This window comes from Coturnix japonica, chromosome 9 (genome assembly GCF_054131305.1).
Source record: "Coturnix japonica strain WE chromosome 9, WE-NBRP24, whole genome shotgun sequence".
NCBI lineage: Eukaryota > Metazoa > Chordata > Aves > Galliformes > Phasianidae > Coturnix > Coturnix japonica.
The window spans coordinates 6,047,934-6,169,829 of record NC_140671.1 but is presented as its reverse complement, the minus strand read 5'-3'; the positions used below and the strand labels follow the sequence as shown (position 1 = coordinate 6,169,829).

The following is a 121,896-nucleotide window of genomic DNA, read 5'->3' as shown; positions in this document are numbered from 1 at the left end:
GGCTGGTGGAATCCCACCCTGACGTTTCCAAACTGCGCCTGCCTGGGGAGCATCTTCGTCAGCCTTTGAAGTTCTTTGCTGTGAGTTCTGCAATCAATTAAGCCTGCGCTGAAAACTGGTGCTGTGCCATTAGAGCAAACATGCCCCAAGAAGCAAACATATTAAGGATTAATTAAATACCAGGTTTTATTTAATTAAGCCTCTTCTCATAAGTATGTAAAAGCAGGAATCTGGAGCGAGCACCTGATCTTGGCCTTATTTCTCTATCCCACATTTAGAAGTGTGTTTAGGCTTGGTTGGCTCTGCTTGAGACGTTCAATTCAGGCTGATACAAACCCAGTTTGCCACTCTGTGTTCATGCACAATGCAATGGGGGTGCTGGGGGGCACTGAGCACCTGCACTACCCCCTTACCTGCAGCAGGAAGGCACCACGACTGCTGTGCTGCCCACCCAGCTACCCCCCCAACACACACACACCTTCAAATGGGGGTTGGGCTCACAAGCACAAAGTACAGCCTGGATTCAGCAATTGGAAAATACATCAACCATAGAGAATAGAGCTTTAATTTTTCCTTTCTGAACAACAATAAGGAACAGTTTACATTACCCAAAAGAAAAAAAAATAAAAGCATGAATAAAATAATATAAAACAGATATTCTACCACAGTGTGGAGTTTAAATCATCTAAGAACATTAGCAGCACTTCTACAAATATATTAAAAGCTATAGTTGCTTGTTAACCTCAGATAGAGCAACTCCCAGAGACCAAAATGGCATCCAAAGTGGAAAAGCAGCAATCAGTGCAGGGCAACACAAAGTCTGACACACAGCTTCCATTCAGACATTCACACCTCAGGGGTCCCAGCATGAGGGAGGGGACAACTGTGGACCTGAGGTGTCACCCAGGTGGGTTTTCTCCTTCATGGGAGCACTTTCCCATCCCTACACATTGTACCACCCCCATGCAGAGGCTCTGTGCCCCCTGCTCCTCTCAGCACAGCTCTGTCTGTCCCCCATGTGCAACATCAGTGTTTAAAAGGAAGTAATTAAAGGGCTGAACTGGACTTTAAGGTGAAATACACTTATCGTTCATCTCAGATTAGAGCACACCAAAAGAACGTGATGCCTATTCCAACAGTGTGCATTCTCCAGGAAGTTCAAGGTTCAGACACGGGTTAGAACAAACCCAAGAGCCCCAGGCTGTGGGAAGCTGCAGCTCCCAAACAATCTCAGCTTTGGCCCACGATGCCATAAACAAATGTGGTGAGTGAAATGGTGGACCATGGAGATGTCAGGAATCCCCATTGGCGGTGTGTGCAAACAGCAAGTGAACTTGAGCAAGGATACCTGAGTGCCCAAAGCAGCACGTGGAACTAAGTGGCATTTCATCAGCTGGAGGATATCTGAACATCTTTATAATAGGCTTCTGAAAATCAGGTTCTGGTAGGACTTACAGCATATACACCATCGCTCCATGTGCAGACTGTGCTCTTCCACCACCAATTGGAGCTCATGCAACACTAGAATGCCAATAAAGAACATGCCCAGAACTGCTTAGGATCAGATTCCCACATGAAAAGAAAGACATTGAACAAGTGTTGTGATGGAACCACCGTGGGCACATAGAGGAGTGGGGTCTGCAGCACTGAGCCTGGGACTGTCACCCCCACTGCAGAGAAATGGGGGAAAGAGAGGAAAACTGGCCAACCAGCTGTTTAACCAGGAGTAAAGAAGAGAGTCATCCTGAGACCTTCACCTGCATGGGATTTAGGGATGGAAAAAGCACTGCCGATCCTCACACTCTGGGTACAGTGAGGGCTGTGAGTGTTCAGGCACCAAGGATGCTCCCAGGCCAAAATCTCTCTCAGTCTTCATGAAAAAAATGTCAGAAGCAAAGCGATTCAGACACCCAACGCAGCAAAACTCCTCTAAAAATCACTCACTTAAGAACAAAAGACAACTCACGGAACATTCACATCAGCAACACTGAAAGAGATGGGTACTAAGAGTTATTTAGCAGCGGAAACACTCAGGTGCAGGAAAGCAGGCCAGGATCCAAACGCTGCACTTAAATGCACTGGGATCACCTGGGTGCTGAGCTCCAACAGCAGGTAATGCAACCTGCAGCATAAAGCCAGCCCTCAGCTTTGCAGCCATTGCATGGGGCGAATCGCAGCTCATGGTGCTGCTGGGATGGAGCATTCCTCTCCCAAGGAGCCAGACAGGATGACTGTATAAGGACAGGCATCCCTGCAGCAGGCTGCTCCCCACTCGACTGCAATGGAGAGGGACTTTAGTAGCAACTGACACAGAACCTGGCTGGTTGTATTCTTTGCACTATCCAGCTGCTCTGCAACTCACAGCAGAGCTCAGGTCTGCGTTGTACACTCACATTAACCCATGGCAGGCATGGCCCTGCACAGCTCTACCCACATGGGCTGAACCAGAGCTTCCCCCCCACACTCCCTTTTTCCTTCTTATCCACAGTTTGAAAATCAGAGCTAAACTCAAGCCAAGAGGACAGCAGTGCCTCTGCAAACAGCACAGGGATGGGGGTGCAGCATGGGACAGCTGCAAGGAGACCACGCAGCTCTTAGAATCAACACTTCTCCCTTCTCAAAAAATAACCCACTTAGTTCATATATTTTCTCTCTATACCATATATATATATATTATATTATATATAGACACTATTCTCTGGTAAACATTTACAAGATATGTTGGCAACATTGCAAAGATACATCTCCATTTGCATCACAACACACACACTCACGCACTTCAGTGCACACAGACACACGGGAATGTGCAATCAATAAATACTTTTCTTCCCCAAAAAAGTGACTTAAAAAAAAAAATCAAAACCAACCCCACACATTGCTATCAAAGACACCCCGTTCACACAGACAGCAAACATTGTGCGGAATTTCTTGGCTGTTTTCTGTTTGAAAACCAAGAATAGAGGAAAATCAGAAGCATGAAGGATAAAGTGTCAGCGATGCTGCTTGTCAGGACTGTGTTTAGTTACATACTGGCTCCCGTCCTTTGGAAGGGATGGGGTAGAGCAGCCCCCTTCCCCTTTGGAAGTGGCCATGCAGGTAGATGCTGATCTATCCCAAGACCCAGAGAGAAGTGGAACAATCTGGGAGGGGGTACAAGCATCTCGCTCTGCTCTATGCCAAAGTGAGAGATTGCCTGCCTGTCCTTCTGCAAGCAACATCTACCACATGCCATAAGTCATTACGGAGCACAGTCGGCACGGACAGGCATTCCAAAGAAGAAGGGAAGCAGCAGCAGAAGGGCCCCATTGCACAGAGGGGCGGAGGGCAGAACGCACACACATCACATGGAGGGGAACACATATTTCTGCAGCAAAACTCGAGAGAAACTCCCTTACAGAGAGCTCCAACCCAGCACCTCCCTGCATTCCTACAGCCCTCTGTGGCCATGGCAAAGCTCCCCCTGGCTGAGCCAGACCTACCTATCACCCACACCCCTCCTTTTCCTCTTTATTTTTTTTAAACCTGAGTTGAGAAATGAATCCAAACCCACACCACAACCACTGCACCGCACACTCAGCCCCACACTGGCAGTGCTGCAGAGGCACTTCACGCATGAGATGCTGGAGAGCCACTGCAATGCATCTGCTAAAAGCAAAGACCACTCGGAGATGCTGGGTGAAAAGCAGCCCACCACAACCTAACTGGAGACCTTCAATGGACTCAGGGGGCTTTCTGAGCAGCCCCATAAGCACACAGAAACCTGCAGGCACCAGAGGGATCGTTTGCACTGTTCAGCTGCAAGCAGCCACTCTTTCAGCTAATAGAGGAACAGACAGGCACCTTCAGAGGGGACCATCAGGACAGCCACTAGGTCAGGAGCTCCCACTTGCCTTCCAAGGAGCCCTCCCTTAAATTGGGTTGCAGAAGGACGAGCAGGAGAGCAGACCCCTAAACACAAGCAGCTAGAATAAGGCAGGTACGAAGAAAACCTGGTGTCTGGAGCTGCCAGACAAGGCCAGGAGCAGATCTTGGTGTTCAGAGGCATTTACAGAGGCTGAATTTTGAAAGAGAAACCCAATGCTGAATTTGGAGCTCTTCCAAAACTCCATCTGCAGACAAAACTCTTGTGTGCTCAGATACCGTAGTAACAAACAATGTAAAAATCCAAGGGAGAGAACGGAGCCCTAAAAATACTAAAGGGGATGCTATGCGTCAAGGGACGAGATCAAAAGAAGAGGGATCTCTGTGATCCAAGTCCCTCTCTGCTACTGGCAGAACCTCAGATGTCAGTAAGAAACTGAGGGCTGGCAGCATCCCTGGTTGGGTTTGGCAGCCCTGCTCTCCCAGACCCCCCCCAGCACTGACCTGGGATGCTGGCAACTGCTTCTGCAGTTGGGGTGGTAACCATGTGCTGCACCTTCATTGCAGCAGGGTTAGGAAGCGGCTGCCCTACCTCCAAAGCAAGTCTTTAGCAATGCAACACAATTGTACAGATCTTTGGTTAAGTCATTAGAGAATGCTGTGCAGATCTGAGCCGGAGCCCCCGGACCTAACACTGAGCACAGCACTTGCAGAGCTATGGGTAGTGCCAGTTCAGACTGCAGCGTGTGTCCAACTACCTCACTTCCACAGGTGTGGAATGGTGAGAAAAAGGGAGAGGAAGCATTGGAGGGGAGTCCCAGCTCTCTGTCCGGATGCCTCGTCTTCCCCAGGTCTTTCACTTGTTTTCGATCAGAGTCTGCACTTTGTACACAAGGTCTCGAGCCAGCTTCAAGATCTGCTTGGTGTTGTGCCGCTCAGCCATTTCTGGAACACAGACAAAAGGAACTCACATAGAGGCTACACCCGAGATGCCCAGAGATTTAAGGAGCTCCTCCAGGTCCTCTTCTGCCCCTCAGCCAAGCTCTGGGAGCAGCTGAAGCTGTGAATTCACAGCCAAGTCCCCAGGCACCACCCCTTGTGGACTCCTGACTCTGAAGGGCCATCACTAAGGAGCTCACCTTGAAGGAAGCACAACCTATTGCTCACAGCTGCCATCAAGCACAGACAAGGCAGGCTGTGGCCGAGGATGGCTCCCCAGGCATCTTCTGAACCCCTCAGAAGCAAGGGACCCCTTTACCATCACATTCCAAATGTCAGCATCACACAACATACCCTCTGCTCTTTTTCAGTATTTACCAGAGCAGTCAGGACACGACTGTCTACAGCCATCCAGAAGTGCTGCCTACCTCTGAGCAGCTGCCACAAATCGAGCCCAACAGAACCCAAACCGTACCATTGAAAAACTTGATGATGTCTGTAAAATCCATGTTGTTCTCCAAAATGATATCCCGGTACATTTCCACCAAAGCCAGGGCAATGAAGAGCACATAGTGTGCAGAGGAAACGCGTGCAGCTGCCCAGATGGTCTCCCAGACGGCGAACACATCGTCATACACCAGCTCTGTTAGGAGAAGGAAAGCCCAGCAGTCAGTCACACATCAGGCTTCCATCAGCCTGACTCACAGCAGCATTCACTGGGGCAGAATGTGGTTTCTTCCCCCAACAACCTGTTCCAAAGAACAAGTCAGTCATCTGCACAGACACACATTCTGGCCTGCAGCAGGTGGTACAGACTGCAGGACATAAACCTGCTGGAGGCTCGCCAGCAGCTCTGGAGCAACAGGTTCTGATCTAGACAGAAAAGTCAGCCATAATTCTTAGTAGGGAGAAGCCAAACAGTAACACATGGCAAACCCTGCTCTCAACCCCCCGTTCACTGGTCCCAGCTGTCCCTCTCCCTGCACAAACCTCTCTTGAAGTCCAGGAGAAACCATCGGTAGCAGAAGTAGAAATGGGTGTAATCGCCATTCTGGTGCATCAGCTCAAAGAGCTCAGAGTCCAGAATCTGTCAAGAAAAGCCAAAGAAAAGCCATCAGTACACACCGGAGACAACAGCGCTCCTCTCCCTGCTCCCATTGCTCTCCTCCCATATCTTTGTCTCACACCTTCCCCATCCTTTGCAGCCCTGGCACAGGTTATTCCCAGGCTCTTCTTACAGTCCCCTGCTCCTCTCCTGCTCCCCACAGCAGCCCCATCTCAAGAACAGCTCTCCCTCAGTGACTCAAGAGGCTGCCAAGCCCATGTTGGGACCACCCTACCTGGATCAGGGATCTCATGTTGGCAAAGTGAGTGTCCATGGCTCCGCCGTGGGGGAAATTCTGATTCATCCTTTTCATGAGCTCAGTGAAGCAGCTGAAAGCCAGGGCTTCTGCACAGGGAGGAGAGATGGCTGCTGTTCCACTGTATGGCACCACAGCTGCCCTGTGCAGGGAAAGGAGCATCGCTCCCACTCCATACACACAGAGCCAGGAAGGCACAGCAGGGATCCCCACATCAGGTGGGATAACCCAATAGATCCTCTATACACCCTCATCACAGAGCTGGGGAGGGGGCAGTGCCCTCCAACTCACCATCATCCAGGATGACCAGGAGAGGAGCCAGCAGGTCGCACATCCCCTGCACGTAGCCAATCTCAATGTGCTGCCAGATGTAGCTGGGAGAGAGAAGGAAAGGCAGCATCAGCACCTATGCCATGCATCAGTGCCATTGCCTGCTGGCATGTGCCCTGCCTTCGTTCTTCACATGCTGGCATGCTCTGCAAGCTGCTACCAGCCCATGGGCGAGGGCAGTTGGGGCATATCAGACATGTTTATCCCATTACACTCATGCTCTGCTCTCCTGCAGCTGGCCTGTAAATGATTAAGTTCCCGTGGTGACTTTCAGTCCCAGCCCTAGATTAACAGACTGCTGCATGGAGCTGGGAGCAGGGAAAAGTGAAAGCAGAAAGCACAGCAAGGCGCGGTGCCTGGGCAAAGGGCAGAGTTTGTGCACTTATCTCCTAATCTCACCCCTGCTCCTTGATTCATCCCCTTGGCTGGGGGAACGCCAAGGGGACACCGCCTGCTTGGCTTCCCTGGGCCCAGCATCCCAGGAAGCAATCAGCCCCGCAGAGATATCTTCCCATATTTGGTAGCAAGACAAAATGCGTTCAGAAAGGATTCCGATCCACTGCCGGCACAGAGAAATAAGCCTTTCCACCCTGCCCCCTTGTCTTCCAAATCCTGCTGCATCGCAGGTCTCATCTCAGCACCGATCTCCAGCTCTGCCTGCCAGATAAAGCGACACCTCCAGAGAAATAGCAGCTTCTCCTCATATTTGCAGTATGAGTAATGATGTTTTAGCCTCTGCTGCCCCTGCAGCAGCCACAGCAGCTGAGCTGGAGCTGCTCTGAGTCGGTGAATGTCACACAGCAACCTCTTAGTCACAGGGATAAGCAAAGAGAATCAGAAACACACCCATGTATACTCCTGTCTCCTCGTGTTGGCACTAATCACTGCGTTGTTTCAGGTACTCCTCATTAGCACCAGAGCTCCGTGGGCTGATCCTCACGCTTCACTTTCCAGGTTCACCCCCAAGAGCAGGCAGGGCTGTGCTGCATTCACACACATTGGCAGCCCCAAGGAGCCCTTAGTTTGGCCCAGGCTGTTCTCAAAGCCTGCCCAACATCCTACAAGGCCTGGCCCAGACCCCATAACCCAGCTCTCACCTGCACATGATGTTACGGAGCTTCTCCAGGTTGGTGGGGGTGAAATACCAGTAGTTGCGGTCGCACCGCTGCACGTCCTTCTCGATGCGGTGCAGGTTCACCGTGTACATATCCAGCAGCTCCGGCTGCCAAAACAGAGCCAAAATTGATTGGTTTTCAACAAAGAAACAACAGAAAGCATAAAGGCAAAGGAGCAACGTGGCAGGTAAACAGTGCAAGGCTCACAAGGAAACCCAGCAGCGACCAATACTTACAGAGTAGGTGACCCCTGTTGAGGAGACGGGAGATGCTTCATTGGTGGCCAGATCAGCCACAGCCAATGAGTCCAGCTGTGGGTACAAGCTCTCCATCTCTGGCTCTTCAGAGAGGTTATCCTCACTCTCCACCAAGCTTTGCTTTTCAGCTTCGCTTTCCGCCCAGCTCTCCACCACCGTCAGGGCCACAGCATCACAACCACGCAGGACTGCTGTCGAGCTCTCGGCCACAGCAATGAAGTCCATGCCTCCTCCAGTGGCAAATTCACCCTCCAGGCTGTCCTGGCCCTGCAGCTTTTCCTCCTGTAGGGCTCCATCCATGTCCTGCGGGGCTGGCTCTGAGCCTCCCACCCTCCCATGTGAGCTGGCTGAGGACTTGGTGGTTTCCAGGGCACTGTCCTCATTGCTGAAGCTGCGCTCTGAGAAGCCCGAAGTGATGGAGAAGTTCTGGGAAGAGGGATGGCCCGAATCAGGGGAACATGTGCCATTGGGGACGGTCCCATTGGGGATCTTGCTTTGTTTGCCATCTTCGAGCTGAGTGTCTGCTTCTGTCTGCTCCACCTCATCAACCGACTCAAACACCTGCATGGAGGAATTCATGGGCATAGGGATGGGACAACCCTGGGGTTCCCTGTTTGCCCTTGGCAGGTCAATGCTTGCCTTTGTACAACCCAGACCCCAGCTCCCCACTCCCAAGGATCCCACTTTACTCAGTGCAATCTATGAGGCAGAATGCCATTTAAACCAAGTGCTCAAACACATCAGTAACACATGGAGCAAAGGCTGCTCACCTGAGTGCTGGAGCTGGAGTCGCTCTGCAGCCGGACGTGATTCTGGCGGCCAGAGCTGCAGCTCTGCGAGGACTGAAAGAGGGAGAGGAAGCATTAAAATGGCAAAGGGCAGCAGGTCTGGGAGGAGGGACCATCTGCTCCGTGCTGCCAAAGGTGGGCACCTCTGCAGGTAAAGACGGAGGTAAAAGTGCATGCAATAAATTCCCCTATTTGAACTATGTCAGCTCTGCTGATCTGTCACACCTGGCTTCAGTCTTCCATTGGGATCACACAAACCAAAGTCCCGGGCCAATGCAGCGGTTCAAGTGCTGTGTGTTTGGGTCTGAACAGAACTGTTCTCTTTGGGCCTTCACAGAGGTCACACCGTCTCCTCAGAGCGCAAATTGCTACTAATCTCTGTCCTAATTTGGCAGCAAAGCGACTCGCCCCGTCTCAGTTTACATAAACGATGAAGTCACAGGCTATAAAACAAGCCCTTGAAGCACATTAATGTTTTTTTCTCCTTTAAAAAAAGACAAGTATTGATGCCTTAAGCCAGGCTCCATCAAAGGCAGCACCTCCAGAAGCCATCAGCACCGTTCTCTGGCTCCCAGCTGAAGCACAGAAGGACACACTGGGTTCTGCATTGAGCAGCTCAGGGCTTTGCCCCATAGGTTCCCCCCCCCCAGCCTCCGTTTGATGGCTGGAGCCCACAGCTGCTGCAGGCAGATCTGGGTGTATGGGAGCATGGCAATGACATCACACCAAAACAATGGGGTTGTAAGAAAACACACAGCTTTCGGAGCAGCAGCAGGAGCTGTTCCCACCCCAACATCGTGGGTGTTTGCTGGGCAGGGCTCCGGCAGAGAGAGGAAGGGCGACAGCTTTCCTCCATTACCATGGGAGCGTTTTATAACAGGAAATTTCAAGTTCAGATGGGAAAAAAGGGTGAAATTTGGCATGTATGAACAGCCAGCTCCCCTCCCAGCACACGATCCCCGTGCAGGCAGTGAGCACAAAGCCAGAACCACAGCAGAGATGCTACAGGGATGGGAATGATTGCAGCAGTGCTGACCCACAGCCCATTGCTGCTCTGCGTCACCCCTGGCACAGAGCCCTCCCTGAAGCACACAAACCCTAGAGACACCAAGGGATGCTCCACATGCTGCCCTCTGCTGGGACCCACTGCCTGTAGGCTCCCAATGCCCAGAGGTCCCAAACAGGGCCATAAGCTCCTGCATTCGGCGCTGCTGTGAGCACCAAAGCCAAGTCAGCTCCTCTAACAGACAAGCAAGGTTTATCTTGGTCCCTCCCTACTGCGTGCTGACAGCACACCTGAGCCTCTGCACTCTCACCTCATTGCTGATCGTCGAGTCCCTGTGCATCATCCTCTGGATGTGGGAATCCAGGCTGGCCCCAGAGGAGCACTTGGCCAGAGCTGCTGCGTGAGACTCCTTCTCCCTCTGCCGGACGATGGCTTCACAGCCCAACCACTCAGCCATGGTGTGCTCGTAGCAGGTGCGGATCTGGTCATCAGCCTGCAGCAGTGGGACACAGGATCTGTGAATGGTGTGGGCTCTGCAGGCATGTGTGTGTTTTGAGCTGGGTATCACCTCAGGCACACCAATGCAATGCACCAGGCTGCAGAGCTGGCAGCACGCTCATACCAACCTCTTTCCTTTCCGCTTCTGTCATCCCAAACTGATAATGGCCCAAAAGGAAGGGCCAGACAGCCTTCCTGATCTCGTGCTGGATCCCACCGTAGTAGATCAGCCGCAGCAGCTCCTGGTCCTCGTAACTCTGTATGAAGAGCTCCATGTCAGCACAGACAAAGGCAAGACTGGATGCAAGCACTGACCCCAACCCAGCCACCCCCAGCACTCGGAGCACTGCCAAGATGCTGACCACCACACACCCATCCTCTAAAAAAGTGCTCTCAAATCCCCACCTGGGCTTAAGCACAGCCAGAAGCCATTGCAGATGGGTATTTTGGGAACTACCAGCTCACCACAGCCACAAAATAGCCCAACAAAGCTACCCAAGGGCACCACCGTGCCCTAGGAGTGTGTCCTACCGTGCTGTCCTCCAGGTACTTCTGCCATATGTCCACAGTCAGTCCTGAGCTAGCACTGCAGGGCACGTCGGGAGACACGATGCTGTGGTTAACCAGTGCAGAGAGGTGAGTTCGCACCGTGGAGAGGTGTCTGCAGTAGGCCAGCCCTGCAACAGGCAGAAGGAAACACTCAGCCTGGGGAACTAAGGATGAAGGGCGAAGGGCTGGGGTCAGCTCTGATCAGTTCTTGGAGGAGATCCCTTCAAGCCTGCTGGGAGAAGCTGGCATCTCATTGTCCTGTCCCACCAGCCCTGATGCTTGCTGGGCTGCAGGCTGATCCTCAGACCAGAATTCAGCTGTCTTCTCCCAATCCTGAGCACGTCAGCATGGCTGATCCTGGTCCCCACCATCCCACAGCCCTGTGATTTATCCTTTGCCCAACATACATCTCAATGTACCACGGATGAAACAAGTACTCACATCCATAGAAAGCCCGGGAGAGGATCTGGTACTTCATATTGTCACACAGGAGCTTCAGAGGAGCTCTGCCAACACAAACACACTGGATGCGAGGGGAGGAAACGTTCCCATGCCCTCACCCTCCTGCTTGGATCTGATTGTTAAAGCTTTGCCTTCACTGATGCACCTCAGGAGCTCTGCTCAGTGTGGGAGCAGCATTCTTGCATCCAAGGCACAAACACAGAGCAGCTGGAATAGCCCTGCTGCTCTTGTTTTGACCATCCACTGAATCTCAGCTGTAAGCCCTGCTGTATCCAACCCTATTTCATAAGCATCACAGAATGGCCTGGGTTGAAAAGGACCACAATGATCATCTGGTCCCAACCCCCTGCTGTGTGCAGGGCCACCAACCAGAAGACCAGGCTGCCCAGAGCCACATCCAGCCTGGCCTTGAATGCCTGCAGGGATGAGGCATCCACAGCCTCATTGGGCAACCTGTGAACAGTGCGTCACCACCCACTATATGGAAAACCTGCCTCCTATATCCCAAAGCGAGCAGCACAGCCCTCCTACCTCTCATGGCTGCAGCCGTTGGCTGGTGCACCATCAGAGGAGCCGCTCTGTGAGCAGGAGGAGCAGGAGGACTTGCGGGTGCTGGGCTGCCACATGGGAGGAAGGCCAGGGCCCTGGGTATCCATCAGGTCCTGGGGCACTGCGAGGGCAGAAAGAGGAGTCAGACACAGGCACTGCCCCGAGGTCGGGCTGACAAGAGAATCAGCAGCTGCAGCACCTGATTTGCATCCCAAGGAGACTCCAGCAAACAGGCAGAGCCTGCAGCAGGTGATCACAGGAGAAAGGGAAGGAAACAAAGAGCACTGATGAGAGAGAGCAATAGAACCATCTGCTAATTAATGCAGTGCCTTCAGCAAGCTAATCTGAAACCACCCAGTGCTGACTGAGGGTGGAAGCGAACCTCATCATAGAGAGACCAGGGACAACAGGCTGTCAAAGGATGAGAATAAAACATGACTGAAAACTACCACTGCCCCAGGTAGGAGTGGATCACTGGAAGGGAAAAGCCTTCATCCCTACAACACCAGAACCCCATCCGAGCTCCAGGGAAAGACAAGAACATCCAAATCACAAGGCAGGAGATATACATCTTGATGAGAGGAAACAGCAGGAGCACTCAGCAGCTCTTGTTGTCATTTGCTCAATTCCTGCTTGAACTCAGAAGTGCTATTGCAATGGCCTCAATGCTGCAAAAGGAGAGCAGTTCTGGATCAACCCCCCCCAACCCTTTGGTCCCAGCTAAGAAAAACGCTGAAATATTCCTATTAAAGCTTTTTCCCTTTCCATCATACTGAGCAGGAGCTGATGGGTCAGTAACACAGGACCCCTCTGCAGGAATTGCCAAGTGACAACACAGCAAGCAGTTGCACCAGACACGAGGACAGCTGCATTACACTGATGCTGAGTGGCCCCCAGAGCTGCCAGGGGGGGTCGGGACACATTGGAGTGAACTGGAGACCATTTGTGGATCACCACCACCTTGCTTGCAGCTGGAATCCTCACCACCTTCCCTCTCCCAGCAGTGATGGAGATGACAGACGCAAGGAATGGATGGGAATGACCGTTAATGGTAACTAGGGACACAGAGACAGGACAGGGGCACAAATGAATGCAGGAAGGGATTGTAGAGGAGAAAGAACTGATGCAGTTCCAGTTCCCTCTGGGACACACTGTAGGAAGCACAGACTGATGACGCCAGCTGAGGTGATGGCAACAACTCATTTAACAGAGAATTTGGCCCCCAGCACAGAATTTTATAGGGGTAGATCAAAAGGAAGCTGCAGAAAGGAGCGTCTCCTATCAGCTATTTTAACCTCAATCTGATTTTTATCTGACTCACTGGGTTGTGTTAGTCAGCTCAAGGCGGAGGAAACTCATCATCTGCAGGGATGCTATAGGAGATGTGATTGCCCCCTCCTAGCCTCTAAAGTATAGCAAATGTGCAGCACTTCAACCAAGCACACTGTTCTGATCCTTCACAGCTGGACATCAAGAGATGTTTCTGGTCTGGTGACTCCAGCAGCATCCCCTCCCTGCTGGGGGTGCTTGGGGGGTGAAGGCACGTGGGCCTAAGCCTGGCAGCACACAGAGATCTGCTGCCTCTGCCCTGTGTGCTGCAGCAGCATGGAAGGAATACAGCTGGATGTAACACAGCACTTGCTGAGCTGGACTGGTGGGAACAAGAGGAGAATCAGCCCCATGGTTGTGTCATGGTGAAAAATAACCCCATTCAGACACCTATTTCCTGGAAGGAGGAAGAAAACGTGACCAAAGGGAAACCTGCTGCTGAAATAACACGTAGGACTGCACAAACTAAGCTTTCCATGGCAAGTGGAAGGTATAAAAACACATGACATGTAATTTATATGCTACAAGCAAAGCCTGTTCCTCTGGTACTGCTCCCTGGTACAATGTGCACTGTGTGCCCACCAGCACCGTGTCCCTGCTCACTCATACAGCAGGTAATAACCCACCCAAATGTTCCCTTCCAATGTACTCACCGAACTCAGACTGTGTCCCCGGGTAGATTATCCTGAAAACATAATCTGTGGCTTCGTCATCTTCCTTGTCAGACGCAGACTCGGAGGAGCCCTGGGGACTTCGCTTCCTCAGCCTGGGAAACACCTTCCCCTGCAGAACAAAACCTGCTCTGCACAAAGCCCCACCGTGCAAGGGCTGAGTGCTGCTGCCTCACTGCTGGAGCAGTCTTTGGGTCAAGCTTTGGATGATGCAGAGAATACATAACCCCATCTATGCTCACAGTTTATGTACTGCATGGCAAGGTCCATAAGAACCAGACCATCACATCCCACTTTTCCTGGTTTGATCGAGGCGGGTGCATGGGGTGCTGTTTAAAATGCAGCCTGCAGTCACGCTGGGTAGCAGAGCTGCTCTGAGACATCCCAAAGCACATCAACAAGAAACCCCCATGCATGGGCTCAAGAAGAACCCCAGCTCTGTGTGCCTACCTTTCCCCGCTGGGACCAGAGGGGTGGGTCCAGCTGCCCATGGGGCAGGAGCCCATTCTCCAAGCAGGACAGGAACTGCAGCAAGTGCCCTCCTCTGGGGAACCGCAGTGGAGGCCTCTGGATCCCATCCTGGCTCACCAAGACAACCGTCCCACCGCTGTCTACTATTAGCAACAGTGAGAGCAGAGAGAAGACCACACTTGAATGAGGGAAATGCGACCAGCCTAAAATGCAGAAGGTAGGCAGGAAAGCTCAGGAAACTGGCTTTCTGGCATGCAAAGCAAAGATTCTTCATCCTCATTTGGATTCTTTCTTAAGTCCATTGCAAGCCTGGGGCCCTGGAGAAAGGCTGCCTGGGAGATCAAACCCCCAAAACTACAGAGCACTGCTCTATAGTGAAGACCTTCCCAGCCAAGCACCACAGCCAGGAGCTGATTTAAAGGATTTCCTAGAAGCAATTACAGAGCAGTGACCACCCAGAGCTCCTGGCACCTGCCCTGGAGCTGAAGCAAAACATCTCATCCCCATAGAGGCACACCCCAATGAGGCCAGAACAATAACAACCCCCAGCAGCCCCTGCTCTGGCCTTACCTTGCTGGTGGCAGTGCAAATAGACTATCTCCTCCAGGCGAATAGTCATGGCATAGTCCCAGTACACACTGGAATAGAGAAAGAGAGCAAGCTTTAGCTCATGCATGCATCAGGTTCTACTGCTCTCCACTGCAGCTCCAAATCCTGCCTCCAGCTATCCTGACATGGGGGGAAGCTATAGAAAGGATGAGTCCCAGCAGCACTGAGTGCTACCATAGAGTAAGGGGCAGCTTCCAGAACCAGTTACTGTTCCTCCAACTCAGTGAGGGCAAGTCCAGCTCAGAACAGTGCAGCTCAAGCCTGGGCCACAGCTCTGCCCAGCTCCTGTACCCAAGGGAGTGGAAATAAACCCCAGCAACCTGTGCTGCTTCAAAGCTGAAAATGGATTTGGCTCCTCTGTCACTATACCAGAATCAGTGCCTCAAGTGAAGGTGTTATAATGCAGCTCATAAAACACGTGGAAGGTGTGTAAGAGTCACTGCTTGTAGGTCCATACTTACTTTGCCATCCGACTCCTCTCCTCCTTGGTCACGTCTGGACACTGGGAAGTTTTAGAGCTTGGGCTGATGCCCAAGTCGAGAACTCAGAAAAGTAGCATTGAGATGAAAATAGCATTTTAGGGGGAGGGTGCCAGGTATAAAGGAATAGCCCAGGTGCCAAGAAGAAAGAGGAGATGAAAAGAACACAGGTAAACAAAACCCAGAATGCTGGAATTGAGAATAAACAAAGCTATCAGCTGAAGATCTTTACCCCAGGCCAAAGGAAGGATGTTCTACATGCTGCAGCTTTCCTGAAGGATTTGCTATGCCTCTTTTTTCCCCTACAGGCAAACAGGGACCTGACGTGACTCAGCAGTTAAGTTAAAAGACGGCAGCTATCAGGAGAAATGCCAGCAGCCCATAATGTAACCTCAGACAAAGGGCACGGCAATACACTGCTCAGCAAATGTCTCCTGAGCAGACCTCAGCTGGAGGAATGAACCCCAAGGGCTCTGTTAAATCAGGGGGATTTGCAACACCTGCACAAAGGATCAGCTGAGACACCACTACAAAATGGAACCCACTCTGTTACGGAGGTGTTATTATCCAGGAATTGATCGTGTCTGCAGATACCCTTCCTCATTTAAGGAGCTTCTCACTTTCCCAGTTTAACCAGCAACAGAGGAGAGCAATAAATCACACTGCTGGGCACCTTTTAGAACCCCCTCCAGTTACCTTGCTGAACACTTCCAGCACAGATGGGCTACACCCACAGCACCTCCCACCATCACCACCACCCCCTAGGGAACCTTTGGCCCTTCTATCCCATGTGAGCACAACGAAAAGTCAAGTCACCTCTTCTCATAGTCCAGATCCCCCACAGAGCCATTCATCAGCTGGTTGGGAGTCCACTTCAGTGCCATGATGTCTGCAGTCTGGTGAAGGGACAGATAGCCTGGGATGGCCTCCATGTCATCTCGCTTGAGAAGGCAAATACAGAGAGAAAGAGTGAGTTGAGAGCAACCTGGATGGTACCAGAAGCAAACAGAACCACATCATGCCTCCCAGGGCTGACCCACACCTGGAGCACAGTCTGCCCACCAACATCAAGGAGCCCACAGTGGGCCTACAAAACCAACCAGCAGACAGAAGGACACCTCAGGCTTGGAAAAGGGCTGAGAACCCAGCTGGGGCAAACCTGACAGCCTTGCCTAAGAAGTTTTAACTTCATTTCTTGGAATACAGTAAGCAAAAAGGAACAGGAAGAGGGTTTTTTTGTAGCCTCTCATCAATAGGGGGCATGAAAAGAAGCCTGCTTCTACCCAGAACTGTCGAAAGGATTCGTTATCACCAGGACCTCAAGTAATACAGTTCAATCACAGTCTTCCCAGATGAGAAATGGGTCTGTCCCCTTCCCCATCATGGAGCAGCTTGGGGCAGAGCCACGTGGTGTGGAAGAAGAGCAATGTTTGCCCCACTCCGTACTCACTGGCTGCACCAGGACGTTGTTTTTGCCATAGAGGAGCGTGGCTCGGGAGTTCTGGTGCAGTGACTCCACGTAGTCCCTGGCAGACAGCGATGGCCGGTCGTCCATGCTGCCACTCGAATGCCTCTTCTGAATCTGGAAGAAATCCATCAACCAACGTGAGGTGAGTGTAGAACCCTCCTTCTTCTAAACCAAGCAGACTTCAGCTGCCTTCTCTTATAGCTCATCCATGCTGCCCCCAAAGAGACCCAACGATGCAAAGCCACATTGGTCCAGCACGCCTGCAGTCTCCACAGCCCACATTCCAAGAACTCCTGGCTTAATGATATGAATTATCTCCACGTTTTCACCCTGTGTGATCAGAGAGGGAGCTGTGGGGCTGCCCCACGTCCACTCACACAGAGCGCCGGGCGCTTGGTGGGTGAGTCCTGGCGGCAGTGTGAGCTGTGGATACGGTGCCGCTGCACCAACTCATCAGCAGAAGGGTCTGTCCAGAAGTGGTCGGCTGTCTTCATCTTGGTGTACTCCAGCGCGCAGGGCCCCACTGTACAAAGGAAAACACAGACACAGAGAAGGCAGCACTGTTATTCCACTGCTTCAGGTCACCAGAGCCCAGCATCACAGAGCAGTGTAAGCACGGGGCTCAGCACACATTGCTGCACCATGTAAACGTAGCAAAGAACTCAGAAGTGGTTCTGCCTATCCAAAGCTAATGAGTTTTTTGAAGTTCTTGGCAAAAATAATCCAATGAATTGGGATCACAGATCCGACAGTTCAGGTTTGGGGAGGAAGCTACTGAATAGGGGTAAGAGGGAAGAGTGTTACCCAACAAAGATGCAAGAATTGGTCCATCCACAGGATCCATCAGGAGAGCTTCTTTCTCATAGTATTTACTAGAAGAAATGAAAAACAGCAGCATGCTGTAGCATTCCAGCCCCCTGGAAGAGCTGAACGACAGAGATTGAGGTTTGAAAGCACTGCAGCGCCCTCCTCTGTCTGTCCCCCCCCCCCTACGGTGAGACAATGTGGTCTACAACAATTAACAGAGCAAGCATGGCCTGTCCCTTTTAGGGAGCACACAGGGCTGGCCAGCAGCAGCTTATCAGCTGGAGTCCCTGTGCTGGGAATAGAGTGACACAACTGGCACAGAGTGATTTCTCCAGCCCATGAGGACACATCTCAGCACCTCCAGCATCAATGGAACAAGCTGGAAGGGTAAAACATCGGCTGGTGCCAGCACTCACCTGCTGTTCTCCACTAAGTAATGCACGATTTTATCCAAGACCTTGTCAAAGAGAGCTGTGCGGATCCAGAGGTGCTTGATGGCCTGAGGAGACAGGTTGGGCAGCTTTGGCATCTTACGCACGTTCTCTGGGATGCTCTGGACTTGAGTTCGTCTGTGGAAGCAGAAGGTAGAAGAAAACAGTATCAGACACTGCTCACCTCACCTGGCCCACCCCCTACCTCAGAAGGCCCAGGGCTGTATCTGAAAACTGCCTTCCCTATATCTGTTTCCAGCTCTGAAGGTGCCCTAGAACAAGCCTCTGCCCCAGCAGAGTCCCACTGCTTCCCACTGGTGCCTGAGGACAGCGGTTCATAAGCAAAGCAGCTTATCTCAGGACAGATGAAAGATCCCTGCCCCCAGGTGGCTGCTCCATCCATCTCCCTGGGTCCTGTCCAAGGATGAGTAAGCCACACTTAAACAGAGGTTGAATTACAGCAGGTTGCAGCCCTGTACAGTGAAGCAAACCAGATTTGGTTCCACTTGGCTTAATGCACTGGTCCATAAACCCTGACAGTTCAGGAGCAGATGTGTGTAGAAGGGCAGTGGAAGGAAGAACCGCAACTCACCATCACCCAAAGAACCAACTGGTCCATGCAAGATATTAAAAGCCCAGGGAAGGGCTCTGCTCCACTGCAAGAGCAAGTTCTGCTATGGACACTCAAGGTGGACACTGCAACCCACAGCTATGCTCAAACTAAGCACCCCATGCCAACATGCAGGTAGCGTGTGGCATAGAAGCCATGCTGGCATCTTACGCATTCTCGATGAGCTGCTCCATGTCTTGCACCTTCTTGCAAAGCTCCTCTGCCAGAGGAAAGCTCTTGCCCACCTTCATGAACAGAGCTGCTATCTTGTTGCTGCGCAGGAATCCTGCTGCCCTGCGCTTCAGCCCATACAGGACACACGCTTCCACAGCAGCTGCAACAGAGCAAACTCATTAGTGAAGCAGCAGAGCTCATAGCTGTGCTGCTTCCATATCACCGCTCCTTGTCCCCTGCTGCATCCATGACCTCAATGCACAGCAGAAACGTTTCCCAAGAGGAAAGCAATGTCACATTCTGGTCCTGTCACAGCAGATGGAAGGTTAAGGTACCCAGATGTTATTTACCCAAAGCAGCACGCGGTTCATGTGATCCATCTTTCCTGCCTATCAGTTCTGCTGACTCTACAGAGAGATTATTTTAGTTTCGGGGGTTGGTGCAGCTAATTTGGGCATAAGGAGCAGATTGACACAAGTGAATATGAACTGCAGGTACGCCAAGATGCTCTCATCGTCATCTCTGCCCTGTTTGGTACCATGCCCAAGGTCATTGCAGAGCATTGGGTCTCCAAGGTGCAGTGAGACAGCAGGAAAGCAACAGGTTTGGCCAGCCTTATCCAAAGCATCCTCTGGGAGCAGCTGTATGGGTGCCCTGTGTTTAAATAAAACCCTGTACAGGCCTTCCTGAAGCCTAGACATGCTGCAAACAACATGGATATGTCTTCCTACCTGTCCCAGAGCACTGTTTGAAGAGCCAATTGCCAATGGCAAGATGACTCCTCCTTCCTGACAAGCACCCAAATCGTTCCATCCCACATCCATCATTGATGCTGCACTACGTGGCTGAAACACAAGTGGCAGACACCAACAGCCCTCCCTGCCTGAGCCCACACCCAGGCACTGTGCGGTGCCCGGGGGGCATCTCCATGAAGTTCAGGCAGGTCCCAGCCTTGTGCAGGGTGGTGCAGTGGGCACCCAGCTCTGCCAAGCGAGTTGGGAGCCAGCTGGAAGCAGAAGCACAAGCTGAAAAGCCCTGTGAGCATTAAGCCTAACCTCTGGGCTGCCCCTGCTTGGCACAGTCGGTTCTGCTCTGAGTTTCCAGCAAGCAAGTTAGAGTGATTGTGATTGCACAGGAAAGCCAGCAGATTGCTTTGCTCGCATCACAACCAGTGCAGCACACTCTGCTGTCAGCTAGAGAGCAGCACACAGAGCACCTGGAGCATTACAGCAGCACAGAAGCAGTCAGCATCCATCCTCAGTGCCATACCCAGAACCTCTGCAAACACTACTGCTGAGAGAGGGCAGACTACATAGGAGAGACTCTCCCTGTGCTCTCCCCAGGGATCAGAAGCTTGAGTGCACAAACTAAGTGCAACTTGCCCACGTTAAACCCAAGAGCAACGGCGTTTTCTTTTCTAACCTTCTGATTTTTGGAGCCCAGTTCATTATTTCCTTTTGCAAACATTGGCTCTGCCCACCCCTAAGGGCATAACCTTACAGCAGAGAACACACAGCAAGGATGCTCAGTCCAGCTGTGCCCAAAGGCTGCAGAGCTCTCACAGCTCCTGAGCACACTTCCAACCCACTCGGTGGCTGAGCACAGAGGTGAGCTCAGCACTGACGTACATAACATGCCCCATGGCACAGGCAGCCCCCAGCCCTGCCGCCGGCCCCCCATCAGCTCCCAGGGCAGCGTGAACATGACAGGTGCCAGCTCGTGTTTGTCTGCTTCCAACGAGGGCAGCTGCCCTTTGCTGCCAGCCCACTGCTCCCATCACAAGGGCTTCATGGTACATTGGCTGTGCAGAGGGCTGGGAGGATGAGGAGGGCCCTGCGAGGAAGGCAGCTCTCCCCAGAGCAAAGGGCAGCTCTGCTCAGCCAGGAGCACGCTCTGCTTGTCAGCAAAGGCAATTATTTATAAGCAGCAAAGCATCCAATTTAGTGAGCAGCACGGTCTGGCTCCTGGTCCTTCCACCACCCAGTGGCAGCACGGAGGCATCAATAAGAACCAATAAGTCCTGGTGCTTGCATGCCTCAGCTCCGTGCTGCAGGCGGCTATAAATAATTGCAGGCTGCAGAGCCTCGTGCTGCACAGAACACAGGGAATGAGTCACACCTTGAAGCCTGTTCTGCTCTTTCGATGCCGTTCAGTCCACAGAGCACAAAGGCACACAGACCTCCCGCCTGTCACCTGCCGTATTCCATCCAAGGGCCTGGGACAAAAGGAAGAAGGCAGCCTCTGCTTTCCAAAACAGAAAGGAGACCTGCCAGCCCCGTTCTATTTCTGCTCTATGTGTGTGCCCACAGATGCTCTGGTCTCACTCAGTGGCAATGGTGCTATATGAGTTACTGGAGCAACTCCTTCCAAGGCACTGCACAGGGTGCACAGAGAGGTGGAGGTGCTCCATCCCTGCAGACACCCACGGTCAGGGGACGGGGCTGTGAGCACTGATGGAGCTGTGGGTGTCCCTGAGCACTGCAGGCAGTGGGAACAGATGGCCTCTAAAGGTCCCTTCCAAGCTCAAGCAGTTCTGATTCTATAAAAGCAGCATCATTCGAGCCAACTGCCAGGTGGGAAGGCAGCAGGGGTCTTGCTCTTCTTCCATAGAGGTCACTGCTTTTTCCCTATAGCAGCAGCTGCTGGATGGAGCTGGAGGCAGGTGGAGGCAGCAGGCACCTTGCCAAAGCACACTCAAGCTCTGGGTGAGTGGGTAAACACTTGACACAGACAGGGCTGGGCGTACAACAGCACAGCCCATGTCTGACGAATGCTGACTGTGCCCACAGCCCCTCACCTGGCTCCATCCCACCCGCACCGTGAAGCTGAGCAATGTCCTCATCCAGGCAGCACCCAGGAGCTGGAGCTGCACAGAAGGCTGAGAACAGCAGGAACAACCTCATTTTGATTGCAATGACCCCCCCTGTCCCCCCGAGGCACTCACCGCAGAAGGAGATGATGTGGCTGCTGTCCTCGTGCACAAACTTCCTCGTCACCGCCTCCTCCATGATCTGCTTCACCTGTCGAGCAAACAGTTAGAGGGGTTATGGAGTTTCACCCCCAGATCAGAGCAGAACCTGGGGTGGAGTGGACACAAAATGGCCCATGTGGGACATGAGGACCCCAGCAGTGCCAGGGCTGGTTACCAGCCAGCATCAGTTATGACCAGGAACCCCTCTGCATGGCAATGCAATCATGCTGCCCACCAGGCGTTGCTCACAGACACATCCCATGCATTCATTTCAGCTGACTTAATCAAAGGGAAGATCTCACATAGGTTGTGCATCAGGAGCACAGTATCGGGAAGACACTAAATGGTAACCCATGTGGCTGCCCCATCCCTAGAGGTGCACAAATGGAGCCCTGGGCAGCCTGGTCTGGTGGGGGGCACCCAGCCCATGGTAGGGGGTTGTAAGTGGGCAATCTTTAATGTCTGCTCCCAAGCACTCTGCTTTGCACTCAGAATATGTGGGGTAAAGGGATCACAGGGCAGAGGTGTGGGTGTATGAGCAGTTTGAAGTACTGAGATGTCCTTTCTGAAGGCAAAGGAAAGAGGAAAAAGGGCAGGTCAAGAGCTGGCCAAGCAAACCTTGCATCTGCAAAGCCTCTAATGGCCTCGTTGGGGGAATTAAAGCTCCTTAGGAGGATAAAATCAAGGCCAGTTGCACACAGCTGGCAGGCCAATAAAGGAAGCCCTTTTATGAAAATGGGTTAAGAAAAGAGTCTCACTGTGACCAAAAGCTGCAATCAAAAGCTGCCATCCCACTGCTGGGCTGCACTGCTCACCCCATTGCAGCTCACACAGGGCAGGGACTATCAGCTCAGCACTGCTGTGTGGCACAGCGGGTCCTCAACCCAAATGGGCACCCAGCTCAGTGCAGCAACACACAAACAAACCCTGCCAGGAGATGAAGCACAGTGGAAAATTACCCACTGCAGGGGAGAAAGAAAAAGGATGAAGGACCCACAAGGCTGTATTGACTGAGGTTATTGCACCGAGCCACATAAATCAGAGGTATTTAAAGGAAGAGAAGTGGGAAGGGCATTGCAACAAGGACACTTGGTCAATGCAAAGGGCTACGTGTGAGTGTCTGTATGAGGAACAAACCCTGGGAGCGAGGGCTGCAGAGCACAGCACATCCAACCGAAACAATCCCCTCTGCCCACATAGGGATGGATGGGGCAGCTGTGGGTAAAGCCCAGAGGAATGCTGTGGGTGCTCCATGGGAGCAGAATGCTGCTCCCAGCTGTGAGCACAGAGCAGGCGGTGCTCCACCTCCAATCTAAACTCTGTTTGCTTTCTGCATGTTTGCTTTGCCAATTTCTCACGAGCTGCCACCTTTCTCATTCCCATTGCTGCTCTGATTACGTGCTTGGAAGTTAATTCGAGCACTGAAAAAACCCATCTCCCCATCAGCTTCCACAACGCATCCATATGGGGACCCCTCAGTGTAACCTCACCATTCCTTTAACTGCTCCACTGAATCAAGGTCTTGTTCCTGGAACAACCTCTGGTTAAGCTCTGCAGCAGCTCCCCATACCTCAAGCACAGTCTGTCCCTACAGCAAGGCCACTTCCCAGGTATTACTCAGTGCTAAGGGATCACTCGCTGAAACAGACACAACATTAAAGCACGGCAGCGTTCCCAGCAGTTCGTATTTGCAGACAGCGTTTTGCAGCAGGCTTTCTCTGGAGGCATCAAGTTGAAGTCACAAACCCATACAACGCCAGGCTAATTTAAGATCTCAGAAGCTCACGCTATCGCTGGTGCTATTCCTGTGGTGTTTATCAAACTCAAACCTCTATGCCATCTGTTGGCGCTGCTGGTGCCGCCATCACGCGCTCAGCCAACACTGCAACGCTTCAGGAGGAACTTCAGTTCTCAGTGCCTGATCCTGAAGGTTTGCCATGGTGCTCTGCACAAAGCTTTGAGCTGCTATGGGGCACTGCCAGGTGCTCAAGGTGGATGGAGGTATGAGAATGGAGCTCTGGCAGCTGGAAGGGGAAGGAACACCGACCTCATCTCCCTGAGCACTGGGGAAGGCAAGGAATCGAGGAGCAGAGCTGCCTTGTGCCAAGCCTGAGGATGAGACATCAGTGCCTTTATCTTCAAAAGGAGAGAAAATGGCCCCCAGCGGTCAGTAACACTCTGTTCAGAAGGAGATCAATGCAGGCAATTGAGAAACACAGCATTAAAGCCTCCTGTTTACTTCTGATGCAGGGATGTTTCAAACAGGCTGGTTGTGCTGCTGGAGAGCCCCTCTGTTATTACAGCCCCGCAGCTTATCATCTGCATCTTCCCTCTGCCTGAGCCACACAAAGCCTCACTTCTTCAGCTTGGCCTTGAGGACACTGACGGCGACTGCCATCCATTCTTCAGATCCTAATAACCTGGAATTAATTCACAACTGTCTGCTGCACTCGAATGAAGGGAACGGGCACGGACCCTGCAGCTGTTTGGGAGCACAACTTGCTGTCAGAACAAAGTTTTTGCAGAGGACTAAGCAAGGCAATTGTCTGGTTGCTAATTTCATCCAGCTCAGCACAAGGTAGCACAGCCTGTGTTCCACGGGTAGCATCTGTTGCCCCACCTATTCTTGTGTACGAGGCCATTAGCTCTGATAAAGGCTCCAAGAGAAAAACCAGAGAAGATTTATGCTACTTTTCATGCATAACAGGAAACAGATTCCCTCTGAAAAGCAGCCTGCTGACAGACAGTCAGTTTTGCAGCTTTCAAGATCAGTTTTGATGTATTATAACCATATGGGCACACACACACACACACAGAAGATTGACAGTGACAGCCCAACTCATTCCAATCCACAAACCTACTGCAGAGCAGGACTTCTTCAATATAAAAATGCATTAACCATGGCAACAACTGAATGCCGGAGTCCATTTGCTCACTGTAGTGCTATGGCCAGTTTTATCTATTGTTTACCTATCTCCCTTCATCAGTCATTGCCTGTAGCAGTGCTGTTATTCCTTCGGCTACTGCCCCAGGGCTACAGATGTGGGGTGGCTTCCCCAGTGTGCTCTGTGGCTGCAAATGGGTTTAATGAGCAGAGGATGGGCAATAGAACGCCCCACCGTGGCTAACTAATTACATACGTAACCTACAGGATCATAGCTCCTGTTTGCCTTGTTTTCTTTAAATCCTAACAGAGCAAAGAATGCAGAGCATAGGGTCTGACCTGGAAGCCCTGCAGCTGTGTGTCTGCATGCAAACAGCCCTGCCTGCGGGGCCAAGGGCAGCAGCACAGTGCTGGGAGAAACCCGAGGGCAAACACAGCTGCCCACTGCCTGCGTGGCAAAGCAGCAACTGAGCCCAGAGCAGTGAGATTCCCATCCCTGGAGTATTAAGGGCCGGGTTGGATGGTCCCTGGGCAGCCTGAGTTGGTGAGGAGCACCCAGCCCATGGCAATGGGGTTGGAACTGCATGACCTGAAAGGTCCCCCCTCCAACTTAAGCCATTCTGTGATTTCATGAAAGCCTCTGCTCTGCATCAGCACTGCCCTCCCCATAGGGCTGCTGCCAGACACCTGCTGATGGCACAACACAGAGACACGTGGGCTGGCAGCATTTCACCAGGGCAGAAAAGCTCTTCCCATCCCCTGCATCACTCCTTCACCTCCACCTGCCTTCACCAACCCCCCCATGCAGCACAGCTGGTCCATTAAGAGCCAGCAGACAGCTCTCCTGCACTATCAGGAGGGCACATCACAGCTCTCAGCTCTCTTCCTTTAGGCACTTTCCTCAAACACGAGGACCCTGGAGAGAGAGCATAGAGAGAAGCCCAGCCCTGGTTATCAGCATGGAAGATGCTCCTGGAGAGCAGCATTGCCCGCTGAGGCCCAGCAGGCTGCAGAAAGAAGCTCTGTCCTCCTCCAGCCTTGCACCCTTCATCCCCATCCCCACCTGCAGCCTCGGGAGGCAACATAACGAGATGTCGGCTTCATCCACGATGCTAAAGAAATGTCACAGCCTTTCGCTGCTTTAATAACTGTCGTCAAGGCAACGAGTAGTGTTCCTCGCCACCACGCCCGGTGAGGGATTAAAGGTGGGGAAGGGGGTCTGGATGAACAAACGCAGCGCTGTCAGCGGCCCCAGGAGGGGCATCGCTCCCCCGAGCCCACCGGGGATACACGGAAAGATGCTCACGGGGCCCCGAACTGAACAGCACACGCTCCCAACGCCCAGCACGGCCGGCCTGCGGGGATGCTCTCGGGGCTCCGTGACACTCCGGGTCTCCGCAACGAGTCCCACTCAGGGAACGGCCGCCCCCCAACCCCACCGCCCGACACGGCGAAACACACGGACCCGAGAGTTACCGCTGCCCGAGGGCGGCACCGCCCGGCGCTGTGCCCGCACCTACGGACACACCGTGAGCGGAACAGCCGGGGCACGGCAGCGGGACGGCTTCCCAAACCCACCTCCTTCTTGACGGTGCGCAGCAGCCGCTGCCGGGTCTCCGCTTCTGCGGGGAGAAGGGAAGAGCCCCGTTAGCACGGCCCGGCCCGCAGCCCCCTCCCCGACCCTCCATCCCCCATCCCTGCCTTTACCCGCCGGGGCCGCCGCCATCGCCGCGCTCCGCTCCGCCCGCAGCGCCCGCAGAACGGCGGAGGGCCGGGCCGGGCCGAACGGGTCCGTACCGCCCACCGCACCCGCCGGGGTGGAGCCGAGGCCGGGAGAGCCGCCAATCCGAGCTCAGAGCCCGGGGACGGCCGTCGGTGGGGCGGCTGTGGGCGACGGGGTGCGAGCCTCGAGGTGCGGGGTGTCAGCCGGCAGTGCCGTGCCCTCCGCAGGGCTCACATCCCCTTCCGTGCTGCTTGTCCCCTTTAGCAGTGTGGCCCTTTATCCTGAGCCCCCCATCACCATCCCCCTCATCTCTATCCCCCTCATCTCCCGCACTTGGGGACTCCCCCCCACCAGGCAGCCCCAAGCCTGTATGTATGTAAGTATGGGCCAGTGCAGCGACCCACGGGGCTGGGTGACATGGAGACGGGGCTGTGCCTCGTTCCGGGACACGCAAAGCCTTCTCCCCGCACAGCCCCGCTGAGCCGTGCCAGCCCACCGCGCTCCCTTTAGAGTACTGCACCAAGAAGGAGATAATGAGCTTCAAAGCTTTATTCGCGGGAGACCCGGAGCCGCCTGGTAATCAAGATCGCCCACAGTTGAGCGCAAGCCCTGGCTGGCAGCTCTTATTAACATATCTTCTGTTTTTCTGTTCCCTCATTTGATGTTCCAGGACATTTCCATAGAAACAGCATCCAGGCTCCTTTAGCGGTCCGGTTTCCGCTAACCACAAACCACATGAGCGAGGGGCAGGAGGAGGGAGCTGCAGGCTGAGGGTGATGCAGAACTCAGCCCTGCACTTTGCGGGTCGGAGAGGAGCGTTATTTCCTCCTGCAGCGTTTGCTTTTTGCCATTAATTCCAGTGCTAAATGCCCTAACACAGGCAGATGGCACCAGAGGGGCTGTGGGTGCCAGGGACCCCAGCCTTACCCATGCACAGACCCTGCCCGTCTTTTATTTACGTCTTACGGTGCTGAACACGCAATTAAGGCAATTAAGCAGTCGCAATGAAGGCATCGCAGCCTCGTAAAGGATGGATGGGGTGGGATCGGCCCCCAATTTCTGGAGTCTGAAGAGCCTGAGCAGGAGCACGTCGAGCTGCACTTAATGTGATTAAGTTCCATCTCTGCGTCTCACGCTCATTAAATTAAACTTCCCACTGCTGCCTCTGTGGCTTAAACAGGACGGTGGTTTTAAGACCACAATTCACCTCTCTGTGTTTCATGGCACAGAGGAGCAGGTTGGATAAAGGCACCGTGCTGATCAGTTCCATGTGCTGGTCAGAAACCCATTTAGCTCGGTGGGCATTCAGGTTTAAATCTGGTTACGACCACATTTCAAACAGTGGTGAGTTCTGAATCGAGAGTCATTTGGCTGCAGCTGCTGTGGAATCATAGAATGGTTTGGGCTGGAGGGGACCTTGTATTATAGGAGGTGCTGCTGGAGTTCACAGCTTTGAATGACATTGATCCCCTATAAAATATGGGGTGATGAACTGGCTCTCACCTGCATGCTGAGACCCAGCTGGGGAGCCTTGCAGGGAGCACTCAGTCCTGTGCAGCAACAACAAATGTGCTACTTTAATGGGGCATCTCCAACAGGTTCCCATGCACGTGCTGCAGCACCATCCGAATCCAGAGGTCTCCAACTGGCGTCACGTCGTCACAGCAACCCACTGTCTGTGTCCCATTTTGATCTCGTTTGGAGTTTCTTTTAATTACAGGGGGGGGATGTGCCTGGAGCACAGCGCCCGCGGCCTCCTGCAGGGGTTTGCTGTGCATGGCAGGGAGCTGCCTGTTTTGTTTGCAATGAAGGTTGATGTTAAGCTGTCAAACAGATGAGAGTGATGGCTCTCCATACTGCACCATTCCCCCCTGACAGCATGTGGGCTGCAGAAGTTACTGCACTTTCCAGTGGTACAAACACTTGCACCTCCCAGATGCTCGAAGCATCACTGGCTGTGACAGCAGGTAGAGGTGCCTCCGGCCTGCAAATTGCACCAAGAACAGGGAAATAATGCTGCATTGAAAGGGTGCACAACCAAACCACCACCTCTGCCTTAACCCCACATCTGTGTGCAAACAAAACCCACCCCGACAGCAAAACACTCCCCTGGATGCGGGGAGCAGGGGATGGAGCTGTGAGCCTCCCCGCTCCTCCTGCACTGATCAAAGCACGGCTCTCCCCATTGGAGCCATGGGTTCCCAGCTGGAGGTGGGGACACACATGCAGCCGGACCCTCCCCTCCTCAGATCTGTCATCAGACGGAGGAAAATCCATCCTTCCCTCCCCAAGTTGCTCACCCAACCCTGCAGAACTCACAGGGGCACAGAATGGGGGAGCGCTGCCTGGTGCCTGCTGGCTCCCTTCAATCTGATGGGGGTCCTGAAGCCATCTCTGTGCCCCCAGCCCATCCCCGGGACAAGTGGAGCAAGAAAATGGATTTCCTCCTCTCGGTCGTTGGGTTTGCCGTCGATCTGGGCAATGTGTGGCGCTTCCCTTACATCTGCTACCAGAACGGAGGGGGTAAGGACGGTGCTGGGGCTGCTGCAGTCTGCTCAGGGGGAGCAGAAAGCTGTCTGTGGGCTTTGGGGTGATGAGAACTCGCTATTGCTTTGCTCTGTTTGTCTCTAGCTGCTCCTCTTTGGTGAGGGCAGCTTCATGTCTCCCCATTTTCCCTCACCTCTCTCCTCTCTGTACCCTTTATCCCTTCCCAGCCATCTCTCACCCACCCCATCCCTGGCACCATCCATTCCTTCCCCATTGGGCACAGCAAACTGCGCTGGTCCAGAGTGATGGAGCTGCACATTCGCGGTGGGAGGCTGTTGTTGATCACTGGTACAAGCAAACTTCTGGCAGGCCGTGCTTTGAATAGCCCTGCAGACACCTTTGGACTCAGTGCTGGATGCAATGTGAGCCCTGGGCTGTGAGCAAAGCATGGGGTGCTCCCTCCCATAGAGCCAGCAGAAGGTAGAAAAGCTCCACGAAGGAAACAACTTGAAACGACTAAATGAATTGCTTTAAATAGATCCAAATAATAATAGTAATAATAATAAACAAAACTCCTGCGTGGAAATTATAAATGAGGGATGAGAATTCAGTGCCGTTTGCAACGGCGCAGTGGATTTAATTGCCAAAGTTGGCATGCGGGTAACATCTTGTCATGCTTGGGGAAATGAGGAGATAATTAGTACCATACTCAAGGCTACAGCGTGGATCCCAGGTGCCCCCCATGGAAGCAGTTATTTGTGCCTTATTCCTATGGGACAGGCAGTGACCTTCAGCTGCTCTCCATCAGTACAGAGGGAGCTGTGAGCCCTGGGTGGGGAGCTGGGCTTGGGCTGCACCTCCAGGGAGGGATGGATGGACTCACAACCAGGATGAGCCTGCAGGGCCGGCAGCACCGTGCCATGATGGGGACAGGGCAGCAGGGATGTGATGCCCCCACTGTGTGGAGGCTTTTATAGAGAGAAGCCGTGGGGGTTCAATTAACTACCCCCAGCTGAGCTACCCCGACAGCACAGAGAGCAGCTCCACTTCTACAGAGTCCACTGGGTGCAACACAGCTCTGCTGAAAGCACCGTGGGCATGAATAATGCAGATGACAGCGTTAATTACTTGTATCTCGGGGTGACAATAGTGAGATTTTCCCCTAACATTTGCCACCTAAGAGGTGCACGGTGCCTCATCCCCCGTGTCTGCCTTGCTCTGCTCATTGCATCAGCCTGGCTGAGTGTTCCCAGCAACTCACCCACCTGTGAGCTGCTTGCTGCAGGGCATCCCAAAGCCTGCATGCATCCAAATGCTCATCCACGCTTCATGGCACAGCCCTGTGCACGCTCACCTGCTGGTACAGGATTACAGCAGTCACCCCACTCTGCTCCTCACCCCACAGGAGCCTTTCTCATCCCATACACGCTGATGGCTGTTTTTGGAGGGGTGCCCCTATTCTACATGGAGCTGGCCCTGGGGCAGTTCCACAGGACGGGAGCCATTCCCATCTGGAAACGCATCTGCCCCATCTTCAAAGGTGAGCGATTCCCAAACCCTCTCCATGCGGAACCACCATCCCTTTGAAATACCACCAGCCCCATGAAGGGCACAGGGAGAGGCTCAGCTTTCCCACGATACAGGAATCCATCCCTATTCTCTCCTCAGGCATCGGTTTTGCCATCTGTATCATTGGCCTCTACGTCTCCTTCTACTACAACACCATCATTGCTTGGGCGCTCTATTACTTCTATTCATCCTTCTCGAGCACTCTGCCCTGGGCGAGCTGTGACAACCCCTGGAATACACTCAACTGCACCAACTACTTTGGGAGGAACAACGTGACCTGGACCAACTTCTCCAGGTCCCCTGCTGAGGAGTTTTATACGTAAGTATCCACATGTGAGCGATGAGCTGGAGATGGGGTATGTCTCTGTGGCAGCACTTGGCTCTCAGTACAGGGAGAAGGACGGGGGCATCATGGAGAGGTGAGACCCTGAGACCCTGTCTGGTTGTAGGAGGAAGGTCCTGGAGCTTCAGAAGTCCAGTGGTCTGTACAACGTGGGGGGGATCCGCTGGCAGCTGCTCCTCTGCCTCTTCCTCATCTTCACCATCGTTTACTTCAGCCTGTGGAAAGGGGTGAAAACATCTGGGAAGGTGAGAGGACCCCGTGCCAATGATGCTGCAACCCTGAGCTCCTGCATGGCTAAACTCAGGGCATCACCTCCACCCCAACCCTGCAGCCAGGTGGTCAGGTGCCCGGTGCCATGGCTGATGGCTGCCCCTGCTGTAGGTGGTGTGGGTGACAGCCACGCTGCCCTACCTCGTCCTGCTCATCCTGCTGGTCCGTGGGGCCACCCTGCCTGGTGCCTGGAGGGGGGTCCTCTTCTATTTGCGCCCAGACTGGGGCAAACTGCTGAGCACAGCGGTGAGTTGCGGGTGCCCCATCTCTGCCTCCCCTGCCCCCCTCCCACAATGCGCAGCCACCCCTTCCCCACTGCTCCTGCAGAGATGAGATGCCCTGGATGGGCTCTTGGAAATGTAAATCTATAATTGAATCACCCATCTCATTGCTGTCACGGTTTATTCCAGCCGTGTTCTCGCCCTGGCTTGACAATAGGCTTCCTGTGGGTAATTACCAAGCAACACTTGAAAATTCTCATTAAAGATAACCAGGGCCACGCTGCTGCCTGGATCAGGCACAGAGGCTTAATGCTCCCTTTGGCTTCTTCTCCCTGTGAGCACAGCATTAGGGTTAGCGCATCCCTGTGCCAAGGGGGGGCTGCTGTTGATTGGGCAAACCACAGAGCTCCCCCTCAGCCTCCAGCTGCCCGTTGCTTCTGCCAGGTCTGGGTTGATGCTGCTGCACAGATTTTCTTCTCCTTGGGTCCTGGATTTGGAGTTCTTCTCGCTCTGGCCAGTTACAACCACTTCCACAACAACTGCTACCGGTGAGCACCCAATGCGAGATGCAATGCAGGCATGGGGCTGTGCCACAGCAGCTGCAGCAGAGCCCCACGGCCATGGGGCTGAGCATGGTGTGGGCATGCAGGGAGGGCTCAGCCACTTGCCATGTCTCCCTGCTTTCTGTCTTCCAGGGACGCACTCATCACCAGCGCAGTGAACTGCCTCACCAGCTTCCTCTCGGGCTTTGTCATCTTCACCGTGCTGGGCTACATGGCGGAGATGCGGGATGTGGAGGTGGAGGATGTAGCCAGAGATAAAGGTTTGCCCCCCACTGCTCCATCTTGTCTGGCCTCATGATGCCCCTGCTGGAGCTGCGGGTCCCTGTGCACCCAGTGGATGGCAGCGAGGCCAGCACTGCTCCCCTCTATGCAATCCCACCTAGAAGAAAGGCAAACCCAACCTGCACGCCCTCCTAGGTCCCAGCCTGCTTTTTATCACCTACCCCGAAGCCATCGCCAACATGGTGGGATCCACCTTCTTCGCCATCATTTTCTTCCTGATGATGATAACGCTGGGGCTGGACAGCACGGTAGGAACCTCTGCAGCAGCACTGGCACAACAGCAGGGGGGGGATTCAGTCTCATCCCTGTGCTCCGTTGGCAGTTTGGGGGCCTGGAGGCTGTGATCACCGCTGTGATGGATGAATACCCCCAGGTTCTGGCACAGCGCAGGGAGCTCTTTGTCCTTGGCCTCATCACAGTCTGCTTCCTGGGCTCGCTGAGCACCCTCACCTATGTGAGTACAGCCTGGGGAGCTGTGTCCCATCATTGAGCACATTGCCATCCCACCAACCCATCTCATTCCAGGGTGGTGCCTACGTGGTGAAGCTGCTGGAGGAGTTCGGTGCCGGCTGCTCCATCCTGGCCGTGGTGCTGTTGGAAACCATAGCTGTGTCCTGGTTCTATGGTAAGAGGGGGCACCAAGGTGGGGCTTAACACTGAGATGGGACCTAGCAATAGGATGGGATGAAGCGACAGGATGGGGCCTGAGCCCACTGGCTGTTCCATGACTGCTCTGTGCTCTGCAGGGATCCAGAGGTTCTCCCATGATGTGAAAGCCATGCTGGGCTTCACCCCAGGGCTGTTCTGGAAGGTGTGCTGGGTGGCCATCAGCCCGACCCTGCTGGCAGTGAGTAGTGCATTGCACAGCCCATCCTGCTGCTGTGCTTGGAGCTGGCAACCAGGGTATCAGAGTGCAGCCCTGAGCCTTGCACTGCAACCAACCCACAGCTGCAGGGAGCCAACAGGGCTGCTCAGTGCTATGAGCTGCTCCCTGACTTTCCTGTCTGGGTTCTGCAGTTTATTGTGGCCAGTTCACTTTTGGAGCAGCCACCCCTGGCACTTTTTGGCTACCGGTACCCAGCATGGAGCACCTCACTGGGACACCTCATAGGAGCATCTTCCTTCATCTGCATCCCTGTCTACATGGTGTACAAGCTGGTCTGGACACCAGGGTCCCTCAAGCAGGTCAGAGCTACATCAGCACAGTTCTGTCCCCTCCTTTGTGCCAGTTTTTGGGACCTCTCTGAGCTCGGGGCTATTGCAGCCCAATGGAAGAGCAGCAGCTCCCACTAACAGAGCTGGAGGGTCCCATTGCAGGAAGGGAACCCATTGCTTTTCTCTTCCTGCTTCAGCGCCTCGCTGTCTGCATTCGGCCTGAGAAAACAGTGCGAGAACCCCAAGAGGAGGCAGTGGGCATGGAACCAGTCCTGTAGTGGGCATGGAACCGGTCCTGTAGCACGGGGAGGGGGATGCAGAGGCTGCTCTCTGCTCCCTGTTCCCATGCAACACCCATCATGCAGGCACAAGGCTCTCACTTCCACCATCCTCTCTGCTGACTGGCATTGCAAGCATGCAGTGAGCACGGAGCATCCTGCAGTGCAGTGTGCGGGTGCTGTATCACTGCTCCGTGTGTTGGTCCCCTTTCAAAGAGAAAACAAAGCCTCAGCTGTGAGCACAATGTGTGTTTTTTGGGGTGCAGCCATGGATGGGACCTGGGCAGACTGAGCTGGGGGCAGCCAGCACATGGCAGGGGTGCTGGGGGGGCTTTGGGGTCGCTTATAACATAAACCGTTCTATGTCTATGAGACACGTGGAAGCGGGGAGAAGAAGGGGATGAGGGGAGGAATGGAAGGAACATGGGGCTGTGGGAGACGGGCAGAACATTGGGGAGGGGGCGGGGGCACAGCGCTGACGTTACCGGGGCGGAGCGGGCGGCAGGAAGAGGAAGCGGCGCTTATCGCCGTGTAGAAGCGTAGAACCGAACCGAGCGGAACCGGGATGTCGCTGCGGGGCTGGGCGCTGGCCGTGCTGGCCGCTCTGACCCCGGCGGAGCGCAGCCGGCCCTACGCTGTGCTGCAGAAACAGAACCTGGGTAAGGAAATAGAATTGAATTGGGGGAGGGCAGAGGGGAAGGGAGGGGGCTTCTCTTTGTGCTGTACGGTTTAACCTACCGGCCTCCTCCCTCGCAGTGCTGCTGGGCAGCATCCTCAGCGCCCTGCTGCTCACCATCGTCCTCATGGCTGTGTGCGTCTACAAACCCGTCCGCCGGCGGTAGCATCCCACGGCTCCAGGACATCCCCATCACCCGCACGGAGCGACACCCGGTTCCGCTTCTGCTTTGCGGTGATGGCGATCCCAGCGCTCAGCATCGGAGCATCGGGGAGCAGCCATGGACAAGGAGCCCGGCCCAGCCCCTACACATGGGGCAGCGGGGGGCTCAGCTGTGCAGCTACAGCCGGATCCACCCCCTGCAGCTTTGGGTAACAAAGTCAGGGTTTACACTGAAGTCACACCACGTGCATCTGGATGCTGCTATTTTTGTGTTCTGTTTTGCACTGGCCGGGAGTAGTAACTGGATTTTGCTTCTTATTACGTTGGTATTTAACATAACGGGGGCAGGGGTAGTAATTTATTTTAGGCTTTTAAAACCATGCTTCTAATGTTGGTCAGCTCTGCAAGCCCTCACTCCTGCTTTGTTAAGGGCAGGGAGCTGGGGATTCCCTTTGCTGCTGCTCTATGTGTCAGTAAATGAGTCTGGCCTGGAACAGACCTCGTTTCTAACCTTAGTGAAGCACAAATGAGGGAGCAAACAACTGCAGGATGTTTCTTTCTGATCCTCTCCTTAGCTGCAGAGCTCTGGCTTCGTTGGTTTCTACATCCTTTGTTCCACATAACACTGTGCCCATAGCTGTGTGCTTGTTGGTGGGTGTAGCTCTGAGCTCCCTGCGGCAGCGTTGTTTGCATTCATTCTTCACCCCCTGCTCTGTCTCTCTCTGTACAAATAAAAAGAGAAGCAAACACTGCAGGGCTCCTTTATTTATTCATGGACGTTCAGCTGTAGCTGTGTGAAAGGCCAAGCAGTCCCACGTCCCAGCTGTGAGCTTTACAGCTTGCAGGACAAGGGAAGAGAATGAGCAAAAGGATTCCAAAATGAAGCGAGTCCTGAGTTACCATGGAACAGAACCCAGCTCCAAAACAGCAGCACAAGAAGCCCCTGCTTTGTCTCACTTCCAAACAGCTCCAAAATAGGGCCACGACCTTCATAGGGCTCAGAACATAGATGCAGCTCATTGTAACTGAGGTTCTGCTTTGCCTCTTACCTGTTACTCACAAGAAGGTGCATAGAGCTGAAAGGGAGCACTCAAGTCCCACCAAGCAGCCTGTGTTTCATCTGCTGAAGGCAGCGATGCCCACCATTGCATTCCTTCCTCCTCACTAGCTAAAAAGCAAAGCCAGGCAGCACTCTTACAAAGGTATCAGCACTCTTTATTTCCGCTGGAGGAACAAACAAACCCAACACAATCTCATCTTTTATCACATAATGTTAAGAGCACAATGCAAGGCTTCTTCCCTTTCCTGCAACCCAGAAAGTCACAGTGATCCTCTTTACAAAGGTGCAGTTCCAACACAACCCTCCGCCCCCCATGCAAAGAGTTGCATCCTGCAGCCACCAGGGAGCCAAGGAGGGTTGCAAGCTGCAATGTTAAGCATGATACACATAGGACTTTGAATTTCAATTGCCTGCTACAGAAAGGAATATGGATTATTGGTTTAAAATGGAATTCTAAGCTACCAACCATCTCTCTGGTTGTGTCATAATGATTTTAAAGGGGTTAACAGTTGCACGCAGCTGCCCTGCTTTGCTCAAGGAGAAGGGCAGGGTTAGGCAGCAAGACGACAGCATACGTACCATAGGTTCTCACAGCACCGTGAGCAGGGACTGAGCAATATTGCTGATGTTTGGCTGCTGTAAGGCCTTCCTGTGGGCGTACATCGCTGTGTACATGGAGTGCACTTGAGAGTTGTGCGCACTGTAAACACTGACAGAAGTGCAAGTAGAACAGCCACAACTCTATCATAGGAGGAAAGACCTGAGGAGAGCAGTTAAAACCCTATTTCTGAACTGTTACGACATCGTTTTGAGGAGGGCAGTCATCTTGGTTTGGTTTAAAAGTCAATAAAAAGAGATAAAAAAATAGATGTATTCACGTGAAGGATAAGCATCTGAGCTTTAAAAAGCAACACACCTTTTCCCTTGCGGATGACAGAATTAAAACTGACCTTCCAATATAAGTATACATTAAAATCTCACCTGGCTTTTCTCCTGTTTGAATTCAGCAGCACCCACACATGCACACACAGTGATCTCAAGAAGCACCTCTACCCACCGCTTATCTCCTTGCTGCCTTCCGGCCATGGGAATGAGCTGGTGTTGAATCACTGCAGAAAGTGCTACTTGAGGAGGATGGTCCCCACTTGAGGAGCTAAAAATCATACTGGCTGTTTGGTTTGTCTGATTTCAGGAAGCGCTACTTTAACCTCATGCTTGGATTAGCTGTTCAAGTATAAAATGATCCCTTGTAAGCAAAAGAAAAGTCTCAGTGACTGGAGAAGAAAGAATCACGTCTAAACAAAACTAACAGAGAGCATCTGTCAGCATGACAACTATTGTATGTATGTAAATGCATATAGATGCCTTCCACGTAAGAACTGGAAGGAACAGAGACATTGGCTTTGAATTATTCCCAAGTGACTACGGTGATGAGTATTTCTTTGGTAAGTAATGAAGAGGTTTCCCTTCTGAAATCCTCACAAATCAGGTTTTTAAGCTTCAGCACAACCCTAAACCCTGGTGCTAAGCAAGCCTTCCACCTGCTCTTCAATAAACACAGTCAGGTAAAAGAATACATCATGGCTAAGGCTGCACAGCTGGGCAGCCAAACACAGAATGCCCAGTGACTGAATCTCCCTTAAAAAGAAAAAGATAAACCAAGTTAAAACCATCAGCTGCTGTAGCTGATATTACAGTGACCATGAAGAAGGCAGGTGAAATGCTTACTTAAGCAATCCAGGAGTGGTCTTCAGCCTGAGAGCTCGGAAAGCCTTCAGCTTTGCACAGATTTGGTCATCCTTCTTTCAAGGAGTTATTTTTCCACAAGAGAAAGCCGTAGAACTTGCTGCAGCTCTGCATCTTCCTCCTCACGGCGCTGCCTCTCTCGCTCCTCCTGCTCTCGGACAGAGAGCTCCATGGCAAGCTGTAAGTCTTTCTCAAAACTAGAAGGCTCGCTAGGGCTGCTGCGTTCTGAATGACCTGTGCTCGACAGGAAGCTCTCCTGCAGTGCCCTGTAGAAAGCAGAAAGACAGAACTTTGAGAAGGAAAAGAGATGGAGCTTCTTTCATGTTTCCTACAGTGATCCTCCCCCTAGCAACTTGTGTTCAGTCCGCAAGCCTGAATCATGATCTTACAGGGCAGAAAGCAGCTCTCAGTGTAAGACAGCAATTCTGACAGCCACATGTAAAACCTGTTCTTCTAGGGTTCCTCAGGAATGCACCAACCTAAAGGGACCAACCCCACAGCTTTAATAGCAGAACAGAAAGGCTGTGTATATAATAGGAGAAAAATACATGTGCAGGTCACTTGTGGCACTGAGCTACAGGGACATAACATACAGACTAGTGAGGCCCAGCCTGGAGCTCTGGCTTGTTGACAAAAGCAAAGTTAGAAGCAGCACAGCAAGACAGACCTTGAATTCTGTGTATGTGCCACCTGTGTTCAGAAAAATAGCTTCATGCTACTGTTGCACATTCTTTGGTCTATTACGCATGGCTTGACACACAAATAATTAATTACCTCTGATACAGGATATTGAAGTCCTGTGAATACGTAACTGCTCCATTGGAATGTGCCCCCACTTCCTAGAAATTGAAGAAAGAAGTTCATAGATTGGCGGTGCAACTCACTCTTATTTCTTCTTCCAAATAAATTGCTCTATTTTTCTCCCCTGAGGTTCTCAGAAAATCCATCCTACGTGGCACTTTGTACATAATGGCTTAATTTAGAGATCAAGCTATTGCTGCACATTTCCTGTCAGAGCTGACAGATCAGCACTGAGCAGATTACAGCACACTTACTTTATTTCCACTGGATTCCAACAGACTCTGTTGAATAGCAAACTGCATAATCTCATTATCTTCATCATGCACGTGTATGTTCCTACCATCATCTTGGACATGGTATGATTTGGGGATCTCAAACACCGACTGGTCAACCTCAAAATTAGCACCTAGAGAAGCAAAATATAGTTTAAAATATGACAAGTTATTAATAGAAAAACAACCCAATGGATGATGTTCATACATGATTAACTCCAAAAGTGCAGATAAGCCACTAGGCTACATGTAGCCAGAGGCTCTGGCAAACAAGCGTGGCAGTAAGATGCAGTACAGCCTTTCTTAGGTAAGGTGGCTGAACACTGACAAAACCACAGTGGAAGAAAAAGGATGGAAGAGAGAAAGACTCCAGTAGCTCTGACTTCTCTGAGGTTATTTGCAATGGATGTAGAAGCTCTTCTACTCGCTCCACAAAGATAAACACACAGAGATGCCATCTCTGCATTCTTCCACTCCTCACCTGTATCCCCCTGTGCACTTCCAACTGTTCTCTCAGCTGTCCTGCAGCTGTTGATGTTTTCAAATGTAATTCGAGCATTCAGCACGTGAAATAAGGGAATTTCTATTAAAAAACAACAACATCTGCATCAAAAAGATAAGTCTGTCATTCACTTTTACACCTGCAGCCACATATAATCTCATAATCCATAAGCAACATATCACAACAAAGCGAATCACAACTCATATCACCAAGAACTCACCCTCAGTCTTTGTCACTCTGACTCCACATTCCATAAGGGTACTTAAAAGTAAGATTTGCCAAATCAAAGGTATTGAAACCGCAAGGAAAGGGCTAGAAACACCTCACTGTTACTAAGATATACTTTAAAATCATGTTTCTATACCAGTCATTGGGAATTTGAACCCTACATTTCCAGACATAAAGAGCATACATGTTGGTTCTCAGTTCCAGCTGTGGCAAGATGACTGGCAGAACTAACATGGCTTTTATAAACGTATGTTGCAAAAACAATACAAAGAATGGAAACAAAGACACTAGAATAGAGACTGTTAACCATTACCAATTTTGATAGGGAATCCTGGTGGAAATTCCAGAGTGATGAAATCCCTTAGTCTGGCAAAATGAGCACTAGTTCTGGCCACCAGATCAATGATTGGGGTGACTTGCTCCATAAGGGACAAGGGAAACTCTTCACTCATCCACAAGGTCGCTTTAAATCTAAAAGGGTAAGTTGTATAAAAGCATCTTAAATAGACAGTTCTGGAAACTGAAAAAGCAAAACACAACACTTCCACCTGCTTCATACAAAGAGCAATAGTTACTGCCTTAAGAAACCAAACTACACTCTTGGTCGGGCTAGAAACAAACCATAGGAGCTGGCTGATATGTTCCAACAGGGAAGGGTCAGTGTTTGAAAAGTTACAGCCCTTGAACTAAGAATTAGTCCACAGCTGATTACTTTAGGATGTCTTGATTAACATTGCAAGGAGAGTGAAACTGTACTGAATGTTGGTAAAATACAGCTTCCAGTGGTCAGAGGATTGGCAAGAGGCAAACTGGGAATAGTTAAAGTCTTATTTCTCACTTCTGTGTTCGAACTGTGATTTCTTTGGGTCTTCCTATATCTCTGCCTTTCAAATCAAACTCTGGATCGAAGTACTCCTCTGGAGTAATAGCAGTGGGATTGTAACATGTGGAATACTCTGTTGTCTTCACTACACTCTACAAAGCAAGAGAGAAAAAAGACCAAAGTAAAAAACAAGCAGTACATACCCTTTACGAAGGAGCTCATTCTTTCTTTTAGCAGATACAGATTTGATACAGACCTCTGTGCCACAGGGTTCTATTATGAGGTCAGACACTCACCTGAGCATTGTACTCATGCTCCACTCTTCCCAGAAATGTTTCCAAGGGGCTCCTGTCAGCTTCAGACAACAGGAAGAACAACTTAGCAAAACTACACAGCAAGCTAACAAGCAAGGCTTCTAACCCAGAGTACAGTAAGCCTGTCACAGTTAAGATGAAGCCCATATTCCCTGTAAGCTTGAACAGGCAAGCCCAGGACCTAAAGGTGACAGAGTAAGATGGATACAAGATCCAGAATAGAAACATCTGGAAAGCCTTGCCTCTATCATCAGATCACTGTCATCCAGTGTCTCCCCTGGTGACCCCCAGAACAGGCCAATGTTTCTGTATGAGGTCACGAGCTACTCATCTTTTACTCCAGTTTAAACATTATAAAGGCTCATGGGACCAGAAATTAACAGAAAGCCAAAGAAAACAAAGCCCAGACAAACATTTAAACCTGGCCAAAAAAAAAAAAAAAATAAAGGCACAAATGCATTAAAGAGCCAAAAGGTTGTACTTAATTTTGGTATTCCTATAGGAAAACTACCTTTGTATCTTTTCTTTTCCTCTTCTGTTAAGTGCTCCGTTCTGATTTTTGTGACTATATTTAGATTGTTTGCCGTGTACACCTTTAGAAGAAGAGCAGAAGGACAAGAAACACCACAGGTTACAAAACCAACATCGCCTCTAAAAGAGCCATAAATATGAGCCTAAAAAGACAGAACAAAGCAAAATGGATCTGCTTTTTATTGACAAAGATCTTAACCCTTAACATACCAGCGATCAACTGGAAATGCTGCACTTGGATTTTCTATTCCCTTTGGTGTAGTGAAAATCCCATATATCATTCTCTTGACAGCTCCCTGCTTAAGGCTGGAGCTGTACAGCCACCTGCTGGGCAAGAGGATAAAACAGAAACACTGCAAGTCACCCACGGTGGTACTTGAATTCACCCTACCCATTTCCTGCTGCTATCAGCTGTATCTCCTTTCAATACTGTTATTAGAGTGCCCATGGCTCCTCCTCGCTTAACAGTGAGGGAATGACAACACAAGAATGAATTCAATTCTGGCTTTTGGAAGGCAGTTCCAACAGTTACACTGAATCTTTTTCCCTTCTTCTGTTGAAATGCTTTGACCCTCCTTCCCTCCCAGAGCTCCTGAGGATGTGCCACAGGCACCACCTGCCCCTCACACAAGTTTGGCACCCTTAAAGATCCTCACTCCTACCCTGCTCTATAACACAATAAGCTCTCGATAGGAAACTTAGAACCAAAAATATTTGAGTAATAAAGGCAAAACACAACATTTCAGTTCTCTGTGAGACCCCTTGGCTTTACCTTTGCTTCATAACCATTTACAACTTCTGCTTTTTCAGTCCTCCAAACCCAGAATCCAGATGTGCTTCTGCCAAAAAAGTGAACACAAGTGTTTATACTGTTACACTTCTACACAACACATTCCTTCCACCAAAAAAGCTTTGAACAAATGATATTTGGTAAGTTATTTGATTATTAACCCCAGACAAAAGCATGGGTCAACCTGTCCTCATGCACACACTTCATGTCAGCACTAAGAAAGTCATGCTGCTCCTGTTCTTCAGACTATGGAACAAATGCAGAGGCTAAGCCACAGGTTTTAGATTCAGATTTGGACACTTGAGCTGCAGAGGAGGAAGGCAATCTACACTAAACCATTTAGCCTAGCATCCAGCTTTCAGCACCGAGTTTGACTTCAAAAGTAACCTGACATTGCAGTTTGGGAACTTCTGTCTAGGAAGTCTGTCTATGAGTGTGCATAGAGAGATGCCTTAAATACAGCTCACTGAACACCACATGGGCTAGTTCTGGGAAGCTCTGAGGAAGTGCTAGGTATACAAGATAAAGAAACTGCAAATATACATCTCTCTTAGAAGGTATGGCCGTCAATAAGCTTGCAGTGTTCATTTACTAAGAGAAACTTCGTACCTTACCTTTCAAAAGCAATATGTCTTGTATCAAGGCACGTGTTGATTATTGGAGTTGTAAGGCGTCTTTCCACTTCTCCTCTTTGTGGTGTCATAGATCCCAGCGTCAAATGTTTCATGTGTTGGGAAATCTCAAAACGTTCCGTGGAAACAAACTTATCATCATGGTTAATCTCAATTAGCTCTGCCCAACCTTCACCATCTGTTGGAACAGCACGTCATTTTAAAGGCGTTTAAGACAAACATGACCAAAACTTGCTTAAAATTCAGTACTCAGCCTCAACGGATCTTCTGAGCAAAACCAGGGTTTCTCATTGTGGTTTATCCAGCATTTGGCAATCAACATCGCTGACACAGTAAGCAAAAACATACCTTGTCCTTTGAAGATCAGGCTGCGTCTTCCCCTCTCCCAGCTCATGTTTTCAAACCCCAGCAAGGTGATATCAACTCTCAGTTTGGCACCACTTTTCCAGATGCGACAGACATCACTTGGACAAACTCTAGAAAGCAGTGGAACTAGAAAAGCAAGCAACACATAAATAGAGCAGATACTTCCAAGCAGTCTGTGCTTCTATATGCCAGTCATATCACTGTCTTAATCATCAACAACCGAAGATATGCAAGCAAGACTCAGAGAAAGTCTCTGATAGAAACAAAACCAAACAACCCCACAATCAGAACAGAAACAAAGAACAATTGTGATATAGAAATACAAAGGGCTATTCTGAGAGGTGACGGTAAGTATTCTGGGGAGCAGTGAACAATGATGTCTGTAAGTCTCTCCCTCTACATAGCTTTTGTGATATTAGTAGCAGTGAGTCCTTCTGTCTGCTGCTTAGAAGAGGTACCAACAATCAGGATTCTTACCCCAGCTAGTGAACTCCCATTTCATTTCCACATAAAAGTCAGGAGTCTGGGAAAGGAAAAGACTCTATGAATACTTCACAAAACTGATTTAACGTTCAGCACAGCATTTCCCATCAATGTTTTAGATAAAGGAAAACTCAAAAACGAACAGAGCCTCAGACTAACAAGAATATAATGCTTCAGTCTGCTGTTGCTTTATTACAGGCTATTCTTCCTCATGTTATTAAAGAAGCAGCAACACCTTAACAGCCACCCTTGAACACTGACGTTCAATATTACAGGTTGCAAAATAAGGTCAGGGAAACAGACTCCATCTCCCACAGGCCTATGCAATATGTGAACTGAAAGGAAAGGATGAAGTTGTCCAAATTCAAATTAACTGAACTCTGATCTGTTTGTCTTATTTCAGTTTACAGTGTGGAGTCAACTAAATAAGCACCTCATTAATCTTCTGGAGTAATTCAGGGACTCCTCCAAGCGTCCTGGAGGCCTGCTGATAGTCCCGGTGCTGCATAATCATATGGACCATCTCTGGATCTCCTGTGCTGATAGCCTCATGTAAAACTGAAAGAAATCCAAGCACAAGATGGTTTCAGTTTGCTTTCCGAGCAACATGCACAACACAGAATCAAAGCACAGCACCTGCAACTGAGGAATACTAACACATGTTTTCTGGTTTTAAAATGATCTTTACCTGTCCATCCCTGTGCATTCTCTTTAGTAACATCTGCCTTGTGCTGAAGAAGGACTTTGGCAGATTCTACGTAACCCAAGGAAACAGCAAGATGCAGCAAGGTCCGGCCCCGGGGATCACGTTGTTCAACATCCTGTTGAGCATCCAAGAGATAAGTAATGCTGACGTTGCTCTAGCAAACGCAATTAACCACAATGCACTGACAGGAGTTCGCATAAAGCTTGTTGGAAATAACCTAGGAGCCAACGTTCCCTACGTATGCCCACACATCTCATGCTACGTACTCACTCTGGTTGCAAACACTGCTGTGCTGCCCTTCTGCCCTCAGTACACTGAGATCTCACTTCCCCACCGAAATAAAAAGAGAAGCAGGACAGTATCTACAAACTGGCATCACTGTAAAACACAACTGAGCTCTCAGTGATGCTTCTCATTTCTCTTCCTGTAATTATTTCCCCCTTTTGAAGCAGTCCCTCTTAGGAAAAGACAGTTCTGTGTGCACTGAAACACGCACAGTTAACAGCTTGAGAGAGATCACCAGGAGGATTTAACGTACACCATAACAGGAAGGGGAAAAAGAGGGGAAAAGAAACAAAACGACCCAACAGGTGATACAACACCGATCTTGTGTAGCACTTTTTGAGAGCATAGAAGCAAATGGTAAGTGACAAGGCATTCATTTTTACTGACACACAGCACAATGAAGAGCGAATGCATTTTGTACGAGTCACTAAAAATAAGAAACCACACAAGCATAAAGATCCAAAACATGCAAGCACAACATACTCATACCTTACATATCTTTCACTATTAGCTTAGAGATTTGAAACAGAAGAGCATCTATAACTAAAGGAAAAGGGGAAAGTCAATAGCAGAACAGGTAAGTTATTATGCAAGTTAACGCAGTTATCTGACAGCATCAAGTTTGAAAGATCACACACAATGGGGGAAGCTTCATTTTAAAGCATTCTTTTCACACTTCTGTTCTGGAATACCAATGCATTTGCTTCCCCACTTCCTAAAACTCCAATGCTAATTGCACTAATGTGGGAAGGACCTCTGCTAACCAGTAAACCCCTATTCCACTCCTACTTGCCATACCCAGTGCAGCTGGCATTGATTCCTTCACGTGCCCCTCTGCCAGCAAGAAGCTTATCCTGAGGAAGCAGAGGAAACAGATCTTTGGAATACTTTAAAGGGGAAAAATAATATTGAAAGGCAGAGAAATATGAGATGGAAGTGTCCCATCTCAACACGCTGCTCATTGCCTCACATTGAGGAGTACTTGAGTCTGGGAGGAGCACTCACAGGTGTGGATGCTCACTTAGCCCCAGTCTCACAAGGACAAGCAGCACAAGGATCCTGATTTGATCACAGATGTTCACACATCAAAACGTTACTGCAATAGAAATAAACTGAAACAACGTGACAGCAACGTTAAGGATTAAGCGAATCAGATGAAAACTAACTGCATTCCAAAGATTCTCCTTCAAAAACCAGGGGAGGTGCATGCTCTCAGCAAGCATTAGTAAGTCGTGGAGCACTGTTAGAACTGCAGATGGCAATCACCAGTCAGGGGGTGACACAGCCCAACTTGGGATAGTGTCCTTGTGGTGCCAGGCAGAATGCAATGGATGTGTTCTGCTCCCAAACGATTCTCCCCTCACCCCGGTGTGCATCTGAGCCTTCACAGGGTGCCTCAGCACAAAGGATGCTTGCAGCCTGAGCTCTGCTGCAGCATTTCACACTGTTCTTCCCTTACGTCATTACTATTTCTCCCTCTGCCACCCCAAAGAGAGAACAGCTTTGTATTTTTCTACTCTACAGCATGAAACAATGAGTCTATTTAATATTTTTTTTTTAAACAGAGATGCTGAGAATACTCCAGCCAGTATAAAACTGCTGCCTCTAAGCACTGCTGGTCAGCAGCAAGCCACAGCCTGCCCTCATCTCCAGCAGCAGCAGCGCTGCACTCTGATTTTCCATTAAAGCAAACTCTGTTTGCTGCTTTTTTTGCTCAGATAAACAATGAAAGTCCATCACATCCCTATACCTTCTTACCTCACTCTCAAACCCACAAACAGACAGGTGCAGAAGGAAAACAGTCCCACCAGCCTGGCACAGACCCGGGGCACAGCCAAGGCTCTCTCTGCCCAGGAAGGCAGCAGTTACCTGTTCTTGCAGCTCTTCATCCAATCGCTGGTAATCATTATTCCAAACCAGGACATGCAGGGGGTACGCAGCGCTGGCCCTGCCGGGGGAACTCATCATGCCACGCACCTGCAGGAGCAGGGGAAGCAGGCAGCCTGCCCTCACCACCCCCTGCTTTGTTTAGGGGCACCCCATGCAAAATCCCACACCCTGGGGGGGGGGGGCTGCTCCTACTGACCACCTCAGACCTCTGTCCCAGGGCCCCCCCCCCCAAACCACCATCCCTATGGCCTCCCTCAAGTCTCTACTCCCCTTTAATCCCCTTTAGGCTTCAGCTTCAGCCCCCCACCCCTCATCCCTATGGCCATCCCCTCTCTCAGACCCACACACCTATAGCTCTCCTTGAATCCCCCACTCTCGCCACCCCGTTTCCTCAGGCCCTTGTTTTTGGAGTCCCCTTTAGTCTCCTATCTCTGGGGTCCCTTTTACACCTCAGCTTCTACCTTCCCCCCCCTCTTTCTTCCCCCTCAGATCCCTCAGCCTTAGGGCTCTGCTCCCACCCCCCTCTGACCCCATTCCTGGTGCCCTCCCTAAGACCCCCACTCCTATTCCCCACCCTTATCCCTCAGTCTCCAGCTCCCAGTGTCCTGCTCCCCCCATCCTTAGGCCCCACCTCACACCCCAGCCCCCTTCCCACCCAAGCCGTCTCCTCACCCCCGTCCCTTGGCCCCTTCCTTTCCCTCCAGGGCAGCGGTAGGGCCGTCCCACAGCGCGGCAGCTGCGTTCAATAGGGCCCCGTTCTCTCCCCGCTGCAGCCCACAGACCCTCACACAAGCGGAAGTCTCAATTCCCCGCTCTCCCCCCATTTATATACAGGGCGTCCTGCCCGCCGGCTCCTCCATCGCTTTACCTCTCAAGGGGGGGAACCTCTGAGCCGTAACACTGACGAGCCGCCCTGTTCTCACCATTCCCCCCCGCCTGCGAGCAGCGTTGGTTTCGCCCGCATGCTCTACCGCGGAAATACGGAAGGCACGCAGCCATTGCGAGTGAGGGCAGTGTCTCTATTCGCCATTTTAAGTTAGGGCAATACGACGGCTACGGCAGCGCAGCTCCGCTTGGCTTCTCACGTTAGCGTAAAATGCTTCGTGAATAGCGAGCGGCGGCATAGCGTGCGGTGCTGACGTACGCATGCGCACTACGCGCTCGGCTCGGCCGCCCGGCGGGGGCTGAGGCGGCCCCTTGAGCGCGGCAGGAAGCGGCCGGTCCCGATCCGAACAGCGATGTCGAAGCGGCTGAGGAGCAGCGAGGTGTGTGCGGACTGCAGTGCGCAGGGTAAGGCCGGAGGAACCGAGGGGAGAAGGGGGATAAAGGGGAAAGACGAGAGGAGGGGGCGGCAGGGCCCGACCGCATCCCCACCCCCCTGCACTGAGGAGAGGAGGGCAGGTGCCGCTGTGTGGATGGGCGCTGTGCTGACAGGGGGTGTGGGGAATAAAGGTATAAAATGAGGGTCTAAAGTCCCTATTTCTGCTTATTTATAGTGCTGATGTTCCTGTCTTAGAGACTGGTTTTTGTTTTGGGTGAACAAACCCAGCTCCCTCAGCCTGTCCTCATAGGGGAGGTGCTCCAGCCCCTGATCATCTTCATGTCCCTCCTCTGGACCCTTAACAAAATCTCCATGTCTTTTTTGTACTGAGGGCTCCACACCTGGACACAGTACAACAGGGCAGCCAGCACACAGCAGGGTCACAGCTCTGTGTGTTGTTGGGTGCTGCATGACAGCGTCAGATCTGATCCTCATAGAGAAGCCTGCTGGTTTAGCCATGTGTGTAATGAAAGCTTAGTCCTTTCTTCACAAAACAACCCAAAAACCTGAACAAACCCCTTCTTTGATTGAAAGTACAGTTTGTTATGACCTGCAGTGTTTGAGCCAGGTTGGCTTCTGGGGTTTCCCCCAACTTCTCTTTGCTTCTTTAGGGCCACAAGTGGTTGTGCTGTGCACAAGGAGAGTTTGACATGCTCTTTTCTGATGCACTTCCTATGCTGCTGGGGCAGGAGCTCACTTCTCGTACCCGCAGAGCACGCCTATCCTTGCACGCTTCCTGTTTTGAAGCACTCTGCCATGTTCCTGAAAGCAAACTTGAGAGATCTTTTGAGTATTTCTTGTGTTCCGCCATCAGTGTAAGTGTATTTGAGTTGCATTTGTACCTGTATTGCCTTTAGAAACAGACTAAACTCCAGCGCAGACATTTAACTTAAACCTGAAATAAGTCTTCCTATAACCTGACAGCCCTCTGTCATAACCAATATTGTTCCCTTTCCGGTCCCCATCCGTTACTTGAGAGCAAGTAACTGGCAGTGAGCCACGTCTGAACTGAATGGGAGCCCACAAATCTTCATGTACCTCAATTAAAACTCCACTTCTGATTAAACCACTGTGACTTTGAAAGCAGGTTGCAGCGCTGAGCTCCTGCTGCTGTTTGACCAGCCTTGTGTGGGAGCTCAGATTACCAGCCAGGCTTCTGCTTTGCTCTTCAGAGGGGATGCTGAAGCTTCCATTCTGCTGTGGAATGATCAGATAAACAGGAGCTTGCTTTGCTGTAGCTGAACGGGGTTGGTTACGGTGCATATTGAGCGAGCAGCTCATGACTGAAACCAGGAACACAGTGGCTTTCAGAAGATCACGATGTATGAATGAGTGTATGATGATGTCTGTAATAAAAAGGGATGAGGCTCGTTAGTCTTGAAGGATGCCTCCAGCCTTGGCTTGTTGGGTTGGGGTTAACAAAGCTCGTTTTGTTGTTCTGTTTTTCTCTCTTAGAAGTGAAAGTTGTAAAAATAGTGGAATGGTTTAATAACAAGCACTCAAACTCCTCATTACTTTGTTTCTTAAATTAGATTAGGTTTTTTTTTCCTACACCATGCACTTCAGTTCGGCTCTGGGCTATGTGATAGTTATCATCTATGAGTAGATGCTGCCTTCCCTTGTGAGCCGTGGATTTGCCTGCGTTGCCTTCAGCACACACAGCATCAGCTCTGCTCAGAAACCACATCAGTGATCAGATCTCACGTTTCATGGATTCACTATATTTATTGCACAGGTCACAGCAGGATATTTGTGTGATGCACAATTGCTTAGATGTATTCTGACATGATGCAGAAGATCTCTCATCAGATACAGGCTTGTGTTGTATTCATTCAGCCTCAAACCCAGCTCTGGATTTGGAATTAAGTAGGTTTTCCAAAACAGAAGAGATTTTGAACTCCTTTTTCCTCCTGCACTGTGCCAGCTCTGACAATGTCTTGCTGCTCACTTTCCTTCCTGCAGGGTTCTTGGCCCACGGAGCCTCTTCTGTCACTGACAGAAACTAGAGTTGCTTCTGAGAGCAGTAAATCTCAAGTTAAAACACAAAGTCATTTTCTGCTCTGAAATAAGAAGCTGCCTTGCCTTCTGTGGTTGTAATAAATGTCTTCTTTTTTCAGATCCTTGTTGGGCGTCCATAAACAGGGGAATTCTGATTTGCGATGAGTGCTGTAGCGTTCACCGGAGTTTGGGGCGTCATATCTCTCAAGTGAGACATCTCAAGCACACACCATGGCCTCCAACACTGCTGCAGGTAAAGACCAATGACATCTCCTCCTTCACTAAAGCTAGAATTTCTTTGTGGTGTTTCTATATATGTATATATAAATATCTGCTTCAACCTAAATATTCAGTATTGGTTATGGTAGAGATGTTCACGTGGAAGGAGAGAGAATTTTAAGGGGGTTCATATTACATTCCACACAACAGTCTCCTAAACATCAGCTGGGCTTTGACACCCCAGTGGGTTTTAGGCACTGCTATACAGAATATGAGTCAGTGCCATCCTGCTGCTGGGTTCACAGTACTCACAGCTTTCTGATGAGTCAATCTGTGCAGCTAGCAGCTAAGTTCTTCACTCCTGCCTGTATATATTTTGTATTTCAGATGGTTGAAACACTGTATAATAATGGTGCTAACTCCATATGGGAACATTCGTTGCTGGACCCCGCTTCTGTTATGAGTGGAAGGCGCAAAGCTAACCCTCAGGATAAAGTGCAGTAAGTGGAAAATTACAGACCTTTTCTTTGTTGAGGTGTGATTGTTTTATTCAGCAGTGACATAGACAGCAAGGAGTACGTGGGAACCTAAGTATGTTTTGTTTCTGAAAATAGCAGAAGTAAACTAGTTATATGTTCACATATAGCCCTGCTTTAATGGTTTTTCGTTGGTATTTCACATCATCAGATTTTCTTTTTTAACATAATTCTCAAGTACTACTCTTAAATTTATTTCAAAGATGGAAATACAGCTTCAGTTCTGTGACCTATTGATACCTGATGTCTTGCTTGGAGTAGTCATAATTGATGTCTGTTGTTTCAAAAGCACTCACATTTCTTCCCATTTTCTCACTTGGGGTTTCTCTGCAGTCCCAATAAAGCTGAATTCATTAGAGCTAAATATCAGATGTTAGCGTTTGTTCATCGCTTGCCGTGCCGTGAGGATGACAGTGTGACCGCCAAAGATCTCAGCAAGGTGAGTTGTTTGGTGGCTGTTTTGTTATCCTGGCCATGTACAGAAGCTACAGCTCTTGTGTAGCAGCACACTGAAATCTAACTGAATTTAGCTGCTTTTGACTTAACTGTTGCTGCTGTTCAGCACTGTTATGTAAACAAACACAGCTTGGCTTCAGCCTGGAGCAGCTTTTTATGTAATATATAAATATATAGAGATGCTGGAGATGTGGATGGTTCAGAGGCATTCATTCAGGTTAACTTGGAGAAAAAGTAATGTTATATAAACAGTTGCCACAAGAATCGTTGTGTAACTGTTTCTAAAAGCATCGCTGAAACACTGTTACTGCCTTTGTGTTGAATAGAATCCCCTTCTTTTTTCAGCAACTCCATTCCAGTGTGAGGACGGGGAACCTGGAGACCTGTTTGCGATTGCTCTCCTTAGGAGCCCAAGCCAATTTCTTTCATCCTGTATGAACCTGTTTTTCATTGTTTTGATGTGTGATCCGTATTTAGTGTTTGTAGTATTTATGCAGATTTCAGATGATGCATGTTATATTTTTTATGGTAGTTTCAGAGCTGTTGATGAAATAGTGATGTGCTTTTTCTTTCTGACCCGTAGGAGAAAGGAAACACCCCGCTCCACGTTGCTGCTAAAGCAGGACAGACGTTACAAGCAGAGTTATTAGCAGTGTATGGTGCTGATCCTGGCACACAAGATTCCAATGGAAAGACCCCAGTTGACTATGCAAGGTAGAAGACTCTGACATTTGTGATGTTTTTAAGTGTTTATGTTTCAATTTTTGTTCTTGTGTAACTAATATAGGAGTAGCTAACAGGATACTTCTTTATATGTTTGTATGATCCAGACAAGGTGGGCACCATGAACTGGCAGAGCGCCTGGTAGAAATTCAGTATGAGCTCACTGACAGGTTAGCTTTCTATCTCTGTGGCAGGAAACCAGGTGAGTAGAAAAATCTGCACCCCTAGGTCTTTATATGTTAATTATTGGGCAGTTCAATCTTTGGTATACATTGTTTCCGTATTACCACACTTTTAATATCCCTTTTTTATATTAGAAAACTAAAAATTAAGGGTTTATTATATTTAAGAGCAGATGAGTACTCTTGAGTTGCAGGGAAAATACAAGAGTTGTAATGCTGATTAGTCTGCAGGACACATTGCAGAATCACTGAATTAAATAAACCAAACAGTTTATTCTAATTGAAATGCAAAAGCAGAGGAGTGCCCAATTCAATGAGTGCTTCCTTGAAGGTGCACACTTTTAGCTGTTTGGTTCCATAAAGGCACCTGCATTAGAACTGAATCTTATTTAGAAAAAATAATATGCAATGCAGTTGATAAGACTTAATTGGAAGATTTTATAACATGAGCAAATCATGGTAGAAGACTTGCTTGCTCTCTGTAGCTTAAAGTTGAGTGATGACTTGCAAGATAGCCTGTCCTGGGTTTTCGTATCGCTGGGTTTCTCACTGCAATCTCCCACTAACAGCCTATTAAAGTACAGTTTGTTTTCAACTCTAGATCATAAAAATGGACAGCACTTTGTTATACCTCAGATGGCGGATAGGTGAGTTTCTGACTCCATGACATGCCTGAAAGCTATTTGGAAACAGACAGTCCTTAAGAGTTAGATCGAAGACTTTCCTCTTTGAAATAACTTCTAAGCTCGTTGTCATTTTAGCTTTTTAAGATGCGCTTGTATCAAACTTAGACAAAACCAGACAATTATAGCAGCTTATTGTTTGTTGAAATGCAGATGGAATAATTAAACTAAACACATGGATATTTCTGGAAAACAGGTTTTGTAAAGTAACATAAGGATCTATTTATTTCCTGATACTGCATTTTGAAACAAATGCTTGCAAAGAAGCAGAATATCTGACTGTGGTTGTACTTTTGGTCATGCGAGTGCTCTTAAGTTTTGATCGCAGTCAGTTAAATCATCTTCTGTATGAAAGATATCATGTATTAATCATAAGTCATCAACATTTTTCTTTTATTGCCACGCCATTGGAAATAAGACGGCTGTAAGTAAACTGCTGTTCAGTCTATTGCTGTTGTCTCTGGAAAGCTATAAGGCAAATAAAAATTGTAGATGGATACTATGTAATTATTGGTTTTAGAAAAATAAAAGCCTACTGATCATATCTATAACTTCTTAATACAATGTAGTCAGCTGTTAGGTTAAGCACAGTGCAAAGTATTTTGCAGAGCAGGGTAAGCATCGCTTGCCACATTGCATGGAGAGAAGTTGATGTGGGGTACATGTACCTCCTCCTGCATGGCTCACTGGAACAAATCCAGTGTGTTTCCAATGGACTTGAGCTTTGGTCACAGTTAGCATGTTTGTCAGGTTCTTTACAGAAAGCATTTTCCTCACTCCTTGAGCTGTGCAGATGGGTACTTCTCTTCTGAAGGGTTGTTGGGATTCTTTTGATTTAGATCTTGTTTTATTTAGTAAAGTGTAAGAGTATGCTAATCAGTGTATTAGTAATATTGGAAAGGTTGATGTGTTACAAACTGTATAAAATACTAACAGATAAAGGAGTCCCAAATAAAAGGGGTTTTAATAATTGAAACGTGTGGGATTTATTTTTAAAGAAGCCCTTAAATGCTGTGGATGTAATGGTCACTTTTTGTTTTCATAGCAGTCTGGATTTATCAGAACTTGCAAAAGCAGCTAAGAAGAAGCTTCAGTCTGTAAGTAAAACTTCTGTGTGTGCTGTGCAACACCTTTACTGTAATGTGGCAAATGCTGCACTTCAAGCTGGTGTTTCAGCTACTATCAATTCCTAAACAAATACATAAATGTCACAGTTTGTATGTTAAATGCTATTATTTGCTTTTAACTTTTTGGGAAGCTAGAAAAATAGATTGTCCCTATCTGCTGGTTAGTTGTTGTTAACACAAACTGGCTAGTCACAGAATCACAGAATTGTAGGGGTTGGAAGGGACCTCTAGAGATTATCGAGTCCAACCCCCCTGCCAAAGCAGGCTCCCTACACCATGTCACACAGGAAGACGTCCAGGCGGGTCTTAAATATCTCCAGAGAAGGAGACTCCACCACCTCCCTGGGCAGCCTGTTCCAGTGCTCCGTCACCCTCACTGTAAAGAAGTTCTTCCGCACATTTGTGCAGAACTTCCTATGCTGTACTTTCATCCCATTACCCCTAGTCCTATCCCCACACACTACTGAAAAGAGACCAGACTCACCACTATGGCTCCCACACCTCAGGTATTTACAAACCTGGATCAAGTCCCCTCTCAGCCTTCTTTTCTCAAGGCTAAACAGACCCAGTTCCCTAAGTCTCTCCTCATAGGGGAGATGCTCCAGGCCCTTCACCATCTTAGTGGCCCTCCGCTGGACTCTTTCCAAGAGATCCCTGTCTTTTTTGTACTGGGGAGCCCAGAACTGGACACAATATTCCAGATGAGGCCTCACCAGGGCAGAGTAGAGGGGGAGGATCACCTCCTTCGACCTGCTGGACACGCTCTTTTTAATACACCCCAGGATGCCATTGGCTTTTTTGGCTACAAGGGCACACTGCTGGCTCATGGTTAATCTGTCGTCCACCAGGACGCCCAGGTCCCTCTCAGCAGAGCTCCTCTCCAGCAGCTCTTCCCCCAGCCTGTACTGGTGCATGCAATTATTTCTACCCAGGTGCAAGACTATACACTTGCTTTTGTTAAACCTCATCCAGTTTCTTACTGCCCAGCTCTCCAGCCTGTCCAGGTCTCGCTGAATGGCAGTACAGCCTTCAGGTGTGTCAGCCAATCCTCCCAACTTCGTGTCATCACAAACTTGCTGAGGGTGGTCACTATCCCCTCATCAAGGTCGTTGATGAAGATGTTGAACAAGACCGGACCCAGTACAGACCCTGGGGGACGCCGCTAGTTACAGGCCTCCAGCCAGACACCGCACCGCCAACGACAGCCCTCTGCACTCTGCCAGTCAGCCAATTCTCGACCCACTTCACTGTCCACTCATCTGTCCCATACTTCTTCAGCTTTGTTATAAGGATGTCATGGGGGACAGTATCAAAAGCCTTACTGAAATCAAGGTAGACTACATCTACCGCCCTCCCCCTGTCCACCCAGCTAGTGACATCTTCATAAAAGGCCACCAGGTTGATCGAGCACGACCTCCCCTTGGTGAACCCATGCTGGGTACTCCTGATAACCTCCTTATCACCCAGTTGTCTGGAGATGGCATCCAGCACATGCTGTTCCATCACCTTCCCTGGGACAGAGGTGAGGCTGACTGGCCTATAGTTACCCGGGTCCTCCTTCTTGCCCTTTTTGAAGACTGGAGTGACATTGGCCGTCCTCCAGTCTTCAGGCACCTCCCCAGTTCTCCAAGACCTCTGAAAGATTACAGAGAGCAGCTCAGCAACGACCTCCGCCAGCTGTCTCAGCACCCGCGGATGCACCCCATCAGGTCCCATGGATTTATGGACCTTAATGTTTCCTAGGCACTCACGGACCACCTCTTCCCTGACTAAAGGGAAATCTCCCATTCCCTGGACTCTCTCATCAACCTCCAGGGTCCGGGATTCCTGAGGGAGAGCCCTTTCACTAAAGACAGAAGCAAAGAAGGCATTCAGTATTTCCGCCTTCTCAGCATCCCCTATTACCAGAGCGCCCCCCTCACTTAGTATGGGGCCCACATTCTCCCTAGCCTTCCTTTTGCTGTTAACGTATTTTAAAAAGCCTTTTTTATTATTCTTTATCTCCTTAGCTAGATTCAACTCCAGGTGGGCTTTGGCCTTCCTGGTCGCATCTCTGCAGTCCCTGACTACATTCTTGTATTGTTCCCAAGTGGTCAGACCCCTTTTCCACATATCATGTACTTTCTTCTTTCCGCGGAGCTTGCACATGAGCTCCTTACTCATCCACGCAGGTCTCCTTGCACCTTTTCCCGATTTCTTAGTCACAGGGACGCACCGATCCTGAGCTTGGAAGAAGAGCCATTTAAACGCTAACCAGCTCTCACAGGCCCCCTTGCCTTCTAGCACCCTGGCCCACGGGATAGCCCCAAGTAGGTCCCAAAGGAGATCAAAGTTGGCTCTCCTAAAGTCCAGGGTAGCAATCCTACTTTTTGCTTTGCTTCCTCTACTCAGGATCTCGAATTCCACCATCTCATGGTCGCTACATCCCAAGCTGCCCCCAACTTTTACTTCCTTAACAAGTCCTTCCTTATTGGTGAGAATAAGGTCCAGCAACGCCCCACCCCACGTCGGTTCCTCTACCACCTGCATCAGGAAGTTATCTTCAATGCACTGCAAGAATTGTCTGGACTGCACATGCCTGGCCGTGTTGGTCGTCCAGCAAATATCTGGATAATTGAAATCCCCCATAAGCACCAGTGCCTGGGAGTGTGTCGCTACTTCCAGTTGCTTATGGAAGGCCTCATCAACCTCCTCCTCCTGATCAGGAGGCCTGTAGTACACACCCACAACAGTGTCCCCTTTGCCAGCCTGGCCCTTGATTCTCACCCACAAACTCTCAACTTCTACATCACTCTCCCCCAGGTGGAGTTCAATACATTCTAGCTGCTCTCTCACATAAAGAGCAACTCCACCACCCCACCTTGCCAGCCGATCTTTCCTAAAAAGCACAGCCCTCCATGACAACATTCCAGTCATGCAAGCTGTCCCACCACGTCTCCGTGATCGCAATGAGATCATGGCCACGTGACCGCACACAGAACTCCAACTTAGTAACTTAGTGTTACTAAGGTGTGTGTGACCAAATCCTTACACAAGTTAGATTAGGGAAAAAGCTTTTAACTGAAGCAAATTGGATCAAAAGATGAGAACTTGTGTCAGGAGGAAGCACAACTGTGATGATACTGTTTCTATTCAGCAATGTGTATTTTAACATGCTGGTAGTAGTTAATTTAAATGCATAGCTAGCTACAAGTAGATAGATTCCTGCTTTGTATTTTTGCAGGTTGGGGTGGGTTGACCCCAGCCAGCAGCCCAGCACCATCATGTGTCCTAGAATCATAGAATCACAAGGTTGGAAAGGACCTACAAGGTCATATAGTCCAACCATCCTCCCTTTACCATACCTACAGAAAAACCACTAAACCATATCTCCTAGCTCCCTATCCAGACGCTTCTTGAACACTGCCAGGGATGGCAACTCCACTACCTCCCTGGCCAGGCCATTCCAGGTAGGGCCTCCTTACCTTCAGGCAAATCAACACCACCTCCCAGCTTGGTGTTACATGCAAACTTACTGAGCATACACTCAATTCCCTCATCTTTGGCAGGTCCCCTGCCAGCAGGGCTGCTCTGTGACTTACACCTGCTTTGTGTTTAACTTAACTGCTTGCTTCTCAGCCTATGTAGTTTTGGGGCTGGAAGAGTGCCAACGGAGAGCAAAGTTATGCACTTCTATTTTCAGTATTACAGAAATCTTAATAGGTTCGGTTTGATTTTCAGTTGTAATTTCTCTACCCCTAGCTAAGCAACCACTTATTTGAAGAACTTGCCATGGATGTGTATGATGAAGTTGACAGGAGGGAAACAGATGCAGGTGAGCGGAATTTGTATCAAACATGAACTGTTACATCACAAAGATGATACTAGTTGCAAGCATGTGTTAAGAAATTACTGATAGTGATAGTTTCTTCTATTGCCTTGTCTTCATGCTCATTTAAGTGTTTTTTATTTGGTTAGTTTTATTTTATCAAAGTAAAGAGACGTATGGAGGAGGGAAAAAACATCTTTGGTTGAATTGATTTTGTTTTTTGTTCTTTTTGATTGATTTTTGTTCTTGGAATTGTGTTTTTTGTTTCTTTGACAAAATCATTACCAAATTACACAGGCAGTTTAATCCTTTGTTATTATTTCTTTCCCCTTCCTTGAGCAGTTTGGCTTGCTACTCAGAATCATAGTACTCTCGTGACAGAGACCACAGTGGTCCCTTTTCTTCCTGTAAATCCTGAATATTCCTCAACCAGGAATCAGGTACGTGATCTCCTTCGTACTACAAAACTATTGTTGTTTAATAAGCCTGTTATTCTAAGCAATATTGCTCTACTGTACTTTATTATTGTAAAAGAGTTACAACTGCTTGTGAAGAGCATAAAAAATGTTTTGCATCGTCTCTTCCCTTGAGTTCTGCAGATGTTTAAATTGAACAGTCAGCTCACTGTAACTGCTGTAGTCTTTGTTTTGCCTGGAAACTGTGCTGTTCATTTAGTATATGACACCCTTATTAATTTTATAAATATTATTCTCTAATTTAGGGAAGACAGAAGCTGGCTCGGTTTAATGCTCATGAGTTTGCTACGTTAGTTATAGATATTTTAAGTGACGCCAAACGAAGACAACAGGGGAATCCTCTCTCTGGTTCAAAAGGTGAGTTTTGGTTGGCAGCTCTTCCATGCTTCTGCATGCAGGCTTGCACTAATTTAGTTGATGTGATGGGATAGCATCATTCAGAAGTACTGTATCTATGAAGTACTATGAAGAAAGAAACTTATAATGTTTCTATATGACAAAAAAAACCTAAACTAGCACATTGATAGCAAACCGTACTGTCTCTCTGGCTGAAGAGCTTATTTGTTTAGTTGATTAACTATTTTTATGCACTTCCATTTCTCCCTCAAACTTATTAGTATGTTTTAAAATGGATTTTGATTGACAGAAAATGTGGAACTGACACTCAAATCAATCAGCAACCAGCATAGCAGTGAAAGTCAGGATAACGACCAGCCTGATTATGACAGCGTTGCTTCAGATGAAGATACTGATTTGGAAACAAATGCAGCTAAATCAACTAGGCAGAAGGTAGGTTTGAGGTGCTGATACACAAAATGTCATTCATAAAGGTAATCTGAAGTCAAGGTAATTTAACATATATAAATAATCAGATAATTAATGTTTTAATTAATTTTCAACTTCACTTTAGAACTAACAGTCAGTCTATGTATACTTTCTAGCAGAATTAGATGTTGTGATTTAAAGAATTTATACTGTAAATAAAAGGCTGCTTTAGAAAAGTAAATGGTGCCATTGTGCATGTCACAAGATAAGACCCAATTACACAGATGAAATTGGACCTACTAAAGTGCTTTTAATCAATGGTTTCATGGTATTTTACAAACTACTTCTTCCCACTCAAAAATATTTGCAGCATATCAATTCTAACTCAAACATTTAATGCTATGCCTGAAAGTAATGCAGTGAGGTGAAAAGGGGGCAGTCATTGTCCTGTTTTCTTTCAGCTCTCAGAGTTTTCTCTCTCTGTTTCTAGAGCCTGGATTCAGACTTGTCAGATGGACCAGTGACGGCCCAAGAGTATATGCAAGTTAAAAATGCACTGGTGGCTTCTGAAGTGAAGATTCAGCAGCTAATGAAAGTGAACATCAACTTGAGTGATGAGCTGAGGATCATGCAGAAAAAGGTAACAAGCACAATAATGTAACCCTGTCCAATTACATGTTTTCACTTGTCCAGAGTAAAACTGCTGAAACTGAAGATACAATGACCCAATATGAGGATAGTGAGAAAACCTGTAAAATGGACTTGATTTAGAATCAGATAGAAGATAGGAATGTGTATTGGTAGCAGAACTTACACGTGTATTGACCTCCCTATCCTATCTGTCACCCTAGTCTAGAAAGGGCTGTCTGTTTCTTCAGATGGATCTAATGTTGTGTGCTGGTGATGTGCATGGCTATGGGACTTGTTTAAGTTAGTGCTTAGTGGCTCTGCAGTGCACCAATGGTGCCTCTGTGGGACACGGGATAAGGAGAAGCTGTAACAGCTGGATCAGCTCTGAGCTACTGTGAACTGCAGTCCAGTATGGGAATTCTCTGCTGGGTTATGTGTGGCAAGGCACCAATATATCCATACTACTTCAGCAATTATAGTGCAATAGATGCCATTCAAGAAGCTCTCCTCTTTCTTAGTATCATTTTCTGAGCAAGGGCTTAGAAGGTCACACACCAGTTTAAAAAAAACAAGGAACCTACAAATCTTACCTCTATTAAAAAAAAAAAAAAACAACCCCAAAAAGACATTTTCAGTAGGTGCTGTTCCTAAGGTTGCATGTGATTATAGTAAATGCTAGCAATAAATACACCATTTCGTATTTAAAAGGCCATTGTCTGTTTGAAGTACTTGGCATATTGTTAGAGAACTGCTGATGCATACATTTTTTTTCGACTTATTTTTTTCTTTATGATGTGTTAATATAGCAAACTTACTCTGAGTAGCTCCATAAAAGTTCAGGGTTGTTGCAATTTTACTATCCATCAAATACATGCAATAAAAAAGAAGCTTTAAAATTATTTCTTGTTGGCTTGTTAGAAAGCAGTAGCTGATTCTTTATTTTCCATAAGCTAAACTCTCCTCTTGCTTTGCAGAGCAAGCTTTGGTTTTCTTTGCACTGCCTCTGATGTCTGTGCTTTAATTTGGGCCTTTTCAGATGTTGTGGGCCTTATGTCATAGTCCTGTTCAAAGTTCTTGTGTTGACTACTGAAATGGATCAGCTGGCTTGAAAAAAAACTGTTCTTTTGGCAGTTCTTCCCCATGCATCCTCATTGCGTTATGTGATTCACATGGCACTACAGCCAGGCTGGAAGGAACAGATTGTGTGGTTTTTTTTACTACAACAGTCAGCTTTAAGATCCAGTTTGACTCGCAGCCCAGCAAACAAGTGCTGGAAATCAACTCATAAATATTTGCCAGATCTGCAACGTAGACGTTTCTTTGCTTGTAGTAAACACATCAAATAGATTTTTGAAGAATAAATCAAACCCCAGCTCCTAGAAGCTGGATTTTCTAGTAAAGCAGACAAGCGTGTATTGCCTACTCAGTTTGCTTTTGACGCTTGCCATTAAAAAAACAAAGTCCCACTGCTAAACATTTCTTTCAGCTTCAAACGCTACAGAGTGAAAATACCAACCTCAGAAGACAGGCCACAACAAATATATATCAGGTCCAAACTGGTTCTGAATACACAGACCCTACCAACAATTCCTCCTTAAAGCGACGACCGTCTGCACGGGGTAGCAGGCCCATGTCCATGTATGAGACTGGATCAGGTCAGAAACCCTACCTCCCCATGGGAGAGGTCACATACCCAGAAGAAAGCATAACAAGACTGCAACCTTTTCCTCCACACGTAAGTAAAACCGCTCATGCTTCTGCATTCCTCCTTTTGTTCAGCTTTTCTGTCTCTTCCAACTATACTCACATACCAACTATTTGCTTTGGAGGGAGTTTGAACTGTAAGAGTTGTTACTGTTTGCTGTATTAACATGTCTGCAGGAGCTTGATGTTTTGAAAAGTAAAAGCTGTAACAGCTCTGGAACATTTAAGCTGAAGCTTTTGGCTTCTGCTCAGCTGTTTCTTTTAACCACATTATATTTTCCAAATATCAACATTTGACTGAAAACCAGGAGGGAGGGAAAAAGTAGCATTCTAAGAAGGTAGGTACAACCTATAGATTTATTTCTAGAGATATACAGATGCATGACCATTTGTAGAACCCTAGAATGGTGTTTAAAATAGAATAAGAAAACCTGATGCTGACTGTATAGTTGGAATAATACAAGTATAGCTGTAAATAGATAGCAAGAGGATATCTAAGGAAAAGACTCACCAACTCTGAGGTCTTCAGTCAAGATGGATGCTCACCAGTGTTGAGGCTTGCCACCAGAACTCCACACAGGAGCAACCCCAAGAAAGAGATGCTACCTTAGAGGTGGTCAGCCCTTAAATAGGATCTAGGAGAGGTGGAATCAAGCTCCAGCCCCTCTGGGAGCACAGCTGAATTACCTTCACCTGTGCTCCTGCAGCTGACTCATCACTTCCCTCAGATGGTTAATCAGAGGTTCAGGCTGTGACCAACAGTTTCCCTTACACCAACTTTTTCACTAGGCAAGCAATTTCCTATTCTGAGTTTGGATTGGACTAGTGTTTTCCCAAACGATGGTAGAGAGAGAGCTCTGTTTTGGCCACAAGGATTCTGCACTGATGTGGGAGGAGGGCAAACATTCTGTGAGTGTTCTAAGCACCCCAGGGAGTCGGTGCAGAAGTTTGTATGCTCAGCCAAGTTCCCAAAATCATTCTTGCTTGATGTCACCTTGCACGGTTTTAAGAATGCTCCTTTATTTCAGTTAAGAATTATTTGTGTTTTGTTTTTGGTGTTGGTTTGCCCGAGTGTTTTTCTCTTTCCCATTTTTAGATCGGGAGGAGCGCGTTTGTGACCTCCTCTTCATCTCTACCTTCCTTCCCCTCCACGCTTTCCTGGTCAAGGGATGAAAGCACACGAAGGGTTAAGTACCTTCCCAATTGGTCTTTTACCTGGAGGAGCTGGCAATCTCCAAGAAGGCTTATGCCTCTGTCCTCTGCCCTTTTATGCTCACTAGCCTCCATGCTTGCACGAAGCAGCATTTCATCACTTTCCGTATCTTGGCACCGTGCTGTGGATACTTTCCTCTCTAACTCCACGACAGCTAAAATCTTCAGCATTTAACCCTGTGCACAGTCACTCCAAATCACTTGTTGAGCTCCGTAACAATGAAAACAGCCGGGAGACAAGTTGGCTGCTGTTTGCAAAGAGATTTAGCAAGCACTCATTGATATTTCATAAGCCAATGTGTAACTCTTCCTCTTGACTAAAATGCACTGCATGAGGCACGTGCATGTCCTAATTTCTGAGCCTGCTTTCCTTTGGGGGCTGTCATTGTGCACCAATCCACATCGATATTCATTGACTGTTTATCTTACAGGTGTTCATTACTTTGTTTGAAGTGAGTTCTTTAAGCAGCCAAACACAATGGCCAACAATTCTTTCAGTGTTGGCTGGCCTGCTTTCTGCTGACCTTAACAGATGGATGTCTGAATGGGTGTGGGAATTGCTGTTAGCAGGACTGTTTTCAGGTCAAGCTGAAAGACACTGAGTGTATATAAAGGAAGCTTACATGGTATTCCATCAGGCTCTACAAAACCATATTTAACACTTGACTTCAGGGGAAAGAATACAACCTTAAACACATTCTACAAGCTCTTGTTCCAAAGTCTCTGTCTTTACTGCAGCTTCTTGTGTCAACTGTTGGCTGTTCTGAGAAGCCTCAGGCAGCTTCTTAATCTTTTAAAAACATTTTTTCTCTTTCTTGTAGCGGAACATTTAAATCTGGTCTCACTCAGCTCCATCTACTAGAAGAAACCCTAGATGCCAGCTCGCGTGAGGACACATTTAGCATAACTGAACAGTTTGATAGTCTAGTCTGTGCAGGCTTCTTTTGACTGTGTTTTTTAGATTGGGAACCTTGTAACAACTGTAAAAGCAAGTTCAGTTTGCAGCTCTAGAAGAACATCCATTTTTGGCTGTGCAAGGGCCCCCTTGGATGTTTTTAGATGTTTATGGCTTGTTTCATCGAAACTTGCAAGTAGATTATATCCATTCTGTCATATTAGATGTTCACGGTTTAAGCTTAGATGTTCAGGAGTAAACCTGAGAGGGAAGAGTTTGTCTTCCTTATAAGACTGAACTGTTTTTGAAAGGATCTTTTGAGAAAAGTTCTCCCTCTGGTTTTTATTGATTTATTTTACTTTTTCCCTCTGGTTACCATCATGAAAACAGCACCATCTCATTCCATTCCTTAGAAAATCATTGCAGAGTCTCTGCTCAAATTATTGACACAATGCAGAGTGTTGCTAAAAGCAGCCATGGGTTTTGAGGGCTGAATGGTCAAACTCTGTCCTATTTCCACCAGGATAAAGAACCCGCTTTCCAAATTCTTCCATCCTTTGTATTATTATTTTGGCTCTAATGTACTCCATATCAATTGAGCAAATAACATTTACAGTGCTAGGTATTAAAACCACAGACTGTGCATGCAAAGTCCTTATCCTCAAAAGATGTCTGTCACTCTTTGGAGTTTAGTAGCTGTCCTCACAGGTGAGCATTCAAAGAATCCTTGTTCTTTTTTCCTTCTGTGCAAAGTAGCTGCAAAGTGGATGGAAAGCACTCGTACTTTGGGTGTTTGAATTTGGTGGTGTTAGCGGTAGGTAAGTGCTTAATGAATGGAATACCTTTCAACCAATGAAAAAATGTTTCCTTGTTACATTTTCAGTCCACCCTCAAGACGAAAGCATTGATTGCTACCTGTATGGATCTGGGATGCTGATTGAAGATATCTCTTACAGTTTAACACTAGAGATTCCCTTCATCTTGACTTAAGAGTTTCTGTAGAGCTTTAGCTTTGGTTCTTCAGCAGGAATGGCAGAGGGCCCTCTTGGGTGAGCAGTGCCTGTGAACAAGGTGGGAGCTGATGCTGAGCCTGAGCTGTGTGTAAAGTGACACTGTAATGTGTCTGGGTCTAAGTGGGTGAGCTGTAGCAGGCACTTCTCATAAGCACTGCAGTTTTTAAGTCTAGGAAAGGCAGATGTGTAATGGTCTCAGAGTCTGCCCAAAGATGGGAGTGTGCATCACAGGGCTTCAGATTGCAGGTCTGTGTGAATTGCAGAGATCGGCCTGGTGGTAGGTGTTCCAGGAGCTTGTAATGCCAGAAAATAAACTGTTCTAGGAGGCTAAACCTCCTCCTGAATAGGAGGTGGAAAATATTGGTCCTTTGTTCTGTGGTTGTGCTTAGCTTTGGTTGGTCTGGCCTCCTACCCCTTGATCTGGGGGCTGCTAGGTGTGCTGGGTTCTGGAGTAGCAGCAGGCATAGGGGCTGTTGTGCTAAAGGGCAAACCACATACATGGGATGCAGTGTTTGCACTCTTCTTGGGGCCCTTCTTTCTTGCACAGTGCTGAAACAAATCTGCCTTCCTTGCAGGCCTCGAAGCTGGAAAAGCAGAGCAGTATGCCTGAGAGCGATTATGATAACACCACTGCCTCACTGGAACTGGAGGAGACGGGGTAGGTGCAATGACACAGAGCTAATGCTGTAACACCGTGATGCTGGAGGACAGTGAGGTCAGTGGTGATGAAGCTCTGTGCTTCAGGGCCAGTCTTAGCTTTGTTCCTTTGCAGGTCAGGCAGGAAGGGAAGGCAGAGGAGTGTTGTTTGGCAGGGAGAGGGGTCCATCCCTGAGGACACAGACACAGCCCCCAGCTCCAGTTTGCCCAGTACAGAAGATGTGATTCGGAAGACTGAGCAGATCACTAAGAATATTCAGGAACTGCTGCGTGCAGCACAGGAGAACAAGCATGACAGGTAAGGCACGTGTGCTGGAAAAGCTCTGGAGGTTATGAGAAAATAAGTAAAATGCAAGTGTTCTCAGAAGTACAGCTACTAACTGCCTGTGTTCATACTGGATTTCACACACATGAAGCGCGTAGGTCTGTGGTGTTCCGTGGTGTACTGGAGGTTGTAAAAGTAACAGTAAGTCTTAGGAAAAATACATAGGCAGAGAGCATTTGGCTTTCCTATTTGCACGTCAAGTAGTGAGCAGCTTCAGTGTGTCAGCACAGCTTCAGCTCCCCTGGGGGACTTCTGGTCCATTTGAACAATTAATTTCCAGAATAACCATGAGCAAGTAAAAGCCATGGTCACAGTCTGCTCATCAGGTAGTGCTCCTGCACAGCTCATCTGGAGGACAAGGACTGTACATAATAGTGAGGTCTTCCAAGTGCAGACGTGTTTTAGATCTGGAGCAGTGTTGGTCTCTGGATAAACCTAACCTGGCAGCTGACAGGTCTCACTGTGAGCTGTGCATCCTGCTTCCAGCCCTGAGTTCTGCGCCCCATCTCAGCCCATCAGAAGCTGCTGGTGATTTTTGTTAAGCTCTCGCTTCCTTCCTTGCTGAGAGAAGTGCACAACAATGGGGCCACTCTTGTTCTGTGTTTTTTCCTTCTGGTACTTTTCTATTTTTAGAAAGGACAGTGCACGACCTTTCCTTCTCGCACTGAATGGCAAGTTCTAATGTGTTAGTGCTGAGCTCATTGCCCCTGCCCGTAACCTTTTCCACAGTGGTTCTTTGTTGTTTGATTCTCACAGATAATAAGGAGCAATAGTAAGTTTTAAATGAGTTTGGATTTTACATATGTCAAGGCTTACAGTCTTTAAATAGTAATTAAAAAATCCTTGGACAAAACAGTGCAGTGTACTTTTAGCTGTTAAATTGAATAGATATTTAGATACTTGTGTTCTTTTTTTGTGCTCTGTGTACCATGCCTGGGATATGCCAGTATTTACATGACTATAATCTTCCCTGGCTCTGTCTCAGGGGGCTGAGAATTGCTCAGGATGGAGGAGAATGGTTCCTTCATTCCATCCCTGCAACAGGGGAGCACTTCTTTGATAAAATGAGATAGTTGGGGATATAACGGCTTCCAAATTCCTGCTGGGAATGCTGTGGATAAAAGAATGGCATGCTGCATAGCTGGTCAGACAGGAATAAAATGATGCAAGAATACAATCTATTAATGAAACACCTTCTTCCCTTTTTTTTGTTTCCTCACTTTCTTCCATTCCTTTTCCTGTGCTCCTCTGCCCAGTAGACCATTCAGGCGTGTGAGCACGCTCAAGCTCAGACACAGCCTTGGCTGCTGCAGCACGTTGGTTCCCTGGGCTGAGAGAGCTCCCCTGCAGCCCCTGAGCAGCCCGCAGCCCTCTCCTGCCTCCTGGTACTCTGGCCTCTGTCCCTGTCTCCCAGGCACAGTGTCCTTTCTCTTTCTCTCTGTTGTTACCTTCCTCCCTCACACACTGTTTGCACAGGGGTCGTTAAAGGCTATGCAAGAAATGCTTTGGAAGACAAAGAAAATTCAGGTATCAAGTGCAGGGAATTACAAGCCCAGGAGATCAGTGGTTCAGTTGAACTCCTGGTACTGATTGAATGCAAAACAGAACTGCAGAGTGGAGCTGAACTGTCCTAGTTTAAGAGGTTCTTCTGTCTCTGTTGTACCTGTTGCACATGGAGATGGATGATGATAACTGACAGCACAATAGATGCTTGCTGCTTCTCTGCACTGTTGCAAAAGTAGCAGAGTTGTCACAATTCCCTGCATGCAACGTTTCCACTTTCTCAGCTTTAGGTCTTCAACTGTTCACACAGCTGACATGTTGAACAAGAACCTGACCGAGTATTTAATTAATGCTTAAGATAAAAATGAAACTGAAGTGAAATGTCCCATAAAACATAATTTCCTGAGTTTTAAACCCAGGTTTTATTGCCAGCAATAAGCATCAGAAATGGAGGAGGAGTTTTGCCACCAGTTATTGGTGATGATGGATTCTCTGTTCTAAGCTGCCACAAAATCCCCCTGATGTCTTCCTGGGATGTGTGTGAACACATCCAACACGTCAGGTTATTTCACGAGCTTATTGTGAGCAATAAAGCCATCCCTCTGAGACATACCATAAACTTCACAGCAACCTGGAGGAGCTGTTGTGAAATATGCATCATTAATCTTCACTTGGGTACTGTTAGGGTTTTATCCGCCTTGGTGGAGAGTTTTATCAGCAAAACTGGCTTTTTTTATGAGGTGAAGTGCAGTGTGACTTGCAGGGAGCTAATTAATTTCTGAGTCACTTGCAGAATGGAAATTACAGTGGACTTGGAAGATTTCCTCCACTTTTAGGTTCTTTGGAAGAACTTGGGTGATTTGAGACATATAGAAATACACTTCTTCTTTTTTTTAATGTATTTTTTCAAGCAGCTTTTCCTGCATTGCCAAAATGACCCCACTGTGTTGTTTCCTTCTCGGTGCAACTGACCCATTTGTACACATTTGGTGTTGCAAGATGGCTACATAATGTGACTACATAACATGTTGCTGTGATGTTGCTGAGGTTCTTTTCCTTAAGACTGAACTGTCTTAATTAACTAATGCTGAAATGGAGTTTTTGAAGGATCACAACCTTGAAGTGAGACTATTGCCTTGTTTTGAGCAGACTAATTTTCACCTTTTGCTTGTCAGCACTGCACTAAGTAAAAAGCAGGTGGTTTTTCTCCCCAAAGTAACAGCAGATTTTGTTTAATTATTGTCAAACTGGAACCCCTTATTGCATGTCTGACTTGATGATCTGGTTTGCTTGGGCACACTCTCCCACACATAGCAACCATGTCTGTTGTACGTACACCAAACAGAACCAGCTGAGCGACTTTCTGCCCAATTTAGAGGCAAGCTCTGGGGCAGGGAGGAAATGCAAGTCATGAATTAATTGTGTTGTTAATATTCATAGACATGTGCTTTGTAATTGCATACAAATTGGGATTTTTTTCTGACAGTGCTTGGCGTAACAGATCTGGACAGCTGTTCCTTCAAACACTGAGTAAAGAATGAAGACTGAAGAAAGAATTTTGTGTTCTTTCAGTTCTTGTTCCCTCTCAAGTCACATAGTTACATACAAACCTGTGTTGCCTTGTGCTAGCAGTGCTTAGTAAGGAGGCACTGAGAATCAACCAGCTGTGTGCTGGATCTACTGCAGTTGCCTAAAGCACAATCTACAGAGATGTTCTTGGGACATGTATGGGGTTTTGTTACCCAGCTGTTCCTAGAATAACAGCCACTGAGCAGTGAAACTGAGGAGGAAAGGCGGCGCAGACACAATGAATAATACATTGCATCTTTTTGCAGCTATATACCGTGCTCTGAGAGAATACACGTGGCAGTGACAGAAATGGCAGCCTTGTTCCCAAAAGTAAGTGTGTTTTTGGCTTCATTCTTTGTTGGATTTCCTTGCTGTGAATGAAAAGCAGAAGGAACAGGACGTGACTGGGTTGTCTTTTGAATCTCCTATGTGTAGTTATTCACATGCTAATCAGGAAAGGTTAATTTGTGTATCCAGGCCTCTAATTTTACTTTTGGGCTTCCAGCTTGAAATCAAGCGCATGTAGTTCATGAAAACCTGGAAGCTACTTGCCTTTTGCTTAAGGATTCATGGGGCTTTACTGGAACTTAGCTGGACCCCCTGGTTTAATTTTGAATGCCATTGCTTGTGTTTCTTAATGTGGGTATGTGTAGATCTTCCTTCAAAGTAAATTTCAGGGAGTGGAATCTCCATCAAGTTACTGAGTAAAACTGCCAGGAGAATCTCAGGCTGTTGTGCTTATTCTGATCTGTCTTGTATGTGCTCTGCCCTGATATCAGCCAGCAAATGGGCATTAGAAACTTTATGTGAGTAACTTCTCAAACAAGAGCAGGACTCAGCATTCCCTGCATGTACCTGAGATTAAAGAGGTGAGATTCTGGGAACTTATTTCATCCAATCCTACTCCACATCTCTGCAGCAATGGCTTCTATCACAGAACAGAGGGAAATGTGTTGTAGAAAGCAGAGCCTGAGTAGCAAAGGGCCCACCTTAAAGAGCACTTGTAAAGCACTACTGGGTATTTAAAAGCCATCCTAAAACACTTCTATTTTTCTGTCTGGTTCCACTTCTGCTTTCCCAGAAACCCAAATCTGAACTGGTAAGGACTTCTTTGCGCCTGCTGACATCTAGTGCCTACAGACTCCAATCCGAGTGCAAAAAAACCCTCCCTGTGGAGACGTGTCCCACGACAGACATCCAGCTGGTCACACAGCAGGTCATCCAGTGCGCCTATGACATCGCCAAGGCTGCTAAGCAGCTGGTTACCATCACAACCAAAGAGAACAACAACTGAGTCACACACTTTGGCTTTTTTCCTTTTTTTGAAAGGTTGAATTTCAAATATAGGTGTGGAACTATTCAGATTTTTATGAGGAAAAAACTAAAGGGGCAAGAAACCTCTTGATTTTTCTTTTTTTTTAAACTCAGTATTATTTTTTTGCATGTTTTCTAACAATTTTAATGATTAATTTAACCCACTGCCTTATTTTGTGCCTGTGTTGCCAGTTTAGTTACAGATAGTAGCATGTTGCAAATAGCTGTTGAGCCAATATCATGTACCAGCGTTGTATCAAGCTCTCGCTAGGTGTTTCCTTGGGGCCACTTGCTGCTTTCAGATATTGCTTGCCAAATCCCCACCGAAGTCAACTGCACATATCAGAGGGCAGAATCTCACCCCTGCTCTGTCCATCCTGGAGCCTCGTGTGCAGTGGAGAAACCTGCAGTGAAGTGGGCTCTGAAGGCTCCAGGACAACTGCTCACCAGCAGTAGGATGCTTGTAGTCCTGGTGATGGAGTACAAGCCAAATGTGACTTGTTCCCATATCAACTGTTGTGCAATAATAGTACATCCTTAGTCTGCTGAAACAATAGTAGCTGTGGGCATCCAAGCTTGTTACATGTAACTATACAAGGTCTTTGTCACTTTATCTGTTTTGGAAGGAATTTGAATTTTAATAGTTATTTCCTTTAGTTGTCACTATGCCGTTAATATATATGTTTGATGTTACTTTAGGGCATTAGTGGTTAAAATATTATCCTTCGTTTCTGGCTCAGTAACTCATTTTTAAGTTTCCTATGGAATTTTTCTGTCATCTTCAAGGCAATGTCACGTTTGCAGCAGCACTGATGCAATTTCACTGAAGATTTATGATTTTAAAGGAAAGGAAAAAAGGAAGTTATAGTGCCAGTTAAAAGAAGCTGTATCTGCCAGCACATGTAACCTCTGTACCTCACCGTATCCAAACGTGAAAAGATTTCTCATATCCAGTAAGTTTTTTGCAAGGCATTTGACATTTTTCAGGCTGTATCCTGCATAACCCATGCTAGGCTGCCTTTAGAGAGGTAAACAGGTGGTAAACATCCACATGCATTTCAGCTTTATCCATTCATAACACGCGTTTCTGGAAGTTTCACAAACTAAGACCATAATTACTAAAAAAAGGAGCTCTTTGGGAGTCTAAACTACATGGAAAAAGGGCTAATTTTTGCCTCCTTGCATCCTCTTTAGAAGCATGCTGTGATGCTGAAGGAGCCCGCTGTAGCAGCTCAGGCAGTGTTTAATGTAGGAGCCAAGCTGCAGAGCTGTAGCAGCTGTCACATGTCAGCAGCTGATGAGAACATTCAGACAGCTTTCACAGAAACATTGGAGTCAGGAATGGGTGTCTGCTGTTTGACAAACAGAGCTGCAGCACACAGCCTGCCAGCAAGGCTTCCTGCTGGAAAAACTGCCGAGTGGAGGGTAAGAAATAAACTCGAGCTGTTCCTTCCTTTTCAGGTCACACCGTGTTTGGATGCATGTATAAACATCGAGTGGCCCAATACTGTGGGATTCTTGCACGTTGTACTTGCTCCATTTTTTAAGTAGCCCAAGTTTGCAGGAGGGAGGGAAGTGAGGGCTCATGACAATCCAGTAAATTAATCTCCTTCAGGGTGACTCTTTATTTCTCCTTCCTACACTTGTGATGCTGGAGCTGTCTCTAAGCTCACAGGAATGCAGACAGGCTGGGATTAGAACCGTAAGAGACATTTACTTCTAAATTATGCTACTGGCACTTAAATACACAGATAATCTCCTGGGAGCTTATTCTGAACTTGATACCACTGAAAGGTAGCAGATAGATAGATAGCATTTTTAAATCTCTCAGGCTAAGGTTACATGCTTTCCTTTCACACATCTTACCTGATTTCCAAAGCTGGGTAACCCTGAGTTTCCTTGTAGGTCTCAGTTTACACCTGTATCAAATTGAAGGGACACTGCAGCAGCTGTAAGCCCTTGCTCCAGCCAGGCTAGCTCCAGGTTTTCCTAAAACATCCTCTCAGCTTCCAAGGCCTAGCTTTAAAAGCGTGGCCACCTGTAATGAAATGATTTTGCCTTCTGGCATTTAAGCAGTACTTCTGGTAATTTCCACCATCTCTGAACAAATGGTTATTCCAGGTTGGTTGTCATCATATCACATCATTGCTCCAGATATGGGATGTGCAGATTGCAGACGCTGTCCATAGAACAGAGGCAGTCTGAGCAAAGGCTTACGTGCTATGTCAGATCTTTTCACAGAGTGCTATGACTGTGGAACTGAAGAGCAGCAGCTCAGCCCCCAAATCGTACAGCACTGCAGGTCAGAAGACTGATAAAATCATTGGTTTTGTTGTGTTGTTTTATAAGTAGATGTCCTTCCCCTAGTCCCCATTGTAAACAAACTTGCTCTTTCTTTACAGTATGCTGCATAGGAAAGTAAAAACTCTTTTGCCTTTTCCAAAACTTGTATTTTTCAGTGTCATGCCATCTGACTTAATCTTTTGTTTACTGTATTATTATAAAATGCTAAAACTCTTCTGGTGTGTGAAATACTTGGGGTTATTTCCTGCTGTAAGAGGAAAAAAAAGCTGAGAAAAGATGGATCTGAACATTCCAAACCAGCTGAAGTGCTGGGCCTGGTTTTAAGCTGCAATTGCTGAGAATCAAGTGTAATCATCAGCTGAAACTCCTCTCACCTTCTGCATTGCAGCAATATGAAACTAAAAAGAAACTAATGAGAATTCAGCTTGTAATTATTATGTTGTGAAATAAGTGAGGGGGAAAAAAATTAGAGCAAAGTTTACAGAAGCCTTCAACATGTCCTGGAGAAGGAACTGGGCATGTTAACAATTACTGCCAAGTTATCTACCTTACTGATTTGAGATGTGTCATGAAGGAACCCTTAAAGGACAGCAGGGGCTTCCAGGCATGTCCTCCTTCACAGGTGGGAATTGGGCCTTTAAAGCTCAAATAGAAAACAGCAGCTGGAGGCTCACAGTTCCTGTTCCATAGGAGGCACAGGTTCTTCCACATTTTAGGTCCACAGCAGAAGTTTAATTCCTGTGCTGTTTTAACACAGTGTTCTTGTCACCCACAGCTTCATTTTGTGCTCATTCCTCAGTTTGAAAGGATCATAACCTTCAGGTTCACGCTGCTTTTGGGTAACCATAGAGCTAACAACAGTGAAACAGAAAATCATAGCTACTTTATGAGCTTTACCATTAATCTTGCACACATGCTATCCAGCAGGCAAAGAATACGTGATAGAAAATACAGATGATCTTCCAAGAAAAATAAGTCCCTCTTAGTTGATGCTCTAGTGCAGTAACATCACCTTCCAGCTTTCTCTGGCTCTTCTAGCTACTATCTATTAAATGACAAAGAGGTAAGTTGCCTGTTCCTAGTTTAGTATGAGAAACATGGTCTTCTGGGCATGAAGTTAAGCAGAGCAACTCAAATTCAGATTCGTTTTCAGCACGACAGACAAGGAAAAGATTGAACAGCAGAGATGCACTGCAGCAAGAACTTTAACAACTGATAATATTTAGTTTCACATTTGAGACTGTCATCCTTCCTCTGATGCACCTGAGCATTAGGATGACTTGTAGGCTTCCCTGCTGCACTGCTACCTGCTGCAGTAGCCCTGCTCAGCCATGCTCCTGGCTTCCTGCTGCAGTAACTCCGCACAGCGCTGCTTGTTTAATCTCTCCTCCTCATCCTCCTCCCTCTGACGTTCCCGCTCCGCTTGTTCTTTTAAGCGCTGTTCTGTCATCTGAGCAGAGACAAGATGAGGGCTGTTAGAGCCAGGTCAGAACACACAGGTGGTTGGAGGCAGAACCACAGCAGGTTTCTAGCACAGTGAGACTGAACAGACACACTAGCTCAGCCAACAGGTTACAGAACAAAGCCAGTGGCTGTGCAGACACCTGAACGTAAACAGCCTGCTGCTGTTGACCAGGCTGCTGGTGCATTTGGGACCAGAAACATCCCTAACCTGTGTTAGTATCCTGCAACAGCATTTTCAATACTCAGCTATCTCTCTGAAAAGCATGCTATACCTGAGCTTCCAAGTCCTGTCTGTGAGCTATCTTCCGTTCCTTCTCTTGCTCTTTCTCTCGCCTTGTCAGTTCTTTTGCCTCCTCAAGTTCTTTAATCAGTTGCTCTCGATACTTTATAGACTCTTCTTGGGCCTGTCTGTTTAACTCCATCTTCTCCAGGATCTGGCGCTGTCTGCCTGCGAGGACCTGTGTGAAATGAGATGATTAAGAAAGAAGATAAGGAAGAGACCAGACATAGAAGCAAACTGTTATCAGAAAAATATATCAGGAGAACAGAAAGACTCGAATACAGAAGGCTGTGACCCTCTGGGGGTTGGAAGGTCACAACTGGAACAACAGCTTTGTCAGACCAAGAGACACCTCATTAAAAGAAGCCTTCACCTCATTCATCAGGCGATCTCTGGCCATCTTCTCCTTTGCCCATTGTTCTTCCCTCTTCTCCCACATTTTTTTAGCTTCTTCCCTGAAGGTGAAAGAAAGATTCCTTTCTGAGGTTACTCCTTACTTAAATAAACAGGCACATTTCTACAACAGCAAGGCCTACCAGGCACCTCTTTTTAGTGTCCACCTCTAGATGATCACCTATTTAACAAACAGAAATGAGCTCTGCCACACAGAGGAGAACATCCAGCACATACATTCCCTTTTGACAATGTATAACAGAGCTGCATACGCACCTATAAATAACCTGTAGCTCTGCCTCCCTCTCCTTTTCTAACTGGAGCTGTTCCTCAATGACATTTCTCATCCAGGCAGCGTCTGCAACAGCTCGCTCTCGTTTTTCAGCCTTGTGGCGCTGATCCTCCTCTTCTTTCTCAAGGATGGCTAATAAGATTTGTCTGTCTGTTTCCTTGAGGGGAAAAAAAAACCCTAAAGATTAATAACCATCCAGCGGGCTTCCAGCCTGTGTACTTTAGTACTCTGTACACATCATTGGTGACATAGTGTCAAGGGTGTCCTCAGAAACACACTCTGACTGCCTGCTTCTCTCTGATCTTTTCACTCCAGCCCTGTTCATAAGCCAGAAGAGGCTTCCTAACTGCTTATCTGTAGGCACTGGAGGCAGACACATACATGAAACACAACAAGTTCCTTCAGCAGGCAGTATCTACTCGGGGATATGATTTAGTGGAGGGTTTTTAGAGTCAGGGTACTGGTTAGGCTGCAGTTGGACTTGATGATCTTCAAGATCTTTTCCAACCTGGGTAATTCTATGATTTTATGATCTATAGTGCATAAATCAGAAGGTATTTTCCTCTTACCAGCTCGTCCTGTACCTCCTGGGCTCGTCTCTTTAACTGGGCATCATATTGATGCAACAAAAAGCGACTGAAGGAAGAAAACAAAACAAATTCAGACCATCTCTAATGCCCTATTATATTGTTTATCAGCATTCCAGAAAGTACATTTACAACAATAAAATACACAGAGGTGACAGAGATACCTGCTACCTCTAACATGAGCAAAAAGTAGCAATGGCACCAATGCATTTATGCTCGTTGCTGTTCTTGCACTTCCAACAAAACAAGCAAGCATCTGCTGCCCACCCCTGCTATCTAAAACATCTCCTCCTGCTGCAAGTACTATCACAGTCACAGGAAGAGATCCCATCCACCACTGCTTAGAGCTACATGGGTCCCATACCCAAGCTCAGTCTTCTTCCGGCGCTCTTCCATTTGCTTTCTTTCTTCTTCTAAGTTTCCCAGCTCCCACTGCTGCTTTAATAAATCCTCTTGCTCTTTCTTCAGCTTGGCTGCCTAATGTTTTTGAAAAGGAGAAACAAACAATAACCAAGGGAGTGCTTCAGAGAGCTAAGACATCCCAGTGAGCCTCAGTACCAGCTTGTACCACACTCATAATCGTGGTAGATACTCCACACCATTTGCATCCTACTGACTCACAGCATAAGAGAGAAGGTGAGGAGCTTCAGCTGAAAAAGCCACTGCAACCTCTCACACTGCAGTGTTTCTACATCCAATACAGCACAGAAGGGTGCCCACATTTCAAGAGGTGCAAATGAAGAGTATTAGACATAATTTAACATGCCTGTATTCACAGAGAGATCTGCATTACAAGGCACAGCTGACTGTTCCAGATCTAATCTAGGGGGAAATCTGGAAGGAAGAGGTCAAGTCAGCATTGCTGTGTTTCCAAGTGAAGCAATGAAATCTCTTCCTACATGAGGAGAAGCTGAAGGTTACCTCTGCCTCCCGTAATTTCAGTTCTTCTATCTGTTGAAGCAACAGCTCCCCTTGCTTCTTGTTCTCCAGCTGACGTTTCTCTTCCTCTTGTCTCATTCTTTCCTCAGCTTCCCTTCGTGCCATTTCACACTCATTTTCACGAAGCTTTCTCTCTCCTCGTTCCATTGCTTGTTGCTTATTGAGCCAAAAGAAAGCATTGCATTTCAAGTTAGACTAAACTCAAAGGAACAGCCTGTGGTTCAGGAGATGCTCAAATCAGCTTCCTGGAAGCTGACACCTATTTGAAGGACACAGGATAAGATGTGCTAGGGAAGGAAATGAGAAAATGAGACTAAATAGATCTGTTCAGCAGATAACATTGGATTTTCTAGGAGATGAGATACTTCCCATCAACTCCAAGCATCCTGCAGACACCAGAACCTCCCACCACTATGAGAACAAGCAAGGCCAACTCAGTCACTATATAGTACAAAAGAAAACAAATAGCCAGCTCCTAGTCCAGGTAGTACAGGAACACCAGCTGCTTACAACCCACATATTTCATGCAGCTCCAACATACCTGCTGCTTCTGCTTCAGCTGCTCACCCCAGGACTCCACCACGTTCTTCTTGTGTAGCTCTGACTCCACCTGCAGAGAGTCAGCGCTGTCAGAGCCTTTTTCTATTGCCAGCACCTGCAGACACCCACAGTCAGGGGATGGTGCTGTGAGCACTGATGGAGCTGTGGGTGTCCCTGAGCACTGCAGGCAGTGGGAACAGATGGACTTTGGGATAAAGCACCCTTGGGATAGAGCACCCTTGGGTGGATCCCGTGCCGTGATTCCTCACCTCCCTCAGCTCCTCGCTGTTCTGTTTCCATCTCTCCCGCAGCAGCTTCTCGGCGACCTGAGCACACACAGCAGTGTCAGTATATGGGTCTCACACACAGCAGTGTCAGTATATGGGTCCCACACAGCAGTGTCAGTATATGGGTCCCACACAGCAGTGTCAGTATATGGGTCCCACACAGCAGTGTCAGTATATGGGTCCCACACAGCAGTGTCAGTATATGGGTCCCACACAGCAGTGTCAGTATATGGGTCCCACACAGCCCAGCTCAGCCCCATCCCCCCCATATCGCTCACCTGCCTCCTCCTCTCCTCTCGTGCCGCCCTCAGCTCCTCACAGCGCTTCCTCACCCCTCCATGTTCCTCCATCCCGCCGGGCTCCGCTCGTATCTCGGCCTGTATTTCAGCCTCCAGCGCGTCCCGCTCAGCGCCCAGCATCTCCCTCAGCCTCTCCCTGCGTTTCCTCATCCCTTCCTCCTCACCCCGCCCCGAGCTCGTGCCGCCCGCATTTTGCGGCTCGCTCCAACGGGCCTGAGCGGAGCAGGAGAATGCGGCGAGCTGGAAGGAGCGGTTGTACGTGTCCCATTGCAGCCGGTTCTTCGCCTCCCTCTCCCGCTGCCGCTCCAGAGCACGGCCCTGCGCCGGCCGCCACTGCGCCATCACTAGGCCCTAATGTAGGCCGCGAGGGTCACCATGGCAACGGGTACGGGGAGCGCCGAGGGACAAAAAGCATCGGGGTGAACGAATCGGCCTCGCGGGTCGGGATGAGGCCGCAATACATGAGCTGCAGTGCTTTAAGTATTAATGGAGCTGTGAATATTTCAGCACGGTGGAAGGTTTGTGTTTCCTGGCCCTGAGCACTGCTGGGCGCTGTCAGGAGCCGCCCCACGCCTCATTCAGCGCATCCATAGCGCCCATAGGTGTCCGGCTGTATTGGAGCTGTAACGGGATGCGGACGGGCCTCGTGCTCAGCCCGGTTCGGCTCATTAAGCTCCGTCCATCGGGACACCGGCTGAATCATTCACTGCCACCCGATCGCAGCGCCTGCAGTGAGCCCGGTGGGACGGCTGTGATTGCACCATAGGCACTGGGTGCTCCATAGGCACAGCGGATACCCCCCCCCCCCCCACCCCATCGGTTCGGGCTGCGGGTCCCGGTCCGGTCCCGGTCCGACCCACATGATACCGGGATCACACCGTAAGCCCCGCCCACATTGCGATAAGCTCCGCCCACCTCTACCATAACCCCCGCCCACTCACCCGGACAAGTCCCGCCCTCTCATTCCTATTGGCCGCCTCTCGGTGGGCCGTGCTCACCCATTGGTTGGCTTCATTGATGGGCGTGTCTCGGCGTGGCGCGCTACCGGGTCGGTGCCGGGTCGGTTCGGTCCGTGCCGGGTCGGTTCATGGCGCTGCTATTAGAGCACGAGTTCCGGCCGCTGCCGGCGGACAAACAGATCGAGACGCTGCCGTTCCTGGAGGCCGTGTCCCACCTGCCGCCGTTCTTCGGTAAGAGCTGGGCCAGGGGCTGTGGAACCTGCCGGACCGGGACCGGACCGAACCGGGACGCCGCCACCCGCGGGCACGGAACGCTCAGCAACACCAGCCCCGTCCGGTCCCGGGATCCCATTATAGGGTCCCACACCCCCCCCAGCTTCCACCCCTTGGCCCGGTCCCGGTCCCGGTCCGCACCCCCCGGTCCCGCCCCCGGTCCCGCCCCAGTTGCGTCAGGGCCGGGTGTGGCGGCTCGTCCCGTCCGACCCGCTGAGCGACAGCGTTAGGAAACGGCCCGACCCAACCCCCGGGGTGTACAGGGATGGAACGGGGCCGAACGGGACAGAACGGGACAGAATGGGGCAGAACGGGGCCGAACCTCCGCTCCATACAATGCGCCATTGTACGGAGCCATACGGGGACAGCCGGGCACGGGGCGAAGCCATTGTGACCCCCTGTCCCCGCAGATTGCCTGGGGACACCCATCGTGTACTCACCCGTCAAAGCCGACCTGGCTGGGAACATCAAGGTATGAGGTTGTGGGGGGTCACTACCCCATGTACAGCACTACAGGACCCGGCTGTGGGTGCCCACATTGACCCCAAACCTCTGTACCCTTATAGAAGATCCGGGCTGTTTATGAGTCCAACCCCAGCAAGTTCAAAACGCTGCAGAACATCCTGGAGGTGGAGAAGGAAATGCACGGTGCTGCATGGCCCAAGACCGGAGCCACTCTGGCACTGATGTGGCTGAAGAGGTGATTGATTGGGTTGTTATATCAGCCCTAATGTGGGGCTGGGGGTCGTGTAGGGCTCAGGGTCAGAGTGTCACCCCACAGCGGGTTTGGGGTCACGGTACCAGCCTCCTTCTCATGGCAGGGGCCTGAAGTTCATGCTGGTGCTGCTGCAGAGCATCTCCGATGGCGAGCGGGATGAGGAGCATCCCAACCTCATCCGTGTCAATGCCATGAAAGCCTATGAGATTGCCCTCAAGAAATACCACGGCTGGATGCTGCAGAAGCTTTTCATGGTGAGAGCCGGGCCAGGGGGTCATAGAACCATTAAGGTTGGGAAGGACCTCTGAGATGAGCCATCCTCTCCATGCCATGTCTCTAAGGTGCCATAAGCTGCTGCTCATGGGGTCACCCCGCTGTGGGGTGGGCAGTGGGACATGGGGGTCTCATTGGCTTTTGGGCATCCCCACAGCCAAGGCTCAGCTCTGCTCTCACCCCATCCCACAGGGCTCGGTCTATGCGCTGCCCTACAAGTCAGACCTGCTGAAGGCTTTGGAGAAAGGCAGAGAGGTGAAGGAGGAGGAAAGCATTGAGAAGATCCACCAGTTCCTCACCAGGGTGACTCCCATCCTGGATGCCATCTATGAGATGTACACCCGGATGAACGCCGAGCTGAGCTACAAAGCTTAATGGGGTCAGAGCAACAAGCGGGGCCGCTCCGCTCCTCAAACCCCATCCTGCTGCGGATCTGCACCCGACAGGCCTTTTTTTCTAACAAGAATCATTCATTTTCTATCGAAATTCAAGCAATAAACCACTTGTACCCTGGGGGCACCTCGGGATTTCCCAAGCTTTTATAGCACAGAGGAAAAAAATCCACGTTCCTCAGGAGCTGTTGCAGGGAATGACGTTTGATGGGTGGCCGCATCCTGTTGGTGCTGCTGGGCTTTGGGTCTCACACAGCTCCGGGCACCCAACGCCTCTCTGACCCCACAGCAGAGGAATGGAAGATCCCAAGCCATGACCATCCCGTTGCCTCCAACCCTTCCAGCGCTGCAGATGGGAGCGATGCCGGGATGTTCCGAGCTCTATTTGCCGGATGCCTTAAGGACCTTTCACCAGCACAACTCAATAAATCTCACCTTAAACCTGGAGCTCAGTGCGGGGAGCGGGGCGGGGGCTGCGCCGGGGGCGGCCCTGGGGCGGGGAGCGGGGCGGGACGGGACGGGACGGGGACAGGGATGGGCCCCGCGGCCACGGCGGAGCTGCGGGAGCTGCGAGGGACGGACAGAGGGACCGGTACGGGGCTGGGACCGGTACGGGGCTGGGGGCGGCGGGAGGAGACGGGATGGGGGTGGGCAGCGGGCAGGGACTTGGGTTGCGGGGGCTGCGGGGGTCGCGGGCAGCCGGAAAGTCGTATCCACAGCCCCACGGTGTGAGTGGACGCAGCGGGGGCTGTTGGCTTTGGGAAGGGGATGGGGATGGTTGGGGTGGGCGCTGGGTTCCCCCCCCACCCCTTCCCTCTCTTCGTGTGGCACAGCCCGGTAATGAGGCAGCTGAACTGCCCAGCACACTGTGAGCCGCAGTGCCATCATTGCCATCGTCCCGGGGTGGGCAGGGGGCTGCGTCAGGTTTAGGATGTCTATGGGAGCGCAGCGGGGCCGTGCTGTGTTCTGCCAACCATTGACTCATTCCCTCCGTGGGGTGAGGAAGTCTGAAAACCAAAAAAACCCAAATAACTGAAAGAGCCAAAGTCAACCCGATTGACAACACCTTTCCTGGCAGCGGCCGGGCCGTGGGAGTGCCCCGTTTGGGGCCCGACATTTCCCAACACTTCCTCCCCCCACCTGCTCTGCCCCACTGCCACTGACCCCATGGGCACATTCCTGCAGCTGACGGGGCCATGGGATGGGATGCATGACTTCTCTTTATGCCCCTGCTGGGGTCACAACACCGGGCTCTGCTCCTATATCCCCACTGCTGCTGCCAATGGGGAATCCCCCATCTCGGGGCTGCAGAATATAGGGCTGCAGAATATAGGGCTGCAATGTATTGCCCTGCTCAGACCCACCCTGTGCATTCCCCCTCCCTGCAGTGCTGGCAGCCCCATGGTTTGGCAGCCTGGGCTATATTTGGGCTGTGCCCTCTATGCTGTTCTCCAAAGCCTTGCTTTGCTGTGGTTTGGGCTGGGATTTGAAGCACAGCACAGAGACTCTGGGTGCTCCGTGATCTGTGTATTCATTCCCTGTCTGCTAACGGGAACACTCAGAGAATGAGGCTCGTGTTTGCCTGGGGTCGGGTGGGTGAGATATGGGGTTTGGCAGGTGCTCGTGGAATGTCATGCAGGAAAGGCAGCCAGAAGGAGATGCTGCACCTCCATGGGCTGCACACCCCATTGCCCGTGGTCCGCTGTGGTTTGTCATACGGAGCTGCAGAAAATGATACGTTTCCCCATGTGCTTTTTCTGTCTCTGAACCCCACAGGGCTGAGGGCTGAGCGTGTTGCTGGGAGGCAGAGGCAGTGCTGGGGCTGAAGCACTTCGGGACTTCACGGTGTGTTTAGGTGGGGAGTGGGGCTGGGGGGGAGCCCAGGTGTGTCCATTGAAATCCATCATTTCTGACCAAAATCCACAATTTCTTATCAAAATCAATTTCTTATTAAATATATATATATGTGCTGGCCTCCCGGCCAGGCTTTATCCCTGTGCTGTACCGGGTGAGTGGGCTGGGGGGCACCAAATATTGGCAGAGTCAGGGTGTAACCCTGCTCTCACTATGGGGTATGGCCATAGGGTGCTCATAGGATGGGAAGGGTGCTGGGGAGTGACTCCAGGTTCCTTTTGCTCTCAAAGAGGAGTATGGCAGACCCTGAAGACCCCCGTGATGCTGGGGACGTGCTGGGGGATGATTCCTTCCCACTCTCCTCACTGGCCAACCTGTTTGAGGTGGAGGACACCCCATCTCCTGCTGAACCATCCCGGGGTCCCCCCGGTGCTGGGGATGGAAAGCAAAACCTCCGGATGAAATTCCATGGGGCGTTCCGGAAAGGACCCCCGAAACCCATGGAGCTGCTGGAGTCCACCATCTACGAGTCATCAGTGGTCCCCGGACCCAAGAAAGCCCCCATGGATTCCCTCTTTGACTACGGCACCTACAGGCAGCACCCCAGCGAGAACAAGCGTTGGCGCAGGAGGGTCGTGGAGTGAGTATGGGGGCACACGAGGCCACCAGCACCCATGGGGTGCAGTGGTTTATGTAGCACACACACTGTGCCGTGGGGCTGCGGCCCCGCAGTGCCATGGGGTTAGGATGTGTGTCGTCCCCCCCCTCCCCATCCCCACCTCCTCCCTTCCCTGCGCCGTGAAAGACGGCTCTGTGCCGTGGCCGCTCCCTCCGGTGCGGGCGTCTGGCTGCCCTGGCATGAAAGGGCTTTTCAGGAGAGCCTCCGCCCTGGGTCTGCGTCAGGAAACCGGAGCCGGGGGGGGCCGCCCGCAGCCGGGTACACAATGCCCGTCTGTGCCCGACACCTGGGGGGACCCCGCTGGCACTGCACGGCTGTGGGCTGCGAGTGGGGCTGAGGGGTGCACCCCATCCATGGTGCTGCACTAAATGCGGCAGCATCTGTCCCCTTGGTATCATCACTGCATGACTGCTCTGTGTGATGACCCAGGGATGGGATGTAGGAGCACCCTAGATGGGTGCACCGGAGGGAAACTGAGGCACGGGTAAAGGAATCAACCCCAGTGCACGGCTGTGCTGTTCTGTTGCAGGAAGCCAGTGGCTGGCACCAAAGGGCCGGCTCCCAACCCACCGCCCGTCCTCAAGGTGTTCAACAGACCCATCCTCTTTGACATTGTCTCCCGGGGGTCTCCAGACGGCCTGGAGGGTCTCCTCTCCTTCCTGCTCACCCACAAGAAGCGTCTGACAGATGAGGAGTTCCGAGGTGAGCACCTGCAGTGGGCTGACCCATAACCCTGCTGTACCATGACCACAGAGGGCCACCAGCAACCTCATGTCCCCATAGGGACAGAGATGCACAGCCCCAGTGGCAGCACCCAGGGGGCACCGGGTGTTTGGTGGGTTGGGGTCTCAACACCTTCCATTCCCAGAGCCCTCGACAGGGAAGACGTGCCTACCCAAGGCGCTGCTCAACCTGAGTGCAGGAAGGAATGACACCATCCCCATCCTCCTGGACATCGCCGAGAAGACGGGGAACATGAGGGAGTTCATCAACTCGCCCTTCCGTGATGTCTACTATCGAGGTGGGGGGATATACAGGGATCCTGGGGAGGTGGGGGGCCACAGGGAGGTTTGAGGACAAAAGTACTGGGGATTTAGGAAGGATGGAGGACCCAGCAAAGCTTGGGAATGGTGTGGGGATGGAAAGCCCATGGGAGGCTCAGGAACCAACCTGGGGGGCAGCATGGGATTCTAGGGGTCTTAATCTTGGGTTGTGATGGGGAGCATGGTGACGGGGATGCAATGCAGGTCAGACAGCGCTGCACATCGCCATTGAGCGCCGCTGCAAGCACTACGTGGAGCTGCTGGTGGAGAAGGGAGCTGATGTGCACGCCCAGGCCCGTGGTCGCTTCTTCCAGCCCAAGGATGAGGGTGGCTACTTCTACTTTGGTGAGCAGAGGGGATGGATGGCACCACAGCCGCATCCTCAGGGCTGTCCCCAATCGTGTGCTGTCCCCGCAGGAGAGCTGCCCCTCTCCCTGGCTGCCTGCACCAACCAGCCCCACATCGTGCACTATCTGACGGAGAATGGGCACAAGCAGGCAGACCTGAGGCGCCAGGACTCGCGTGGCAACACTGTGCTGCATGCTCTGGTTGCCATTGCTGACAACACCCGTGAGAACACCAAGTTCGTCACCAAGATGTACGACCTGCTCCTCATCAAGTGTGCCAAGCTCTTCCCCGACACCAACCTCGAGGCCTTGCTCAACAACGATGGCCTCTCTCCACTCATGATGGCTGCCAAGACCGGCAAGATCGGGGTATGGCAGCGCTGGGGCTGGTGGATGTGCTTTGGGAAGCTTGGCTAATTAAACCCTCTCTGCATCCCATCCTTTCCCTAATTAACCCCAGGCCCTTGCTCTACCACTTCCCCAAGCAGCCTGTTCTTTCCCACTGCTCACCATCATGATGTGGGTTGGTTAAAAATGTACAAACTACACCAATCTGGGGATCGCTGCAGCATCCCAGCACCCAAACATGGGTGGCAATGGTACAACCCATGGCCATCCATCCCCCTGCTCCCCCATCAGATCTTCCAGCACATCATCCGCCGGGAGATTGCGGATGAGGACGTCCGGCACCTCTCACGCAAGTTCAAGGATTGGGCGTATGGCCCCGTCTACTCCTCACTCTATGACCTCTCCTCACTGGATACCTGCGGGGAGGATGTGTCTGTGTTGGAGATCCTCGTTTACAACAGCAAGATCGAGGTGAGCAGGGAACGTGGGGTGGGGATACAGGGCTGGGTTCCCCACTGAGCTGCCCATGTCCTGACAGAACCGCCATGAGATGTTGGCTGTGGAGCCCATCAATGAACTGCTGCGCGACAAGTGGCGCAAGTTCGGTGCCGTCTCCTTCTACATCAGTGTGATCTCCTACCTCTGTGCCATGATCATCTTCACCCTCATCGCCTATTACCGCCCCATGGAAGGCCCTGTGAGTGCCAGGGGACACAGGGCAGAGCGTGGGCTTGGGGTTGTGCTGATGATGTGTTCTCTCCCCACAGCCACCATACCCCTACACTACGACAGTTGACTACCTGCGGCTGGCCGGGGAGATCATCACCCTCCTCACCGGCATCCTCTTCTTCTTCTCCAATGTCAGTGCCATCAGGAGTGGGTGGTGATATTCTCATGTTCCCAGGCACTGGCCCCACTGCAACGCCCTCCAGACACTGGAACCCAGCCCTTCTCCAACCTCTCCTCTCTCTCCAGATCAAAGATCTCTTCATGAAAAAGTGCCCAGGTGTGAACTCGTTCTTCATCGATGGCTCCTTCCAGTTGCTCTAGTAAGCAGGGATGCCCATGGGACCTCTTGGAACAACCCTCCACTTGATGGGACAGTGGTTTGCAGCAGTTATCCCCTTTTGCAGCTTCATCTACTCAGTGCTGGTGATCGTCACGGCAGGGCTGTACCTGGGAGGTGTTGAGGCTTACCTGGCTGTCATGGTCTTTGCTTTGGTCCTGGGCTGGATGAATGCACTCTACTTCACTCGAGGGCTCAAGCTGACGGGGACCTACAGCATCATGATCCAGAAGGTGTGGTGGTGTTGGGATCTTCTGGTTTTCCCCAAGGTGGTTGGGTAACCCAAGTGGTCTTTTCCCTATGGGACCACTGCAGCCCTCAGCATGGGGCTCAGAGCCATCATCTCTGTCACTTGCAGATCCTCTTCAAAGACCTGTTCCGCTTCCTCCTGGTTTATCTGCTCTTCATGATCGGCTATGCCTCAGGTAGGGCTCCATCCCACTCTCCTCTTGCAATGGAGAAGGCCTGGCAGCATGGTGTTCTATCCTTGTGTGGCCCCCGCGGACTCTGTCTCTGTCCCTCCTCTCCAGCACTGGTGTCCCTCCTGAACCCATGTCCCAGCAGTGAGTCCTGCAGTGAGGATCATTCCAACTGCACACTGCCCACCTACCCCTCATGCCGAGACAGTCAGACCTTCAGCACCTTCCTGCTCGACCTCTTCAAGCTCACCATTGGTATGGGTGACCTGGAGATGCTGGAAAGTGCCAAGTACCCTGGCGTCTTCATCATCCTGCTTGTCACCTACATCATCCTCACCTTCGTGCTGCTCCTCAACATGCTCATCGCCCTCATGGGTGAGACTGTGGGCCAGGTGTCCAAGGAGAGCAAACACATCTGGAAGTTGCAGGTACAGCATTGGGAGCACCAAGCCTCCCAAGTCACCATGTCATAGAGTCACCATGCCATGGGGTCACCATGCCAAACTCTATAGGGTAACCATGCCTTGGTGTTGCCATGCCAAGCTCCATCTGAGCAGCATCACCTTGGCGAGGGACCCTGATGCCTCCATCCCCAGGGGGCTGAAGGGTCCCTGGTGTCCCCGGCAGTGGGCCACCACCATCCTGGACATCGAGCGCTCCTTTCCTCTCTTCCTGCGGAGAGCATTCCGCTCTGGGGAGATGGTGACCGTGGGGAAGGGCACTGATGGGACCCCTGACCGCCGCTGGTGCTTCAGGTAAGAGCAGCGACCTACAGTGTCTTGATCCAGAAGGTCTGGTGATGTTGGGGTCTTATTAAGCCTAATTAGAGTGAAATGGTTTGCACCTGAGTGGCACCACAGGTTCAGGGATGGCACAAGGACAATGGGATATAGAGCTCTGCCCTCTCCACAGGGTGGATGAGGTGAACTGGTCCCACTGGAACCAGAACTTGGGCATCATCAGCGAGGACCCAGGGAAGAGCGACACGTACCAGTACTACGGCTTCTCCCACACCGTGGGGCGGCTGCGGAGAGGTGAGCAGGGTGGGGGCAGCCCTAGGCCCACAGGTAAGAATGGAGCTGTGGGCTCTGAGTGTTCCATTTCTGCAGATCGATGGTCAACGGTGGTGCCACGCGTGGTGGAGCTCAACAAGAGCTGTCCAACGGAGGATGTGGTTGTGCCATTGGGGACCATGGGCACAGCAGAGGCACGGGAACGACGGCATGGGCATACCCCCAGCTCCCCGCTCTAGCAAGGACTGTGCCTGGCCCCACAGCACCAGTGCGTGTCTGTTCCTCAGGGATCTGTGCAGCCAATGTCCCTGCAGCACCCATCACATTGGGGTCCCACTCCTGGCGATGCTGGGGGTCTCCCGGTGCCATCGCTTTGCACCATTGGCTGCATTGTGCCAGCAGCTGAGTGCTGGGAGCTCCCCTGTCACCAACCATCTCAGCCAATGGCTTTTGCCCCAAGGATTATTTTGTTGGTTTTGGTTTTTATTTTGCACAAGATTTATACGACTATTTATTTCGTAATAAAAGAGCAGCCACCACGGCCTCGTCTCACCCCGTGCGATCAGCAGGGAGAATATCGCAGTATGCACACCCCTCGTGCACACTCGTTGCTCTGCCCATCTCGCAGAGCACCCCACTCCCACCGGAGGGCAGCACACTCCGCGTAATGCCGCTGTTGGGGGAGCGCACGGCTCCGGAGCTCCGATTTAGCGGACACCGACGGCTGGTGGCACGGTGACGCGGTGGCAAAGAAGCGCAGCTCGCTGTGTAAATGATGGAGCAGAAAAGGGGACGCTCCATCTTCGAACCTGATGGCTCGCCGTCAGCTCTAACTGCGCCGTCTCCGCTTAAATGTGATTTACATATATCTCTCGTACCGCGGTTTAAGTATTTCCCCAGGGTGAGGGAATGAAGAAGTTTCATTATCGCTACTTAGGAAGAGCTGAGCGTTCTGCTCTCGGCTCAGGCTGCATCATAAGACGAGCTGCAGGGATGATGCAGCTGCGGGCAGGCTCCATCCTTCATGCCAGGCGGTGCTGGGGAACAACGCACTTTGCTGTCCCCCCAGCTCCACCGTCCTGGCCACAAGGCTGGGATTTCCCAGTGCAATGGAAGTTAAATCAATTCCTCTCTCCCCATGCAGATTCTCAAGTCATAAAGGTACAGAGATGTGCACACAAGGGCTGTATGATGGTAGAGGCTGTGTGTGGGGTGGGTGTCCATGTGCCTATAATATGTACTCCATGATGGCTCAGTGGCAATGGGGATACCGTGTCCATGACAGTGATGATGGGGACACTGTGGCCATACTGCTGTCAGTGTGGGCACTATGGTGGTAACATCATAGGATCACCCCTGTTCTCCTTCCACTGGATGGGGTGCCTCAGGGCTCACGTAGCAATTAGACAGACCAATACAGTAGGAAAGGTGTTACAACAAAGGTGTGATGGCAGAAGGACCGGCACCATAGAAAAGTGATATTAAGGAAGAGACCTCTCACCTCCATCAGAAGATTCCAGGTTCACAGAGGAAAGCTTCAGCAAAAGAGCATCTCCAGAAAGGGCTCCTTCCCCTGCGCCAGCCAGTCCTTTAATGAGGTCTAAGAGAGGTGCAGCCAGGTTCCACCCCTTCAGATCACACACATGAATTGCCTTCACCTGTGCTCCCAACGGCTGACAAGGTCCTTTCCCCAGGTGCTCAATCAGTGCTTCAGGCTGAGACTCAGCAGTTCCCGTACAGCTTGTGTTTGCCTCATGCCCACCCCCTCCCCGTGCCCTGCAGCCCCCTGGGCACAACCCCCGCCTCCCACGCTGCCGTGCCAGCGATGACAAACCCAACAAAGGGAAGAGAAAAGCACTTGTCATCCAGCACGCCGAGCACGGAAGCAAATTTATTTTTAGATAAATCTAAAGCTTAATTTGTGAAGCTAATATCAATCAAAATGAGAGATGGGGTTTTTTTAAGTCCTTTTCTCAGCCGTGCCATTTATATTGCCTGTCTCTCCTCCTCGCTCTCAGCCAGCAAAGGCGGCTGCGAAGTTTAATATCAGCCTGGCGTGTGCCTGCCTCCAAAATTATGATGATTATTTTAATAGGAAGATATTTGCGGAGCTGAAAAGCCATCCTTCCCCAGGCAAGGAGAAGGTGCTGCTATGGAGGTGGCACTGCCCCATGTGCTGGGGCACAGCTCAGAGTGTTCCTTCTGGCACACAGCAGGGATGTAGCACTGCTGGGTATCCCCATGGGACACTGCTGTCCCTTTGCTTGTCCTTTTGTCCCTGTTCCTCTTTGTTGCTTTGACTAGCTGTTATGCCTGCTTGCTGTCCCCAGAGCATGACCAAAGTGGATGACCCATCCCTGTGCCCATCCCCATCCTGGTAGGTTTGGGAAGAACATACGTACCCATAACCCTAACACAACCTACTTCTCACCAACATTATAGGGCAAATCACTTCACATGGGTGGAGAGCGGTTCCACCATTGCCCCACACCTGATGGCATGGAGTGGGGACACCACCGGGCTCAGTGCACGTGGGGCCATGGCCCCCTAATCCCAGGGCTTTGGCGCACACCCCGCACACATGCGTGCATCTCACCCGGTGCCACGGCTGGATTAATGGATCAGCATCATAAGGAGGTTATTTATAGGTGCTCCTCCGTGCCCTAAAATCTGCAGGGTGAAGTCAGGCTGGGGAGAGGTGGGACAGCGGGTCCTTCCAATAGGGCTGGGTGAGCGCCACAGCAAGCAAACAAAATCCAGAGCACACATCCAGCAACATCCTGGTTTTACTTTGGGAAAAACAACATCCGGACACACAGCTTTGCAGGTTTTGTGGATTTTTTTCTTTTTTCTTTTTTTTTTTTCTTTTTTTTTTTTTTTCTCTCTCATTTGTTTTCTCTCCTTTTTAAAACAATATAAGTGCAGCCAGCACTTCTCACAGTAGAATATAATGGTCGATTTTAGTATAAAAAAAAACATTCTCAGAGATTTTGTAAATGCACTTAGTGCTTGAACAGGCCTTTCAGGGATACAGTGCCTCTTATCTGAGCACAATCACCTTGGGTTTCCTCGGGGTAGTGTTTGTTTCCTTGCCTCATCAGAAAAACATTGGGTGACGCAGAGCCATTTTTAAACCAATAAACCTATTAAGCACATAATGACATAGGGTGAATAGCGGAGGGGTAACCAGCATTTCTGAGCTGCTTCAAAAGAAAAAGAAAGAAAGAAATGAAGAAGCCTGCCACAATCCCACTGTGGTGCGAGGGCTGGGTACAGAACCCAACGTGGTTCTACACACTGTCTGCCTTTAGAACGGAACAAAAGGATAATGGACTAGAAAAAGGGGGGGAAGAAAAGAAAAACAAACCCAAAAACAAAGAAAAAAGAAAGAACTCCAAACCCTTGGAGATCTGCACTGTGGGCGCAGCGCCGTGGGCTCATCCCCCCCTCATAGGCCAGCACCCAAGATGCGCGTTGTGGGCAACTGAAAAAATAAAAAGAACAAAAAAAAAGAAAAATCTGTTCAAGTTTTCAAGTGTTTTTTTTTTTTTTTTCTTAAATAGCGTCCAGGCTGTCCCCAGTTACGAGCTTTTAATCAAAGCAGTGCAAGTTACGGACTTCAGCTAAAGGTGAGCGCGGAGGGACCCTGCCTGCGGCCCGCACCGTGCGCAGAGCGGAGCTCCTCTCCCTGGATAGCAGCAACTCATAGCGATTCCCTGTTCACATTCGTGGAAATAAAATGATTTCTGAGCTATATAAGACAAGCATTCCTTCATCCTTGGCTTCCAGCGGGCACACGCGGTTCGATGAGCCCGGTTCCATGCCAGTACCTGCGGGACCCGTGTTGGCAGCCGACCCCAACCAACCCCATCACCCCTCAACGGCCTCATGGTGCCAGAGGGCCTGGCTGCCATCCTGGCTTTGGGAAGAGCAACGGCCGCCCCTTATCTATAGACAGGCAGGCGGATGTGGGCGTGCTGGTGGTCCAAGAGCCTTGGCACAGACACGGTCTCATAGCCCTTGCCCAACATCTGCTCCTTGATGCAGGGCGGGTGGATGTCGTTAATGAGATACTCCAGCGACTGGAGGCTGCTGCTGAGGATGGAGGTGTTGCAGAGCGCCTTGCTGGGCAGCCCCTCAGCCGGCGGCATGCCGAGCTCGCGCGGCACAGGGCCCAGCTCAGGCGGTGGGTTGTAACAGTCGCTGGTGGGGGTCACCAGGACGCTGTTCCACGGTGGCACAAAGTACTGCCCCACCGCAAAGTTGCCGTGCATGCAGTTCAATGGCGACGAGCTCACCTTCTCCCCCGCTGGCCCGTAGGGTCGTGAGGCGGCCGCACAGGCTTCAGGTGACTTGCTGAGGGCCCCACTGCCCCCGCTGTACACCCGCAGGTGCTGCTGCTGCTTCTGCTGCCACAGCAGGTAGTCCACGCCGTCGGGGTAGAGCCCCGCTTTCGGCCCCAATGCTGGGGTGGAGCCCAGCGGCAGCTCGGCTCCCTTGCGGCACTCGGGCAGCACGGCGTAGGCTGAGGCCATGGTGGGGAAGGCGCCGTGCTTGGCCGGGCTGGGGTGGGCGGCCGGCAGTGCCGGGCAAGCAGGCTGTGTGGCCTGAGCCTGGCACTGCTGGTTGAGCTGGTAGATGATGCTCTGGATGGAGGGCAGGTTGGAGGGCGGCAGCGCCAGGCCACGGCCCGCCAGCGGCAGCGCCGAGCCAGCCACTGTCACATTGGGGGGCACGGGGCCCTCCAGCTGCTTCTGGTGGTAGCTCAGTGGGCCAGCACAGGAGGGGCCTGGGGCTAAAGTGCTTGAGGATGGGTAGGGAGTGACGCCAGCCTGCGCAGGCGACAGCTTAGTCCGCTTGCCCTCCGCGTTCTTCACCACGCTTTTGCTGGAGGCTTTGACGATGGCCAGGAGGCCCTGGTAGCCGCCGGCATGCACGGGGTAGGGGCTGTAGCGCTGCCCCGTGGTGTCGTACCCATTGACCGTTCGGTTAAGGTGCTTGTGCTGTGGGACCCTGATGTTGGTGGGGAAGATCTTGATGGTCAGCGGGCTGTTGGCCACTTTCTGTGCATAGGCGTCCAGCTCAGCGGGGCTGGGGTAGCGTGGGGAATGCATGGGTGCTGCCGTCTCGCCTGCAGGAGCAAAGCAAAGCATCAATCCCACTCCAAGACCCGTGGGCACTCTTCAGCCTCACCCCCCTCCACCTCCTCCTCCTCCATTTCCTCCTCCTTTTTCTTCTCCAGCATCACCCACCCAACAGAAACGAGGTCACGGCACAAACCTGCCCCCTCACGCTTAGAAAGTCACTTCTAAGTGGCCTAAAATAAACCCGGTGTGGAGAATGGAAATGTCACTTTACCCAACGGGGGAATCTTTCTCCGAGATTGGATTTAAACTACATTATACAAGCAATTTCATGGGTGCTTTGCGCTGCTACGAGAACCTCACCAAAAATGGAAAAGCATCGCATTTACCATCCATAAATCAGCAGTTCCTATAATGAGCACAAAAATGTCACTTTTATGCAATTTTACAGATGAACAAAACTGGTGAAATTAACTGTGGTAACCTACTGTAGTCAGCAAAAGCCACCGCAGGAAAAAAAAAAATTATTATATATGTATATATTTTTTTGCTCCTTTCAAACTCTTTCCCAAGCAAGTTTCTGCCATTCTGGTGTGAAAACTCATTTGTCGTACCCATTATACTTTCATTTGGAGTTTATCTTGAGTATCCAATGAGCCACCAACTGTGAAAATGATTAAATCTACAAAATCTATCTAATAGATGGAATAAATTAGGTGTTTAAAATCTGCACATGCGTGTGCACATCCACGCCAGCACATGGTGTGCAGTGGGGAGCCAGGTTGGCTTTCAGTTCCTAATGCAGCACCGTGTTGGGACCCCCATGTGGTTCCCATGAATTTGCCTCCATCCATGGAGTTATTGGTGACACTGCTAAAAAGGAGGCAAAGGAGACAGGTCCCAAGGGTTTGTCCCATGGGTTTATCCACTGCCCAGTTCCCCAGAACATCCCTACATCTCCCAGTGTGGAGAGGGCTCAAGCACTGCCATTGCTCCAAAAAGTTGCCAGCAGGACAGGCAGCCAACAGCCATCTTCAGCCCACCCCATGCCAAGAGCCACCAAGGATCCCCAGCCCTCCCATGGACCCTTCCTTGTGCCTGCAAGAGCAAGGTCTGACATTAAAAACAGCACCTAGGGGGATGCTGGGGCACTGGCACCCCTGGGACCTGGTGTACAACACCCTTCCAGGAGCAGGAACATCCACAGGGATGCAGGGAGTGAGGCCATGGATGGCCACTTCCTTCCTCTCCATTAATGTGGTGTACCAGTAATTTAAAAGGCAGAATGCAAGAGTGTTCAGCAGCCATTTCTCCCATTAAGTTAATGTTATGGGCTTTTTACAGGTGTCTTAAATAGACACTGTTATTAACGAGTATATTAAGCCAATTAAAACCAGGGTCTTTGAGCAGGATTTAATGTTACAGCTTCCAGCAGCGGAATATGGGCATTGCTCACGCTGGGTAGACCCACCCAATATGAGCAGAGTGGGGACCTGGTGGGGACTGGGGGCACCTGCCCAGCAGCACCACGAGCACCACGCATCTGCATTCCCCTTCACGCCGGCACCACTGTCCTTGGAGGTGGCAGCATCGTGAATGCTCAATTAACATGACACTAATTAGCTGGTGACACTTGCAGAATCCCTAATGAACCCATTCCACAGAGGGAGGGAGGGGGGAGAATAATCCTTTTGAAGCAAAAAAAATGAAATTAAATTAAAAATTATAAACAAAATAAAAGGGGATGGATGGATGGATGGATGGAGCAGCATCGCCCCACACAGCGCCGCTCGCTGATGGCCCCATGCACGGCTGCCAGCTAACCAAGGGAGAGCCAGGAGCCTCTTTTGTCACCTTCTTCGCACCAGCTGGGTTGGATTTGACAAGTCACAAATTCAGTGTGTTGTCACATATCAGGGTGACGCACCAAACCCCCACTGGGAAAATTACAGAGCTACCAATTTCCAAGAGGCTCCTGGCGCGCTCGTGCGCGCTGCTGGTAAGCGGCTCCCCCTCTCCGGAGTAATTACTGCTTTCTAACGGGCTGTAATTACTGAGAGATGCAAACTCTCCTGAAGCACCGCCGTCACCCATCAGGCACAGACAGCCCGCCCGACGCTCAGCCGGCCGCTGGCAGTTTTCTTCCCCCTCCTCTTCTTGAAGCTGAACCCTTGGGGATGTCATGATGAAGGTGGTGGCATGTGGCGCAGCCCCCTTTGCTTCCCATGGTGAGCACCAGGCATGTTGAACTGGTGAGCAGCAAATCCACGCAGCCATGGGAGGAGGAGGAGGATGTGGATGATGAAGGCAGCAATGACTCAAAGGACGACATTGAGACGGTGCTGCACAACATGGGTTAGTGGGCACAGTGGCGATGGGCTGGCAGTTGGACTTGATGAACTTGGTGGTCTTTTCGAGTCTTAACACAGGCATTGTGGGGATGGGTTGATAGCTAGATTTGAAGGTCTTGTAGGTCTTTCTCAATCTTAACCATTCTATGAACAGACATAGTGGTGACCTGATGATCTTGGAGATCTCTTCCAACCTCTATGATCCCACAGTTCTATGATTCCCATCCTTGCAACACCCATTGGTGACTGCCTCTCCCACTGGGTGCCACTGGCCACCTCCTGCCTCCTGTCGCCTTCTCCCCAGATAAAGACAGCACACAGCAGCTTCAGGTTCCCCCTCCCTCCCTGACCTGCTCTATTTTTCCAGCCTGCACTCAATAACAGCTAAATAATTGAATCTGCTCAGCAGCCAAAGATTTGTTTTGAATTTTATTGGAATTTTAAATTGTTTTGTTTCTTCGGTATTTTATTACTGTAAATGGAAAATGCATCGCCCGCAGTAATAATCCTATGGCTTTTTATATTACTCCAAGCTTCTGCTCAAAGCATTATTGGAAAGCTAGGCAGAAATGAGAAGCCATTATAATGGCAGCATAGGCTTATAAGATTACGCCTCCAGCTAAACAACTTTTTACTTTAGCAAATTGGCCACCAAATTCGGTTCAAGACACAGATTTAAAACCTGGGCCCTGACAGCGTGGCAATCCAAAATAAATCTTGTTTTTATGGATTGGGGCAGCCTCAGCCCTGCTGTGCTCTGAGGGAAAAGCCTGTGCAAAATGTCTGACAAAAGGCATGGGATCGCTTTGCCACCAGTGGCAAGAGAAAGTGGAGGAGCTGTGCCACGGTGATGGGACATCCTCAAACAAAGCAGTGTCCTTGTTCTGCTTTTGGGCTGCACAATTGTCAGCACAGCACCTGCTGCATCCAGGCATTTCCCAGCATGATGAAGAGAGGACAACCAGGACAACTGGGCATGTGGAGGGGAACAAGGGCTTGGCAGGGACGTGGTGGCAGCAGCCAGCACCAGCTACTGCCATGCACCCCGTGGGGACACGGGGAGGCTCCACTCTTGCATTCCATTCTGCAGAAGCCCAGAGCTCACTCAGCTCTGGGACGAGGTGCTCTGCTCCCACGTAGTGGGGAAGCCTCAGTGTCTTCAAAGCTCCTAAAATAGACCAGCAGTCCCACTTCCCTCCCTGCAAATCTGCGAGCAGATTTTAAAAGCCTCAATATTTGCACAACGTTTGGAAGAAAACAAACACAGCGCCGGGAGTGTTGACAAACACACAAAGCCCCGATGCTGGGGTCCCAAGTTCCTGCTGACAAAGCTTCGTGGATACCAATGGCACCATGTTGGCACTGGGGGGACACATGGGACACGTGGGGACGCTGCCCTGGCCGAGCTGTGCTGGCACTGCCCCTGCTACATGCCTTCCTTCCTTCCCTGTCGGATTTTGCCGTTTTCCACCCTTTGAAGTGCAGCGGTTTCTATGGTGATCATGTCCCCAGGATGGGTGGTGCAGAGGCCACCGCAGTGTGGCGGATGCAGCGGGGGGTGCAGAGGGGGGGACCTGCACCTGTGCAGTCCCCAGCCCCCCACCAGCACTGCTTGGGGCACATGGCAGCCCTGTGGCATCCTTGGGTATGATACAATGGGCTCTGCCATGCATGAGACCCCCCGCTTGCAGAAGTCCCACTAAACAGGAGCACCTCAATTGCAGGAGCACCCCAACTGCAAGAGTCCCCCAGTCAAAGGATCCCCATTACTGGGAGCCCGCAGCCCTGCTCTGCAAGCAGCTGGCACAAAACCTCCCCCAGCAGAGCCGCCCCGGTGAGAGAAAAATGCACACCGGCTTCAAGGTCCTAAATTAAAAACAACTACAGGAATAATAGCTGGAGAAATCCATCTGAATAAACGTAGGTGGCAAACCTCGAGCGGCAGCCGCGCAGGAGCTGTAATGTGCAAAGACAACAAAATTCATGACAAAGCACAAAGGGAAGAGCAGGGCTTTGCCATCCCGAGATATTCATCCATTAACACGTTCCCTTTTTAGGCTGACATGTCATTTCAGACGGGCCTTTTTTTCCTCCCCTTTATTCTCTCCCTTGAAGGAGCGCGCGGCTTTGCCGAGGCGTTTGCTGAATTGGATCACCTCAGGGCGAGCACTTTATTATCTGCAGTCAAAGCGTCACCACAAATACCAGTCTACACACACATGTGTCACTTTCTATTTGTCTCCTCGCCGAGGTATTAGCACCGAGCGCTGCTGCGGCACCGTGGCCAGCAGGCGTGGGGATGCTGGCTCTGGGGACGCGCTAATGTCACCTCTGTGTTGCTCTGATAGCTCCCCAGTTCCACCCCAATAGCACCATGCTGGCACCCCAGTTCAACTCCAACGGCATCCTGGTGCCACCCCAATGCTGTCCCAGTGGTGTCTCAAGGCCACCCTACAACCTGATGTCGCATGATGCTGCCCTCATGCCGCCCTGATGCCATCCCAATGCTACCCCAATGTCATCTTGATGCCAACTCAACACCACTCCTTGGCTGATCCAATGCCATCCCAGTGCCACCCCATGGCTGACCCAGTGCCATCCTGATGCCATCCCAACACCACCCCATGGCTGACCCGATGTCATCTTGATGCCATCCCAATGCTATCCTATGGCTGACACAATGCCACCCTGATGCCACCCCACCAATAGGACCAGAAGGGACCCCACACAGCCCTGCAGCTCACCCCTTCCCCTCACTCTGTTACTTGGGCCAGGTGCATGCCAATGAAAGCATTTTAACATTAGATCTGTTTCAAACCTCAGACTTTTCATGCCAGTGGCTGGTTGGACCAATGGAACCCAGTGCACAGCAAAGCTTCTGAAGCTCCTACAAGACACTGGTAGCAAAAAGCCCTGCAATAAGCTGAGAAAGAGTGACGAGGAAAAGTCTAAATGCAAATAAAAATCAAGCATGAGATGGGTTACCAGGGGCTGAACGCACACAAAGCTTCCAGCTCAGCTCCATCCTTGACAACCACAGGGTCTCACCTGGAGTGTGTCCCCTCACCCATCCATCTCCCCCAGCACACGTGACCGATCGAAAGTGTTTTTGCAGCATTTCCTGGCAGGGAAAAGTGCAACTCAACAGCACATTTTGGGCATGGCAGTTAATTGAACTCTTTTCTTTATGGCACGTATATAAATACGCAGAACCATCATTAACCGACCCCTTCCAGAAACTGAAAATGAAAGAATTAATCTTATTTCACTCATGTGTAACCCCTCATGAAATTAAAATGATATTTTATGGGTGTGTACAAAAGCAGAGCTGAGCTGCAGCTACTTTAATGAAAATGCCCTTGGTGTAAGTAGAATTGTGTAATGAGAAGCCATTCAAGGCGGTTTTATTCCATATGCAATTAAAGAGTTTTATCACTCAGAGGTGAGCTGCCATGGGTGCGTCCTATAATGCGCAGGGACATCTGGAATGCCCCAAAAACAGCTTGCTATATGCAGTGCTGCCCCTATAGCATCCGACACTACAGTAGTGATGTTTGCAGCACAAGGTGGCACTTGATGTGAGCGTGTCAACTCCCTTTTGCTCCACAATAGGCTTCGGTAAACAAATGGCACTCGTTATCTCATCTTTCTAAAAGGCATCTGCAAAAACTAAAAAGGGAGCAGATGAGGAAGGAGAAAACACAGCTCAGCAAAGCTCTTGATGTGCGAGAAAACAGGTGGGGTTGTTCCACAGCCCTCTTGATGTAGCAAAGCATGCACCAGCCTGCTGCCCTCCCAGCCAGACCTGCAGTCCATTGGGGCATCTCGCTTCCCATGGCCCCATGGCTGCAGCACAGTAAGCCCCCAGGCAGCTCTACACTGGGCAACGCAACAAGAGTTGCTGCAATGGGAGCCGACGTCCTTAAAGCTTAAGAGTTCAAGGAGCTGCTCGTCCCTCCTGGCTCAATATTGATCCCATCTCATGGCCCCCCACTGCCTGGCCAGCTGACGGCAGCACGGTGAGCTCCAGAGGTGGGCACACAGAAAGGAGCATTTAATTAAATATAAGCCATCGCTGCAGAGAGCGAGAAAAGCAATGAGTTTGGCCAAGCCCAGAGTGGTATTATTTGATTTATAATTTAAATAAAGCTCAGGATTCCTGTAATGCACACGGAATAAAAGCAAAAGGGAGCAGCCTGCTGGAGTTAATTGGATGTGATATTTTCCTAAGGATGCTGCTCCTTCTGAAGCTCCTGCTCCCTGCTGGAGTGGGACACCATCCCAAGGCAATGTCCAGAACACAAAAGCTGGCTGCTGCTGTGAGCATCATGGTGCCAACACCCAGAGCAGATGCAGTGGGATGCTTGGAGGAGGCTGTGCTGGAACATGAAGCATCATATGCTGGAACTGGGGCACAGGGAACAACCAGGGGATGAAGGTGCTGGGGCTTTGGGCTCCAAACACGGGCAGGAAAATGAATCCGCTCACCTTCTACGTGAAATTAATACAAAAATTAATCAGTGGCACCGGCAGGGTAATAGGATTTCACAGTGGTGCTGGGCCAGACGGCCAATGTGCCGAGAGCCAGACTCATTTAATATCGACAGAAACAATGCCAGAGGACAGAAATAAGACCCATAAAGATAATTACTGAGATACTCAGGAGCAAATTAAGTAATCAGAGGCACTTCTAAATTGTGTCTCGTTTTAAGAGAATGCTATCTTGTCCCAATAGCCAGGCAGGCGCTGCGGGACGAGCTCCTCCCTGCCCCGCTTACCACAGGTGCCATAAATAAAGAAGGGAAAATTGTATTCAAAACCAGATGCGTGGCCCTGAATGTCACCTGCAATTTAATTTGAAATAGCAGGAGGCAGAGAGGAGAGAGACATGCTGTATTTTCCCATAATGAGCGGAAACATACGGTCAGCTAAACTTTGATTAAGGTGACCTGGCCAGCGGCAAGCATGCTAGGGGAACATGGCTATGCACAGTGCTGGGGGTGGGGGGAATGAACCCCACAGTGTGGTTCTGCCCCAGGGGTGGGGGCCCCCAGTGCCCATGCACTCCCCATCTGCTTGGATCTGGTTGTGGTGGCAGCTCTGCAAGCTGCCCTTGATGCCAGGGATGCAGTCTGGGGACACTGGGACTGGGGACCCCTCTTGGGACATGGGGTGACTGTCACTGCTGAGGGTGCTTTGCTGAATGGAGACACCACGTCCAGGCTCCAGCTCCCCAGATCATGCTGTTTTGGCACAATTTCAGCAGGATGGGAAATGCCAGGGAGCACTGAATCCCCCACACCAGGCTATGGGGTGGTGCTCCTTGGTGTTATACCACACGGGTCATTACAGTCCCCAGCCCTCATCCACCCCTGGGATGCACTGTGCACACTATAGGCACAGGTGGGTGCATCCTGACCTCAGCATCACAGCAGGCACAACACACAACACCTGGTGCTGCACTCTTGGGGTCCCCATTGCAACCCATTGGGCTCTGCACTGCAGGTCCTGGCCTTGAGGGCACAGCTCCACTCATTAGCACATGGCACCAAGGAGCGCCGGGAGCCGCAGCCCTCGCACCAGCCCTGTGCTGCTGCTCAGGCATGACGGATTAGGAATAATTTTACAAGAGCAACATTCATTTTCCTTCCAGACACTAATAGGGAAGAGACCTGAACAGCACAGATTCAGCACGAGCACACGGGCCATGCCTGCTTCATTGAGGCCATGGAGAGCCCAAACCCCAAAGGTGCCTGGATTCAAAGTGTTTGGGGTCACTGATCCCATCCACCCCACAACCAACAGCCCCAACTCCCACACATACCCCTGGACAAAGCTGGTGCCACCCCATACCGGCAGTGCCAGGATGCCCAGGTAGAGGGGAAAATGTCTCCAGGAAAATACAGATCATTAAACAAATGCCTAGGGGCTGTCACACACTAACAAGCAGAGCTTTAGCAGCTGATTTGTCTTCAGCCTGCAATGTTTAAAAATCCAACTGAGACCAGCAGAAAAATATCCACTCCCCTCTTTAAAACACACATTCATCACTTGAGAATCTTAATGCGTCTTTCCCAGCCGGGGAGGTCAAACACGCCTGCCTAAAGCAGGCTCATTAAATATACATTTAATCATGGTTTGGATTGAGAGACAAAGGCTGGGAGAGACAGGTGCTTTACTGGAGTGACCTTTTGGAACCCATTTTAATGTAACTAGTTTACAGCTTATCTGAAAGGCCAGCTCGTTGGGAAGGCGAGCTGCAGCAAAACTGGGAAAGTAATTACAGGGGGAAGGGATGGAAAGAAAGGAAGGAGTGGGGGCTGGAGGTCTGGGAGCTGTGAGCAGGTACCGGACATTGTCTGCTCTGTGCTTTGCAGGCGGTTGCATGAGATTTTCTGAAGTTCCACTTATCAGCCCCAGTGACCCAATTTAATTTGCTTATCTTGTCTTCTTCCTCCCCCAGCCCCCCGCCCCAGCTTCTCCTGCTCTTTTTAATTATCAGTTAAATAAATGTCTTTTCCAATAAGACAAGGAGCATCAAAGCAGCAAGCGGCGCGTGCATGCCCTGGGGATGCTGAGAGCGAGGCACCAGCTTGGCTCCAGAGCATCCTGGACAAGAGAGCATCCCATAACTGGGAGCATCCTGGATCTCAGAGCACCCCACATCTGAAAGCATCCCAGATCTTGGAGAAACCCACATCTCAGAGCATCCCACATTTGGGAGCACCCTGGATTTTGAAGCATGCCAGATCTCAGAGCATCCTAGTCCTCAAAGCATCTCAGCTCTTGGAGCATCATGGATGTAGGAGCATCCCAGACCCGACAGCACCCCATCAGCCCCATGATGCTGCACATGATCCCTCCCCACGGCCACAGGCACTTACACTTGCGTGGCTCCAGTGCCTTGTTGGGGTTGGGGCAGGCCAGGTGCTGCCCAGGTGGGTTCTGGGTTCGCTGCAGGCACGCCAGCATGGTCCGTGAGTCCTGGCCGGCCGCAGCCGCACCGTGCACTGCCAAGAGAAGAGAGATAGTGTTAATAGGGGGGGGGGGAGAGGGGGTCCAGCCGTTCACCCACACCCACTGCTGGGCAAAGTCTGCATGCATGGAGGCTGGGAGCTCTCGCACCCGCTGCGCAGGGGCCTTTGCTCTTTTGGAGATAAATAAATAAGTATGGAAGCCTTAAATAAATATGAAGCTCTATAAAATAAATATGAAGGGCTCAGTGGGTGGTTGGTGCTCCCCCGTGATGCTTTCTGCTCTTCCTGCAGGAAACAGAACAGCTCCTCCTGCTCCCGGGGACAGCTGCAACCATTGGATGCACAGCAGGGATTTGGCCTGCAGGCATCAAAATCCCACTTGGGTCCTGCGGTGTGCCAAAATCCGGCTGGGAAAGCTGCAGGGGTCAGGCCAAAGGCACCTCCACCATTGATGTATGAACTGCACGTCCTGCACATGGCACATCGTCCTGTAGGAACCACACAGAGGGCAGAGGTAGCAAACCCATCCTTGGAGCTGCAGCTTCTGGTCCATGTGAGGTGTCAGGGATGGATGTCACAGAGGGTCCCCTCGCTTCCCCAGCTGGTGCTTGGGGTAAGCGCTGCTCATCAAGCTCCATCCTCACCCCTTGGAACGCTCCCCTACATCCACCTGGTAGCAAATTACTCCTGCCCACCTCCAAGCTGACCAAAGGCCATAGGTCTGTGCTCACACCCAGCCACCAACATGGGCTTGGGACCACAAGCTTCTGCCTCATCCCCATGGCAGACTCCAGCACTGCAAAATTCAGGAACCAGAGACTGTGAGAGCAAAGGTGTGAGGAGCAAAAGACGAGGAAGAGCCACCGCACACAGAGCAGGTGCCTGGAGAACCCAAATGGTGCCGTTTTCTCCTAATAATGAAGTATTCATGAGTAAAAGCCTTTTTCACTACTTTCTTAAGATACTAATTTCACAACAAGCGCCTTGTTACCATGCAATTATTCCAATCTTGCATTTCTCCCAGATTCCATCTGTCCTAGCGCTCTCTAAATGAAAGACAATCATGTAACCACCTTTCATTATTCACTATTTTACTTTCAGCAAAGGTACCCTGAAAGAAATGATTTCCTCTGAAAGGGACTTTTATTCAGTTTCAAAACCAATTTTCTCCTATTACTGTCTTAAAAAAAGGAGGAGGGGGGGGCAGGGAGGTGTTTTTATTTCGCGCATTACATATCCTTTGTTAATGCAGCTCGCAGTAAAAGCAGCCGTATCCATTTTCTGGCTTCGATTTCTGGTAATTTTAAAATATGCCATTACAATCAGGCAGAAATTATACAGTTTGAAAAGAGAATGAAGTGCTTCTTATTCAAAGCCTGAGCACACTTGACTGCTTGGGAGTTGGCGTCGACCCACCGGGACCAGGCTGGGCTGCATCCCCCACTCCCAGTGGATGGCTTTGGCCACAGGACCATGCATGGGACCCCCACAATGGGCTGCCACCATTAGCAGACATCACCTCAACCCTTGTGCTGCCCCAGAAAGTCACCTCATCCCTGCATCCCATATGGGTGGCTCGGGTCCGAGCCTGGCACCGGGCTGAGAGCATCAGCCCCCCATACAATGGGCATCTGTCCGCTCGGTGGCATTTTGTTAATGCTGCCCAGAAAAGCCCTTGAATCAGCTGATGGGAATTGGACGCTGTGCCGTTCAAATGCTTACCGCCAGCTTAGTTAGCTCCATCTGCATTTGAACTAATTCCAATCAGCAGGATCTGATTTAGTTCAAGCTGCTCTGGCTCTTTCATGGCAAGAAAGGCAACACTCAGCAGTTTTCTGCCCTGCCCCGAGTCGCGCAGCCCCTGCCCAGCCTACAGCCACACAAATCACAGCAGGGCAATGGGGTGAGGATGGAGCTGCCCGGCCCCACAGCCCCACGGTGCTGCTGTAAAGGGCCCCATAATCTCTCCATCTTCCTTCCACTGCTGGGATGGGGACAAGGACAAGGCTGTCCCTGAGCCAGTGAGGCCCCAGCAGGTGCTGTCACCACGGTGTGCCAGCACAGGGCACATCATTGCCCTGCTCCCAAAGGGTTGGGGACACCATGTCCCCATCGTCCTCCTCCTCCTCCTCCCTCCATCCCAGCCCCATTCCCACCGCCTCCCTCCCTGCCCCCCACTCTGCTAATTTCCAAGCTCTATCGCTCCATCGGACTATTTATAAACCCAAGGTCTTTGTGACTTTAATAAAAAAAAATAAAGAAAAAAAACAAAAAACCTCAACCCTCTGTGTCTAAAGCTCCAATGACAGAAGGGTTTGGCACCTTCTCTGACATCAGAGGCCGATAAGACGGTCTTATCTCCTCTGAGAGCCCCGCGAAGGTCCCTCCAGCGAGATAAGGCCAGCGCAGCTGTCGATAGAGGCTTTCATAGGCGAGGATTTAGATAAAAGAAAATGTGACAGGAGGGGGGGTAGGAGGGGGGGGGGGAAGAAAGGGAACTTTCAAAGTCTCAGCCTGAATTGGGTCTGTGCCGTTCTCCTCGGCAGAACAATGAATAAAGAGGATTGCAGAAACTGGCCCCTTGTTAGGGAAAGAAAGGGCCATGTCTGCTGCCGCCGTGCATCCCTGCCCACTGCTAACGAAGCTGAGCGGGCACCGCGACCCCAGCACACAGCCCAGCTGGGTACAGGGCATAGAAACCACACAAAGGGAATCTAGGGGTGATGGAAGGAGGCAGAAAGGGATGCTACATGACCTTGCAATCGAGCCACATGGGGTGTCTGGCAGTGGGAACGGGGCAGGAGGAGGACACACCATGCGACGCCCGACAGCGCGGTGCAGGAAGGAGTGAATGCAGGAAAGGTCACCCTGCGGTAAATCACGGGGAGCCTGAGATAAAATAGAAAAGAAAGTTTGATGACACCTTGCCCAGGGCTGCAATAAAGCACGGCACGCTGCTGCTGGCTGCCCACAACCTTCCCCTCCATACAGCAAATGTCTCCAGTGGGGCTGAGCTTGAACTGTGCGCCCTGTTCCCCTCCGTGCTCCAGCCCCGGGCCTTTCAGGGGGCCCTGTTAATAATTAAATGTTAATCTAAAAAGCAATTTTAGCTGCGGTGCTGCAGATCTGGTTAGAGATTACATTAGCATGTAAGAGTCAAGGGTAATTTTCTCTAACCCCTCTTGTGATCTTTAAAACCCGCAGATCTTAAAGCGACACCGGCTCCCTCTGATTAAAATTGGAAGCCTGGGTTTGTGGTGGATAATGATGCTGAAAGTGATTATTGTGGGTTAGGGTGTGCGGTGCTCTGTGGGAATGCACGAGCAATGGGGAACATGGATGTGCATGGAGCACATTCCCCAAGCTCAGGTTCAAAGCCAGAAACCCAAACCAAGCAGGCACATGTATGAGGCCTCCTGCTCCTCCAAACTGCTCCATTGCAATAAATATTGGGGACTGAAGGCAAAGAGGGAGAATGCATTAGGGAGGCACTGGCAGGATGGGACAGGATGGTCCCTGCATGGGGGCATGAGGATGAGCATGTGGCCTCAGCGCCTGCTCAGAGCAAGGTTGTTCATTCAACACAATGAGCACCTGTACCCATGGCATGCCTTTCCTTACATAGGAAACATCTTGCTGCCATTTCCCCACCCTCTCCCTGCTTTAAGAGCCTCCAATCCACACAGTGACCACAAGCAACCCAAGGGAACAGCAAGGAGGTGGGGACTGAAGGGCACGGGGACCAAAAGGGTGTGGGGATGGGGATTGTAACAATGCATCTCCATCCCAATGGAGCCCCAGGCAGCAGCTGGGACAGGACAGCAGCACAGCCAGGCTGGCACTGCCTGTCCCCAGCATCACCAGCTGCAACAAGCACACAAGTGTTGGAGCAGCACGGAGGGAGCTCTGAGCATCCTCTGCCCTTGCAGGATGCGGAATGGGACCCAGGCAGGCAGCAAAAAAGAAGAACATAAAACCCACCCAACAGCCTTCTGCTTGCACGCAGGGCCACAAAAGCTGCAATGACCCCGCGAGCAGAATGGCTGCGGGAGCACAAAGCGCAAATTGAATCAGAGGACAGAAGTAAATTGCCTCCTGACTGTTACAAATGATCTGATGGAAGAAATAAGGTATCAGATGCGTACGTAACAATGGAATTAAAAAAAACCAAACCAACAACCCCAACAATTCGAGTGCTACTGAGCATTTGCAGACATCCTTGCGGAGGGTTAGGGCGGCCTGGTTAAATTTATGTGTCAGCTTTAAGGAGGCCTCTCATCAAATGAGCTATTTTGGGCAGAGATTAAAGATCTATTTTCGCCGTGAGCGGGAACAGCTCTCCCTAACAGGTTAATGATGATTCTGGAAAGCGGAGCAGCCCCTGTGCTGTCTGTGGCCCTGATGGGGGCTGTGGGGTTGGGATGGCACCAGGGTGGATGGGATGCATGGCTTTGTGGCTTGGAGGGACCCCAGCTCAGCACACAGGGATGCTCCATAGCTTTTTCCAACCAATCTCCATGCAACGCCCCAGGGAACGCTCCCACCATCATCACCCTTGGCTGTGCCGTTCAATGTCCCCAGCTCCATCACAGCCATCTGCCCACTGCCAGGTCCCGGGAGGTCTCCAACCCGCAGGGAGCTGCCAAGGACACCTGCAGGCAGCATGTGCTGGATTAGCAGGGCTTAGCTCTGGCCAGCTCAGGAGAGACGCCCACACCGTCGGTGCAGGGAATGAGTGGCCTCAGTGCAGCCAGGGATGGGGAGGAGCACAGGAACAGCCGCGACGTGGGATAGGAACGCAACGTCAGCACCCAACAATGAAGCAGAACTTTCCTTCATTTCCCATTAGAAACAAAACCTCACTGTCCAACAGCATTCCAGCCAAGGACGCAGCAACAAATAAGCCACAAAGCCTTGTGAAAACCAAAAGCATCCCCATAGAACATGGGTAGCCACGCAGGGAACCAGAGCAGCCGAGACCTGTGCCAATCCTGAGCCCAAGGACCAGCAAGCCCAGTATCTGCCCTAGTGCCAAGGTCCGTATCCATCCCATACAACCAGCCCATACAACCATCACTGCTGGGATGGGTATAGCTGGACCCACAGCCCTGGGCCACCCATGGCAGCAGCGCACGCAGGGCAGGCGCGCGTCGCAACCGCAGCCCCGAGCGGCGGAGCTGTGAAAGAATCCAACGAAGGAATTCAGGGTAGATCGCGCCGCCGAAATTACTATAATCAAAGGCTTTCACAAAGGCTTCAAATGCAACCAATTACCCTGAAAAGGCAAGGCAAGAAAGAAAACAAATTAACGTGTTTGCACAGAGCCCTGGCGGCAACGCGCCCGCCAACCCGCACCCTCCGCACGACCCCGGCCCGGCCGTCCCCGCGTCCCCACGCACACAATGGGGCTCTGTGCTGAGGTTGTGGGGTGGCCATGGACAGACCCCCGGCACAGCTCCTTTCAAAGGCTCATTGAGGCCGCCCCGCACCCAGCAGATGGAGGCCATTCACGGCGTGGGCTCCGCAGCCCCCTGCGCCCGCCGCCCTCGCCTAATTAAGTTATGCTTCGTCTGCGCCGTGAGGCTGGGATGGGAAAGAGGGGGTGAGGGGATGGAAAACAACCAAATCAACTTCTTTTTAATATCTAGAAAGAGTCCGTCCCACTAAGTCTATTTTGTAACACAAAGCTGCGGGGATTTAAACCTTTTCTCACCCGGAGAGATGGAAATGAATGGAGCTCTTTAATGAGCTGGTTCAGCAGAAAAAAAAAAGATAGATTTCTGAGATTACTGTAGGAATTCTTATAATTGATGTGTACTTTTGTAACGAGGATTATAGCACCATCCGGTCAAGTCACGCTGGCTCTTCCTTCCCCCTTCCCTTGCTCTGCCCATGCGCCTTCATCATTGGGGGGGGGTGCAGAACAGCTCCCGTCAACAAGAAATTAAACAGCCTTCTCTTCTTTAGCCGTAGATAATGCAACGCAAGCGCTGAATAGGAAAATAAGGCATCTATCAAGATTTATCTATTTGTTTTACAAAGACCTACTTTCTCCTGCCTGTTCGGCGAGGCCAGATGAGCCTCTAAATGCCAAGTAATTAAAATGAACACAGAACAATAACGCGAGCCCTCCGAAGAACGCGGAGTTTCCCCCTTTTATGTTTATAGCAATTGTATGAAAATGTACAACACGGAATGGCAACAGCTGACAGCCGAGATGAAGCAGACATGATTGCGAGTTGGCTTCCTCCCGCAGCTGATTGGCATTAATTGTGCGCGTTTGCAAAGCAGAACAGAAAGTCTGACATTAGCTTCAAGCGAACGTTTCTTTCTAATAGTCTTAATGATTACGACGAGAGCTGATGATGATCATCGCTGTGCCGTGAGCGGAGCTGAGCGGGGCTGTCCCTGTCCCTATGGGATGTGTGCTGTGGGGCTGCCCCACATCCTGACCTGGGTGGGTTGGGGCAGGGGGTGCTGCAATGTGCCAAGAACCTCCAACCCGGAGCCTGTTATTAAAGCTGACTAATTAAACATCATCCAAGTTTGCATCTCTGGCTCTTTGCTGGGCTGGGTGGTTTATTGGATGCCCTTTGCGATGCTCAGTGCATGGCCATGACATGCAGGACCCTCCTAACCCCAACCCAGCTGGGTTTGCACAGGGGGAAAAAAATAAATCACTGAATTATGGACATCCATCAACCACGTGAGCCCGGTGCCATAGGGCACAGGCACCCAGCTGCCCTCCAGTGCAATGCAGGTGACAGCAATGTCCCCTGCCCTGTGTCCTGAAGCTCTGTAGTCTCACACCCCATAAACCCCACTACAAGCAGACAGGAAATATCCAGTGTGTGTGCACGGCCCTTGCTTTATTGGCCGTTCTCTCGTAAAACCCAGGGCTGCCATGACAAAGTAGGGCTGCTCTTAGTGTGTCATTAATGGGCACGGTGAGATGCAGCCCCCAGTGTCACCATCCATCAGGTTGGGTCCTACCCAGCCCTATATCCCCACATTAAGCCCATGGGGATGGCCACGGCTCTGTGCTGTACCACCTGCACTGGCCAGCGTGGTGCCAGGCTCAGGGAATTCCCACATCCCTCAATTGTCCCCAAATGACAAGAAATCAAACCACGAGCCCCTCCTCCTTTCCTTCCCCCCCTAAAAAGTCCGTAAAGAAGAGCTATAAAAATGGCTTGTTATCTCACCTAGCGCGGCTCAGACTGTATGTTATTGCTAATTGGGTATAACATCCTTGTCTTGTTCTGCTCTCTGAAGCTAAATCAAGAAAGCACCACTGCTGCGAACTAATTATATCTCTGGACTGCAGACTCCAGCTTGTCTTTCCCTTTATTGAGTTAAAAAATGGTCACTAACCTTAATCTCTCATATCCCCAAGCATTAGGGCTACTGAAAAACTACTGCTTCCCCCCTAGTCCGTGCTGGGAGAGTCAGAGCACGTGGCTGGGGAGGGCTTTGCCTGCTCCTGCTCACTGCTGCTTTTGGCTTTTCCTTCCCAAAGGGAAACTCGAGCTGCTTGCAGGATGGCACTTTTTAAGCTGAACACACTGATGTGATAGCAGCCACAGCCCAGCAGGAATAGCAGCACCAGGAGCAGTGGGGGCTCATCACCAGGTCATGCCTGTCCACTGGGATATCCCCCTGTATGCTTGTCCCCATATGGCCACATCCGCACAGGGGGAGAGAAACCAAAGCACAAATGCAATGCACACCCCTGTGCTGAGCTCAGCACAGACCCAGCCCCGTGCCCCATCATAATTTCTCTTTGGAAAGCCAAACTTGGGTTCTCTCCCCCTTCCAGAAGCAGTATGAATATTTATCCCCAGCAGCTCAATCTCTCTGCTGCAGGGTATTATGGTTTTATTCGTGTTTGGTTACTGCTGGTGGGAAGCCAGCCCTCACTCCAGCCTGCAGCACAACCAAATGACCCGCAGAAGGCAGATGGTGCAGGGCTGGAACATCCCCTCTCAGGGACCAGGGGCAGCATGCCCCAGCTTTACACATGGGGGCAGGGCACCCAGTGCCACCACCATGATGGGACCCTCCTCACCCCAGCCTCACGGGGTGTGCTCACTGTCTGGGGTGAAAACGCTGCTCTGTTCTCTCTCAAGCAAAAAGGAGTCCCAGGGGCTATAAAAATTCCCAGCAGGCTCTTGTCAGTCTCAGGTCATTAACTTTCTTTCATTGGGAGTTTGTTTACAGGCAGCCATAAATAGCAGCGCCGGTGCCACGCTCAGGGCTGGGGCTGCGGGTGGTAGCGGGGCAAAGCACCCCGGGGTGCTCACCAGCACCCTGTCCCATACCCCCATAGAGCACCCGCTGTCCCCAGCCGCCCTCCCATTCATCAAGCTGTCCCCAGCCACCCCGTGTCCCCGCCAGGATGGGGACAAAGGACATCCAGCCCTGCGATGCGCCCCGCGTCTCACCAGGCATTGCCCTGACCTCATCCAACGGGAGAAATTAATTACCGAGCTGTCGTCACGCCACGGCTGGCTGCTGGGAGTGCAGTCACCAGTCGCCTCCCACCCGGAGTGTCTGGGCGTGGGAAGGCTCTGTGTCCCCCACCCTTCATGTCCCCAACCTAAAGAAGACCTCAAGCATCCCCAACCCATCTCCATCATTGCCCGCTGACCACATCTATTAGTGCCACATCTCCATGTTCCCTGAACATCTCATGGGATACTGAGCCCACCACAGCAGTGTGAGCAGCTGTGCCAGCACCCGACTGCTCTATGGGGGGAGGAACCATTCCTAACACCCAACCCAGCAGCCTTTAGCAGTGTGTGAACACACCGGGTGCAGCTCTCATGGGGGACGTGGCACCATCCAGCAGCACTTGGCTGCACGCAGACACCAGTTAAACATTTACACCCCATCCCTGCACAGCAGCCACTTGGGGGTTCCCTGGGACTGCAGACCAGGAGGGGAGCACAGGGTTCACCAAACCCAATGGTGAATGGATGCCAAGAGCACAGCCTGCACCAGGCCCATGGGCTCAACTCTGGGCTCTTACCATGGCCACAGCCAACTTGGATGGATGGATGGATGGATGGATGGATGGATGGATGGATGGATCTGCTGTCCATCCCTGGGCCAGGACCGGCCCCAACCCCAGCCCCACGCTCCCCCACATGTAGGGAAATGCCTTTATTTCCAACCTCACGCTCGGCACAACCTGTAATCAGAGCAACACAAATAGCCCCTGCTTCCCATGTAAATTAAAAACACCCATTAGGCAGATTTCAAAAGATGTCAGTAGGCTTATAATTATACACGACATCCTTCCGAGATAAAAGCGATTACCGGGGATGCAAATCACTTAGCAACCAATCAGTGCCCCCAGAGTGCAAAGCACTGACCAGCCATCCATTTTCGCCTCGTCCTTTTATTCCCTGCATCGAGCAAATACAAACACAGATAAAGAGAGGCACAATAGCTCTTGACACGCAAATAGGTTAACATAATAAAGCCAGCTTTAGCCGGCTCACTCGAGGGAGAAAAGCAATTCTCAGGCAAGCAGGAGGTAATAAAACAGGGCTTTTGTGTTCCTGGCTCCCATTCTCACCCCTGCGCCAGCTTTGCTGCATTAGCTGATAGGCATCGCGGTTTGATTGAATTACCTTTCATGAATATTAGCTTTTTGAGGAATGCGCAGGCAGAAGAAGAAGAAGAGAAAGAAGCAACGTCTTATTCTTGCATGCATGCATGAGCCCGATGCAGACGGACACGCAAAGAGCGGGGCTGGGGGTGAGAGGGGGCTGGGGAGGGAGGGGGGTCCCGGAGCTGCGACCACCCCCCGCTATGGGCAACCCCATAGAGCTGGGGGGGCTCAGGGTGTTCGGCCCCATGGATCTGAGCTGGGCAGCCCGGTGGTGGGAAGGGGCACGGAGAGAGGCCTTAACGTGGACACCACGAGGATCCCACCGTGAGGATCCCAACCCTGGTGCCGTCCAGACTCTGGGTACGGGCACAGCACGTCGTGCCAAGGTCGGGTCACTCGAGGCTGTGACTTTGACGCCCAGCTCTGCCAACAAAGCTGCGGGCACCTGCTGCAGGCAGAACCGAACCGCGGAGCACAGCGGGCAGCACTAATAGGGACGGCACTAATGGGGACGGCACTAATGGGGACGGCACGGGGACGCGGCCGCCACCACGGGAGCCAGCAACACTCATCCAAAGGCTGCAATTAAGATCCAGCACTGAGCGACTCCAGCTCGTCCCTATTCAGCCACGATGGGCCAATGGCCCCCAATACAGGGACAGTGGGTTTCCCCCGCTCCATCCTCGGGCTGAATACCCACACGGAGCCGCTTCGATCGCTCGCACGGTGCTCGGCTGCAGCGGGGCCCGTGGTGCAGCAAGTGCTGACCTACAAACGGGCACAGAGCCTTGGGATCATCGCTCTCGCCCTGCTTCACGCTAAGACACAAGCAGACCCCGAGAGGGGCTGCATTTGGGGTTACCGACCCCCACACCGGCAGGGGGAGACCCCAATGCTGAAAGTTTGGCTGGGAAAGGGGGGCAGGCAGCTCCCACCTGCACTAAGATAAAGGTTCTGGAGTGGTTGGAGATAACACTGGGATGCTTTGCTCGCCCGCACGGCACAACCCGGCTGCAGGGGCACGGAGAGGCGCACAGACGGTGAATGCCGCTAAATCAGCACGAGTAGCTTATACACCCTAATATATATACACACATACACGTGTGAACGTCCCAAAGCTCCCCTACAACGAACGCAACCTCCCGGCTCCGGGACACTCCGGGAAGGGGGGAAGAACCCCAGGCCCGGCTCCAACCCCGCAGCATCGGGGTACCCCCCACCCCCCTCCCCACCTCCATCCCGACCCCACCGTGCCGTCCAACCCCCGTTACCGTCAGAGAACGATCCGGGCCGGCTCCTCCGGTCGCTGCGGTTCGGGGCGCTCCGGGCCGCCCCCCCAGGGCCGCCCCCCCCCGTGAGCGGCCAGTGTGGGGAAGGGGGGGGGGGTGTTAAAAAAACCACGGGAAGGTCCGAAAAATTAATAAGAATAAGGTCCAAATATGGGGAAAAATTATATATAGATGGGGAAAAATGATCCGAATGAGGAGAAAATACGGTCCGAATAGAGGAAAAAAAAAAAAAAAAGATGGATATAGCAGAGGTCCGAACGGGTCAAGAAATCGAAAATGTAAAGGTCCAAAAAGGAGGGGAAAAAAAAAGGAAAAAATAAAAATAAGCGAATTAAAGGTCCAAATAGGAAGAAAACGGGCAGCGCCGTGGTTCACACGGCGTGCGGCGGGGCCATGGCATCGCGGCTCGTCCTTTGTGCGCAGCGCTGGGTGCCGGCTCAGCGCTCCATGGCGGCGGGGCCGGGCCGGGCTCGATACGGGGCGAGGCCCCGGGGAGCTGCTGCTGCTGCTGCCGCCTCCGTCCGTCCGTCCGTCTGTCTGTGTCTGTCCGTCCGTCCGTCCGTCCCGCCCGGCGGCTGCGGCGACACTGAGCGCCCCGCTCGGGTTAAAGCCCCGCCCCCCCCCAACACACCCGGCTCGTTCACATGGAGACGCCGCCGCGCGTCCTGCGGGCAGGGGGCGGGGCTTAGAGAACACGTGGCTTTTTATTTCGCGGGAAAATTCGAAGCTGGCGCGCCAAGTTTCTTACCCTATTCGGTATTAAGGGAGAGGGGCTGCGGCTCTCCACGTGCCCCATATAACAGTGGTCATTCTGACAACCTTCTCAACCCACACGGTGCCCCACAGCCCTTCCCCATGCAGGAGAACCTTCAGTGCCCAGCTGGTTCCCACCTACCACAGCCATTTTCTATCCAAGGGCACAAGCACTGCTTCCCCTGCTCCCCTTGGGTTCCCCTGCTCCTCAATGGGTTGCACTCATTGCCTCAAAGCTCTCCTGTGTAATATCAGCACAGCCCAAGCTCTCCTTTGTGCTGTGTAACACCAGCATTGCAACACACCTCCATGCTCACAGCTATGAGATGGGCACCCTTTGTTCATTACAACCTTTACCCCTTGCTCTTGGTCCCTCTTAGCCTTTATCTCCAAACCCATTCCCTCAAGGCAACCCATTTCTTGCTGTCATCTATCTCTTCCTCACTCGTCATGGGGAGTTTCAGAGGGTTCTGTGTAATGTCAGCATTGCAACACACCTCCAGGCTCACAGCTATGAGATGGGCACCCTTTGATCGTTGCAACCTTTACCCCTTGCTCTTGGTCCCTACTATTATGTCTTTATCTCCAAATCCATTCACAGAATCACAGAATGACCCAGGTTGGAAGGGACCTCAAGGATCATGTAGTTCCAACACCCCTGCCTAGCAGGGCCACCAAACATTGGCTCAGGGCAACCTATTTCTTGCTGTCATCCAGCTCCTCCTCACCCATCATGGGGTGTTTCAGAGGATTCTGCCTTCCAGCAGACCTTTCCCATTCCCTCTGGTATCTGCACCCATCCTCACTCCTGATCCAGCAAGCACCGAAGGCTGAGAAATGAATACAATAGCTAGATAGGCTTTCAAGAGAGTGATGCCTCTGTGTAATTATAATACGTATTATCCTCCCTGTGAAAATACATTATATTGAATCAATTCCCCCCCTGAGCGGGGCTATTCATACTATTCATTTGTTTCAGTTCAAACATTTTCAGCTCGTCTTTCTGGCAGGTTCTTGTGCAGCACTGGAAGTTCTCTGCGGCTTTATTTATCTGTTCTCCATGTTGCAGTGCGGGCTGGAGATAAGAATAAAGCCATTATAGGTTGGTGAGCGGCGCTTAGATTTGTCAGAGATAATTTAATCAAAGCTATTAGGGAGTCAGAAAGAAGGATTGCTTTTTTATTCAGCCTAAAGAGGAACCTTCGCTCTGCTTGGGAAATGGTGGGGGCACTCCAAGGCACTCTCGGGTACTTGAAAGGGTGCCAGGCTGGATGTGGATATGAGCAGCCTGGTCTGGTGGATGGTGAGGCTGCATGTAGCAGGGGGGGATGAAACGAGATGATCTTTGAGGTCCTTTTCAATCCAGGCCATTCTATGATGATTCTGATCCCAGGGTGACTGCATGAGCTTAGAGGTCTATTCCAACCTTCGTCATTATACAAGGGTCCCATCATCTAGAACTGGCTCCATCACGATACCATCAGTTCTGACCTCCTCATTTACATCCTTTTAAAAACACATCTATGTAATTCCTTTGCTTTTATGCCACCTCTGCCAAAGGAAAGAGATTTCTACAAGTCCTTCAACCTCAGCACAAATAAATAATGCATCTTCCGGATCGACGTCGGAACCCAAAGCCTTAAATCCCATCTGCATGGGGCTGATCTCATGGCGAGGTGCACAGCCCCGTGATCTGAGAGCTGACAGTGTCCCTTTAATTTCATATCATTATTTCTGACTGGTGCGAGCGATCCGAAGGGCTGAACGTTTTCATCTCTCATTGTGACAAATACACGCTGTAATTCTTTGACCAAAATGTCAGTCTGCTTGGGAAATGAGTGGCCCCTCAGAATGAGAAAGATTTCCAGGGGATTAAAACCGGGCCATTACTCTCTGGTTTAAATGCATTCAAGGCTCTGAAAGCCTATCTGCTTTGGTTCCTTTTGTACGAAAAGTTATTGACTTATCAAGGTTAAAATACATTCAGTATGGTCCAATAAAACAGGGATATCTCAGCATTCATGCTGTCATTTGCAGGTCCGTTTTCATGGCAACAGGGCTCTTTTTCTGCACATTAAACGGTTCAGTTGTGCAAAGTTCAGACATTACATAAACAGAGAGGTAACAACAAAAAAAAATCAATGAGCTCGTGGGCATGGAAAAAGGAGATAGCATTGATTGGGGCCGGCATCGATATTTGGGATCGCTGGCTCCTGCCCTGCTCAGAGTCCTCCCGGACACAAAGGAGAGGCTGAAGGACACCAGGGGTTGGCTGTGCCTCCCTCCTGTTAATTAAGGCACCTCGTTATGGTGCTGGCAGCACCCACCCCTCTGCCACCTGGCAACTTTAATAAGGTCACATCCACTTTGTGTGCTTTGGGGGATCTCTGTTCCTTGTTGTGCTGCAGGGGGGGGACTGCCCTTGTCCATCCCTTGTCCATCCCTTGTCCAACCCTTGTCCATCCCTTGTCCAACCCTTGACTGTCCATACACCATGCAAATCCCAAGGCAGAAAACACCTCTATCCCCAAGGAAAGGCATTCCCATTTATTTCCAGCAGCATCTTCAAAGGACACCAGTTTAGCCCCATGCCAGCAAAAGGTGTGAGGGCTGCAGGGCAGGGAGGGGGCTATGGGGACGATGGGTGGTGCTGTTCTGGTGCCATCACCTTGTCTCCATTCCAGAGGTGGTGTTGATGCTGGGTGGATGGCAGCAGGCTGTGCAGGGCACTGGGGTGAGTGATGTTGATGCTGATGGGAGATGTCAAGCTTTTTGTTTGCTGGTCTTGAAGGGGGGGGGGGGAGGGGGGGGGGGGGGGGAGATTCCAGCATTCAAATGCTCTTTAGAGGAGAGACACCAACATCTGTTGTGGAAGCAAATGGAGAGCTGTGAACAGAGGGGAAATGGCCATGGGGCAGCTGAGCATGAAGGAGGAGGAGGATGAAGAGGGAGGAGGAAGAGGAAGAACAGGAGCAGGGCTTTCCCCAAGCTATGCTGGAGGATCTACCACCCTCTACTCCCCATCCAGCCATGGGCTTGCTCCCCAGCACCCCCCACATCAGAAATGTCCTCAGCATGGCCCAGAGCAGAGCCCAAGGAGAGAAACCACCCCCATCCTGTCCTTTGCTGAGCCTCAGCAGCACCCTGAACACCAAGGGTCAGCCCAAGGTCTGCTCCAGGGTATAGAAAAACCCAGTTTGGGCAAGGAGACACAGCAGGATGCACATCTCCATCCAGTCCCAGACCCCAAGGCATCTCTGTGCTGGCACTGGCGTGCTGGGGGTCAAAGAGGCAGAAGCTCATGCACTCTGTGTTTGTTCTTTTTCCTTTTCCACCCCCTCTCCCCCCCCCCTGGTTTATTTATAGATGCCGTGAGTTATTCATCTGCAACAAATCTCTCTTCCAGCCGGGTCCTGGGGCAGCCTGCATTATCTCCCAAGCAGCTGCACATCACCTGGCACGTTTTCCATGGGGGCATCAACACTTGGCACCAGCAACCCCAGTGTGTGTGGGGAGGTGACATGACAGAGCACAGTCCTGAGTGGGTCCCCAGGACACCGGCTGCAGATTAACTCTACAACCAGAGTCCTGGGGGCCCGCTTAGGACCGTGCAGAGATAGAATAGGGATGCCGGTGCATTTCCCTTCCACCTGATTCAATTCTCTTGACAGTCAAGAATTTAAAATGATTTATTAAAAATGTATAAAGCCCGGTTGTTGGTGTCTCTCCTCTTGATAAGAGCATTGTCTCCCGCGCCGCTCCTGTGTCAGATATGCTCAGCTTTGGTTTATGTTCCCCTCACTCAAACAGCTCCTGAAATGACATCCGTGCTGGATAAGAAGGATCCCGCCACTGTGCATATTAATTTTCAGCAGACTGCCTCGGGCAAACAAATTCAGACTTCAAGAGTCATTACAGCTGATCCACGACCTCTGGAAAGGCAGCGGCGATGGGAGATGCTGACGTGGTGCAAAGGAGCACATGCTCTGCCCGTGTCCTGCCCATCCCTGCCCTTCCTTACACATGCTCTTCCCAGTCCTGCCCACCCTTGTCCTTCCTTACCCATATCTTTCCCATCCCTGCCCATCCCTGCCAGTCTCTGCCTGTTCCTGCCCAATCCCTGCCCATCCATGCCCATTAGATGACTTTTCCAACCCTAATTATTCTATGATTCTACATCATGCCCATCCCTGACCACCCTTGCCCATGTGCTGCCCATCTCTACCTGCCCCTCTCTGTTCCTGCCCATCCCACTGGGTCCAGCCCCACTATCCCCAGTTTATTCCAATGGGATCAGGAGGTGGAAGGAGCCCATCGCCATCCCATCCTGTTTGGATGTGGGGTTGCCTTCCCAATGTCTTGGGCACTGCGAATGCAGCAGGAAGATGAATGAAGATGTATACAGCATACGAACAGCTCTGTCCCCATGTGATATATTCCAGCCTTCAGCCATAAATCCGGTTATGGAGGCTCAGAGCAGAGGGCAGACAGAGGCGGAGGCACCAGCATCCCTGGTGCAATAAAGGTCGGGGCGAGCACGAGGTTGGGCTCTGGGGGCTTCAGACCCGGGAAGGATTTATTAGGAACAATTTGGAAACCAAAGAAAAAGGCTGGGCACCCTCCATCTAGGCACCCATCCTGCTGGTACCTGAGATGCCCCATTCATTTCTCTTGGACAGTGATTGCCCATACAGTGGGCACCCATCACATCTCTGGCATTGGGTACATGGGCTGGGGGTAATGCCAAGAGTGGGTTTGGCTTCCTTGGGAGAGGAGGGGGCCAGGGCTGGCGTCATGCACTGCTGAGCTTTACAAGCATTTATGGGTGACCCCCTGCTGTGGGGCTTTGATCCCAGGGGAAAAAGAGCAAATGCAGCCAGCCCCTATACAGTGGGAGCAGAGCAGCTTTGAAGTCTCCCAAAATCAAACAGGAGGCACAAAGGCAGCGCCTGTTTATTCCTCTGCCATTCAGACGGAAGGAAGGAGCCTTCCTCTCCCCTTTTATTTGCTTGTTCTCAATTAGATGCTGCCTCTGGCTCACACCATAAAACGTGCTAACTTTCTCTGAGCAGCCCCAGGGGGGGAAATGGACTGGGTGGGATGTGTGGATGGGATAGAGATAAGGATAGAGATGGGGGTAGGGATGGGATGGGGATGGGGTAGGACGAAAATGGGGATGGGGATTGGGATGGGGATGATGAATAACTTGGGGTCCTGGCACAGCCCCCACCTGCCCCCATAGGCCATGCCCAGCCCTTGCCATCCACTCATCTCCTTCCCCCGGGGACCTCACATGGCTCCAGGTGACAGCAAGCAGGTCTCCACCTCAGCCGGGCGATTAGGCGGATTATAGCAATTAGCCCTGTCCCTAATTCTCACCCCGTTTTATCTTTTACCTTTCAAAGGCAGGAGAAAAGAGCTGCTTTTTTTACACCCCCACCCCCTTTTCCTTTTTCCCCCTTCTCGGTGGCCTCTTTCAACCCTGGGAGGGGAAGAGGAGCCCAGTGTGTGTGTGTGTGAGCGTGTGTTTTTGTGAGGAAAAATCCTCATTGATCATTTCTGGGAATCAGGCTGTGTTTTTTACTCTGAAGCATCCATTATACACAGCTGCTTAATTGACGAGTGCTGCCTAGTCACCTCGGATGCCGGAGTAAAACAGCCTAAAAGCTCCAGCTCAGAGGAAGTCCGTGCTTTATAAATTGATTCAGGAGGAGAGAGAGCGAGTGAGCGAAAAAAAAGCATTAATTACAGATGCTTCTGTGGGCACTGTTTTATGGCAGAGAGACCAGGATGTGGGCAATTCTCCTAAATGTGCTGATTAGACAGCACTTCATGTCTCGGAGCACATTAAATGGGCTCTGTAAAGCTATTAAAGATGCAGTGCCATAAAGAATTGAAGAGAGAAAGGGAGCAGCGGAGCTCCAGCCCTGCTCCTGCTGGCAGAGCTCAGCAGCAACAAGTAGGAAGGAGGTGTCCCATGAACCTTCTGTCTGTAGGGGACAGTGTCTGGATCTGGGAGCTGCCAGACCTGGGGATGTCTCCCCTGGGGTGGGAGAGGGGCTGGATCCCAGCCCTGACTTCTCTGACCGTTCCCTTTTAGCAGGGGCTCATCCTTACAGCAGGGGCTGAAATGGAGCCTCTTTGCACCATCCCTGCTCCCAGCAGGTTCCTCCTGGCAGCACAGCAGCACCAAGGTAGTGCTGGCTACTGGCATCTATGGGGTTATCCCCAGAGCATCCCTAAAGCATCCCTGGAGCACCCCTAAGGCATTACCAGAGCATCCCTGGGGTATCCCTTGAAGACAGACTTCTTCCCCTTCTACCCAGTATTGCCATGTTTGTCACCTTGCATACCCTGGAAAAAACACACACACACACAAAAAGCCATCCCCCATGCCCATATTGGGTGAAATTGTAGCATTTTGAGCAGTTCCAGCTTCACCCATGCTCACTGGCCATCCAGGCAGCCTGGAGCTGTAGGTGGCGGGACAGCAGCATCATTCCCTCCCCAGCAAGCATCCTTCAGTCCCATCCAGTCCTGGGGTCAAAATTAGATGTGCAATCCTTACATGTGGGATCTCCCTCATCCTCAGTCCTAGGTCCAGCAGGGCATTCAATGTTAACAGAGCCCCTCTGTGCCTCCATGCCGACAAATCAATTAGTCAGGACGCAGCTCACCAATTAGCATTCATTGGTATTATTATTCATTTGCACACTGCAGATTTCTGGGAATTAATCAGAAGCTCGATGGGAAGGAGACTCAGGTGCCAATGATGCCCAAAGCTGTGGCACAAAGGGGTGGGATGAGGATGGGGATGGGGATGGGATGGGAATGGGGATGAAGATGGGAATAAGATGAAATGGGAATGAATGGGGATGGGGCTGAGGAGATGCAGATGGGGTAAGATTTGGGGCTGTCATAGGTGATGCTGAATGACATTTGTCATCCACCTTGCACCCAATGTAGGATGACCCAATGAGACGAGCACTGGTGCCAGTGCTGGGAGCTTTGGGCAGCAGATGGGATCACTCAGGCGGCTGCACACACGTGTGAGCAAACAGGACAGGAACTCACTCTTGATGCTATAAAAGCACTGAGCTGTGCTGGCTCACCACAGCCCCATGGGAGCAGCGTGGCCCCAACACGGGGCACGGCCCCATGCAGTGCATGCAGTGCACGCAGTGTGTGCAGTGTGAGCAGCGCACTCAGCACCCGCGGTGCTTGCAGCACGGCCCTCTGAAGGATAATCAATTTCCCTGAGTCAGAGAGAGAGACGCACTGTCCAAACGCATCAGCCTTTAAATGCCAACTTTCCTAATGCGATTTTACAATTTCCTATAATTGAGTCGCAGCGAAACTTCCCCCCTTTCCCTGGTAATTAGGTGGAATGAATTCAGCGCTCCCCAGCCTGCCGCAACCTCCGGTCTGACACATCATACCCCCTAAAAAACCATGTCACGCTATCCCCAGCCATGAAAACCCACCTGGGATGAGCCGTGGCTTTGGGGCAATGTAATTTTGTGCCCGAGGATCCATCCTTGGCCAGCAACCAACCCCAGTGCCAATGCACTTCTGCCCCAAATGCAGCCATGCTAGTGAATGATCACCTTGCTTTTTTTGGGTAAAAAACCCTTGGAGATGAGGAAGAGGAGGGCAGGACCCCTGGGCACAAGTCTTACATCCCAAGCAGGGTTTGGTGCATTAATGTCTGGGAGCTTGAACCTTCCAGGGTGTCCAGGTCCTTACCCTGGAGCTGGGCAACTGGTGCATAACTGGTGGCCACTGGGGAGTCTGGGAAAGCCATAGGTACGGGGATGGGATGGGTATGGAATGGGGATGGGGATAGGGAAGGAGGTGGAGATGCAGATGTAGATAGGGAAAGGGGTAGGGATGGGGACTGGGAAAAGGATGAGGCCATGCCACCAGGAGCTCTGGCGCGGCTCAAGGTTAACGCTGGCAATTAAGGTCTGGGATTTGCATGCAGCAAATACTTCCAGCTAATTACAGGTTTAAAAGGAAAATGATTGGAGATAGGATTGTTTGCAAAATTGGGGCACAGCAGAGGAGCAGCACTGCTGTCAGGAGGCTTAACAGCTTTAACCCAATGCTGGCCAAGGTTCTGCAGCACATCTGGGGGTGTCACATCTAGGGGTGTTATCTGGCTGCCTATAGCAGAAGCTGATGGTGTCCCATGGTTGGCCATGGCCCTGCTGTGATGAGGTCATGTAGCCCTAAGGGTCACAGAGGGACCCTCACCCCTGGGGGCTGCTCGGTGGCACCTGCTGCCCCCAAACCCTGTTGACCAAAGTGGGGTGAAGCAGAGTGACCCGGCAGCCTCCAAGTTCCCCACTAAACACAGCATAAAAAAAAACACCCAGGACCAAACACCAGGGTTCTGAATGGATTCATTTAATTTTCCCTTCTCATTTGATCAAGAGCGGGGTGACATTTGGCAAAAGTTGCTGATGAGGGATTGAATGATTAATTGTCATGACAACCATTCCTGGTTAATGACAGGGATGAGATTGTGGCGGCATAAAAGGCAGCGAGTGGCCTTGAGTGCCTTGGTGCTAAATTACTAGGCATGTCACTGTTTGTGCTTTTGGTAAAACGTGGCCATGCGTTTCTAATGAGAGGTTAACTGTGTCCCCAAAGTAATTACAACTGATTGAAGAGGTAGTTAGTAATTAGAGGATTAACTGTAATGAGTCTCACCTGCAGCGGTTGCCATGGTGACTGTATTTTAGATGATTGGAGTTTAAAAGAGGATGGGTGACAGGGTGCTGGGGGTGCTCCCTGCACCCACAGTGCCCCATGGGGTGCCCCATGGTTGGACCCCCCCCCACCTCATGAGCTTGGGGGCCACCCAAGGGGACCACAGGTTGAGATGTCCCCATGGCCACCAGCGGCACTGTCAGCAGGGCCAAGTGATGCTGCTTTGACTCTGCTCATTCACTCCCTCTCTCAGATCACAATTTACAGTCCCATGTAAAACCTTCAAGTAGAGTATCTTTAATTATTCCATCCATAAATGATAAGAACCATTCATTTCAGGGCTCTCATTACAAATTTATACCTCTGTTTAATGTGCTCACCAACATCAGCCATCCCACGGCTCTGGGAGAAATATTGAACAATCCTTTCTGGATAAAGCTGAGCGGGTACCACTTGGGCAATTTCAGACTTGGGAAGAGAAATGGGTGAGAGCAGGATGATATTGGTTTTCAAAATGAAAACAGAGTTCAGCCCATGGGGGCCAGGTCTGGACAAGATGGAAGCATTGAATCAGTGCAGAGACTCAGAACTGCTCATGGAGGTTTCCAGAGCGGATTCTGTCTCTGGTTTTGGAAGTGGTTAAAAATTACCTTCGTGTTTGTATAAAAACATAGATATGAAGATCATATTTTTGTATATAAAGATGCATGCATTACGTATATGTGGGATCAGCATCCAGATTTCCAGGGAACTGCTGCATGGTGGGTGGGAACAGGGATGGGGATGGAGGTGGGGATGGGGATGAGGATGGAGATGGTATTGGAGATGGGATGAGGATGGAGATGGGAAATTGGATGGGATGGGAGCAGGGATGGGAACCTGTCACCCCTGTACTCACAGCCCAGCACACAGCAGCAGGTTTCCCTCCAGCACTCTGCCTCTATTTCTGTGGGTACAACAGCAGAGCACAGGGAAGCACAGCACGCCAGCAGGCCCTCTCCTTGGCAGACAGGATGGCTGCCCGCCAGTAGCATTTAATGCCATTACACCACAGATACAAGCATTAAAGTTGGCTTTTATGGATCATAAAATCTATTATTACCACTCGCTGCTGCCACCAGCCCAGCTGTGTGGGTGCACGGTCACCTCCTGCACCATCCCATTTTTAGAGACATTGCTCAGGAGTCCTATGGATGGGAGCCATGACAGAGGGGACACTGCATGGAGGGGGGGACACAGTAAGGATGTGGGAAAATGAGTTTTGCAGAGATATTTGGTGGGACCTGGAAGCTGTGAGTGAACCTGGATTAAAAGCACATGCTGTGCATGGTGCAAATTGTAATTGAAAACCCTCCAAACACAAAATAATTAATGAGAATATTTGCACAAAGGCATTAGGATTCTTTTTTGTTTTGTTTTGTTTGCTATTCTTAAATTTAGGGGCAG

At 50.5% G+C, this 121,896-nt stretch overlaps 9 protein-coding genes across 36 annotated transcripts; 5 read left to right on the top strand and 4 right to left on the bottom strand.

The window, feature by feature from the left end:
- Positions 1-549: 549 nt before the first annotated feature.
- SGSM1 (small G protein signaling modulator 1) lies at positions 550-26,428 on the bottom strand. 7 transcript variants are annotated; one of them, XM_015878362.3, is made up of 27 exons: positions 26,327-26,428; positions 26,198-26,241; positions 21,709-21,784; positions 18,762-18,924; positions 17,966-18,118; positions 17,547-17,614; positions 17,120-17,265; positions 16,725-16,856; positions 16,091-16,215; positions 15,257-15,319; positions 14,757-14,824; positions 14,166-14,329; positions 13,698-13,827; positions 12,591-12,770; positions 11,698-11,836; positions 11,146-11,210; positions 10,687-10,832; positions 10,284-10,412; positions 9,968-10,150; positions 8,634-8,705; positions 7,843-8,424; positions 7,589-7,713; positions 6,453-6,535; positions 6,141-6,250; positions 5,791-5,887; positions 5,276-5,443; positions 550-4,806 (listed from the first exon to the last, which is right to left on the bottom strand). In XM_015878362.3, the coding sequence occupies exons 1-27, from the start codon at positions 26,343-26,345 to the stop codon at positions 4,718-4,720; spliced, it is 3,519 nt and encodes a 1,172-aa protein (XP_015733848.2). In that variant the 5' UTR covers positions 26,346-26,428; the 3' UTR covers positions 550-4,717. The 7 variants fall into 7 exon arrangements, with proteins under 7 accessions (XP_015733848.2, XP_085365613.1, XP_015733850.2 ...); XM_085509487.1 differs by having other exon boundaries at positions 14,166-14,326; XM_015878364.3 differs by lacking the exon at positions 12,591-12,770.
- Positions 26,429-28,519: 2,091 nt separating this feature from the next.
- Positions 28,520-33,755, top strand: LOC116654122 (sodium-dependent serotonin transporter-like). 2 transcript variants are annotated; one of them, XM_032447909.2, is made up of 13 exons: positions 28,520-28,865; positions 30,235-30,369; positions 30,498-30,717; positions 30,848-30,986; positions 31,123-31,257; positions 31,677-31,780; positions 31,928-32,055; positions 32,213-32,325; positions 32,400-32,531; positions 32,603-32,702; positions 32,824-32,924; positions 33,095-33,262; positions 33,430-33,755. In XM_032447909.2, the coding sequence occupies exons 1-13, from the start codon at positions 28,673-28,675 to the stop codon at positions 33,508-33,510; spliced, it is 1,749 nt and encodes a 582-aa protein (XP_032303800.2). In that variant the 5' UTR covers positions 28,520-28,672; the 3' UTR covers positions 33,511-33,755. The 2 variants fall into 2 exon arrangements, with proteins under 2 accessions (XP_032303800.2, XP_085412098.1); XM_085555972.1 differs by lacking the exon at positions 28,520-28,865 and having other exon boundaries at positions 29,345-30,369.
- A 262-nt stretch (positions 33,756-34,017) lies between these two features.
- On the top strand, positions 34,018-35,098 carry C9H12orf76 (chromosome 9 C12orf76 homolog). Its single transcript, XM_085555975.1, has 2 exons — positions 34,018-34,169; positions 34,267-35,098. Exons 1-2 carry the CDS (start codon positions 34,076-34,078, stop codon positions 34,350-34,352), a joined length of 180 nt encoding a protein of 59 aa, XP_085412101.1. The 5' UTR covers positions 34,018-34,075; the 3' UTR covers positions 34,353-35,098.
- Positions 35,099-35,542: 444 nt separating this feature from the next.
- On the bottom strand, positions 35,543-46,616 carry ANKRD13A (ankyrin repeat domain 13A). Of its 5 annotated transcripts, none has more exons than XM_085555970.1 (17): positions 46,450-46,578; positions 45,757-45,864; positions 44,377-44,430; positions 43,585-43,717; positions 43,330-43,454; positions 42,891-42,936; positions 42,396-42,539; positions 42,030-42,225; positions 41,398-41,464; positions 40,606-40,687; positions 40,077-40,135; positions 39,796-39,932; positions 39,271-39,428; positions 38,709-38,810; positions 38,210-38,361; positions 37,929-37,993; positions 35,543-37,420 (listed from the first exon to the last, which is right to left on the bottom strand). In XM_085555970.1, the coding sequence occupies exons 5-17, from the start codon at positions 43,417-43,419 to the stop codon at positions 37,222-37,224; spliced, it is 1,497 nt and encodes a 498-aa protein (XP_085412096.1). In that variant the 5' UTR covers positions 43,420-43,454; positions 43,585-43,717; positions 44,377-44,430; positions 45,757-45,864; positions 46,450-46,578; the 3' UTR covers positions 35,543-37,221. The 5 variants fall into 5 exon arrangements, with proteins under 5 accessions (XP_085412096.1, XP_085412095.1, XP_015733571.2 ...); XM_085555969.1 differs by having other exon boundaries at positions 45,757-45,835; XM_015878085.2 differs by lacking the exon at positions 44,377-44,430 and having other exon boundaries at positions 45,757-45,835; positions 46,450-46,616.
- Positions 46,617-46,929: 313 nt separating this feature from the next.
- On the top strand, positions 46,930-71,412 carry GIT2 (GIT ArfGAP 2). 11 transcript variants are annotated; one of them, XM_085555968.1, is made up of 21 exons: positions 46,930-47,067; positions 49,216-49,349; positions 49,703-49,815; positions 50,185-50,290; positions 50,653-50,739; positions 50,891-51,021; positions 51,138-51,232; positions 51,814-51,859; positions 52,941-52,992; positions 56,764-56,836; positions 57,173-57,270; positions 57,552-57,663; positions 57,953-58,095; positions 58,562-58,711; positions 60,188-60,436; positions 61,502-61,591; positions 64,101-64,183; positions 64,298-64,480; positions 65,764-65,892; positions 67,846-67,909; positions 68,661-71,338. In XM_085555968.1, exons 1-21 carry the CDS (start codon positions 47,016-47,018, stop codon positions 68,871-68,873), a joined length of 2,403 nt encoding a protein of 800 aa, XP_085412094.1. In that variant the 5' UTR covers positions 46,930-47,015; the 3' UTR covers positions 68,874-71,338. The 11 variants fall into 11 exon arrangements, with proteins under 11 accessions (XP_085412094.1, XP_085412089.1, XP_015733565.2 ...); XM_085555963.1 differs by lacking the exon at positions 65,764-65,892 and having other exon boundaries at positions 46,930-47,042; positions 68,661-71,412; XM_015878079.3 differs by lacking the exon at positions 65,764-65,892 and having other exon boundaries at positions 52,944-52,992; positions 68,661-71,412.
- Positions 71,413-72,058: 646 nt separating this feature from the next.
- Positions 72,059-76,661, bottom strand: TCHP (trichoplein keratin filament binding). Its single transcript, XM_015878087.3, has 10 exons — positions 76,258-76,661; positions 75,962-76,018; positions 75,694-75,762; positions 75,135-75,308; positions 74,578-74,690; positions 74,196-74,262; positions 73,611-73,783; positions 73,315-73,396; positions 72,934-73,119; positions 72,059-72,647 (listed from the first exon to the last, which is right to left on the bottom strand). The coding sequence occupies exons 1-10, from the start codon at positions 76,618-76,620 to the stop codon at positions 72,501-72,503; spliced, it is 1,431 nt and encodes a 476-aa protein (XP_015733573.2). The 5' UTR covers positions 76,621-76,661; the 3' UTR covers positions 72,059-72,500.
- A 642-nt stretch (positions 76,662-77,303) lies between these two features.
- GLTP (glycolipid transfer protein) lies at positions 77,304-79,340 on the top strand. 2 transcript variants are annotated; one of them, XM_015878499.3, is made up of 5 exons: positions 77,304-77,468; positions 77,921-77,982; positions 78,077-78,210; positions 78,332-78,482; positions 78,694-79,340. In XM_015878499.3, exons 1-5 carry the CDS (start codon positions 77,366-77,368, stop codon positions 78,874-78,876), a joined length of 633 nt encoding a protein of 210 aa, XP_015733985.1. In that variant the 5' UTR covers positions 77,304-77,365; the 3' UTR covers positions 78,877-79,340. The 2 variants fall into 2 exon arrangements, with proteins under 2 accessions (XP_015733985.1, XP_085412100.1); XM_085555974.1 differs by lacking the exon at positions 77,921-77,982.
- A 67-nt stretch (positions 79,341-79,407) lies between these two features.
- On the top strand, positions 79,408-86,201 carry TRPV4 (transient receptor potential cation channel subfamily V member 4). Of its 5 annotated transcripts, none has more exons than XM_015878523.3 (17): positions 79,408-79,485; positions 80,670-80,738; positions 81,038-81,387; positions 81,956-82,128; positions 82,295-82,447; positions 82,674-82,814; positions 82,887-83,185; positions 83,456-83,635; positions 83,703-83,861; positions 83,932-84,024; positions 84,140-84,213; positions 84,298-84,463; positions 84,589-84,655; positions 84,761-85,077; positions 85,277-85,404; positions 85,562-85,683; positions 85,759-86,201. In XM_015878523.3, exons 3-17 carry the CDS (start codon positions 81,044-81,046, stop codon positions 85,899-85,901), a joined length of 2,559 nt encoding a protein of 852 aa, XP_015734009.1. In that variant the 5' UTR covers positions 79,408-79,485; positions 80,670-80,738; positions 81,038-81,043; the 3' UTR covers positions 85,902-86,201. The 5 variants fall into 5 exon arrangements, with proteins under 5 accessions (XP_015734009.1, XP_085412083.1, XP_085412084.1 ...); XM_085555960.1 differs by having other exon boundaries at positions 79,425-79,502; XM_085555957.1 differs by having other exon boundaries at positions 79,414-79,485; positions 82,674-83,185.
- A 2,229-nt stretch (positions 86,202-88,430) lies between these two features.
- On the bottom strand, positions 88,431-111,217 carry FAM222A (family with sequence similarity 222 member A). 2 transcript variants are annotated; one of them, XM_015878496.3, is made up of 3 exons: positions 110,965-111,217; positions 99,982-100,107; positions 88,431-90,793 (listed from the first exon to the last, which is right to left on the bottom strand). In XM_015878496.3, exons 2-3 carry the CDS (start codon positions 100,067-100,069, stop codon positions 89,607-89,609), a joined length of 1,275 nt encoding a protein of 424 aa, XP_015733982.2. In that variant the 5' UTR covers positions 100,070-100,107; positions 110,965-111,217; the 3' UTR covers positions 88,431-89,606. The 2 variants fall into 2 exon arrangements, with proteins under 2 accessions (XP_015733982.2, XP_085412099.1); XM_085555973.1 differs by lacking the exon at positions 110,965-111,217 and having other exon boundaries at positions 99,982-102,211.
- Positions 111,218-121,896: the final 10,679 nt, after the last annotated feature.

Coding starts and splice junctions, on each gene's coding strand:
- SGSM1 (XM_015878362.3), bottom strand. Junction 13,828..14,165: donor TCTGGTCCCAGCGGGGAAAG/GTAGGCACACAG, acceptor TTTGTTCTGCAG/GGGAAGGTGTTTCCCAGGCT. Junction 10,151..10,283: donor CAGAAGCGGAAAGGAAAGAG/GTTGGTATGAGC, acceptor CCACTGCTGCAG/GCTGATGACCAGATCCGCAC.
- LOC116654122 (XM_085555972.1), top strand. CDS start 29,928: ATGAATAATGCAGATGACAGCGTTAATTACTTGTATCTCGGGGTGACA. Junction 31,258..31,676: donor GCAAACTGCTGAGCACAGCG/GTGAGTTGCGGG, acceptor TGCTTCTGCCAG/GTCTGGGTTGATGCTGCTGC. Junction 32,925..33,094: donor TCAGCCCGACCCTGCTGGCA/GTGAGTAGTGCA, acceptor TGGGTTCTGCAG/TTTATTGTGGCCAGTTCACT.
- C9H12orf76 (XM_085555975.1), top strand. CDS start 34,076: ATGTCGCTGCGGGGCTGGGCGCTGGCCGTGCTGGCCGCTCTGACCCCG. Junction 34,170..34,266: donor GCTGCAGAAACAGAACCTGG/GTAAGGAAATAG, acceptor CCTCCCTCGCAG/TGCTGCTGGGCAGCATCCTC.
- ANKRD13A (XM_015878085.2), bottom strand. CDS start 46,601: ATGGGGGGAGAGCGGGGAATTGAGACTTCCGCTTGTGTGAGGGTCTGT. Junction 43,455..43,584: donor GAATGCACAGGGATGGACAG/GTAAAGATCATT, acceptor GATTTCTTTCAG/TTTTACATGAGGCTATCAGC. Junction 42,540..42,890: donor ATGGGAGTTCACTAGCTGGG/GTAAGAATCCTG, acceptor TTGCTTTTCTAG/TTCCACTGCTTTCTAGAGTT.
- GIT2 (XM_085555968.1), top strand. CDS start 47,016: ATGTCGAAGCGGCTGAGGAGCAGCGAGGTGTGTGCGGACTGCAGTGCG. Junction 49,816..50,184: donor AACCCTCAGGATAAAGTGCA/GTAAGTGGAAAA, acceptor GTTTCTCTGCAG/TCCCAATAAAGCTGAATTCA. Junction 50,740..50,890: donor AAGCCAATTTCTTTCATCCT/GTATGAACCTGT, acceptor TCTGACCCGTAG/GAGAAAGGAAACACCCCGCT.
- TCHP (XM_015878087.3), bottom strand. CDS start 76,620: ATGGCGCAGTGGCGGCCGGCGCAGGGCCGTGCTCTGGAGCGGCAGCGG. Junction 73,397..73,610: donor GAGCTACAGGTTATTTATAG/GTGCGTATGCAG, acceptor TTTCACCTTCAG/GGAAGAAGCTAAAAAAATGT. Junction 73,120..73,314: donor GAGATCGCCTGATGAATGAG/GTGAAGGCTTCT, acceptor CATTTCACACAG/GTCCTCGCAGGCAGACAGCG.
- GLTP (XM_015878499.3), top strand. CDS start 77,366: ATGGCGCTGCTATTAGAGCACGAGTTCCGGCCGCTGCCGGCGGACAAA. Junction 77,469..77,920: donor CCACCTGCCGCCGTTCTTCG/GTAAGAGCTGGG, acceptor CTGTCCCCGCAG/ATTGCCTGGGGACACCCATC. Junction 78,211..78,331: donor GCACTGATGTGGCTGAAGAG/GTGATTGATTGG, acceptor TTCTCATGGCAG/GGGCCTGAAGTTCATGCTGG.
- TRPV4 (XM_085555957.1), top strand. CDS start 81,044: ATGGCAGACCCTGAAGACCCCCGTGATGCTGGGGACGTGCTGGGGGAT. Junction 81,388..81,955: donor TGGCGCAGGAGGGTCGTGGA/GTGAGTATGGGG, acceptor GTTCTGTTGCAG/GAAGCCAGTGGCTGGCACCA. Junction 83,186..83,455: donor CCAAGACCGGCAAGATCGGG/GTATGGCAGCGC, acceptor CTCCCCCATCAG/ATCTTCCAGCACATCATCCG.
- FAM222A (XM_085555973.1), bottom strand. CDS start 100,201: ATGCATGCAGACTTTGCCCAGCAGTGGGTGTGGGTGAACGGCTGGACC. Junction 90,794..99,981: donor GGCACTGGAGCCACGCAAGT/GTAAGTGCCTGT, acceptor TTGCTCCTGCAG/GCGAGACGGCAGCACCCATG.